The 144,179-nt window shown below is 38.8% G+C and overlaps 1 protein-coding gene across 1 annotated transcript; it reads left to right on the forward strand.

Moving 5' to 3' along the window:
- Window positions 1-809: 809 nt before the first annotated feature.
- Window positions 810-99,649, forward strand: DTWD2 (DTW domain containing 2). The gene is made up of 6 exons (XM_055699492.1): window positions 810-991; window positions 34,419-34,509; window positions 41,025-41,119; window positions 60,903-61,092; window positions 93,925-94,053; window positions 98,421-99,649. Exons 1-6 carry the CDS (start codon window positions 861-863, stop codon window positions 98,589-98,591), a joined length of 807 nt encoding a protein of 268 aa, XP_055555467.1. The 5' UTR covers window positions 810-860; the 3' UTR covers window positions 98,592-99,649.
- Window positions 99,650-144,179: the final 44,530 nt, after the last annotated feature.

The raw sequence follows: 144,179 nt of genomic DNA on the forward strand, positions 1-144,179 counted from the left end.
GCTGGAAAAGGCAGTCAGAGCTTATGTTGTTACTTTACCACCCCCCTCTAGCATGGTGCTCCAGCCTCTCCCCTGAAGGTGGGGACTCCAGAGTATAAGGGATACCTATAGGCGTGGGAACGCCCAAACGCCTACTCTGAAGCACTTAATACCGATTTAAATGGTCAGACACGTATTTAACGACTAGCAGTTAATTAAAAAAAAAATACTATCAGTCTCCCGGCAGAAGCGCCGCCGGCGCCAGCAGGCCGCTCCGCCCACGCACACACCCGGGCCGCAGGCCGGCAGCCCCACGCCCTCCGCCGGGCTCTCCCGCACCTGGCGGCCTGCCGAGCACCGCACGCCCGCAGGCCCCGGCCGGGCTCCGGGCAGACCCCCACCGAGCGGCCGGCCCCCTCCCCGCCCCCGGTACTGCTCGGAAGGGCCAGGCACGGGCTAAGCTGCAATTCGCGCGCGAGGAGCCGCCGCGGTGCGGCGGAAAAGGGCCGAGGCCTGCCTGGAGGCGATAGGCCCGGCCCCGCCGCCATGACAAGCGGGCTGTTAGCGTCTTAGCGCCCGTCTCGCCGCCCGCAAGCGCCGACGCCCCTTCCGGGAAAGGGCGGAGGCAGCTCCCGGGACCCCGCGGCTCAGCCCCGCCGGGCGGCGGCAGACGGGGCGCCCCGAAGGGAACAACGTGCGGCAACAGCGCCGCCTGCAGGCTGCGCCCCGCCGCTCCGCCACGCGCCGGCTGGAAGGCTCCTCGCGCCCCGATTGGACGAGCTCCCGCCAGAGGGCGGGGACGCCTCACGTGAACGGGTACGGCGGCCTTTCCTGCCTGCCGGCGCCCCCTGGCGGGGGCCGGCGCCTCCCGCCGCGCCGGCATGGAGCGGGGCAGCGCGGCGGCCGGCAGCGGGGCGGCCCCGGCCCCGGCCGAGGAGGGCGAGGGCTGCGCGGGCCTGTGGGAGCTGCCGGTGGAGCGCTGCGAGAGGCGGCCGGAGTGCGGGCGCTGCAGGTGACGCGCGCGGCGCGGCGGCGGAGGGGCCGCGGGGCCGGCGGGCCCTGGCCCCGCCCCCGGCCTTCGGGAGGCTGCGTTGAGGTCCCGGGGCGGGGGGCGGCGCGGAGCAGCGCCCGAGCTGCGCGTGGTCGCTCAGCAGCGGTGCCGCTGAGGGGCCCGGCTGCTTAGCGGGAAAGAAGCCGCCCTCACGCCCACGCACACGCCCGCCAGGTAGCGGCTGGAGTGTAACCGGCCTGTCGCACGTCCGTGTGGCAGCGCTCACGCGTACCTGCCGGGGGGCGTGTCCGCGCGTAGGCGGCGGCGCTGCCGGCAGATAGAGCGCCCCTTCCCCTCAGGGAGCCGCCTTCCCCGCGGCCGGGCGCGAAACCGGCTGAGCCGCCGCCCTCGGCGGTGAAGATGGCGGGCGCGGGGAGGGGGGGGCTCGGTGGCAGTTAGAGGCTGACGACGAGGTGGTGTGAGCTTTTTTTTAAGAAGTCTCTGGTTCTCGCCCGGCTGCACTGGTTAGACCCCCGGGCTCCCTTCCCGTGCCGCCCGCGGTGACACGGTGAAAAATGTTCCCTGGAGTCCGTGGGGCGCGGTGCGGGAGGGGGGCCGGTGTCTCCCGGGCGCCCTGCAGTGAAGCACGTCTCCGGCGCTTTGTCAATAAAACTACCTTTACCTAGCAACTTTACAGCAAACTTTGAAATCCGTTCAAGCACTGGGGAAGGGTTAATATAACCATGCGAACTCCGGTATCTTTCTAAAGCAGGCAGTGATTTGTAATCCTAAATATCTTGTAATCTGATTAGATGTCAGTGTATGTATGTCCTTTTAGTGGAGTGAGCTGGCAGTATGTTGTTCCTGAACTGAAAAGTTTGTGCAAGACCCCCAAAGAAAAAGAAAAATGCCAGCACCTATATTGATTTAACCTGTTTCTGTTGATTGGTAAAACAAGTAGAAAGGCATGTAATTTTACTAATAGTGTAGTAGTCTCTTTAAAGCGGCAGAGTTCAGGAATATATTTTTGGTGAGATTCCTGTAAATAAGTCATTACTAAAAATACGTGTAGTGTAAGTCATAACATTTGTAAATGTTATATATTAGGAAAAAAAGTAGTTATAGGTAATAGTTGATGCCCAAAGTTGAAACTGAGCAGATGCATGACACTTCACTTTTTCTGCTCTCTTTTTCTCCAGTGAGTTTTAGCTCAAGGAACTTCTTGAGTCAGGTGTGGCTTTGTGTTTATTTGATATGCCCCAGTAAATTTATTTTTTTTTTCCGTCTGTGAATTTCTCCCCCTTGAACCAATGCAGAGTTCTTCTGTCTGCAAAATCTGTAACATCTGGCTGGCGAGAAGACACCTCAGGCCTACAAACCCTGGATGGGAAGAGTTCAATTTTTGTTTATTTTGGTTGTGGCATCCACCTGCCTTTTTTGCACATATATTCAATGTGCTTATTCAAGCCAGAGGTTTACACCTTGAGTAATGTTACTCATGCTGTGGCTGCTTAGTTTCCTAGCAACCTTTTGTTAAATGACTTTGTCTTGCAAAGCCAAAGTTGGTTTTAGACAGCTACAGCACTCACTCCCATGTTTGTTGAATCCTTCAGAGATCTTAAATAGTTTTGAAAAGCAGGATTTCCTTTTGCAAAAGCCATGCCAATGCTTCTCATGTAAATCATGTATTTTTTGTAAGTGTTCACTAACCGTATTTTTAATTACTTCTACTTACATTAACAGTTTTATTTGTTGCAGATTTTAATTTTTTTGGAAGTTGTTTCACTTACACCATTTCTAGTCCTGAGGTGCCAAGGAACTGCTGAATGAGAGTTAACCTACTGTCATTCCTTATTCAGCCTTTTAACCTCGAGTTCTTCTAAAATGCCTACAGGGTGCTGCTGATTATTGGGTTTTTTTGTCAGTGTTTCATAACCCCTGCTCTTAATTCCTCCAATTTTAAACAGATTCTTTGATGAGTCATCCACAGAAATGGTTTCCAGAATAGGCATCTGCCTGTTTTCTTCCATGGTAGAACCAGATGGAAAGTACTTACTCAGCTTCTCATCACCATGTAGTATGAAAACACTAGCTTCGTGAAGAGCTCTAAATGCATTACACTTGCTGTGAAGAGCATGGGTGCAATGAGGACAGACAATGAAAGAAATGCAGGAGCAGAAAAACTAAGGAACTGCTTGCTTTTAAAGGAATGAGGGAAGTGGCAATTGTTTTAAAACAATGTTTTGATAGAGTTTGCAATGCAAAATTGAATTGTGCACTCAAGTCTGTTTTTGCAGTGTATCCTCTCCATCCTCTTCCTCAGGAATATAACTAAATTAATCTTCTCATTGAGCACAGCATTCTGTGGTATGACTTGGAGAAAAGTAAGTCAGTGACTTAGAATACATTGTTGGAAGGAGTATTATGAAACTTGATTTACCCCAAACATTATCATGATGGCAGTGGTTGGAGACAAGTATCTTTAACTGAATCCCCTGGTTTTCTAAACTATAGATTTTTACTGTAAAGCACCTTAATGAATGTGATTTAAGAGTATTTTGAATCAATGTTTATAGTGGTGGTGGTCTGAATTCAGTACAAAAGCACAGAAGAATGGGTTCTCTCTGTCATCATCTGGTGATTCCTCGTAGGGGCCTACTTAAGGTTTTGGCGTTTTTTTAGTATGGCAAGACAGCTGATTGACAGCTTTCTAATGATTACTTAATCAGTCAATATGTGAAGCAGGAATGTGGGAGTGAAGGTAGCTAAGTTTTTGGATAATATATATGACTTGAGCATCCTGAAGGAACAGAATGTTTCCAAGTATTATGAGTTTGAGACTTTCTGTTGCCTATGGTGGTTGTGGAGAAAAGGCTAACATTTGCAATAGCTTATGGTAGAGAATCTGAATGAAATAGTGTAATGAATTTTTATATTTTGAAGGTTTTTGTGTTTGTGTGTAAGTGCTACTTAAGAAAAAAAAGATTGTGGAAAATTATTCTACTCATAGGTGGTGTTTGAGATGGCAAACTGCTAATACAAATGAATTATGTGCAGTTGACTTTTGGCTATTTTATTCTCGAGGCTACATTTAATAAATGTTCTGTTTGTCTGCCAAAACCAAAAGGTCAGTATTGATGAGCTTTGAATCACTGATGGTTATTTGATCACTTCTTAAAGCTTTTCAGCTGATTTAAATGTTCAGCTTGCTTTCAGAAGTTAAAGCCCCACACCCAAACACTTAAATTGGAGAATAAGCTCAATATAGCTTCCAAGTTTCTGTTAGCGTGGAAAACGAAGTGAGCAGGCTCCACAACTGGAGCCATATAAGACAACAATTTGAATTTGTTGTGTGACACTCAGAGTAATATAACATTTTGAAATTGTGTCCTTGTGTGGGTCAGAGTTCACCATTTTATAGATACTTGGTGTGCTGTTAGGGAAAAAAGCCTTTTGGTAGGACAAAAGCAATAAATGCACAATGTCATGTTACTACAGATCCTGACTGTGCATGTGCAGAATTTTACTGTAGTGGCAGAACTTCTGAGAAATGTTTTCTGGAAAAACTAAAGATTTAACTATATCACTTATGATCTCTGGGAATTGCTATGTCTCTGTGGGCCATGACAGATCCCCACTGGAAACAGTCATCTATGTTTGCAGGACTAACTTATGTTGTAAAGTTAGGATAACAACCACTGGTGATTTTTTCAGATTCTGCTATGATACATGCTGTTGTACAGTATTTGTATTTCAAGAGGGGAAAAAACTGAAGGAATAACTTTAATCCTTTAATACAAATGATCCCTTTGCCTATATCTAAAATATTACAGCTACTGTAATTAATCTGGATACTGTGTGACTGCTTTTGATAGCATTGGTAGATTGATAATGCTGTGATGGCATAGTGCTGCTTCGTATTTTGAGGAAAAATAGTGTTTCTATGTAAGTGTCCCGTATTTGTTAATAATCCTGTTAAGTCTTATAAAGGCTGGGTCTGAAGAAGCAATGTCATCTTCCTTCAACACAATAAATGTATGTTGTTGCTTTACAGTACATTAATAATGGTAATTAAGTGTAAATGTGAATTTTAAACTTTGACTATTAGAGAAAGTGAAATAAGCATGCATTAATTCTCTTAGCAATGTCTGCTGCAAGAAAATAGCTTCGTAGCCTTTGATGTTCTTAAGAATGAACTCTAGGCATTTGTTTCCACTGCTCTGTTTATTGCAATTTTTCACTCCCCGAAAGTATTGATTCCTTACCACTGCTTAAATAAACTTTTGTAACTGAAACAGTATGTTTCCCAATGGTTCATGACTTGTAAGAAGTGACTTGCTGTTCTGTAGGATATTTTTAAAAAAGTTTATGCATTTCCTTTTACATTTGCATTGAAAAAAAGAAAAAAACCCCACATGATTAGGTGACAGGCCTCACCTGAGTGAATTTTATTATTCCAGGTTCTTAAATGGTGTATCAAAGGCAAATTTTTAAAATTTTAAAAAATATTATTAGCCCATTTTAAAGACCTCTAAATATTTTTGCTGAATTTACTCATTTTCAATATAGTTAAATGCATAAAGTGGGTTTACAAGTGTATCTGAGAAGATACTTGTCAAAATTTTGTGAATAAGGTGATTTTGCAAAGTTTAGAAGGAGCTAAATTTCTGCATCATCAGGAGAAAGGCAAAGGCTGAGCAGATGAAGGAAAAATGAGATCCATTCACAGGCACTTTAAATCTAGCAGCAACTAAAAGCCAGGTTGCTCCAGTGATTATTTTCTTTCATCGGGAGAGGTGGGTTCACTGTGTGAGTGGCAGGACTCTTGTAGGGTTTCAGGAAGGAGTTGCTGTATCTCATAATTTGGTATTAGTGTGTGTATATAGTGCTACTGTGAAGGAAAGTATCATCTAGTCTGTGGGGATCTCTGTTATTCGTGGTTGGTACAGCAGCAGTAACACGGTACTAGTAATAGAGCTCCTCCAAATAGTGGTGAAAAGAAGCAGTATTACCATCTCATAGTTTAGGGTAATTTTTTTCCACTTGAAATGTTTTCTCTTGTGCTGTGTGAAGAGGAATATCTGCTTCTTGTCAGGATATGTCAGTTGTCAATGACCACTTTCACGGTCTGGCAGGGTTAGGGTTCTCAGCTGCAGTGGTAGCATGATCCCTGTCATGTCACCGTTGCTTACATCACAGAATCACAGGATGGGTGAGGTTGGCAGGAACCTCTTGAGATCATCTAGTCCATACCCCCCTGCTCAAGCAGGGTCAGTGAGACCAGGTTGCCCAGAGCCACGTCCAGTTGTGTTTTGCATTTGTGCAGGGATGGAGACTCCACAACCACTCTGGGAACCTCTTCCAGGGTTTAGCCAATAAAAATGTTTTCCTGTGTTCAGATGGAGTTTTATGTGTTTTACTTGTGGTGATTGCCTCTTACCCTGATAGTGCATGATGCTGAGAAGAGACTGGCTCCTTTTATCTTCATTGCCTCCCATCAGGCATTTATACACATGGATAAGATCCTCCTGACCCTTTTCCAGGCTGAAGACGCCCAACTCTCTGCCTCTCCTCATACAAAAAATGCTCCAGTCCCTTAGTCATCTTTGGCCATGTGCTGGACATGCTCCAGTAAGTTGCTTTGACTTGTACTGGGAAGCCCAGAGCTGGACCCAACACTCCAGACTGCCTGACCAGTGCTGAGTAGACAGCAAGGATCACCTCCCTTGACCTCCAGGTAGTATTCTTAATGCTGCCCAGGATGCTGCTGGCCACCTTTGTGGCAAGGGCAAGGACACTTTGCTGGCTTATGGTTTGCTTGTGGTCTGACAGGTCCTTCTCTACAGAGCTGTTTGCCATCCATTTGGTCCCAAAGCATGTACTGGTGCCTGGAGGTGTTCTTCCCCCTGTGCAAGACTTTTCTGTCAGGCCATTTCTCCAGCCTGTCAGGGTCCCTCTTGTCAGAGTCTGGTATTCCAGGATGAAGTTCTTTTAGATATTCCACACAGGGAAAAATCGAAAGATTAATATCAGATTTACTTATTTGAATATACCTGATGTCACACGAATTTTGATTTAGCTGAGTGATACAGCAGTGTACTGAAATCAAGTAGAATCACAATATGGCAATTGCGGTCTGCAGTGTATATTGGATCACAGCAGAAATGTGATTACTGCTAGCCATCACTAGACTCTGCATCCTAAGTTGCGGGGAAGGAGTGCATGGGTTGAGCCCGGGTCAAGCCCATTGCTCTCTTCAAGGTTCAAACATGAAAGGTGGTGTTTGCTCAGCTTTCATACTATGCTGAGCCCAGCCGTATAAATACTTAATTCATGCTGGTCTGGCTGGGTCAGGAAGATAATGCTGTCTATTGATTTTCTCAGTGGAGGCCATTTACACAAACAGTTGACCCATTCAACTGATAGAGCAGCTTAACTAAAGCAAAGGCCACCCTCAGCTTCCCTTTGTGTTGAAGTGTCCAGCTTCCTTTATGATAGCTTTGGTGACTTCCTACATTGTTTTCTGAGCCTTCTTTCCTTGAAAAGGTTCATTTATCAGTCATACCTCTGGATGGCAGCACAGCCGTGTACCTGCCACTCTTCCCAGTGTATAATCTGTGACGTTTAGCAACAGAGTGCGATTGTGTGCACGCTGTACCAGCATCCAGGTCACTAATAAAGAGGTTAAATAGTATTGTCCCCAGTATGAACACCTGGAGTTCTCCAGGAGCAACCTGTGGACTTCATCCCACTGGTCACAACCCTCTGCACCTGGCTGTTTAGCTACTTCTCGCTCCTCCTCACTGTCTGCTTATCTAAGTGGTACTTTATCAGCTTATCTAGGAGGGTGTTATGGGAGTCTGAGATGCTGTCAGAAGAACAACATCCACTGCTCTTCCCTCATCCACAAGCTAGTCACCCCACTGTAGAAGGCCAACAGGTTGGTCAAGCATGATTTCCCCTTTGTATGTCCATCTGACTAGTCCCAATTCCCTTCTTGTCCTTCGTGTGTTTGGAAATAGTTTCCACGAGGATTTTCTCCACTAACGTCCCAGTGATTGATGTGAGGTTGACTGATCTGTACTTTGCTGGATCTTCTTGCCCTTCTTGCAGACAGGAGTGATGTGCTTTCTTCCAGTCTTCAGCAATCTCTCCGATTATCCAGAGGTGATCAAAATTGGTCTCACAATAGCATCAGCCAGCTCCCTTTGCATGCATGGATGCAGCCCATAAGGCCCTGTGGACATCTGAACATCCAGTTAGTTTTAAATGCTCCCTGACCTTGTCCTCCTCCACCAAGGGTAAGCCGCCTTTGTTCCATACTTTCCCCTCTGCTTTCAAGTGCCTGGGATTCCCAAAGGCTGGTTTTACTGGTAAAGACCAAGGCAAAGAAGGCCTTGAGCACCTGAGCCTTTTCCCTGTTCTGTGTCACCCGTTCCCCCGCACCATTCAGCAGTGGGCTCATGTTTTCACTAGCCACCTTTTTTTTGTGTTTATCTACCTGGCAGAAGCCTTTCCTGTTGCCCTTCACATCCCTTACCGGAATTAAATGCCAGGTCACCCTTTGCCATCCCTACATGCTCAGACAGCAGCTCTGTACTCCTCCCAGGTCACCTGTCCCTGCTTTCATCTCTTGTACATTTATTTGTTTTTTAAGTCTGAGTTTAGTCAGGAGCTCCTGGCTCATCCATGCAAGCTTCCTGCCATCTCTGCTGATTTCCTGCTTGTTGGGATGGACCTTTCCTATCTTTGGAAGAGGTGATCCTTGAATATCGGCCAACTCTTCTGAACAGCTTTTCTCTTCATGGCCACATCCCCTGGGATTCTTCCAAGCAGATCCCTGAAGAGGTTGAAGTCCACGCTCCAGAAATACAGAGCAATGGTCCTACTTTTTGCTCCGCTCTTTCTTCTTAGGATCTTGAATTCCACCATTTCATGGTCATGCCAAGGCTGCTTCTGCCTTGTTTAGAAGTATCACATTCAGCAAAGCTACTTTCCTTGTGGGTTCCTCAATCAGTTGTGCCAGGAATTTGTCATCAATGTATTAAAATCTCCTAGATTGCATGAGACTTGCTGCATTGTCCTTCCAGCATGTGGTGGTTTGGCTGAACATTAGGTGCCCACCAAATCCACTCTATCACTCTTTTCCTCAGTTGGATAGGGGAGAGAAAATATAACAAAAGGTTCATGGGTCGAGATAAGGACAGGGAGAGGTCACTCAGCAATTACTGTAATGAGCGAAACAGACTGGACAAAATTAGTTTCATCTATTGCCCTTAAAATCAGAGTAGGATAGTGAGAACCGGAAGTCAAAACTTAGGAACACCTTTCCCCCACCCTCCCTTCTTCCCAGGCTCAACTTCATTCCTGATTTCTCCACCTCCTCCTCCCGAGTGGTGCAGGGGGACAGGGAATGGGGGTTACTATCAGTTCGTCACATTGTCTCTGCCACTCCTTCCTCCTCACACTTCCCTTGCTCCATCATGTGTCCCTTCCATGGGGTGCAGTCCTTCAGGAACACGCTGCTCCAGCGTGAGTCCCCCATATATCTACAAGTTCTGCTGGCAAACCTGCTCCAGTGTGAGCTCTTCTCACCACAGGTCCACAAGTTCTGCTGGCAAACCTGGTTCAGGGTCACACCCTCCTTCAGGCATCCACCTGCTCTGGTGTGGGGTCCTCCATGGGCTGCAGGTGTCTTATTTTCTCCAACCACAGACCTCCATGGGCTGCAGAAGGACAGCCTGCCTCACCGTGATCTTCGCCGTGGCTTGCAGAGGAATCTGTGCTCTTCGTGCCCCTCCTTCTTCACAAACTTGGGTGCCTGCAGAGTTGTTGCTCTCAGATATTCTCACTCCTCTCATCTGCTGCAAATTGTTGTACAGATTTTTTTTCCCTTCTTAAATAGGTTATCACAAAGGTGCTACCACTGTCACTGATGGGCTTAGCCTCAGCCAGTGGCAGGTCCATCTTGGAGCCGCCTGGCATTGGCTCTGTTTGACACAGGGGAAGCTTCTAGCAGCTTCTCACAGGTGCCACCCCTGTAGTCCCCTTGCTACCAAAACCTTGCCAAGCAAACCCACTACACAGCAGGTATCAGGATGGTTAAAGCTGCCCATGAGGACCAAGGCCAGTGCAGGCTTAAGAACCTTCCCCGTTAGGCTGTTCTGCAGGCACCTCCTTCTTCACATGCCTGTCCACTCTTCACCTCTTTTTTTGGTTGTTGTATCCCTTCTGTTCCCATCACTGTGAGGCTTGCCTTTTTCTTCTTTACTTATTTGTTGAGGAATCACTCCCTTCCCCATGATTTCTAGTTTAATGCTCTCCCTAACAATAGTTTGGCCAGCCTGTTGGCAGAAGTAGTTTTACCCCATATAGAAAATGCATCCCATTTCTTTCAGGTAGTTGTTGACTCTCAAAAAGGATCTCATGGTTGTAGAAACCAACACTCTGCTGCTGACACCTGCTGCCCAAACAGTTGTTAACCTACAGGTTTTGTTGAGTCCTTCTGAGACTCTTCTTCCTCACCAGCAGGATTGACAAGACCATCACCTGTGCCCTAGACTGCCACCCCTAGTGCTCTCTAGTCATGCTTGATACTTTTCAGGCGACTCTAACAATGTCACTGGTGCCCAAGTGTAAGAGCAGCAGAGGGTAGTAATCAGAGAGCCAGATGAGCCTTGGTTGCTTTTCTACAGTATCCCAACTGTGAGCCCCAAGCAATCAGCAAACTTCCCTAGAAGACACATCATGGAGTGGCTCCATTCCCTGCAGCAGGGAGTCGTCTGTCACACCTTGCTTCCTTCTAGTGATCCTGAGTGGATGACACCAAGCCATCAGAGGTGCTCCATTTGACAGCACTCCCAGCTTATCAGCTATGAAGACAGTGAACCTATTGTGTAACTGCAAGTCAACAGGTGGGGCAGGAGCCTTCCTCCTGGTGTGAGAGGTCACCACGTCCTAGCCTTCATTGTGATAGGAGTTCTACCTTACCGGCTTCATGGACACAGGTTCTTTGTGCCCCTCTGCTGCAGCTGAAGGTTTGGGGTTTCAGATCCAACCAATCACTTTCTCAGGCTCTGTGATGCTGTGCACGGTGACCTCTTCCCACAGCTCTTCCACTATGTAGCACAGTTAGTGGACAGCTGCACCACTCCTGCAGGCTAGAAGACCACATGCCCCAGTGATAGGCCCCAAGCCCTCCCTGCAGCCTGAGACTTGCAGAGGTGTGTCCTTGTTCTGAAGCTCTGTATGAGTCTTAAGGGTCAAAAGGCAAAGGGATGGTTACCTCAGTGGTGCCTGGGAACCGTGCCCTGTGACCACCATTGCTGAGAGCAATGTTCTAATCCAATGTAGGTGAATTATCATAGAATATCTCAAGTTGGAAGGGACCTATAAGGATCATTGAATCCAACTCCTTGCTTCTGGCAGGACTACCTAAAACTAGACTGTATTACTAAGAGCATTCTCCAGACGCTGTTTGAACCCTGACAGGCTTGGTGCTGTGACCCCTTCCCTGGGGAGCCTGCTGCAGTGTCCAACCATGTCCTCGGTGATGAACTTTTTCCTAATGTCCCACATGAACTTCCCCTGACATGGCTTCATTCCCTTTCCTCGTGTCCTGTTGCTGGTCACCAGAGGGAGGAGATCAGCACCTCACCTCCGTTGCCTGCCTTGAGGAAGTTGTAGGCTCCAACAGGGTCACCCCTTGACCTTCTCTTCTCCAGGCTGAACAAACCAATTAGCTGTTCTGCTGAGTGAGGTTTCTGCTGGACAGGCTTTTTACCAGCTTTCTGCCTGCTGTGGGTGGGATTATCAGTCTGGATGTAGGTGGTGAAATGGTGGAAGCTTGACATGGATAGGTTTAAATGCTGTGAAAGAGCACTGAGATAACTTAAGACTACTAAATCAGAAGTGTCCACATTAAAAAATAAATACATGTATCTTTCTTGTGAGATACAGAAGATAATAATGTAACCATTCATGATGAGGTTTTATTAATCTGTCATTCCTGACCATTTGACTAAAAGCTGAGCAGAAAGTAGTACCTTCAACAGACGAGTTGATCTCGGTGAAGTTAATAGGATAGTAATGAGGCAGTGGCAGATTAAAGATCTGCCAGAAGAGCACAAGTAGCTGGTAATTAAATTTAATTCTGTGATGTGGCAAAAACCTGTAGAAATACTAATCCTTTTTAAATATGAAACTGGCTTTCCAGTTCTTGGTTGCAGTCAAAGGTTGCATTATGATGATGCTATGTACATGACAGTATGTCAAGAGTGTCTGCAAGCATCAGCATTTGCTTAGGAAGGTATTTTGGTAGTTAGTATTCAGTATCTTGCAGATATGCCCAACCAGCATGTGTGAAGACTGTTGAAGAAATTAAATCTTAGGTCTACCTTTGGATTTGCATGGAAGGACTTTGTGACAGAACTCCAGTTTGAGGCTGTGGAAGAGGGGAGTGCCTAGCAGGGAAACACTAGCAGGGGAGTAATGACGTTTTTTAAAAGAGCTGTTTTCACCTGTTGCTGTTAATAGTGAAGTGGGTAAATTGTTCTGTGAGCTGCAGTATAGCTGAAGGAATCGGAAATGATTTCTTCATGGATTTTTGGCCTATGGAACTGATTTTTTTTTTCTTGTACCTTCTTTAATTAATTACTTTACAAAAAACATGGTGCATTTGCAATTCTTTGTGTTGGCCTAGTAATTGCATGCATAGGTTTTTGAAAATGTTGTCCAAATGTGGGGACATAATTCCCTGAACTGGTGAATTGATGAGACTTTTGTAAACTAGTTTCAACACAGACAAGCCTGATAAAATAGTTACAGGTCTTGTCACCTATAAGTTATATTTCTTCAAAAAATAATGATAAGTATTGGCAAAGGCTTCTCATCTCCTTACTGTGAATGTATGGTAAGTGTTTATTCGTGACATTTAGTGATTTCTATATAATTTCAAATATATATGTAATTTAATACAGAAGGGTAGAGATGTAAGAGTACTTTCCGTAAGTGTAGGTATATAAGGAGCTGAGAAGGTAAGAGAGACCTGGGTGTAAATCAGGTCTGAACCTGCTTTGGGGCTTTGTCAATCCTGTAGCAACATGAGTGGCAGGAAAAAGAGCCCTGTTGCCTTGACTGAATTCTTTTTGGTATTTGATTTGTGAGTTCATATCCAGCTTGGATATCTGTATATTCGCACAGAGAGGTCTGAAGCAGTGGCCTTGGAAAGCTGGGAGGTAAGTTAAGTTCTTAAGCAAGGAGGTGCTATTGGCCCGCCTGCCTGCAGACTTGGAGCTGATTATACTTTACGGACTAGTAGAGAATCCAGCTGCAAGACCAAAGAAAAATTACTGTTGTAAGTTTTACATTTAAACAATTTTGCATCAAGGGGAAAACATGGAAAACATTCCTTATAGGTTTTACAGGCTAATTCAGAATTATTTAACAATAAGTGCTTATTTTTGCAACTGCAAAAAGTTATTTTACAAACTATGAAGGTTTATTTCAGCATTAAGTGGTTATGTAGTTTTTTCTGCCATTGGAGCAGCAGAGACATTTTTGCAGTAATATGTCAGCTCTTCTGAAAAGACTAAGAAATTTTGATAGGACTGGGGGTGTGGAAAGTAAGAGTACACAAGCTGAAAGTCTGCCATTCAAGAATTACCTTTTTCCTTCCATATGTCTTTTGAGTTTTAGTTTATTTTCAGTAGAAGATTCTGAGGGAGTTTTAAGGACTGTTAGGAGGGACTCTTGAGAGGATATACTTAATAGTAAAATAGATGTAGAATTTACCAACTACAGATGAAGCTGTAACTTGTTTGAAATTGATGAACTAAGATATATGCAATCTATACCACATTTTAGGAGGAGAAGCTAAAGGTAAGTAGAAAAATTACCAGGCATTAGTTTTGAATTTGAATAGTTTTCTTAATGTTGCTTTAAGTGATTGTCATTTATACACTAAATTCTGTGGCTTCTATTAGTTAGAATTATAAATACCAAGCTAAGCATTGGTCAGTTCAGTTTATTTATGTAATGCATTTAGTAGTTAACTATAGCTGTGTCACAAACAGGTGGTGTAAGTTAAGTTGCTTAAAGAATCATCATGAAAGGTATGAGTGAAACCAAAGTAGTTTCTCATGTTGTTGTTTCTTTGACCTGTATTAGCAGTAATGAGTGGTGCCAGAACTGTTGATGAATTAAAAATTCTAGTGACTTGAATGTTACTTCTTTCTGCTGGTCTAAATTTCAAAGGCATTTATTAATTTCCTATTATATTGTGATCAGGTTAATGAGTAGCGACCTTTTCAGGTCACTGGTTTTGTGCTCAGTTGATGTGGGTAGTATCCATTATGATCTGCTGGCATTAAAATTAAAATGAGAGATGAGAACTGCAGCAGAGAATAATCTTGTTAATTAAAGCAGCTCTAGTACCTTTGATGTGCTTCTTTTCTGTAATTACACCAAGTGCAACTTTGCCTTGGGGATGGTAGTGTATTGTAAGAGAAGCCATAGATGTTTCAACATTGATCAAACCTTCCCAATTTAATTACAAGGAATACTAAAAATACCAGTGGTTCCTTTACAGGAATTGCTATTGATTTTTATAAACATAACACGAGGTAAAAACCTAAAAAGAAAAATAAATGTATTTTACTTTTCATGCTGTGATCATTACAAAAGTAAGTGAGAGCTGAAGACTCTTATCCATATAACCCAAACAAGTGTTAGTTTAAGTGCATCCAAACTGTAATTTTTCTCGTAATTTCTGAGGCTTGTGTCAGAGATTGGCATAGGTGAATTTCACCTGGAATCTGGTGCTATGGAACAGAACAGTATTTCCTTTTGAGGAAGGCCATCCCTGAGACAGCCCAGAGTTGTTTATGGCATGGAAGTACTGCAGAGCTTGTCTGAACATCCTGTGACTGATGTGGCCTTAATTCACCCAGATTCTTCTTCAGTTAAACTGTCTTTTTTCTTTTTTTTTGTCTTCTTCTTCTTCCTCTCTTGTTTTGCTCTCAGCCTCATTGAGTTTCATTTTTACAAGACCAAGCTCTCCTGTCACTTCAGATACACCAGTCAAACCTCCTTCCCTTCTTGAATCTGTATGCCTAGAATTTCTTAAGGGATTTTTTTCTGACTTCTCCGAGAATGAATTACCAGGGTGGTCTGATTTATTCCATCGCTAGTTTTTTGGCTGCCTTTCATTTATTAATAATTTTTTTTTTCTTGGTCTTCCATTTCAGTTGTGGAAGGCGGTTGTTGGAGTCCTCTCCTCCTTTTAGATGGTTTAATTCCACCATCTGATCTCCCATCCCTTGCAGTGCACCTGTGTGTCACCTTCTCATCTTTTAAGTCAAATACTGTCTTCTGAGCACTGGATTCAGTTTTGTCTTGGCTCTCTTATGGCTTTACCAGGATTGTACTTATGCTCCACAAGCTCTGCTGAAAAGTTTTTTTGTGAAAGTCTGTAATGCTTTTTGCTTGGAATGAATAATCCAGCTTCAAACTCCTGGGCCTAGTAGTTGTCTGTGTTGTTACTGGAAGCATAGTTCTCTGTTGGCTTCTAAGACATAGTCCTCTGGTGGTTTTTTTTTCTTCCATCTTTCTACATACCATTTCTGAGTCATACCAACAATGCCTGTCATTTGTTGTGAGAGTTTCTTTTTAAATACTTGTCCTCAATTCCTAAAGCTATTAAAAGATCTATGTCTGTATTGAAGACCTGCAAACTGTAACAGGAGGTTTTCGTGCAATCTCAAGTTTGGCTTCACGTAAATGTTCAGCTGTATCAGCTTAGTCACTTAAAGGAGAATGTGTCCTTACTCTACTTAATTTTTGTCTTGCTGGGCACTGTGTTAAAAGAAAATGGACAAAATGAGTCCTGGAGGCCTCATCATTTGGCTTTTCTGGCACAACAGTAGTAGTAGACAATTTATTTTGTAAGGTTAACTGGAATTTTTCTTACCTAATAAGTAGCTAAGTACTTCCTGTGGCTGATGTTTATGTCTTTCTACATGTTTTTCTTAATTGCTACTATATCAATGATTGATAATAAAGTTTTCTGAGTTTTTGGGATTTTGTGATTTTTTTTTTTTGTTTTTAAAGAAATCAATCAACTGTTACTCAAAAGCTTAGAGATTTTAAATAAAATTGGGTGTGCATGCTCCTTAGGGTTTGAAAGGAGTAGCTTAAAATGCACACTTTTTTAGGTGTTGATGATATCTGTTTATGCAACCTTACAGTGTGTGTTATAAAGTATTTTCATTTTCCTACTCTGTCATGGAATAGGCATTTTTCCCTATACTTCTGTTTAGTACCAGCATTTCCACGTTTCTGTTTATTTCAGAAGTCCATTTTAATGAAATTAAGAATAGATAAACTTGCACTAGGGATAGAATAAATGGAGCAAATTGGAATCAATGTGAAATGTTCAGGAATTATTTATTTTGATGCTTACATCAGATAGTAGAAAGAAAATGCTCCTTACCTTAAACAAAGTGTCTCCAGTTTGTGGGTTTATTAAGGAAGCCAAACAGTCTGGAGAAATTCACTGCCGGAAAAGTTAAGCGGAGAGAAGGTCAGAGTGTTAAGAGAAGACAGTGACAAACCATGGCTAGTTTTGTTAACACTGGTTTATATTCTTGACTGCTAGAGAATGATAAATCAAGCTTCAGTCACAATCACACTCCATTCCAAGATCAGTGATGTTTTTAAGCTTCCGCACACGTTTAGCAAGCTTTCTTGACTACTCCACAACTTGTAAGCCATGTGGCATTCTCCTCAGAATATAGGAAGACTAGCTAATACAATATGCATGGCCACCAAAAACAAAACATAAAACCTACAGAGATCTTCATAATACATTTATTTATAACAATACATAAATTTATCTGATGATTTTGGTTATATTTTATCAATAATTTACTAAAGAAGTATTTTTCACATGCTATGAAATTTTGGGATTTTTCTGGTTTCTGAATGGGCATTATACAGACTTACAGGACTAACAAACAGTTCATTTCTCCCTACAGAAGTGGAAAATTTTCTGGCTAGTCTTATCTAATCTGAGAATTTACTATGACATGGTTCTTTTCCATCTTTCAATAAAAATGCAGTGTAACAATGCAAACACCATCACTTGCTGCTGCAGATTAATAGATTTGAATTTTATGCAATGCATAAATGCACCTGGCTCCAAAACAGCAACCACAGTCATCACGTCCAGATTTTAGAGGAGTATTTCTCATTTTGCTCTTTTTGGCAGAGCTGGTGATGTCAAGGAAGAAATTCCAGCTTAACTTTAGCCTGAACTGGTAGCCCCAAAATTCAGAAACTATTCACTTCAAAGTCAAAAAAATATTTCCATTGTTGAAGAATATGTTTTAATTTGTGGAGGATACCTGAAACTGCACTGAGAAGTCATAAGAGTCTAAATTCCAGCCTACATCCTGGAGAAGCAAAGGAATTTAATTCAATTTCCACTTAACATTCTTGAAAACTTTAGTACAGAACTTGGCCCTTTCATTTAAAGCACAGGAATAATTCACATGTATTTCTGACTGAAGTGGCAAGAAGTGACACCTCCATACGTTCCTGATTAGTCCGACTTGCTGAGCAGAGAACTTCATGGAACAGGCTGTGGAAGTCTAGTAGGACAGAACAAAAGAATGAAGAAGAGCAATCTTGATCTTTACAGGTTATTAATTTGTTTTAAAATAAAACAAAAAATAATGAGTTATGTTTTTACGAACAACAACAAAAAAAGAGACTTCTTGTCCTGGTTTCAGCTGGGATGGACTTAATTATCTTCTCAGGAGCTAGTGCAGTGCTGTGTTTTGGCTTTGATGTGAGACTTTCCAGCTCGTTGGGCCTTGCCAACAAAAAGGCTGGAGGAGCACAAGGAACTGGGAGGGGACACCGTCAGGTCAGCCAACCCGAACTAGCCAAAGAGGTATTCCATATCATGGGACGGCATGCCTGGTATGGATACCATACCTGGCGGGTTGGCTGGGATGGGACGGGCAGGGCAGTATTTTATAAAGAAGGATCTCAGAAAGGGTGATCTGGAGGTTCTTACGATTTGTTACTTGTATGGGACAACAGTAGTGGTACACCTTCAGTTCCATAACGTATGAAACTTGTTTTTTCTTATAGTTCTGAAATCAGTATTACACTTAACTGCAGTTTGGGAATAATCCCTTTAATTTTATTCTCGGTGTCTATTAGGATTTAATTTAGAAACTTGATAATTTCTCTGTTTTTGTTGGAATTTTCATCACATGGAGTTTTGAGCCTGTAAAGTCATTAGGGTTTAAATGTGTTTTGCTGTTTTTAATAGAAGGGCTTGTTAATTGTACCCTCTAATAGGAAATTTCTTCATTAAAATACCAAAGAGATGAGCAATTAAATCCAGGTATGCCATTACTCTTGGAGACCTACCTCTAATTCTCCATGAACATTTAAGTTCTTTTAAGAAACCTAATGTATGTAAAAGCAGGCATCTAATGTAGTGCATTAAGTTGGTTTTAAGTGCCTTTTAGAATACGCCATCTCCAAGTAGATTAAAAAAAATGTTGAGTACAGTAGACTCTTATATGTATAGCCCCTTCATGCTTTATGAAACTGAAGCAGAGATTCTGATGTGTATGTGTGTGTTTTAAACTCAAGTACTTTCAAAGAGATCTAGACGGCTAAGTATCGTAGACCTTCAGTCTCTAGAACTACTTTGGTAATGTCTTTGACATTTATAACAGTACAGTGGATATAATCTGTCAAACCCGATTAAGCTAGTTATCCTTTAATGTCATTCTGTTATGAGCCACTGCTTTGTTTTCATATTCTGTTAATGTTTGCAAATACAGATTATGCAGCGGCTTGGAGAGGGGTCAGGGGAGAGATTTAATAAGGGCACTATCGGAGGACTAATGAAGTAATGTACCACAAAAAAGAATGGGGGTAGGGGACAGAAGGAAGAACAGCATGTCTACCTTCTTTGCCAGACTGGTTAATGGATTTAATAGTATGTAACCAGTATGACAGGTTCTGAAATAGTGGTGGTTACATTTGAGTGGGTAAGAATACTAGTGAGACGTTCAACCATTTTCTACAGTATCCTGGTAGTCAAGCTGAGAAGATACAGGCTAGATGAATGGGACTACAAAATCAACAAAGAGCTGGCTGGGCTGTTGAGCTCTGATGATTGACAGTTCAGAGTCTGTGAGACAGGTGCTTTGGAGAGGTTTCCATGGGGGCTTATGCTGTGTGCAGAGCTGATGGACCTGCTCGTAGTGACCAGGTTGGTGGGGTGGAAGGCATGCACGACAAACTTGCAGGTGGCACCAACATGGAGGGAGCAGTTGCTGTACTGCAGGAGGGTAGAGCTGCCTTTCAGCGAGAAGTTAACAAACTGTCTTGTCATTAGGAACCTCACAAAATTTAGCAAATTCAAAGCCCTCTGCCCAGGGCTGAACAAACCCTGGCAGCATTGCGAGCCTGCATACTAGCTGTTGAGGAAACCACTCACCAGCAAAGAACTAGTGCACCAAGGTGGGTGGCAGGCTGGGAGGGGGCCAGCAGCCTGCCCTGGTGTCAGAAGAGGTCCTTTGTATCCTGGCTGTTTCAATGAGTGTAGCTGTGTTTCAACTTAAGAAAAAAACAAATTACTCTTTTTGAGGAGGCTGTGGAGTCTCCATCCTTGGAAGTGTTCAGATCAGGTTGCTCAAGGGCTTTGAAATTATTCCTGCTTTGAGTGGGAAACTGACCTCTGGAGGCCCCTTCCAATCTGCATAATATTATGAGTCTGTTCATAGCTTTGTACTGTTGTGCTCTCTCTGGGTTAATACCAGTGGCCTCTCTGAGCAGGCGATGCTAATTTTCGGTGCAGAATTCAACTGCTGTGGTCAGTCTCATTCCCATCGGTCTCCTAAATAAGGTACTTGGGTGCTGTCTAACCTTGTTTTTGTTAACCTTTATGAGCATGCTTGCCAAATATACTACATTAATTATAAAACCAATGTTTCCAAGTTACACAAGAAAGGTTTGTCTGTGTAGACAGACTTCTAGCTTTCTTATTTAAAATAAAGTATTATCGTAAGATCTTTTTGCTAAGAAATGCTGCCTGCAAAGTATATGAGTGGTCATTAGGTACATATCAGTATAATTCTGGAGTTTGATGTGGTGACTGCTATATTCGGCATTTAAAAGCACTTGTGCTTAATTGGTTGTATAGCTTAAAAGCAGCATCTTACAGTGACCCCCAAAAGCTTTTGAATAATTTAATGTACTTGATGCCTGGTTAAATCATTAAAATACTCTGTATTCAGGAAAAATCAACACATTTTAATGAAATATAATAACTGTTTACTGTTTAATAACAGATTTAAAATTTTGACATAAATTATTTCATTGCATGATACCAGAAAACCGGTTGATTGCTTTTTAATAAGATTGATGCTAGATGCAAATCAATGTTCGACAGACGTGCCTGCTATGCAGAGAAAGGACGCTAGAGGGTAGTGTAGCACTGGTAGTACTGCTGGCGGCTGCGCGGCGCCGGGAAGCGGTGTGAGCAGAAGATGGCTTGCACGCTGACTTTATTTCGTACGGTGTTACAATGGAGAGTTATCCTTCAGCTCTCTGAATATATAAACACAACTCCATTCTTCTACCATCTATGGCAGAAAAAGTGAATAGTGCACTGGAATACTTTAGTTGAAGATTCTATTTGATAGTTAACCATTTTCCTAACATTGGTTATTCATCATATGGAGCTCTGCTAACTGTACGTTTTGCTTACATTCAGTTGAAGATAAACTGAAGAGAATGGTGGATTTTCCTTTTAACAGGAGTATGTACTCTTTGAAGAAGTTTTGTCTGATAGGCATCCACTTTTATGGTAATGCTGAATAGAGATTAGAATGGGCTTTGTATCATATATTCATCTGTTTTACCAAACGGAAGTATAGCATTATGTTAATTGCATTTTTTCTTTTTTTTTTTGCCTTATTTGTTTTGATATTTGTGAAAGGAAAAAAGCTTAAATTTATAGCTTTAAGTGACAGGATACGGCACTGTGGCGTAGATTGAGAGAAAAAATCTTAGCTCTTCTTTTAACTTCTGAAAGTTCTGTGGGTTCTGAGCCTGCTTTCCTTAAAAATAAATGGTAGAATTAGCTTCTGACTTAATTTGGTTCAGAACTGAGCTTTTAATTTAGCTCCCCTTTCTCATCTCCTTGTTTTGAAGTAAGATTCAGACTTGTTTTGCTATTAGCAAATAAAGTATAGATATCAATAGGCTCTGTCTTTAAAATACTGCATTAATTAACGTAAACTTGCATAGGTAAACCTAAATTTCAAATATGTGAAGACCTGTTGCTTTTGTGGAGATAGAAAATCAGTTTTGTCTGTAGTTTTGTAACAAGAGAATGCGGTGGGTGTAACTTTAAATTCAAATCAAAACTGAAGAACTTCATGAACTGTGACATGGGAAGTTAGTGTTGGAAGTTTTCATTCTTGCATGCATTCTTGTCAGGTTACCCTTAATAACAAGTTGTAATTATCTGGTTTTAATCAAAAAAACAACAATAACAAAAGAACAATACAGGAAACTTATAGGTGATTTAACTTAAGATTTATAGACTGCATTTACACAGCTTCAGTTGCTGTTTGAACCACTGAATCCAGCTGAAATGTAGCGTCGCTAGTGCCAACTAGCAGCGTCTTAATCCCTTAGTTTCTCAAGCTGCTTTTCCCCTGGCTCACTGCAATGTTCATGATGATGCTTTATTCCACATGGGGTGCAGAAGAGCCTGTGTTCCTTCATGCCAAGGTGCCAGACTCAAGAAGGAGAGGGGGAGAAGGGCTGGTTAGCCACAATTTCTGAGAGTGCTCTGTGGGGAGGCTCTTTGGGCAGGCATGCAGGGGGGTAGCAAGCCTACCAGACCTGAGGCTGAAGAGAGGAAGCTGCCCACTAGTCCTGGCAGGTCAGAAGAGATCATCTGCTATACAGAAGTTCCATGTGTAATACATTTTTGGTTGTCTTCTGAAAGCTTGGTGCCAGCAGAGAATCAGCACTGACTTCTGTATCTGGTAGCTTTTATTGCTTTGGAAGAGCCCTTTTATTCTGCTGAAAACAGGCCGGGTAGGAGGCAGAAACAAACTTCCCTTAGGTTGTACTAATGCTTCTCTAGTTTATCAATTCTTGTATGTTCTTTTGTGTGGCGGTACAGATGTTGGCAATGCACTGGACTGGTTTGTCTTGCAAATCTATATAAAAATGTAATAAAATTTGTGAGTACTAGTGTACATGTACAATTAAAATGTACATAACTATTTGTTGCTAACCTAAACAGAAGCTGAAATACTGCTAAAAATACTAATTGCTGGTGAGTCTGTTATTGCTTGTTGAAGTGCCATTCCACAATATTGAATCTAATATTGAATAGAATTTTTTAATTTTGGATGTTGCTGAAATTGGAGTAGCTGAGGCACACATGCAGCAGTGGGGGGCCGTGGGCATCGTATAGTCCAGCAGTGGTGGTGGACATCTGGATGCCACTTGGTGAGGACACCCCCTGTGTGGCGGGAACAGCCTAGGTCTGGTTTCAGCTTAGTGGTCCTTGCTTTGGAAGCCACACGGCAAGTACTTTCTGTTACGACCATTTTGGCTTTTCTGAGCTGTTTTATAGCTTGGTGATCTCTGCCCTATTCCAGTACATGCCTTTATGGTAGTTTTCAGCTTATTTTCAGTTCTAGTGAAGAAAGTAATATAATAGAAATATTTTGGACCAGGTTAGGACAGACTTCCCTAATACATGATGTTGTTGTAGGTAAATAGGCAACAACTCTAATTATAGTCAAGTAACTGCTCATACCTTTTCTCCTTTTTTGTCTACAAGCCTTTAGAAAGGGGAACAGGTCAGATTGTATAACCAGAGTTCATAAAATCCTGCCTACGCAAAGTTCAGATTCTGTATCTGTTCAGATAAAATCAATGGAAAGACATAAATTAAGGAAGGGTTAGAAATGAAAACTTCAAGCAAGTCTTTTTGGCAGTCTTTATTTTTACAAGAATTTTTATTATGTTGGAAATGGTTTGATGCAGCGTTTTCAAATGTAGTCACTTCTTACCCATCTTTTAAACAAGCTGCATATCAACTTAAATAAACCATAGCCGGACTGCACTTTATTACATAGAGCCAACGGCAGAGTTTCTCATTTTGCAATTATTGTTTCAAAGGCTAAAATAGTAACAGGCATTTGGGGAAACACAACTTTTCAGTTTGAAGCAAACATTCGATCAAATGTACCTTTGTAGTGTTGCAAAAAAAAAATTATCTTCAGGCAATTATATCCACAGACCTCATTTAAATTAAGAAGCATTCATCTAGGAACTTCATAAGATCTTTAAAAATAAACTTCTGTTTTTACTTTGTGCTGTTGGCTGGAGTGTTCTCTGCATATATACAGATGGATAAAAGAATCAAGATGCTGTTTCTGTATTGTTGGATTATTTCTTTTCTTTTCCTTTCTTTCTTGGATTGGTGGGTTCCTCTGTTGCCTGGGAAATTCGGAGCTTTTCCACAAGAGTTTTTTGGTTACAGAATTTTTCTGATTTGTTTTTTCTTGTGACAGACTCTAAACTTCTGAGACAGATTGGGAATTACAAAGCTGGCAATGTAAAAACTTCAGTTTAACTTCTTAATGTCTCAGTGGCTCGCTTTAAATGCCATTAGTGCTTCACCTTCTTCAACAAATTTAGAGCTCTACTAACCATCTGGCATCAAGTTTGTCAGAATGCCAGCTATTCTGTCAGGCTGTAGAGCCAAGATGCATGAAAATGTGAACGACCTCAGGCTCGTTAGTTTTTGGCTTTCCTGGCCTTTTGCAGTGCTGCATAAATTAAATGCTACTTTTTTTTATTTACTGCTATTAGTTACAGTGGGAACCACAGCCAACTTCAATGTAAACAGTTGAAATAGTTGATACAGTGTTCTCCTATTGATTTGTTAATTTCAGTTATTTCCAAGGAAAGCCAAGGTCTGCTTATATATAACAAGTCAGGAAGATATACTGAGTGGATATTATGTTCTTTTCTTCTTTGTGTCTTTTCAGTTTTGTAACATTGGAAGGTTATTTGTAGTTTTTAGTATGTTCAGATTAGTCTTGTAAAGCTGCCATGAACATTCCAGGCTAAAAAATCCCCAAACAGACTTGTTAAGTCTTTTATTTATGATTTAATTGGTCAGGCAAAAAGGTTACTTGCCTTGGGAAACGGTCATGTGAGAACACTGCACAACTTAGAGCCTTTAATAAAGGTGACATGGACCTTGTTCACATTTCTCAAATACGTTGATTTTTGTCTGTATGCCTGCACAATGAAAGTTTGTAAAAATACTCCTTGAGGACCGCTTACACTTAACGTATAGCATTCATATAGGTGCTGTACTAATGCACCTACTAATTTGGTTAGGTAACCTGTTACCTTCTATTGTAATGTCAAAGTATAAAGGAAATGTCCAAATGAATGTACTACTTATGCATCGCCTGTCACTGTAGTGTTATAAACTTCTTTGTAAAAGCCACTTCACCCTTAAGTGGTAATTCTCTAGATACAACCATCTCTTCAATGCTTAATAATGATGATGATGCTTATACAACTATCTCTTCAATACATAATAATGATGATGATGGTGATGATGATATAACTATCTCTGCAATACATAATGATGATGATAATAACAGTAATAATAAATCTGTTGTGCGGTGTACTTAAGTGTTCAAAACCACTGTGAAAAATACGTTTAATGCAAAACAGAAGGGAAATGGAATGATAGATAAATTACTGAATACTTTAAAGGGAGGTTTTTGGGCGTTTTACTAATTTTAGGTTTTTTTACAAATACACTTTTTTTGGAGAGAAAGATACACATTTTAGTTATTTTGCCTAATTTTTCAAGAAATGCACTAGCTGATGTAATTTTCCAAAAGACAAGAACATTGTTTTTAATGAGAAATCTGAGCTTGTCATGAAATAAATGACTGCTTCCATCCCTTGCCTCTGGAGAGTTGCTTTTTTGTCCAGTTTTAGTCTTAAATCTAAGAAGAATGACATCTTGTAATCTTTGTAAGTAAGTCTTTTCAAATGTTTTGCTACAGGTGTTCAAGTCCAGAACAGCTCATCTTTGACTGAGAATCATTGTGAACTGATAACTCTTTGGTGCTGAAAAAGAAATGAGTTGATGATGTAAATCCCATTTCCAGTGGCTGGGTGTCAACAACAGAAAACTCCAAGGTCAAAATCAGCACTAACACAACAGCTTCTTTAAGACTTGCATTGGGGATGGTTTTGATGGTTTTGCTTTTTGAGATAGATTTTGTTATTTATATTTCAGTAAGAGCTCAGGACATACTGTTCCTGAAATGTGTTGGGTTACTCTGAGAGGAAACATTAAAATGGGACCAAATATAATCTGTGCTGTGGTTCAGAACGCTTATTTTGCTGAACTTTATTTTCTTCTTTTGTGTAGGAACTGGATATGGTCTATTGCTTCATATTTTTTTTTTGAGATCTGTGGCTGAACAACTTGGTTGTGTTGTTCAGTAACAGTAAAACGTGCACTCATGCTTAGCATGCTGATGAAGGCTGAAAGACCTGAGAGCTGCTTGAACATGGCCTTACAGCTGTGTTCTTTTAAACAGTGATTTGTGCCAGTAAACCATAATCAGAACAAATGGGTCAGACCCAGGGTTTGTGTGGTGGGGAGCTGAACAGTGGTGAGTAACGGGTGCCTGGGGATCAGCGTAACACAGGGCAACTGTGGAGCGATATTTTGTGGCTGATAGGAATAGTGGTTCTGGGATTTTCTGAATCAAAAAGCATATCTTCACGCTTTAATATCTTTTGATGAGGGATACCCTTTTTCCTGCTGTTAATTTTTTTGTTCATGTGATCATGTGGTAAGATGTACAGTGTTTTGTATTGATGAATTTGAATTCATGAACAGGTATTGAATACAAATTCACAAAACAGGTGCGGGAAGGTTTTTCCTTTTGAATTTACTCTCTGATGGTGTTGCTTGATGCCTCTGTCAATTAACTGCCTTATTTTTTGAGTTTTCTGAATTCTGTTGCTCTGGGCAAAGGCCCAGGGTTGTTTCAAAATTGTAAGAGAGCAGTAGTTTTCAAATTGATACAAAAGTCTTGATTGAATATGATGGAAAATATAATCGGGGTTTTGGTCAGGAGGCTTGTAGCCCATATTGCTGAGAGTAGAGAGGAAAATGGAAAGAGGGGCAAGGGATGTATCTCCTCACCATAACATGTAGGAACAGAACTGCTGACAGCATATTCCGAGGGAATCTGAATGCTGGGAAACAGTGTTGTGATCTCTTAGGTCGTCACTAGTGCTGCATACCTTGTTGAGAGGCAGGGAGATAGTTTTGTCTCCCTGTCCTCCTTACTGAGCCTCTCTTTGTACCTCTTCTCTGCCCCCATCACATTGCCTTCTCCCACTGCTTCATTCTCTGCCCCCGATAATTCCGGTGGTGGAATACTAAGGTTGGTTCAAAGGCAGTTTTTATCTAAAAATACTGTATTGTTTGTTGGGTGCTAGTGTTGTATGTCATGCCTCTTTATACTGTGACCAAGCTTACTGCATTGGTAGTGTCTTGTGGCAAGAACAGTTGCTTCGTTGTTGTGCTATTTCATCTGTACATCTATCAGAAAACTCATCTGGAAACTAACTTTTCAAATAGGATGGTAACCTGTATTTAATTGGTCACTTCTATGATCATGTTTGTTTGGAAGTCCGTGTTACTGCCTTGAATCTCTTCTGGCACAAAATGCTAAACTTGGTCTGGTATATTTTAATGAATTTAAGATGTGGTGCTGCACTGGCTTTTCTTGGAACTAGATGGAAAAGTTTTGAATCTTGTAACAGAATACACTGCAGGTTCGACGTGATCCAGTCTGATCAGGTGTTTCTAAACAGGTGTTTCTAGGAGGACTCTTCTCTGTTTCTACCTGGCACTCCAGAGCAATGAAAGGATGAAGCTGATATCTGTAGACGGTATACAGATTCCCTGCCATTCAAACTCAGTGCCTCTAGCTCATTAGCACAGTTCACATTCTGTATGCATCGGAAAACTGTCTTCCACAAAATGTAAAGACAACAAATAACTTCATAGCTCTCTTATGGTATAGTGGTAGAACTTTAGATTACAGGAAGTATTCCAGATTTCTGATCAGCTGAGTTAATTTATTGCTGTGTCAGACTGCTTGAAGTTGCTGTCCCCAGTTGTGTTGGAAAGGGTACAAAAGCCTTTGTTCAGGATAACTGTAAAATTTATCTAAATTGTTACCTTTTTACACCTAAAGGCAGTTTGTTTGCAAAGTTGTTGATGCATGTTGGTAGGTAACATGGAAATAATTTTTTTCCTGTTGTGTGTGATCTTTTCTTTGGATAGAATATTTTTTTCTGTGCACATTTTGACAGAGGAGGTTAGCAATATAATTAGACTTGTGCTCTTTAAATGCTTCTAGAGCTTATGAAGACGTCAGGGAGCTGGGGATGAGAAGGAGTATTTGTGTGATTTGTACAGGAATGCAGGTTGACTAATGAGTAGATACCATTATCAGTTTTGAAAGTTGTGTTTTATTAATATACTTATATAATTAATCACCCTTTAAGTTAAAAATTCAAAATTCAAAAGGCACAAACGATTTTCACTAGGATTTGTATTAGATGCTTCTCCATTTAAATATATCATTTTACTTGGGGAAGTGGGATACGTTCCATTAAATTCACTGGCTGCACCATTTAAAAAAAAAAAAAACAAACCACAAGAAAACTAAACCAAAACTATACACCTGTTTTATTTTAACTTCTAATGGGAAGCAGGATCTTGGCAATATTTTTTTTTTCCTTTTTTTCTTGCTGGTGCTGTATAAGTTACCAAGTAGAGAAGGAAGTGCTTTGTTGATTGTTCCTGATACTCTCTCCACCTGTGTTTCTGATATGGTGTTTTTAATTTATATGGCTGTTGACTTTTAATGAAGTTTGTACGAATTTAATTTTAAATTTTTATGCTTCATGACCAGTGAGTTCCAAAGTCTTTTGGAAGAGCCTGGGGGAAAGGGTGGAAGCTGGAACGCAGTGGAGGCAGATTAACCTTCTATGCCTGATTTTCTCAGGAAACACCATTAAACTAAGACTTGGAAATTTTGCTTGAGTAAAGAATGTCCAAAATAATCTTAGAAGAAACCTGAACAGTGATGGTGACTTCTTGAGTTTCTCTGTATTTCATGAGAACTCTAGCACTTCTCAGAAAGATGGCTTTCTAAAAGTTGCTTTAAAGAGAAATTGAAGAGCTGGTAGGCTCTTGAGAAAACCTTAATCAGAAATCTGAGGCTAAAAACTGATGAGCTTCTATCATTTTACTTCTGATAAGTTTTTATTTCTTGATCTTTTCAGTGGGAGTCAGTCTTCTTTAGGCTAGTTGATTTGAATGGTTGTGAGGATAGTACTAGACATCTTAAAAGTACAATAGTGTGAACAGGAGAGTTAACCCAACAAAATATAGTCACTGTAATTTTTGTAACTAAGTCTGCAGTATGGTGTACATGATATTTTATTACTTCTGTGCTCCAGGGTAACTGAGCACAAGACTGAAGGACTACTTGCATTGCAACAGTGAGAAATACATGATAATGCTACACAGCTGTCTTGTAGTGCTTTAAAATTGCCCTGCCACATTAGCTATAAACTACCTGCTACTGAGAAAATAAGGGCAGCTCATAATAATTGAAGCAGAGGTAATGGTTGAATTGGCTCATCCTGTTAAATTTTAAAATAAAAGAAGAGGGAGAACTCTAAGTAATTCCTTCATTTATTATTTCAGTGTTATAGTTCACAGTTTTCCTTTTATTCAGTAGTTTAAAAGCATGTGTGAGCTTCAGTTAACAAAGCAGATCAGCAGAGCTTGTGTATTTGGGACATCAGCTCTGGAGTTTCTAATTTAAATCTGACCCATATTTACTAGGATTAGAGGATGGGCAAGTTTTCAGAAATCTGAAGTCTACTGTGTGCATTCAGCTATAGTGAACTTTTTGCCTGTCTTTAATGTACAGTTCAGCTGATGACCATGGCAGTTTGGCTCTTCTTGCAGGATCTATGCTTGTTAGCTGCAGAGCTACAGGAAACACAAATCCTTCTTCTGGCTGTACTGGCCCTGGGTTTGCCAGATGGTCCTTGACCATGTAGAGGATGAGATAATCCATTATTTCACTTCTGTTCAGCACGAGAGATTTTTATTTAATAGGGAGAGCTTCTTATCTTCTGTGAAAGTTGTGGCAGTTGCATTAGGTCACACGCTGTGTAGCCTTAGGGTGAAGGAAAGCAGAAACTCAGTATACTCAGCAAATTCTTTTTAAGATGGCAGTAAGTGCTGTCAATTACAGAAGGCTACTGCAAAGGAGCTGTAAGATTTTACCCAGAGAAGTGCAGAAGTACATACAGACAAATTTTTAGAGCTAAAATAGAAAAAGTAAAAAATTAGAGCCAAGTAATCTCAAGCCACTGCAATTGGCATTGTATACATTCATTTTTAATTGTGCAGAATGACTGAGAATAGAAGAATGGCCATCCTAGAGCATGTCAAAGGTCCATTTGCACAGCATGTTGTCACCAACCATGAACAGATGTTATGAGTGGGTACATATATCTAAAGAAGAAAGTGTAAGCATATGCTGATACTTCATCCTTTCTCCAACTGCCTTTAGCTCAGGGGACAGAGTTGGCTGTGGCTTTGTACCTTCACTGGTGGTGCTTCAATATCTGATAGATTTTTATTTTGCAATTTTTTCCAGTTTCCCTTGAACCCATGTAAAATTCTTGTAGCCACAGCACTGGTCAGCAAGGAGGTCTGTGGCATGAGGAATTATTCGTTGTGTTTGTTTTTGACCTTGCTTCTCCTGCCTTTTTTTGCACTGGGAGTGTAAACAAGAGGTTTATTTAGTAGCATAATAATGTTGCCTGTTCAATTCTTTCATTCTTTCCCAGTAACTCCTAACATCTGATTTGCATTTTTAAGAAGTTCCAGGCATTAAAGTGCCATTTTCACAGAACTGTTTAAGGTCTTACACCTAAATGTCATGCCGTATTAACCTCAGACCCTGGGGTTTTTCTATATATTGGGTTAGAATTGTTTCTTCCTAAGTGCATCATTTTATGTATATCTATGTTTAAACTTAATCCACTCTTTCTTTTAAGGTCCTTCTATAGCAGTAGTGGTTGATGTGGAGGATGCAAAATGTAATCTTAAAACTGTTTTTAATTTGTGTTTGTCCCCTAACATAAAACTAGCAAAAATAACATTTATTCTCAAATTTTGTAAAATGGATGAGCTTGTGCCTTGAAACTTCCAACACAGCTTTGTGAAACTCCTGAATATTCTTTTAATGCATGTGTGTAATGGACTTGTGTTAGTCTAAAACATGCATTAAAACATTAGTATAAAGCCAACATATGGTAACTTATGTGGCTTTTCTTCAGACTTCTCAGGTGGGTTTTTGACCTTGAAACCCTTGGTGTTTTGACCTAAACAGTAGAGAAGTCTGATTTACTTAAAGCAGCCATTTCTGTTTGGGCAGGCAAGGGTCTGGGGCCTGACCTTGGCAGTATGTGTTGGAACATGAAAGTGTTGCCACAAGTGATCGTAGTTTAAAAACATCAGCTTCCTCATCATTTTAATATTGCAAGCATTTTTTGTAGAACATGGGTTGGGCACGTTTAACCTCTTTATATCTTTCCCTGGAAATGTCTACAAATGCTGAGCATAAAATTGTAACTTGTTATTCTTTGCTTAGTCTGGGTTTTCAATTACCTACCTTTAGTTTTCTGAATATGGGCGTGAAAGTTCACACTCATTTGCATTCCCAGAACTATGCCTGTTTTCAGAAGGTGTTTGGACATAGAAGAAGAGGAAAGTTAGTCCTGAAGCAAGTGAGGACACCTATATTTGTAGAAAAATCATACAGAGGCTTGGGAGGAGTTTCAGACTCACTGTTTTCCAGGCTGCTGCATATGCACTTCTAGGGTATCTCTGCCCAGAAACTAGTAATCACTCTAGACCTGATACAACAGTACAGCATAGTCCACAGTTCCCTGTCCAGATTCAGTTCTGCTGGGAATATAGACTATATTTTTTGTTTGGTTTGGGGATTTTTTTTTTTTTTGGAGTGGTGTTTTTTTTAGTCCCACCAATGTGACATGTCACTTTGCCATAAGTGCTTGAACTAGAAATGCCATATTGAAAAACAGGTAAGAAACCACTGGATAGCTTTGAGCTGTAGTGAAATTGCATGCTGGTGAATACTACTGTAAAAATTATCCTAATTCACATTGTAATCCCCACCCACAAACCTTTTCCTTAATATTCTGAACAGTACTGTTACTGCCTGGAGCAGATTGGTACTTCAATTTGCAGAAATGGGAGAAAACTGATTTTCATCATCAAATAAGTTCCCTGGTGCTGCCCCTACTCTTCTGTAACATCAGCTGCTTATGCAGGGCAAAACTGTAGCAGAGTCTAAACAAAAGAAAAATACAAAACCTCTTTTCTGTCTAGGTGGCCTTTCTGAGAGCAAAGGCAGCTTTTGTAGTGGTGAAACAGAACTTCTCTTGTTCCGCATTGCTTTCTATCCAACTGATACAAGCTGGTAATGTCAGTTTCACATAGCAGTATTTTTTTTTTTTTCTCTTTGCACAATAACTGTTAGGTATCAAAGTGAAAGTACAGAAATAAGTCTTGTGCCCCCAGGACGGGGTTGTAAAATTACATATTCAACAAAATTAGGTACCTAATTGGGTGCTTAAAGTTAAGTAATATATATACATATGTAAGTTATTAAATTATATTTGAAAGGATTTTATTTGTCATGGTTTGTGCTCTACTCTCTACAAATTAAATTATAGGTAGAGTTTGTTCTGTAACTATTTGAAAATACTTGCTTTCTGGGTAATTTCCTTTTTCGGTTTGGTTGTTTTGTGGATTTCTTTTTTTGCTTTCTTTTTTTTTTTTTTTTTAATGAGGTTAACAAAGCTTAAAAAAACTACTAGTGAAAAATCCAAGCCAGTGTGGAAAATACAAAAAGCATGTGCAAATGGGGGACTTGAAAATAAGAAAATAAGCAACTTCTATCTAACTAACTTCAGTGTAGTTAAACACACTGAGGTCAGAAATCACTAGAAGCTGTTTCTGTCTGCTTATGAAAGCTAGTAAACAGTGTAGGTCTTTGTATTGAAGTCACCACCTAACTGTTTCAGAACAGCTTTGTGTAGTAGATTTTCATGCCTGAATCTCTCCTCAGTAGAAAACATAATAATGGGGAGAACTGTAACAACTTCTCATGTTAGTGAAACCAGCCATTTAATAATAGAAACTAAGGAATTGCACTTAGTACAAAACAGAGTTTCTGCTAAATCTGCTGATCAAAAAGAGGATGAACTTATACTTAATAATGGGAGCACAGGCAATAAACAGCCTCCAGGGATATGTTCCTCTTCCAGGTTGTTAACACAACTGTTTTCAGAAATTCCTGTTTCAGTTGGTTACACATGAGAAAATTTTGGAAAAAAAGGCAGTGGTACAGAGCTACTGAAATTAGACCCACCAGACCTGGAAGCAACGTTGGTTTCAGTTCATTCAGAGTGAAGGTCCCTGGAATAGCTCACTGAATAATAAAATTGAGGAGTACGTAATTTTAGGCCCAAAGCCTGTCCATTAATACAACAGAGAGTGTCAAATTTATGCAGGATTAGCAACAGGAAAATGCCATACTAGAAATGTGAAAGAAAGATGGGCAGCAGCCCACTGGAATAGTGTACCGAAGAGTGTATGAGAATATTGAATGTTTTGTCGTTAGGCTGATTTCTTGAGTGTAGGCCTTTTAATTTAAAAATACTTTTCCCAGTGCTAATTTTGATCCACACCAAGTCCTTCCCTTGCATCAACACTCCCTCTACTGCTTTGGATTTAGGCTGTTGTTGCATAACCTTTAACTGTATACCCTGTGGAAAAGGGAGTAAGTAGTCTCTGTGTCTCTGTAGCTGAAGGCTGGAAGTAGGGGATTTAAACTAAAACACCTGTCAACTGTGAAAGAGAAGCTTATCTGTTGTTACTGCTTTTTCATAATGCTGCCATTTACTGATAAGTGCTGATGTTTGACTAGGGAAGATAGGCTTGGATTACTGTAGGATTACTCAGCACAGTTTGGCTGGGTGTGTGCGCTCCTGGACACAGTGTCAGTCTGGCTCACCATGAACTTGGTCTGGACCTGTATTCAGAATTCACCTCTGTAAACCACATCTGGTGCAGTGATTGCTTACAGTCTTTGATGTGTGACCAACATATAAACAACAGTTTATATGACAACCAATAAAGCTTATAAGGAGGATGTAAGTGAAGTTGTGCATTCTGCTGAAAATCCTGACTTTATATATTTTAAGCTCAGAGAGCTTTGCTTGCAGGCATGGTGTCATTTTAAGTGAATTCTAGTAATAGCGTCACTGTTAAGGAAATAGTTTGTTTTTCTGAGTTATTGAAGAATGTATGTAAGTAGCTATAGTGATTTTTGTGTGTGCACATCTCTGTGTGTGTGTATGTGTTTTTGGTGTAACAACTAAAACTACTCTAACTTTGAGCTTCATTCTTTGCTTCTGTTTATTCTTGATCATTCAGCATATTAGTTTCATACCAAGCAATATATAAGTTCATTTCTTTGGTAAGAGTTCTTTTGTTAGTCATTTAACAGCTACATGAAGTACACCAAAGGATTTGAAATAATTTTTATTTTGTTTTCTCAGACTTAAATTAGAAGTTCCTGATACGGATTTATTGTTTAAATATTACATGTCTACTACATATTTCTGCATAGATGGAATTCTAAAAAATGAACCCAATCATAAATATGGCATCTCTGTGGTTTTATGTGTATATACTTGTAAAATTTTCTGTTGTGATTAATCTATTATAAATGTATCAATTATAAATGTTATATATTCTATTAACAATATTTTGTGAAATTGTTGTAATACTAACTTGGTATGAAGAGCAGTAACAGACTTGACTGGGGTATGATGCTAGGAAGTTTCTTCTCTTGAAGATGTGAAAGGATTTTTAGAGTGCTTTAATCCCAGACAGACCACAGGAGGCGTCTCAACACCGTTCACTGTTCTCAAAACTCTATTTCAGTGAAAACCTTGCTTCTTTATTTTTAGAAACAGAAGAAGTTTCAAACAGAAAATTGCATCATGCTTAATACATTGTCATAAGGGGAAGTTCTTAGTGTGCCTCTTGGGATGCAGTATGTAATTACAACATATTTATACCATCTTTCATAAATTGCTGATTACTTGTATTGTTCTCTCACTCCCTCCTGTCTTGTAGCCGTCCTCAGAAGGTGTGTTTATGTCCGTTCCTGCCAATACATCCTCTGAAGGTCTCCATCTGCTTGTATATAATTCAGCATCCAGCAGAGGTGAGTAATGCTGCAGTAATTGTTGGAGTTCAGCTAGAATCTTAATGCAGCAAATGGTAGGCAAGAGGAAACAGCTATGCTGTTAACATCATGGAATGATTTTTCCTTTCAAACTTGATGATTGAAGTGCTCGTTCACCTGAGTTATTGTATCTTTTATTCAGTTCTTCTGAATTATTATATCTTCTGAAATGACATCTTATTTCTGCAACTTCCATTCACACAAGACGTCTTTCCTTATCTAAATAGTCCTGCTAGAATCAGAAGTTTACTTGCCTTGGTACAAAATGCAAGAATTAACCTTGACATGGTGTCTCACGGAAGTGCTCAGAGTTAATCCAAGGACGAATGTGTTTTGATTACAGCAGTGGTTTTTTATTGATGTTAGTGTTCTTTTAAAAAAATGAATTAAGCAATTCTTAGTGATGACTTTAGCTGTTTAGCCAATGAAAAACTATAGTTTCAGAACAGTATGTTTTGGTTTACCTAATAGAAGAATTTATGTTAGTGTTTTCTTGTCTGTTAATGATGGAGTTTGGTGGTTGATCGTAAGGGTTTTAGAAGTTGGACTGCAATTGAACAGATCTGGATAGATGGTGGGTCTACAAATTAAACCGTGAAGTTCAGAAACCTGTGCTCTTCTGGTCCAGCTGTTTACTTAGATTATACAGTAGCTTAATGAGCACACAGAGTCTTTGCATGAAGGAACTTAAGCAGAATTTAAAAGAGCATGTTAGCAGAAAAGTAGTCTTATTGCAGTGAACCAAAAAAGAAGCCATGACATATTTGGTCCCTAACTGGGAATGCTGTGATTTCTAATTGGCTATTTATAATAAGAATATGCTTAAGTACTTTTGAAATAAGAAGTATATGCTTAAGTCACTTGATGGAAAAAAGAGGTTTAAAAATGTGCAGAGAACTTTGAATTGGCATTTGAATTGCATTGAATTTCTTATTCGTGGTGGAAGGTATTAGAAGTTCTCAGATTCTGTTTAGATTTCATACACCATTCCCATACCCTTCTGAAAATCTGTCTGCACTTTTTATTAATCAGCAATCACAACAGCTGTCTGTTATAATTGGATGCAACTTTTCCATTTGTGTATGTTACCTAGTGGTAATTCACATGATGAACTAACATTGGAAGACCTCTGCATTTGAAGATAATCCATCTGAGAGGAACAGTTGAACTACCTGACTATATGAGGGCACTGGGCTTATCAGAGAGAAATCCAAACAAATGGTGGGAAGCTAAGAATGTCTTACAGTGGTCTTTGAAAGTGTTTCTTAGATGATCACAGGTGATGTTGTTGACTCCAAAACAGCAGAGGCATATACCTGACAAAATATAGGTTCCCTTTGTTACGACTGCTCATACTCAAAATACCATCAGTCTTGATGTACAGTCCTTCTGGACTGTATCTGATACTTTAGTCTGCCATTTCATTACAGATACACTCTTAGGAGTCCGTTTCAGAAGTATCTTGTTAAACTAACCAGATAGTGAATGTCTTTCTGCTACTGCATGTCAGTGCTGACGGTCATCCTTCATGCGCTTCATTATCTATTGGCTTTGGAAGTCCATAGTGCAGTAAAGTTAGCCACCAACTATGGTTAAATGATGCTATTGAGACTTGTATTTAGGCAAGACAGTAATACAGGAAGTCAGGAGCAACATTTCCTGTCCTCCGATTAATGTGACTATGTGTCCACATTCTTACTATCCAGAGGCCATGCTGCCAGATAGACCTGTGCAGGTGTCAGGTACTGTGAAAGAGAGAGGAATCACTGCAGAGCAGTGGATCCCAGGTGAGGAATCCTGCCATCCAGCTTCCATTTTGCATAATAGGTCAATTTGCATTCCATTTTTATTTGCTGAGGAATCTGAAAAGAAGTCAGCATTCCATGTCAAGGGGTTAATACTTATTTTCTGAACAGTGTTAGTGTACCATTGTTCATAATAAGAGTAATTTAAAAACTATATAGAAACCCGGTATCCCAAACCCAGCATGAGGACTAGTGGAACAGTGAAGGAGTTATTTGCCTAGCTGAATTTCTTTTTCTTCTTTGCATATAGACATATATATAAAAATAAATAAAATAATTTTGTTATTTTTCACTTCTCATGCCTGTTCTGAACCTTATATCAGGTCAATGGCATAGTTAGGTGTGCAGGCCACTGTAGACATTTGTCTTATCTTTGCCTTTTATCATCCTTGGGGTGATCTCCAGTGGCATAGGCCATTATGTACTTTTCAAAACCTGAGTGATAGGTGTAATTCAGAACAGAATCCTTAAGCATAGCAGAGAGTATCTGTTTAGGTTGTTCTGCTTCCCTGCCTTCGTTCTTTCTAGAACTATAAGAATTTTCAGTGTTAATTGTCGTGGTTTAACCGCAGCCAGCAACTAAGCACTACGCAGCTGCTTACTCGCTCCCACCACAGTGGGATGGGGGAGAGGACTGGAGTAGTAAAAGTCAGAAAACTCATGGACTGAGATAAAGGCAGTTTAATAGGTAAAACAAAAGGCACCCATGCAAGCAAAACAAAACGAGGAATTCACTCACTACTTCCATGGGCAGGCAGGTGTTTAGCCATCTCCAGGAAAGCAGGGCTCCATCACGCATAACGTTTACTTGGGAAGAAAAATGCCATAATGCCGAATGTCCCCTCCTTCCTCTTCCCCCAGCTTATATATACTCAGCACAATGTCATATGGTATGGAATACCTCTTTGCCTAGTTCAGGTCAGCTTTCCTGGCTGTCTTCTCCCAGTTTCTTGTGCCTTTCCAGCCCTGTCGCAGGCAAGGCCTTGGTGCAAACACTACCCAGCAGCAACCAAAACCATCAACATTATTCTCTCATTGTGCTGTCAACATTGTTCTTACACCAAATCCAAAACAGAGCTCTGCACCAGTTAATAAAAAGAAAATTAACTCTATCCCAGCTGAAACTAGGACAGTGAAACATCTGAGGAGAAAACTTTGTGTGTATGTAATGAATTTATGTATTGATCTAATGCCAGTAATGAGCTTAGAAATGCTCATTATAATACTTCTGTGTAGTATTCTTTATTGAACTGTAAGAACCAAATGTGAGGGGAAATTTTTTGCTAATTGTCCTAGCAATTCAGAAAGAAAAATGAAAGAAATATGTATCTCCTGGCTTTAATAAATATTTTTATTAAAACTCTCCTGTTCATTGTAGATGGATAATGCTCTGGTAACCAAAAGTACCACTAATTCCCAGAAAAGAAAAAAAACCACAACAAACAAATGTGAAAGCAAGTGGCATTTTGTCTGGCTGGGATGCAGTTAGCTTTCCCCATAGCAGCCCTCATAGTGCTGTGCTTTGTATTTGTGGCTAGAACATGTTGGTAACACACCAGTACTTGGGCTACTGCTGAGTGGTGGTCCACAGCATCAGGGCTGTCCCTCCAAACCCTGCCTCAAAAGGCCAGTAGCATGGAGGCGGGCAAGAGATTTGGAAGGGACATAGCCAGAACAGCTGACCGAAGCTAATCAAAGGGATATTCTGTACCATAGGATACAATAAAAGTTGGGGACAGTGAGGGTGGCATTTGCTGTTAAGGCGTTTGACTTCCAGAGCAACTGCTACATGTGCTGAGGCACTACATCCCAGGAAATAGGTAGACATTGCCTGCTGATGGGAAGTGGAGAATAAAATTCCTTTCCTTTGCTTCCATGCATGGCCTTTTCTTTTCTTTGTTAAACAACTTTTACCTTGATCCACGAGTTCTTTTTCATCTTATTTTCTCCTCCCTGTCTTGCTGAGGAAGGGAGTGATAGAGCATCTTGGTGAGCACATGGAGGCCCACCAAGGTCAACCCACTGCGTAAGTCCTCCAGTCTTCTTTCTATTTATGTACTTCAGTGGTCTAATAATGAATAAACAAACTGTTGCAAATTATTATTAGAACACTGAAAACAAAGGAGAGAGTAACTGCTTACTTTCAAACCAGTAAATGGAAAACAGCTGATACGATAACAAATAGGTTATATATAGTCTAATTAAATACAAATGTTTTTTAATGAAGAAAATTATAAACAAATGAAACCCTTTTTAATGTTAGTTTGATTTAGCTGTTCTTAAGCTTCTGTTCTCAAACAATTCCTTTCAGCTTTGAGTTTTGTGTTTTATCTTCCTGTAAACATGGATTGGTTTTTAGATTGTGTCGTGGTTTAACCCTGGCTGGTAATTAATCCCAGCCATGCAGTCACTCACTCACTCCCCCGGCCTGTGGGGGTGGGAAGGAGAATCAGAAAGGAATGTATAACTCAAGGGTTGAGATAAGAACAATGTAATAATTGAAATAAAATTAAAGAGCAATATAAATAGTAACAATAACAATTACTATGAAGAGGAGGGAGAAGGGAAGAGGAATGAAATCCAAAGGGAAGGGAGAAAAGAAAACCAGTGACACACGATATGATTGCTCATCACGCTCTGACCGGTGCCCAGCCAGTCCCTAAGCAACGATTGACCAGTCCTGGCCAACCCCACCCAGTTTATATATCAAGCATGATATCCCGTGGTGTGGAATATCTCTTTGGCTAGTCTGGGTCAGCTGTCCTGGCTGTGTCCCCTCATAATGCAAATACTACCCAGCAACAACCGAAAACACCAGCATGTTATCAACACAGTTCCTACACCAAATCCAACACAGAGCACTGCACTAGCCACCAAGAAGAAAATTAAATCTATCCCAGCCAAAACCAGGACACACTGGAAATTCCGTTTTCCCTGTTGGTTAGAGAATGTATTTATTTGATATGAAAGGTAATTCTGAAGTAATGATACGACAGTGTTGAATGTATCTGTTGATATGAATGATATGAGCGAATGACAGTGTTGAATGAATGAATTAATGAAAAGTCAACAGTTGAATGACTTCCCTTTGGCTGGTGATAACTCTTGGTTTTGCTTATCAGAGACAAATAATTGATTTTTTTTCCAGTTCCTTTATTGCCATTTCTGTTCTTATGAAGAAGGGTGTCTTCTGACTAGTGAATTGGAGTGTTACTTAATTACAATGAAATAAAGACAAGTAATACTGTACCACTGTTGATGGCTTATTGTGCTTTGCTGAGATCAAAGAAATCAATGGTAGTTTGAAGGATATTTCTCCCTTGCCTTGCTAGCACTTCACTCCCCAGGAACTTTGATCTTCGTCTGTCCCTCAGAGCCATCATGCTACTGCTGCTGTGCAAAGTGGTGGTGGGTATAGCAGGACAACTTACTCCTTCAACACCATGGTGTTTTATTTATAGAAGACCAGTAGATATGGATCAGACAGAGCAAAATTAATAAAGGTTTTAGGTAACAGTGATAAAAGTAGTAAAGTTTGGTAACAAGATAATGTGAGCGCTTCAGGCAGCTGCACGTTGATGCTTGTGGAAGGTAGCAGCCACTCAGAGAGAACTGAGAGTGCTAATCAAGGCCTCGCATGTTCACAAATACTGAATTGTTGATACACAGCTTGTAAGTCAAAAGATGACACGGAGCTAATTTCTTGCTGGGTGTAGGGCTTTTGTAATCCTCACCTGACTTCTAGTGTCTTGCCTTTTGCTAGGTTTAGCTAATAACCTTCCTTTGTTCCTCTTGTGCTTGAGAAACAAACTGAAACTTTCAGGTTTTGGTGTTGACTTGCTGTCTTCATTAAACTTATGCTTCCTCTTCCTTGATGGGAAAACAAAAATTTACATCCTAAATGTTCAAGCTCACTTCACAATACTTCTTGTCTAGACAAAACCGAGTGTGTTCCCAGCTGTATTAAATAAAGGACAGAAGCAATTTACTGTTTGCTAAGTAGATAGTTTGCTTTAGCTGGCAGTATTTCCCATTTCCTCTGTGTTCTGAAGCCCTGCTTCAACACAGCTCTCTTTAATGCTCTTCAAAATCTGAAAAGTCCCTGCTTCCCACCCATTGGTGGGACATTCCTCATCTGTGCCGCAAAGATGGGGGCGGATGCCTGATCAACACAGCCTGAATGGCACAAGAAGGCGTGCTCGTGAAGGTGTTGGTGCCATTGTCCTAGTTACTGTGAAGTGACAGAAGAGTGGAGATGTTTGTATTTCACACTGTCCTGATACACCTAGTGCTTTTATTTTTAACATCTGTTTGTGGACATCAGGCCCTCCTCTCTTTTTCCGATATAGAGACATGAGCTCCCCGACATATTACATGAATATTAATGCTGTTTTTTGCCTACTGTTTGTTATTCTGCAAAGTTTCATTGTTGTTTTTGATACTGATAGCCTAGTTCAAATTTATACTGATGATCGTAGATTAATTAAGACTAAGTTCAATATGTCAATCAAAACAAAACTATTTGAATGCATCAAAACAGGGTATTTTTTCTTGTAGATCTTTTTCTTCTCTTACCTGGTAGGATTTTTTCTGTCTCTGTAGCCAAAAGAACTTGGAAGTAAATGGAAATGTTAACAATCCATAGAAACCCTCCCTGATTTTATTCAAAAGTAACTTTTTTTTTTACAGGAAAGTCGGGTGTTAAGGACGGTACCTTTGCTAGCAGCTTGTCTCCCTCCAGACAAATGTAAAATTTTGGTTGGTCGACGTTTTAGTGAAGACAGGTGAGTGGGATTGCCTATGTATTTTCTGGTCCTCTGTAAGTTACGGAGTTTTTTTTTTCAGTGTCTTTATTAATAGCCAACAGTGTTATTAATTTTTATTTCAAGTGTGCACATTTGCTTTTGATATAAGCTTCTGATTTCCAGCGAAGATAAACTATGTATAATTGTCAGAAACACTTGATATGTCTTCCTCTAGGTTGTAGCTTTTACTGTTTCAGTTTTGTGTTCTTGGAAAGCTCAGGTGGTTATTCTGCAACTCCTAGCTTTTCGCATTTCTGTTCTTGCCTGGTATTGGGTTTGTCTTGCTATTCTCTATGGTTCTTTTCATATTTGCTTTGTCTGACAAACCATTTCGTGTTACTGAAATATAAATAGCAGTTTTTACTTGGGTGTGGAAGATTGTGTTTGAAAAGGGAGTTTGGTAGTGAAAAATTCTTAGGGAATGTATTTTTTCAAATACTTTCCTCTTTCTCTTAAAAATAGTTATGAGAAAGTATAGCTTTCAGAACTTTTAAAATTATTTTTTTATTATTCTGAGACCTTGGACAATATTGGTCTCCCATGGAATGTATTTAATCTCAATTAGGTGAAGCGAAGTCCTAGAAACCAGTTCTTGGTACAAATGCCAATGAAATTTTGCTACATAAATTTTCAGTAAAAGCAAATAAAAATAATGAATACTGCTGAAAGAAATTAATTCTAAAATTGAGTTTAGTCTTTGGAGAAAACTTTTTGTAGAGTTCAATGAACAAAAATGTCAGAAGGTGATTCATAATGGTGCTCCCACACCTTTGTGCTGCCTGTATAGTAACTACAGCATATTAGAAATACATTGCTTTTCTGTTAGGTAATTATTCTAGTTATTATCATAGAAGACTAAGAAGTTCCAGGCTATAGGGAAATTGTCTTCCCATTAAACCTGAGAATGAAGCAACTTTTCATACTAATGTTCACAGGGTGGAACACTATCAATACAGTCTGCTTCTAGTAAAACTCTGTATAATTTTTTTAAAGTTATTATTACAGTGTTAAAGTTTCTTCAAGTTTGAACCAAGAGATAATTCTCTAACCTAAAGGGTCCTCCTTAGGTCAAAACCAGTTGTGGAACATTTCAACCTCAGAATAGTTTAAACAGATTCATAATTATGTGTTTCCTATGAAGATCTTTTACCATAAAACATACTGGAGGTGGTGAAAGAAATGAAAATTTTCCTTAGGTTAATATGAATTTTGGTGATCTGACCTACCTGGATGCAGGGCTAAAAGTAATTAGGTAACAATCATAGCTCCACTTTGAAGTACCTGCAGTATGCCTGCTTTGTATTGTGGGTGTAAGTGAGGCTGCAGAAATTGGGATTGCTTAGTCATAGAGTCCTTTCCTACCTTCCTTGGGGGAGGAAGGATGAAAAGGGGAGAAAAGTTATTTTCCAGCTTTGTAACCTGTTATTTCTACATTCTTTTTTTCTTAGCTATAGATGCATTCTGCCAGTGTTTTAATCCATATTCCTTATTTGTACCTAGTACTCGGCTAGTACTCTGACTAGCTGGTTATCTATCAGTGTTGTTTTGGACTTCTAGCATCCTTTCAGGCCATAAGCTGGGTAGATGTGTTCAGAGAACTCACATTAATTCCTGGAATGACTTAAGTTCCTTCCCTGTTGTGATGTATTCTAGGAACAGGCAGCTGCAGAGGGGGGAGAAACATCTCATTGTTTACTGTGAATGGGGAGAGCTGCACTGGTCCCAGCCGGTCTCTTAGAGTGAAAATCTCTGTTAATGGGAATTCTAAATCCTCATAAATTGCAGTGGTTCAGCTCATGTTTTATGGCATATTAAACTAAACAGGGCTTGGTTTATTCTGGTTTTCTTAAAAGCTACACTGTCCGTAAGCGATATGTTGGCTGCTGTACAAGCAACTTAATCAACCTTGCCCCTGTACAAGCAACTTAATCAACCTTGCCCCAAGCTTGGGGGAGACTTCTAACTTTGTTACTTTAAAGAATAAAAAGTCATTAAAGAGTACTTGCTGATACATTTTATAAGCAGCATTGTTTTGAAGCACATTAAGGCCATACCTTTGCCTTTTCTGAAGCTGTGTGATATTTTTCTTTGCAGCTTCCACCAGAAGGGCATGGATTGAAAGGGAATAGGAACAGTGTAACTATAATCTGTGCTTGCATTCATCGTCCATGTGAATAGTGCCTGTAGATGGAAGGGTAGCGTGGTGCACACGTTCTTCTTCTGCATACATATAGGAGCCCTACCGTGCAGCAAACCTGGGAAAGTGATGCCCTTGATGGTTACCCATACGTTTGTAAATTATCAGAATAGAATGGTAGTGGGCATATTTGTATTGTCTGAGAATCCAGGAGCTCTTCGCAACAACTCTGAAAAGGTAGCCTTTGGGACCATAAATAATTGTCATAATTGTCATTGTGGATCTGAGTGAAAATTAAGCCATTACACAGGAGCTAATTTTTTTTTTAAAGTCTCCATCACAACAGCTCTAGCAGTGAGCAGTGGCCTACCAACCAGAAAACTGACAGTTGTTAATCTGTGGCTGTCAGAAGAGGTTTGCTTTCAGGTGAGAGCCAACATACCATCTCAGCTGGGTACCTCTTCAGTAGCCCTGTCTTGAAGGGGAAGGGAAGATTGTTACCCAAGTGTATGTAGGTTATTCTTCCTCATTCATCCTAGCATTACAGAATTGCATTTTCCTATGCTTTTTAATCAGCATTGAAGATTAATGAGGAGCACAGAGGGATTTCATAAGGAACTCCAGATAGAATTGTATACTAAAGAGTAATTGGGATGATTTGAAAGCTTAACATTTAGGTCTCTGATGTTTATGACAGTAAGACTGAAACTCAGGACTTTTTTTAGCTTGTGTTTATGTGGAAAAGTAAACATAAAACACTTCTCCCCTTCCCCCCTTCCCCCCTTCCACCTTCTTGAGTCACCTTTTCTTGTGGCTGAAAACTAATACACAAATTATGTAGATGATGTATACGTTATTCTTGATTGACCTATATTGCAGAAAAGCTAAAGAACCAACTTTTCAAAGTCTTTCCAGAAGAAAATAGCTAATAAAGCTTTTTGAAGCTTATGTCTACAATATATAATTGAAACAGTGATGGTAACCTGATTAAGTGCTCATCCAGTCTTGTCCATTCTTGGTGCAGTCTGGCACATATTCTACTGGAAGTGTATACTATTTGCACAGTGAATTGAGTCATCAGATGGCATTCCTGAATTAAAAGACCAGTTCTGTGGTTATCTGTATGTTTCCCCCCCAGGTACTCAAAGACATTAACTTCTGACCTTTTTTGTATTGATTATGTTATTGTCAGATATTAGGGTTAATCTTTGATGTGCTAAAATGATTAAGCTAAAAGTGAACAGTTTGTCATGAGTACTTGCTGAATGGTGCTATTATAAAAACAGCACTTCTGTAAGTTGTTATTATTTTCTGTTGAATTCTTTCAATAGTTTTACAGTGAATCCAGTATTGTAGTATAGCAGGCAGGAGTGTGGGAGGGTAGGGTTAGCATCATTGCCAAAGTGGAGATTATATTTTATGTAAAAGTGTCAAATATTTCTTTGTATTTTACATACTTTATTAGTAGAGATGCTGAGCCTGTTAAATATAGGCACCTTTTAGACACTGGCCAGAAGGGCAGCATAAACAAGCAAAGAGCCCAAATCTCTTGTACTGAAATTTTCAAAACTTCTGTGCAAAGCAAACTTCTTTACTTGCATGAGGTCAGGCTGATGCCATGGTAACAGGAGTTTTCATTTTTTACTTTGTGAAGTGACCGTGTATAGTGTAGTGGACGCTGACAAATTGATAGTAAGGATTAGCCAGTCCTACCTCAACAGTGTGGTAGGACTCTAGTTAATTTCTAAATTGGCAGTAGTTTCAGTTATTTCTATTAATTTTTGTTACAAGGCTGTTGTTTTTGTGGTGTTGATATGGCAAAACACAGGAGTATATCAAATGATTATAACTTTGACAAAATATATTTCACCAATAAATTTCACTTAAAGACTTTTCTAACAGCCTTTACCTTAGAATTTTGAACTTTCTAGGAAGGAAAATGCAAAAGGTTTTTTATATTGATGCCTCAGAATATTTTTATTCTGTATTCATGTAACAAATGGATTTTTTAACTGTATGTAGTAATTGTAATGTCTGTAACTTAATTGCCTTCATTAGAAATGGTAGGAAATGTTTACGTGCATATTTTTTGCCATTGTATCTGTTTTATTTTGTTCCTCTCTCACTCAGAAACACTGCTTTTCTCATGATTGTAGTTGCTCTTTGCTTCATGTCTTTTTTTTAGTATTTTTTGTACTGACAGCTTGTGCCGTTCATATTGCTCCTTTTCTGCCTCTCAGCATTCAAATGTGCATAATTTCCTTTCTCTTTTCCCCTGCCTTCTTTAGTACATTAACATGTTAGAAATTACAGATGTCCTTTGTCTGTTTTCCATTCTTTGCCTAAGTCTTATGGCAGCTCAAATCCAGATAGCATTTCCTAATTTTTCCCCTCTTATTATTTCATCTGATTATTTTACAAATCCCTTACTGTTTCCATTAGCTACCATCTATCCAAGCCCTTTATGTTTGACTTAAAGACTTCTAGGTCTTCCTTAGTTGATAGTATCTCAAATTCTTTATCATTAGTTAGGATAACTTCTGCTTCATAGTTCGTGAACAAAACCTATCGATATTAAATCTGTATGTCTGGTTCAGAGCTTCCGCTTATTATATATAATTCTTCAAATGTAATATTCTCTTAGATTTATACATACTCCCACATCCCTCTGAGTATTTTCGAGCAGCTTCACCCTTTCTGCTCTTACTCAGTCGTCAGATGGTTTCCAGTTTTTGATTGCTGAGATTACCAGCCCCAGGGCTGCTTCCTGTTCTGCGCTGGTACGACTGGCCTTCATGCCCATGACAGACCTTACTTTCTCTGCTCACCTTATTCTTTCCTTCTTCAGTTCTGCTGTCTCTGTAGCTAAGAAATTATAAATTTTCATTGAAGTTAACCCAGCACATTTTGCAACCTCCACTGCCACCATCAAGACTTAAATTGTGGATACATGCAGTTCTTCCTCCAGCTCTTCTGCTGTCTTTCCTCAATACTTATGGTTTTTCTAGGATAATGTTGATAGGACATAGTAGTGTGGTTTTTGTCCTTGCCTTGTTGGTTTTCCTTCATTCTGCTCTGCACTGGCAAAAGAAGATACTTTTCTCATCTCTTGCTTTCTTCTAGCTTAAATATTTCATCTAGTGACACTTTATCTTCTTGGCTTCTCTTGGCCTAGTCTCATCCTCTCTATTACCTACCTTCCAAAACTTCTTTTTAATCTCAGGTTATTTTCGACACTTTCGATATTCTTGTACTGTTTAGTTTCTGTTCCTCTGTCATAATTTTGGCTTCAGAATGCTGTTCTTCTCTGTTTAATTTTGTGTATTGGTTTCATAGAGACCTAGTTCTTTTCTCTGCATTTGGTTTTTACTGATATCTACAGGCATGTGGTCATAGCTTGTCCAGATGGTAAAAACTTGCAGATCTGTGCTCTTTTGGAATAGAAGGAGAGGTTCTAATTCTCTGATACATTCTGGTGACTGTTAAGATTAACTTAAAATTCTTGGCTTGACTTTCATCTGTTTCAAATATTATAGCATGCTTTTCTTTGGCCTTGATAGACAGAACAGTCTTTTCCCATGAAGGTCCATCCAAAATTGTGCTGAATAACTGTTTTCTCACCTTATTGGACTGCTTTGTCCTGATTGTTTCACAAGTCGGGATACTGTCTTTTGTTGCCAGACTAAAAATAAGTGTGTCATTTTCACAGGTTTCTTTTGCCTGGGGTCCTGTCATCCCTCTCAGTCTTGAAATGTGTGCTTTTTCCTCCTGTTAGTCAAAGATGCCTGTTTCTCTTTGATTGTTGCTTGAATTTGTTCCATGAGTCTGGTTGGATTGATTGATTGTCCTGGAAACACTTGTAGAGTTAACTGAGCTTTTTCGACAGAAAAAACAGAGACTAATTTGCCATAGATGCAGAATCCTAAGTCAGGCTCCTGATATACTGAAAATACTTGAAGTCAGTGCTTTCCATTATTCTTATAGGTTTCTTATTCCTTTACTTAATCTCTTATCAGGTTTGTTAATTACTTGATAGGGACTGGATACTTTGTTTTTTTTTTTTTTACAATTCCTTAAATGTGAACTATCTCTGGTCTAAGAAAGTGAGGGTCTTCAGTGCTTGAATAATGCAAATTTATGCATTAGAATTTGTACCTGCAGCTTGCATAAGCAGTTGTAGCACTAGGTATGTATTTTTTATGCTAATGTATTAGGTAGTATTTTTAGTATATCACACGTTTGACGCTTTCTAAGCACATTAGTGTGTGCTTACAGATGCAGGAACAGACATAGCCTGAATCAAATTTGGTCATGTTCATGTTGGCATGGGAACACTGAGTGTCTATCCTTTTCTTCCTCCTTCTACTCCACCAGCTAAATTTGTGCTTTTACATAGAACTTTTTAATAATGAATTGTATTCAAACGATGATGATTGAACAATACTTCACTGAACTTTTTGTTAAAAACACTATAAGAGAGGGCTGACTCATGCATGAAATGTTTCATCTAGATTCCGAAGTTCTGACTTCTGCATTGCCAGCAGTAAGTTTAAACGTATGCAACCCCTTTTAGCAGAGCCTGTGTCTAGTGTGTTATGTTTGCACTGAGAATACTCCAGGAAAGAAAGCTTACTGAACTCCTAGTGGATTACAAAGTTTGCATGGTAACAATGATTAAGGTGATAAAGCGTAACCAAGATGCCCATTTGGTCACACTTGAAAGGAAGATCAAACCCAAAAGTCTGTCAAGTGAAATATATTCAACAATAAATGTGCTTTACATGATCTAAATTTCAAGCCCTGTAATGAAAATGGAATTTTGTTATTAGTACATATGATAGAGTAAGCAAGGGCAATTAAAAAATGAAAAGGTGTGTGGGAGGACAGAGGGGTAGTAGGGCATCTGTTGTCTCAGTTTGTCTAGGTAATTATTCTTTGCTGAATACAGAGTTAAGGTGTAGTTTATATAGTTGGGCATATAGTGGGCAGTATGGTTTTCTGAAACTGCAGTAACGTTTACATTTGAAGGATGTCTATTAAGATTCTCTTTATAAAGACATGATAGTTCAAAAAAGGGGAATGGAGGGCATGGGGAAGGGTGTGCTAATGTCTTTTCCTAGCATCATTCGTAGGACTATCTAACAGTTGCAGTACAATTTTTGAGCAGTAGGTTTGCTGTTCACTATGGAAATATTAGGAAAACACCTATAGTCTTGTATTCATGAATAAAATATAACTGACTGGATTCATGTTCTTTTTAGGCTACTAATAAACTTCCTGCAGGCAACATTTTTTGAATAATACTGTCACTGAAATTTGAAATAAGAAAACTCCTTAACACCCATGTAGCATTAAGAAGCGGGCATTCCTTCATTGCAGAGCTGCGTGCACAGGGGATCGCTCCACCTAATGTGCATGCTGTATGTTTCATTCAAACAGAATTATGTAGTCCACACACATTTATGCATTATGTTTCTTGGAAAAGTCATTCTTATTCATTCAGTAGGTGGTACTATGTTAATTAAGTGTTGTACCTGCTCCTTACAGGTATCTCAGTGTCTTCTAAGGGGTCTCAAACAATAGTCGACCCTAGAGTTACAGCTGACTGATCACTGAACCTTTATTTACTGCCGTTATATGGAGTCCAGGTTTGTTTCGTTAGCGACCTATACAACAGTGTCCTCAGCCACCATAAGTTTTAAATGACTCTTTCCCTCTTGACATAAAGTTATATAACCAGGGCTGGCAAAGCAAAACCAGGCTATATTACATGGTAGCTATAATAATGTTTGTCCACTAAACAGGAATTTCTGGCATATACTGAACAGAGATAGCAACTGTATCTGAAGTCTAACATGTCAAAAATTTGTTAATTAGATATCATAGTTACATAAACAGACTTGTCACTGTTTCTTTTTAAGTTTCATTTTATACTTCGTGATAGCTTGGGAGGGGTGGTTTTGCTTTTCCCCCCTCCCCCTGTAAAGGTAATCTTATTCTCAAACCTTTCCTCTTTGCAAATATTTACACTTCTGTAGTTTGCTCATTCTGGGCATTGTGGTAAAATTATATAGTCTAATGAATGATCACTAACAGGAAACCAGATGCAAATACCTCTATATCCACCACCTTGTTATTAGAACACTGAGGATGCAGTTACAAGTTCATTTGTATTGCTCTTTGAAATCAAGCTACACAAATCTCCACTACATTCTGTACGGTATGTTTGCCAGCTTTGCTACAGTTCAGTAGTTTAGATCAGAAATTAATTGGGGCCCTTGGGAAAATTTGTAACTTCAACCAGTTTTGAAGGAATAAAATCCAACTTTTGTTAATTGTATAAAGCTGTGTTAACTACATACTGTAGGTATGGCACTTTTTTAGTGCTTGTACACAAATAAAAATATTCTTACTGTATCAAATACCAACTAATTGAGCATTACCACTTACCAAATAATATAAAACTATTTACAAGATATGGTTCTTTATTTAGGTAACTTTCTTGTAAGTTTTTTTGTGTTGTGTACTTGACTGTCGGTATGTTCATTAAACTACATTTGTGCATTTTTACTCCTTATCTCAATCAACGAGTAGATGCAACCAGAGATCAACCTTTCACACATTTTGTTGGTTCTGTCTATAAAAGCAATTAATGCTGACTAACTGAACGTGTGCTTATTTACATCTGAAACTGTACTTTACCATATCAAATTTCAGAATCCTTAATATTATTTGGATAATATTTTCTCTGGGTAGGGTTTGGTATTTGGTTTGTTGGGCTTTTTTTAATATTGCAGCCTTCAGCTTTGCAGTCATTCTGTAGCAGCTTCTGCCACTCGTTTCCCCTCACTTTTGTCCCCTGCTCCAGTGTGGGTCCTCTCCATGGGCAGCAGCTCCCTTCAGGGTGTTTCCACAGGGAACACATCTGTAGCTCCCTCTTCTACTGAAACCTTGCCACACGAACCCAACACAGCATGTTATATATAAAGCAAGACCTTATCACTCTCTACAACTACCTGAAAGAAAGTTGCAGCGAGGTGGATGTCAGTCTCTTCTCCCAAGTAACAAGCAACAGGACAAGAGGAAATGGCCTCAAGTTGTACCAGGGGAGGTTTAGATTGGATGTTGGGAAAAATTTCATCACTGAAAGGGTGGTCAAGCATCAGAACAGGCTGCCCAAGGAGCTGGTAGAGTCACCATCCCTGGAGGTATTTAAAAGATGTGTAGATATGGTACTTAGGGATGTGGTTTAGTGATGAACTGTTAGGTTGATGGTTGAACTTGGTGATCTTAAAGGTCTTTTCCAACCTAAATGATTCTATTATCCTTCTGCTAATGTTTCTGTTCTTAAAGATTATGCTTCACAGTAGTAGAAGAGAAAGATTTGATATTACGGGCTTTTTGTTTTCAGATGTGTACTGTTGCTTCATGCGGGGAAAGAAATGCGCAAGTCAATGTAGGGACCAGTGTCCATGATTCACCAGCTGTGTAAGAACAATGCAGTGGTCTGGATTTGCCTTGGCAGGATAATGCCTCTGGGCCTATCTCAGCAACAGCTTTTTGAATTAGTGTCAAAATTTGCACTGGAGGTTTTTTTCTTTTTTCACATCGAGTGAGAAAAAAAATTATCTTGTATTACTAATTTATTCTCTTTGTTTCATTTGGAAATCATTTGTTTTGACTACTTACAGAAGTTACAGTGAGAAACACAGTTGCCGATGAAAAAAGGTTTCATTACTTTCTGGAAGTGAAATGTGCAACTTTTTTAGAGAAAAGTAATGGATGTCATTTATGTTAAAGGGATGTGGCATTTCTAGATACAGTAATTGCTGGTGCCATTTCAAATATGTGCTTTATTTCCTGGGCTTCAGATTCTAATTTTCTTAGGTAGTTTTGCTGTATTTAGAAGGTTTTTTTTGGAGTCTTTTCTCTGTACATTTCTCTGCATTGTTTTCTTGTTAATACCTTGAGCTAGAATTAAGGTATGACTTTTTGTACTATTCTAGGATTGTAGCTTTAGAAATTACTTCCCCTCCCTCGCTCCTGCTTGGGCTTAGGGTATGTTTGGATAATTTTTTCTCTACTAGGAGGAGTGGAAAATTTTTTCATCTCTGGTGGTGACACTTCAAGAATTCTTCATTGTAAAAGGCATCTTAAGGTGCAGTAAAAGGTGTATAGAAGTCTGTTGGAATTACTATAGTTTCTCTGGCTGTCTTTCTGTATGAGTCCTACATGCTGCTTGGGAGAGGAGACTTCTTGGTCTCAGTGTACTTGTTCTGTAGAGGAGAAGTGGTGTAGTCTATGATTATGTCTTCCAGGTATTGCTAGATACTACTGTCTAGGTTTCTCTGCAGTTAATTGCTTAAAGAAGCTGGGTATAACTTAACCAAATGATGGCTGCTGCTCTTCTGTTGAAAGAATATTAATTTTCTTCATAAGAAAACTGTGTATTGGTGGTCTTACTGTTTTCGGTGGTGCTAGATAAGCCATAAAATGTTTTGTTAAGTTCTACGTTGTATGAGCATTAAATAGGAAGGGTTACTGAATGCAGTATAAAGGAAGTGTCCTTCAGTTGAATGTGGAGACCTGTGTTTTAGTGCATAAGAATCTGTTTGGGTTGTTTTTTTGTGGTTTAAAGAATTTTTTTTTGGTGGGGGGTGGTTGCAAGGTGTCTTCGTCAAGGAAGTCATTAAATATTTGAGGAAACTGATATTGAGGTCCACTAAAAAAGCAAAACTTGCCAAGATAATGGCTCTGCTTTTCATTTCTTGACAAGACTGTGCCTTTGGCTGCCATTGCATTAATTTTCAAAACTAATCTGCCTGTGTTACCCAATATGACTGTTGGCATATTAGTTAGAAGAGTCACATTTTTAAATGTTGAGATTGGCTGAAAAACATTTTTCTAGAAAAAACTGTTAGTCCTCTAATAGAACAGACAGCAAATGTTTTTCCTTTTATTACTAGCATATGTTCTATTTTTGTTTTAATTTAAGCACAGTACATAAGAAAGAAGTAGTAAATTGAAATTGGAATAACAGAAGACATAGTAAAACCAACTCATTATTAGCCATTATTCCTTTTTATTCTAGTTTATTAGATGTTGCAGGCTAACTCTGTTTGTGACAGTAATAAGAAACTTGGTATCACATACTAGGGTCCCAGTACAGACAAATTCACCTCTGTTTTATTTACATGTTTATGCCATAAAAGCTGATGTTATTTGGAGGCACTGGTAATGATGGTTTTTAATTGGGGAACTTACCAGAGTTTTTGCTAACAATGTATTTTATATATAGGTTTTCATAGAGTAAAAAGGGTTATTTAAAAGATGTATTTATGACCATCTCCCCTAGTAAATTGTAAAACATTTAGTTGTAAAATTACAGGTTTCCAAACCTTAAAAATATTTCTCACTATTTGATCTTTTGACCATAGGTATTTTGTTTACACATTGATTTGTTTAAAAGGGAAGACACCACCCCCTCCACACCCCACCCCCCCCCCACCCCACCCCGCTTGTATTAGAGGCTAAATGTCATTTATCTACAAAAAAGTAAGGGCATCTAATATGAAAACATTGTTTTCTGTCTTTCTGGGTAACTCTTAAGCCTCAGTCCTGATCCTGAGGGACTATTTCTGAATGCAGACATGATAGGGTGTTGTTGTCTTTATTTTTATTCATCTTGTTACCTTATGGGAATTATGGGGATCAGTATTCCTACAGTCTTCCAAGTGTGGGAGTCCTGAGTGAGGCAAAGGCACCTACCTAGGACCAAGGTGAAATAGTAAAAATGGTGAGAAAACCTGAGAAGTTCCCATTAGCCTCATGGTTTTCCACTGATAATAACATCTGTTCTGTAATACTAATACTGTTTGCTATTAAATGGTAATGTTAGATTTAAAGAATTTGAACACTTGTCTTTTGCACTGGCAAACTTTAATAGATCCCTGTTGAATTAAAACCATGTAGTTTGAGAGAAACTGAGTATAGATACGAAATAAAAATGTTTATGATACAAAGACTGGATTATAATGAGATAAGATAGTGTTTAAATTGCACATCTCAAGAGCATGCATCCCAGAAATAATGAAATACTACTTGTCTCAAGTACAATCATGAGGATGTATAAATCTGCTATGACAAAGTGGTTGGATACAATTCAGGCACAAATGAAAGATGTGAATAGCTCTGCTTAGCGGAGATTGTGTTGGACTAAATGGATTACACAGTCTTGCAGTGCCTGATGCATACCAAAACTAAGTCTGAACAGTGGTTTGTATGAGAAGCAAATATTGCACGTGTTTCTCTTACAGAGTTCAAGACCATAGTTGCACCTTAAAACATGGCTTTTAAATCGCATCATGGGTAACAGATAAGAAAAATTATACTGATTTATTTATGGAAAGAAAAAGTGCTTATCTTCAGATTTGATCTTATTTTGAATTCTTGCAGTAAAATTTTACTTGGATTGAATTGGAATACTGTGACTGTAAATTATGCAAATTGAGTTTTGTTGGGAATTTCAGCATTTTCTAAAGTCCACAAACTGCTAATGAAAACTCAAAGCTAGTAATATATGCAGCAGGTACAGCACTAGGAATTAATGTCCATAAGAAAATCATGTGTTACTAAGTTCATGTGAACTGGAAACATCATGATGTCTGTATATAGGATATTCCTTCAGCATATTTTTATTACCTGAAATCATTACGTTTAAGAACAACTAAAGACAAATACATGGCATTTGATACACATTACATGTGTATATATAGCAGCATAGTTGGAGAAGTAGGGATAGAAAGATTCTCAAGACGCCACTGTTACTCCCTTAAGAAAGTGAGATCAGTCACACGTAGCCATGGTATTAATACCATGTACAGGAGAGTGCGGAATTCTCAGTGGGTCTGCTTTAACATGTGAACTTTACTTACTACCATTAGAAAGCTTGTGAGGTTTGGTCTGTGTTTAGTTTGAATCTTTATTGCTACAGTTATTTCTTTTCTTGTCTTCTGTCTTCCTGTTGTGGTCTTGGAGACTATTAACTAGTGGGTTTTTTTGCCTTCTTTTCTCTGAAAGTTACAACCTTAGTTTATTCAGTTTCTCTGTCAAGACTTTTATCCTTCTTTCTGTTCTTGTCAGTAGACCTTCTCCAGCTGGTTCACACCTATACATTTGAGCTTTTGCTTTCCCCACCCCCGGCCCTCGTAAGAAAAGGCACTGTTTTTGAGGTGGCCTATTTTCTAATGTAAGGGCTGACTTATTTTTGACACTTGTTGTGTTGCCCATGTTATTCTGTTGAAAAGGTCAACTGTGAAATTCAATTTTTGCATTTTTGAATTTTGAATACTTATTCCTATTTTTGTTTATTACCAGTTTTCCCTCTGGATTGAAGACCAGTGTTGTGGTTCATGGTTTTTTTCCCCCTCTCTGGTTTTAGTTAATGTCCTTATTTTTAATCTACTTTTCATGGTACTCACTTAAATTTGTGCTGTACTTTTATAACCATCCTTAATATCTTTATGAGTTTCTGTTGTATCTATATTCATGTTGGTTTATATCTCTTATATTTCAGATGGTTTATAACGTCAGTGAAGTGTTCAGGATTTGGCAAAAGTTCTTATTGTATTTCTTTTTCATCCTTTATGTTTTGTCCCCTTGATTTGTACTTCTTTTGTCTGTAGAAAATTATTTTTTCTTTCATTTATTTTCCTTTCATTTCAATTCCTTTCATACTTAGTGTTAGTATTGTCCACCAATTCTGTGCACAACTATTGTTTTTAAAATTCTGTTGTCTTTGTTTGGAAAGCTTGTTGGAGAGTCTCTGCTAGTTTTTAGCAACATAGAAACTGTTAGAAAATTCAGAGCCATCTGATCCTTCATATGCCTCTACTTTATTCTTTTCCGCCTTAGTTATTACTTAGAGACCCACAGAGAAAATGATAGATCTTGCTCTGCCTTGCTGGCTTCAGAGAAAGTAACAGCTCTTTTTACCGAAGTGTATTTTTCAAGCAAGCTCTTTTCCTATTAATGTCCAACACATAGGAATTTAAAGTCCTTTTAGTTCCCACCAAGTGTCACTTCTATCACCTGATTCACATTTTTATAATTATATTGCTTAATACTTACTTTACTTACACACTTATGCACAAACCTAAATCTTGCCTTACAGGCAGCCAAGCCATGTTCATTGTCAGGCATTTTCAGGTAACATCAACTAAAAACTGTTACAAACTGCCACAGGTGTAATATTTACGAAACACAAAGTTAAGCTGTATTCTTCCTTCCCTTCCCCCTGCCCCTGCCGATGACAATTAAGGGCAGATCTATGGCTTTGAAGTACTAATCATAACAAATCTTCAGGAAACTTTTGATAACTGCTATTAAGAGTGCATGAATACATGTGACATAAAATAAATGAAATATTTGTTTAATTGATTGTCTTCATGGCTATGAAATTAACAGAGAACAATTTTGTATTTGAAATTCTTTACCTGGTCCACTTCTTTAACGAGAAAAGTTGTCTGTGAAGTAGTATGCAGAACAAAGTAATTCTAAAGCTGACTAAGTGTGGGAATACACTAAAGTAGAGTACCTAAATTAAGGGGTAAATTCTCATTGTCACTCAGGTAGGAGTTTATACCATTTTTTTTGCAGCTTCTTTGAGAAAGGCTGAGGAGGGACAGACTGTGCTAAGACAATTTTTTTCATATGTACCAATGTTATCTTCCTTTTTTGCCCTGATACAGAGTTGTGAATTCTTTAAAAGGCAGCCTCTGATCTGCAGGAAGAAAAGCGCTTGTTTAGAAATTCAGCTTCTCAGCCTTCTCTTGAAATTTGGTGGCTTCAAAGAGTCTGCCATCAGTGTATCTTTTCTGGTTGAAATAGAAGGTAAAATTAAAGGCCCCATTAATTCTCTGAAGTTAGTCATGCTTCACACTAAGGAAGGCTTCTAAAAAAGCAGTGTGTAAATATCTAGGATGGTGATGTGGCGTAAGATATAATTTAAAGTAATCTCCAACGCTAACTAGCAACCACAGTGCTGTTCACCCTCTCGTTGCCCTCCCAGTTCAGCCTCTTGGGCTTACTGCTGTGTGCCTTTGCCATGCTTAGCCTTGACATTGTCTTTGACATGTCTGCTGCGTTTGGGCCACAGTCACATTCAGGCGTTTGCAGATGAGGATGAGGTTTCAAAGATGTTCTGAACCCTGGTGAGAGGAAATACATTTGGAGGAGGAACTTCTTTCACTGAATTGTTCCTGAATCCAGGTTGACATAAACTAGCAGGCAAACTCATTTGCAGAAACACTTCATAAACACAGCTGTGTTCTGGGGCGTGCAGTCCAGCTATCTTGTCTACAGAAACTGCTGCCCCCAGCAAAAGCATCCCCCCTCATTCTGCGTCGCCAAAGCTACATGTCTTGCTGACAGGTTGTTGTATTTTACCATATTTGAAGTCACAAATGCTGTGAAACTGTGTAGTACCGTATGTCACAAGATGCCAGGAAAATCAAGAAGCCCACATTTGTGACTGTGGGCAGCTGCTGTGTGGAATTCTATCATCGTTAATCATCTCTTCCTTTGGTAGCTTGGGCTAGCTTATTCTGGTGTGACTGCTCATGCTTTTGCTTCTAGCTTGTTCTTGTGCTTATCGTAACTCAGCCTTCTGCTCCTAACTTACCTCTGTGTTTCTGTTGGGTCAAATTTCCCCGTGTGTACCAGTCCAGCTGGACTACAGAATTGTATTCCTAAATTTAAATAAAAGCAGCTTGAATTTAAAAGAAACAAGCAAACAAAAGCCACCCCAAAGGATACACTGGTCACAGAAGTGTGGCTGCAAGCCTGGTGAGACTTGGTGAATTCCCCTCTCCGCTTTTAGCAATTTGGAGGACTTGCAATCAGTGGTATGTCTTGGTACAAAGTTGCTTATTTACCTCCCAGTGCGGTGATCTAATGTGTGGACTGGAATTTCTGTCTAGTCATTCTAAACAAGGCAGTCTGGACTGCTAACTGACCTGGTACTGAGTTTGACTCCACCCTTGTTTCACAGGTGAAATTTAGGCAGGGATAAAAAGCAAAAATATGTTTTCCTGGGTAGCACAGGACTGAGGCTCTGGGGAGAGCAGCTTGTGCTGTGGCTCTGAGGAGTTTCAGCTTTAATATTTCATGAGTCTTCATGAATACAAACATCAGCCTTAATGAAATTTCTCCTCTATTTTTAATAAGCCATACAATTTGTCTCAAATCACTCTTGTACTTAAACAATGGAATAAATTATTTGTATTAAAACATTGTTTTAATGTGTTTTTATAGTGGGATTATATGCAGTAACTTTTAGAAGTACAGCTGTGTGAAGATGAGATCTAATTCCTAGTCCTTTTACTTCTATGCTGTAGTAAGCTTAAGCATGTAAGTGAAAGCTTATATGGAAAAAAAAAAAAGATGTACCACAGCACGTGGATCTGATTTTCAAAAGAGCTCAGCAAGCAACAGCTCTATTGCAGCATTATAATGAAATAGGTAAATTTTCACGATTTTTTCTTACAAGTTTCCTTTTAAAACATCTGACTCTTGTAGAGAAAATCCTGCCTTTTAGCAGTATTTCAGAAGTAGTGTGTGGTTAAATACTCTGTATTACAGTGTTTACCCAAAGCAAACAAATCAGAAGCGTATTCTTGCTAAGAGGCTGTGAAAGGTGATGCTGTTGATAGGTACTTGCCTTGTGAATGCCTTATCACATTTTTCAGTTAACAGATTTATTTTTATTAAGCAGATACAAATTCAGTCTTTTACTAAGACTTCATTTCTTTCACAGATCTAATTAAGTGCAGCTGAAGGATGTACATAAAAACTGTTTTGAGGGACGAATTCTTAATGGTAGTGGTATGTGAGTAAAGAAGTCTAAATGCCTTATGTATGAGCAACACACTTAACAGGAAACAAAGCCTTAAACCTCAGCAGATACAAAACCTGCGGTGGAATTAACAGGATGTATCTGTATAGAAATACATACAAAAATTCTTTTTGACTTGTTTTATACAAACTGTATCCTTTCCTAAACCCTTCATTGGTGTTTATGTTTAGCTCATTCTTCCTGTGCTGTTCTAAGGAAGGAAGAACAAGCACGTTTTATGAATGCCAGACACATGTTTTAATAAAAGTTACTAACATGGACTGTGACTGTTGGTGCGTACCATAGCGTACAAGGGGTTGCACAGCATATATTCCTGAGAACCTGTTCCTATGAAAGGAAAGAATACTAAATAGCTCTCTGCATGGGCTCAGTGGCACTCTAGGATTAAGTGTGTGGGTAGTAAACTGAAGATAGTGGCAACAGCTACTGGTTTGTAAAGTGTTATGAGTTCTTATGGCAGTGTATGCGTAACCCTATGTTAAATTTGTTGGACAAGTTTACAAAAATTGTTTGAACCACCACCCTGCCTTTGCTTTTGCATATAAACTGTTGTAAACGGAAATGACTGGAAATCTTGGTTGAGTATATATTAAAAACAGTGGTTTTCAATGGATTAGTATTTCAAAGACTAAGGCTTCAGCTGTAGTGTTCATAATATGAACTTGTAGTTCTTCATAATCATTATGATTTTGGATTAGTTTTAAGAATTTGTTATTTATTTTTAATCATCAAAGAGATGTTAACAATTTGGAAGCTCTGCTATCCCAGAATTAGGATGCTTTGTTCTTCAAGGAACTGGGTTCTCAACATGAGCATCTGAAAATTACGACAGATTTTCTGGATTTTAATCTTGAATGCTAGGCAGCCTGTAATGAGATACCCCCTTGCTTCTGATTTTGTGTAGCATGATTCTTGGTTAAATTAAAGTGATACCAAATTACCGTAATGTAAATAGGTTTGAAAAAATAGTGGGCAGAGAAGTTGCCATGCTTCTGTTTGCAACAGAAATCTTAGAAATTTCCTGTCTCTGTTTACTCTTTTTACTGTTCATTTTGGAAAGAAAGATTTATTTATTTATTTTGTTATTAAATAATGTTGACAGTAATGAACAACATAGTGTTGAATCAGTCTGAACTGTTTGCCTGGGGATGGGAGGTGAGGATGGTAAAAAATTGGAATACTACCTTTGGGCTTATTGGTTTTGATACACTGAATTCAATTTCTCTTTCATTTCATATAATTCCCATATGGTTTTGTAAGAGTCTTAAACTCAGGATCTCAATGTCTTAGGCACTGCAATTCTGCCTGAACCTAAACACTGGTAAAATTGTGTTTTCACATAAGTCCCCAGAGAGTGATAATGGGGTGCACAGATTTGAAGTACAACTAGCCTATATCAACTCAAATGCTGTTCTTAACCATTGCTTTCTTCCCTAGCCTTCCTCCCACCCACCCCTTTATGAGAAAGACATTCTTGCTTGATTTTTGGAGGACTGGTGCAGGAGCCCAGCTCCTGGGGCATAAAAGCTGTGGGGTCACAATGGCGTTAGGAATTCCTCTGTGTGAACTTCCGTATCTACATCCTGCCTGTGTCTGTGTCCATGCTCCTGCACCTAGGGGTTCTTGATAGTAGTATGGAGAGCCCACTTTGTGTGCTGGCTATTTTTAACCTTGTTCTGATACATCTTATTTTCTTTGGTAAGCTGTACTGGCTTCCCTTTCCACTTCAGAGCATAGTCACGTGCTATTTCAACTACATACTGCTCTTCTCCTCCTCCTACATCAGTTACTCTTTATAACCTGTGAGGTAATAAGCAAAATTCATTTCTTACTCTTTGTGACATACTTCATCAGCCAGCCCTTGTTTTGCATTTCTTCCTGCTTTCTGATTGAGGCAGTTCTGAAGACTACATGATGATACTGCTGAAATTGATTAAAGTAATGCAGTCTTCGTTACAAGGCCAGTGTTTCTCAGATTTTCCCTTAGCAGCGTACTTGACTAGGTGTTTTTTGAGGCTTTCAATGGCAATGCCTTTCATACATTTTTATAAACTTACACTGGTGTCCTAAAAAATCTTCAGAATTTCCATGTATATGGAGTGAACACTTAATAGACAGTAGTTACTCCTCTGGTACCATTGCCAAATGTAGAAGCCAACAGGAAGGAAGAAGGGAATGTACAGTTTGGGAGTTTGAGGACTGTAACTCTAAAGTAGTAATTAAGAAAAAAAAATTAAATAGGTAAATTTTCAAGAATGTCCTGTAGATGTGGACTGTGAATTGCTGATGCTCTTTATATATAAGGTTCAAAATGGGATGATTGTAGTATTTTTTTGTGCCATGTGCTTGAATAAATTTTGCTAGAATACATACATTAAATTTCGGTAAACAATTCAAAACACCTTAGATTTTAATAGACATTAAAGACTTAATGATTAAAGCATCAGAAAATATTCCTGATATATTGCTTTATTGAGCTTTCATTGATTGATTTTTGGGTGATTTTATCTTCTCTGCTTTTGACCTGAGGGAGAACCAACAATTTCTGAGATGTTTAAAGGAGAAAGTGGTAGCTGAGTGATTGACTTTTCTTGAAACTTGAGTAAAATTTGGAGATGAGTGGGAGTTAGTAACTGGGAATATCTGGAAGTATGTATCTGTCATGAAAATTTTAAATAATTACTGTTATTTTGTGTGTCTGTGCATTGAAGGTATCCTGAATTAGCAACTGTGTGCAGAAATCCCAATACTCTAATTCTGTATCCTGGAGCTGAAGCAACCAATTTGGAAGAAGTTGCAGTGATGTCTTCTAGTCCATCTGTTATGATCATCATTGATGGAACATGGAGTCAGGCTAAAGATATATTTTATAAAAATTCTCTATTCCGGCTTCCCAAGCAGGTAAGTTAGAGTACGTAAAATAGAATTTTGTCTAATAGGTGCTTGCTGTCTGACTGGCCAGATTGGAGTGGTTTTGTAAGGATGAAAATTGTGGAAAACTTCCTCCTTAGCTGTAACCAGCTGAACATATTAGGAAAACTGGAACAATTTAATAAAACAACCTGTAAGATTGTTACAAACTGACCGTAAATACTTGGGGTTTTCACTGTGTCACCTGAAACGTGTTTTTATTTGTTTGGAGTTAAGGCATCTAAATTCTTAGTGAATCATTTTTCAAAACTGAAAACTGGTTTGTGTAGAAGATTTTTGCTTGTTACCTAAGGTGTTACAACATGTACAATGGAGTAAGCATTCCCCTCCCCCCGGCCCCGGCCCCGGCCCCGGCCCCTGCCTAACTATTTTGTGTTATGGTAGTAGAAAAGCTGAAAGTGGAATTTTGCAACCTTTTATGAATATGTCACACTCTTTCCTGCATATTGATTTGTTTTCCACCGTACTAAAAACTGTCTGACTTCTGACAATTGTTCCTTAGAATTTAAGCAGAACAAATACTGGCTACATGTGGTTTGGGGGTTTTGTTGGATTTTCTGGTTGCTTTATTTTGTTTTGTTTTCCTTAGCAACATCAACACCCACCCACCTGAACTGCTAATAAAGCTTAAGTGAGCGGTAGTTATACAATTACTACAGCTGTCACTGCCCTAGTGAAAATACCCTAGATTGTAGTACAATGATAATGACATTAGGGGACGTAGGTTCCCGTTGCTGCATTGTGAGTGGTATGATGCTACTTTTCAAGGAATTTTTTAGTGGATAATTGAGTGTGGCTTTGACATAAGAGTTTTGAAGGTAAAACTTGATCTTATGTGACTTAGCTGCTGTTGTTACTGAGTGTTTTTCTGCTGTTACTAGATTGAACTCATTTATATTTATGTTATATAAACACACCAGGTGGCATTTCTTTTTGTACTACAATGGTGTGTCAGAGTTAAATGCCCAAAGTACAGATTTGCTAGAAAAGCCTCTAATTTCACACACTGAAGTTTTGTATCTGCACTGTGCGTCATTCATAATCAACTTGTAAATCCAGAAGCTGGAAAATGTTATTGGTTGGATTCTTTATAAATCTTTGAAAGGAAATGTAACCTTTTGTTTTTGTATTTTTGTCATATGGTTGTCAGTGGAGCATGGAAAAACATGAAAAAGTTAATGTCATAAATTTAAATTTGTTTGGAAGTCAATTTGCTGTCTAAAGTTTAGTGCTGCCATTGCTTTTGGTTTCCTTTTGTGTTGGTTCTTACAACGAGATTCTTGATTTTGCTCCTGACTAGTTCTCCTGTGGTCATATTGGTAGGGAGCTGGAGTGTGGCAGAGCACACAGCTCCTGGAGGGGTGAAGGGCCTCTGGCTGTTTTGAAGGAAAAGATGTACACCTCCTTGAACCTATCAAATGCAATGAACACAGCTCTTGTGTAAATAACTGTCTTAACTCCAGTCTTTGTTCTGGTTTGTAACTAGTTTGCAGTTCCTCATGTATTATGCTTCTTTGAAACTTCTGGGAACTGCAAGCTTTTGGTGTGAATTCCAAAATACCCAAGTACTCTGAAGTATTTGTTTCCATTGGCTAGCTTGATTTGACTGTCCAAAATAACATGTAGGAGCGGTTTTGCTACAGATCAAAATGGGGCAGAATTTTGTCCTGATCGCTTGGGTTCTTGTAGATGGCATGATGCCCGTTAGATATTTTTACCCCTATATTGGTATAGTAATGTGTCTTGGAAGATTTTCAATATGTATAAAAAGTAGTGTCCACTGGGCAGTATAAACAAGGCTTTTGTTTCTACTTCTTAGGTATTTCCATAAGACTAGGATTTGTCCAGATGTGATTTGTTGACAAAGCTTCCATTTTCCTTCAGGGGCATTATGGAAAGTATTTTGTAGAAAGAAGTATTAATACCAACAGCTTTACTACCAACTTTATTTACTACTAATAAAGAGAAAAATTCTCTTTATTGTCGGTTCACCTTTCGATTAGTGAAAAGTTGACTGTCTCTTCAGGAGGGGAGAGGAGGTGGCAATTTGTAAACTTAAAAATGAAAGCCTTATGACTGTTATGTTAGAATAGCCTAAATGGAGTGCTGTTAGTCAACATGCTGCTAATGCAGAAAAAAAGCTACAGTATGGCTTATAAGTAATTTGCCTTAGGGATTGAAATATGTTTTATATCAAATCTGGGAGTTGCTTTTAGTCTTTTACTATAGTATAGCAATTAGGTTATATTGGTGTAAATGAAAAGGAAGAGTAGATTCTAGGTTTTAGTCAGATTATTTTGGCCTTCAGAGGAAGATGGTGAAACAGATGGAATTTACATCTATGCACTTATGGGATGTATTTCAATTTAACTGCAACTTTATGAATAGATTTTATGGAATTTATTTCACTGCAGTCCATTGCAAATTCTGCAGAACATTTGTCATATGCTGAGACACCTGATGGTGGATACATGACATGCCTTTAAGTGAGAAAGTGTTGCCATTCATAATCTCTTTAGTTGTGCTCTACCAAATCTGCAGCAAAAGTGAAAAATCATGAATTCTGTAAACTGGCAATTCTCAATTGCAGAGTGTATTCCTGAGGTAGGAAAAGCAGGAGAAAATGCTTTTTTAAATCTAGTCACTTGGAGGGAGGGGTAGATAGATGAGGAAAATTGGTTGTCATTCTTGTCTGTTCCTTTTAAAACTTGCAAAAATAGTTTTACCTTTATTATCCAAAACCACTAATTATGTAATTGTTCCTGTCTTTTTGTGGCTTGGGGTTTTTGGTGGTAGTTTTTTTTCTCTCTCTTTTTTTTTTTTTTTTGTTTGGTTTGGTTTGGTTTAGGGTTTTTTTTGTGTTTTGTTTTTTTTTTCCAGCCGAGATCTACAAAGATAAGATCCAATGGCTGCAGATAAACTCCACCCCACTGTTCCACAACAGCCCTTTTCTATTGACTTGTACTGTGATTAGTGTACCTTTCTTGGAAGCTAACTTGAGGAGTAGTTTAGCTAATCTAGATGGCCTTCTGTTTTGCTTCCCTTCTCTTACATACTTGCTGCTGACAAAACTTCCTCTCAGTGGGTCATGTAAGACAGGTAGTTTCTGCAAAAGCTGGAACAAACAGAAGTGTATTGCACATTTTCTATTGCACTGGTCTTTTTGTCCAGTCATTTTAAAACTGCCTTAAGTTACTTATTTCTGTTGTGTGTAATTCAACTTTGTTGGAAGTTCATGTCACCTTCCTCTATATCATTTTGCTATGGTGCCTGGATTTTTTGGTAGTAATACTTGGCTCATTTCACTTTATTTCTTATTACTTAGATCTCTCTGCTTCACTCTTGCATATTATTGCTGAGAGAAATAAATCAGGAGCTAATGAGCTAGTGAAACAGTGGTTGATTACAACTGGTACCTGTTGAGAATAATCAAGAGAATTAAGTAACATGGGGTGAAGTCCTATTTCCATCTGGGAAAGATACTGGAAATAAAGTATTTTCCAGATACCTGCTTTAAACAACTTCATGCTGGAATTTTGTTTGTGTTATAGTTTCATTTTTCCTGTGAACCATGCTTTTCTTTAAATGGGTGTAAAGATGATAGTCAGTCATGCATAAACCAGCAGAATTCATCAAGTAATAAAAGATTAAAAGAGAGACAGTTGATCCAGTTTTGTCCAATAGTTCAACAGTTCTTTTAAGCTCAAAACTGCACTGTTCCAAAGAATGAAATTTTATATATTTGTAATGTAAATGTAGGGGCATAAAAAGAATCTGTATTATGTGTAGAACTAAAAGATTTGTTTTAACCTGCCAAGCATAGTGTTGGGTAAACAAGGTGCAGAAAATGAATAATACTTCAGAATAAGTTTTCTTCTTACTAAATCTTCTGTATTACAAATAAATTAATTTGGTCGCACTGATGTAACTAGAATGTCACCTGAGGTGCCTGTCAGAAACACCTGACAAGAAACATAACATATGAAAAACATTCATCCTGCTGACTTACTAGTCATCCAAATTCTGCCTCACCTATTTCTGATTGCAGCAAGGGTCTGAGAGGACAGAATTGAAGTTACTTATCTAGTCTGTACATAGTCATTCTGGAAGAACTCAATGTTAAAAATAAAATCCTTAAAATTCTTCTATTTTCAAAATCTAAGTGGCTTCAACCTTCTAGTCAGAAGTACATAATGTTCTATTAGGCCTTTTGGATTATATGACTGATTTGATCATACAGCAAGAATGAAAGGATACAAGAGGTCCATAGAAATTCTGAAAGCTATCAGGTCTCCGATACTCAGGCCTTGCCATGTTGTTTGAGAATTTACTGTGTTCCTTTCAGACTTTCTGATACATTTTATAATTAACTTCTTCAGTTCTCCATGCAGGACCACTTCTGCAATGCTTTTTTTTTTTTTTTGTTTTTCACAGGGGACCAGAAGTCTGCTTTATTAGAATCATAGAATCACCCAGGTTGGCAGGGACCTCAAAAAATGCATCTGGTCTGCCCTTTTGTGGGAAGGGAAGCCTGGATGAGATTACCTAGCAACTTGTCTGGTCACATCTTGCAAACCTCCAGTGATGGGGACTCCACCATGTCCCTGGGGAGGTTATTCCAATGACTGATTTTTCTCACTGTAAAAAATGTTCTTATATTGACATGAAACCCCTCCCATTGCAACTTTTTTTTTTGTTGCCTGTTGTTGTCTCCATGTGGCTCCCTGTGAAGAGAGAACCTCTGTCCTCTCTGTAGCTGTCCTTTAAATACTGGAATACTGTGATGAGGTCCCCCTGAGCCTTCTCCAGGGAGAAGAGACAAGAAGTATTGCAGTGCTAGATGAGATAATAGTCAAATATTGAATATGATGCACCCTCCAAGACTGAAGAGACTCCAACGTTTAATTCCATTTTCAAGTGTTGACACTTTGAGTCTTAGAATTATGTCTGCAGTACACTTGAGAGGGTTGTTTTCCTGATTGTGCATATGTTCTTAAGACAGTTTTGAAGAAATTGCTTTAAACTAGTCAGTCTTATATAAATCTCAGTAGCAATCTTACCACAGCAGTGGGTGGTCACAGCATGTGCTGTTTAAGTGTGGTTATGATCCTGGTAAATGGTGGCTTAAACCAGTGCTATCAAGTACTAACTGAATTGAACCTAGCTGTGTAAATTCTTGTATGGCCTGAGCATTTACTGAAAGTCAAAGGAATGTGGACTAAGCACATCTGTATTTTGGCATTTTACCTGCTTAAATTTTTTTAGGCCTTGTAGTGGAGTGTAAAGTGTTAATTAGTATCCCTGAGGCTTTTAAAATGTTTGCTCTATTAAAATATGGACAGAAAAATTATGGATCGTTTAACATATAAATGATTCTTCTAGAAGCCTAATGAAAAATGGAATTGAAAAAGACTTTGTAGTAGTAGGATGAGTAAAAATAGTGTAATGAAAGTAAAGTAAGATACTATGCCAAGAAACTTTTGGAAAAGTGAGCAGTAGTACTGACTATGCTGCATGAAAAGTTTTTCACTTTTTGAGATAGTACCACTAAGTGGTGATAGAGATGAGCTTCAATATTCAAAACTGAAATATTAAACAATTGCTGGATATTCTTATAATTCCTGATAATGGCTGATACTTATGCTTGTCCCTACATATCTGTCTGATTACATATTTTTTTCTAAAGCAATTATAGAACGTAACAATATTTATTTGTTAAAGACTATGAATTGCTTTTTAAGGGTGGAATGATATTAATGATAAAATGGCAAGCAGGGAGAGGCTGTTAGTGTTTTATGTGCTTAGAATTCATATTCTGAGAAAGTCCAATTAGAATTGATACTCTTCTTAAGCCTTCTTATTTGGTTCTGTGATTTTGAGTGAAATGTGTTTTTCCAATATTTTAACAATTTAGTAAGAACTACTGATATTTAATAAGTATTTAAAAAAATCTAGTAAAACCCAGTTTATTACTTTAGGTTTCACTAAGATATTAAAATGTATCTGTGTACTACAGGAAATTAAAAAACTGTGCTGTTGCAAAAAAATATGCTCATACTGTAGGAAGTTATTGCACCAGAAAGACTAGGTATAAATTAAATTTATATGTGAAATTGTAGAAACTTAACTTCCTCGTAAGTTTTCTGGTTTTTAAAAAGTTTTGTTTCTAGAACATTTTACAGATGTAGGAGCAAAGGTAATTGTGATGATATTAATCTGGAGCCCATGAACACGAACATGGGTAAAACATGATAGCCTTGGAAGTTTAAGAGTCAGTCTTCCAGATACTAGCTGCTAACAGGTATTATGTACCCACACTCCTTGCAGTGTGCACCTATGGAGAGGGTTTAAGATATGAAAAAGTGAGCTATTGGGTATGATTTACCACTGGGGTGAGTCACAGACTTTCTGAGAAAGTTCTGAGGCATTGAGTTAGGAAGCAATGATGCAAAAGATCATACTCTGTTCTCTTGGGGAAAAATATGAGTAGACTGCAGGAATACCAAAACCATTCCTAGCAGATTTGCTTCTTTGTGCATACTTTAATACTGCATTGCATGGATCACAGCCTTTAACACTTGGAGTTACAGCCTGTCTGAATTAACACTCTGTACTTTTTATCTGATTTTTTTTTAAAAGAAAAAATATTCTACTGTCTTTTCTTTTGATTGGAATTGCATTGCAACTCTTGTTTTAAAGGGTTTAAATTCTTAGTGCAAATGAAAAAACAGTGACTCTTGAAGTATTAAGTTAAAAGCGTATTAAAGTATTTTTTTAAACTGTGATGGATAGTTTGGTTATTACTAAATGTACCAGAGCCAAATTCAATGTTTGATTTGATTTTAGTTGATTTTTCTTTGATAATTGCTATTAATCAATTCATGTGGAGCTGTTTTAATGACATTGTTGGAGTTCTCAAATGCAGAAATAGGTTCCTGCAGGGGGAAAAAAAATCAAAATTCCCATGTTGAAGTGTGACCTAACTGGCTTTAGTCTCTTAGATCAAGTTTAAAGGTTATGTTTGGTGGTTTGAGTGTTATTTGTGTTATTTCAGTTTTGCTTGTGCTGTCCTAGTAGTAGAGTGCTAAGTCAGGAAGTAGTCATCTATGAGACAGGTAGTGCTCAATGAAGACACAAGTTGAGCATGGAGCTGTGCAAAGGTTACATTTAAAGTGCTATGTACACAACTGTGTATTAAACTAAGTTTGGTCATTTTGTGCTGAGATGAACTAGAGACACTTGTGCAATCCGTTATAAATTCTAAGTAGTTAAAATCAGCAGTCAGATGGTAAAAGTTTACAATAAAACTGTCTGTAAGCAAACACCAGCACTCTACAGATTAAATTTTGTTCACCCTCTGACTGTGTTCTTTTCATCTTTCTCATTGAGCTAGACAGCATGGGCAGCACCGTAGGGGTTTTTTGTCTTTTTCCTATTCCTATGTTATTTCCTGTTTTCTTACATTATAGTTCATATTTAAATACTTTCTAAATGTCCTCTGTCTGAATAGAGTTTTTATTTCATTTTTGAGACTTTGGGTTGATAATGCAGTTTTGAAAGATTAAAATGAGTAGACTGTCATTACGTTTGGAATTTAAGAAGGCGGGGGTTTGTCCCACAAAGAGAATGAGGTAGATAATGACAAGATCCAAAGAAAGAGGCTTTTAAAAGAAAAGAGTGTATGATTCCTGCAGATATTGTCAGTAAATGAAAAAGAAACCATTATAACTAAAATTTTTCAACAAATGGTGATTTGAGCTTTTACTCAATGTTCTGTAGGTAGAAAAGAGCTGTTTTGGTAATGAAGCGATTAGCAATTCTTAATTGCAAGGTATACTACAAAGACAAAATAAATTGGAGGCATTAGAAGATCACATTTAAATGTGCTACTTTGCAACTTCACTGATTTTGGGTAACACAAACTTCTATATTGAATGGATTTAAAGATACTATAGGATATTTTAATAAATTGTATTGTTTTAAATTAGTATTAAAATCTTAAGCTTTTTAATAAGAAGCTCTTTTAAGCAACAGCTCAGTCAACAGAGCTTTTTTCTTTGAAGAGAACCATTGAAGAAATTTCAAATAAGCTCTTCTGGAAGGTTTCAGAGGAAATCTATTTACAGTTCTAACATATTCAACTTTATCAGAAAGATTTAAATGTATGTCTTGATCCAGAATCTTTCTTACTATCTGGAATTTTTACAAATGACAAAGCATGAGCTTGAACAAACTTCATAGCAGAAACTTATGAGATGTATGACTTAAGGTGACTTTTATAGTTTTTAATATGATTACATTGATTATGTCTTGTACTCCATGAGTTGGCACCCTCTAGAGAAGCACATTATCCCAGGATGTTTTGCGTAGCCACAACTGAGGAAGAGGCCTCAAGCATTAAAGTATGCACTGCAGGCTTTCTTGCAACAGCTGTTGTGGTTTGCAAAGGTGATACAGAAGAAAGTATTCCGTTAACTTGGAGCAGTGGATGCAATTAGTTCAGAGGGAAGACGGAGCTGGTTTGCACAGCAGGCATGCTTGGCACTGTTAGGCTGGTGGTATATTGTACAAAGCAATCACAGAGCACTGTGGGTGAAGCTGCTTCTGTTTATGAGGGGATAAGCATAGCATAGTGGGAACAGATGGCCAAAAAAAAAAATTGCCCTTCTACTCCTTCAACAACAAAAATAGGTTGAAAAAACTAACCTAGTGACAAGCACACATACAAACATGTAGGCAAGCTATCCCAAGTACTTTGTCTCATCAGAAGTGGGTAATACTTGAATCAGTTTTATTTATGTATAAGGGTTTTTGGGCCACTGTTGTGAATGCAAGCATCTGCTATCCAGAACCTGAATGGATTATTTCTATCACTTGATATTTTTATTTGATTTTTTAAAGAGCCAGTTAAAATTTCCTTGGAATTATTATGTTTGTGCAGTACAGTTGTAGAAAAAAAGCATTATACATTCCCTAAAATCTTGCAAAGTGCTACAGTCTTGATTTGGAGCATTGTGAGAGAGGGGAGAGGAGAGGGTAGGAATTCATATACTAGTGATCAGGTATCAAAAAGTTATTTAAACTGAATGTAAAATCATGTATGAAAACTGGCACTGTTTCCTTGTAATTTTAAGCTGACATCCATCTAGCCAACAGTCAAGAGAAATATGATCACAGACAGTCAAGAAACGGGCATAAATTGTAGTCCACTTTTAATTATTTTACTTCCTGCATTGTTATGTGTAACATTTATACCTAGTAATCTGATTTCTTGGCATTATGTAGTCACAAAATACTTTCTGAACATCTCATAAGAGCATAGTACATTTTCATTAAGTTAGAGTATTCCAGTCATAATGTAGGCATTTGCACAGGTTGTATAACTTTTTACTTTAGCTTAATTCACTGTAAGTCTGAACGGTGTGCCTGGCTTGTGCATGACTGGGCACAGTTTGAGGCTGGCGGTAGCTTCGTACACACTTTGAGTGTATAATTCTTTGTTGATGCACTCCTGCTACTTAATGGGCATAATAATGTCAGCAGCATAATGCCAACAAATCATCCTGTCTATTTATACATTCATCACAGCATTGCTGTTATTCAAATATTCAACACCTCATTTTCTTTTCCCATCATGCCTTCACAATTTCTGACACATCTATTTTGTTTTCCTTATACTTCCTTTGTTATATGAAAATTGGTATCATCAGCTAAAATCTGGTTTCTTACAGCAAATTTTTAACCCTTGAGGTTTACCGTTCAGTTTGCACTCTGTACTTCAATCTGTTTGACTAGGGGTGAGCATTTGCGAGGATATGCTGGTACCAATCCAAAGACTAGTCCTCAAATGAGTTGATATTTTGATATCTGAATTAAGATTATGCTTGTGATCTCTCTTGCTGTTCCCCTCTCACCCTCCTCACCCTTTTATCCCTGAGATGGGATTTATTTTCTTAACAAGCTTCCTTGGAGACCAGGATTTGACTTTAAGACTTTCAACAGATCTGCGTTCAGTCTTGCTTGAGCTTTTAAAAAATAAGAGGTAGCTTAGAAGTCAGGAAATCATCAGTAAACTTAACTAGTAAGTAATTTAACAGTTACAAATTTGTGTATTTCTTCTCCTGCACGAGGAGTGAGAGTACCAAACTCCCGCTTGAGAATATATGGCGGAAGCATCCAGAAATGACAAGAATGTATGTGTACAGACTTTTTTTATTCAGAGGTTTTGGCAAATGCTGTCCACAGTAATTTTAGTATTTTGAGGTTTTGAAGGCTAGAGTTTTTGATCAGTCTTGAGAGCATCTATTTGCAATAATCTGTGGAGAAGAGCGACCTTTACTAGTCAGAAGTTATTTTGACTCATACAAATGAAACTCTCTAAATGAACATTTTTAATGAGAACCATGTTATTTAAAATCATAGTTATCATTTTGTTGTTCTAGACACCTGTCAATACTTAGCACAGAAATGTCTGTGTGTTAGACATCATGATGTGTATATAATGACATGCAGCCCCTTCTAAGGAGGCAGTCATTCCTACAAATGCTTCAAATTTTCAGAACACTTGATTCGAACGAAGTTCTTGAAAGGAGGATGAAGTATCACAGAATGACCTTTTGGCCACAAAATTTATGTTCAGCTCTAGAATCATCAGTTCTCTGGGGACAATCATGCCTCATTGCCATCTCACCTAGTCAGCAGTGAAAACTTGGAGAGTGCGGGCATCAGGAAATCTGAACATCTCCAACGGTCTAAAATTGTCAACAGATCTTGATAATTCCTTTAGTACTGTAGAGGAATGAAGCTGCGTTAATTATCATTGATAATATACAGCTGTGGGCTGGCTTCAGGGGTGGTGGGTTGGCTGATGTAGACAAGATGCAGCTGTGGCTGGTTCTGTTAAGGGGTTGGGCAGCCAGTGAAGAGAGAGCAGCCAAGGAGGAGAGTGGGGGAAGCAGAGAGAGGGAGAGTGTGCCTGGGATGAGGGAGACTAGGAGAAGGCAGCAGAGGGACTGGCATGAGGGGTGTGTTGGTATGAGATGGTAAAAGACCTTGTTGCAGCTGTCCAGTTTGGAGAGTGCTGTGATATAGTACTGCATGTTATTGACTGTGTTTCTGCTTATCCTTCCACATATCAAAGGAGGCTGCAGTAATACCTGTACCAAATAAATTAATGGAAAAGATGATAAAGAGTAGAACTAGAAGGTTCATGGATAAATATGCAGTATTAGGCTAGCCCAATGCAGCTGTTGAAAACAGATGACATATCTCACAAGTTTTCTGCAGCTCTTTACCCACCTTCTTCATGGCTCCTTCAGAAGCAGGCTGACTGAAGCAGTGTGTGGAGGCTACTTTTCGCAGGTGCCCTCATTAAATACCTTGAATAAAAGGACTCATGAGAAGAAAAACTGTGTCATGTAACAAGTAGTGAACAGGTCTGTTTAAGCAGTAACTGGTAGTGATTGTAATTTTATTTTATGGTTTGTAGAGCTGTCCTCAGTGGAGCCCCCAGTGAATCCTGCTGTTCAGCATATTCTGAAGTAATGCAAAGGAGGATTTACTAGTTAAGTGATAAAATTTCGTCATGACATTAAGTTGTTTAGAGTGGTAATGAGAAGGGACAGCTGTGAAAAGTTGAAAGACTATGAAGCTCAGTAACTGGACGTTAACATAGCATAGGAAATTCAGTGTAGATAAATGGTAATAAAAGCATACACCAAATGTTATTCTAATTTTACTTTTTTTTTTTTTTTAAAAAGCTTTTAATTGGACACTCATCAACAGTGAGATTTTGGGATTATAATGACAAGTTCCATGAAAACCTCAGTTCAGTGCCCAAGAGCATTGAAAAATTACGCTTAATGTTAGATGCACATCTGCTTGCTTGCATGCATGCTGTCTCTTTCAGGCCCACAACCCTCCTGTGGGCCTGAAAAACCCCTACAAAAATTCACAAACAGAAGAGGTTCGAACAAAGTGAACAAATGATCAAAGTATGGGATGAGTTGTATATAAGAAACAACAAAAGTGGGCTGCTCTTTAGCTGGAAAGACAACTGGTCCAGCATGATAAAGATTTGTAAATGTGTAAGTGACACACAGAGCGAATATGGACCAATTGTTGGCTATTCTTGCCAACACATGAAATAAAAGGCATCAGAAGAAATGAGTAGTGGGAAATTCAGATGAAAAAATGGTAGTTCTTCACACGTGTATCAAAGCAGTGGAGTTCTTTATAGTTGGGTTTTGTGTATTTTTGAAGATCAGAAAGTAATTGGACAAAATCATGGAAGAAAAATCTGTCAAGGATTAAATTGTTATTAAATGCCAAGGGGTCACTTCCAGCATGTGATGTCCCTGAGTTGCTGGAGGCTAGCAAAACATCCAGAGGAAGTACTTCTATGTGTACTTTATTGTAGGCTTCCGCTGTTTATGTTGTTTTTGTCCCATTGGGGAGAGATGTAAACCCATACTTGGCAATATTCTGTTGCCCCATACCTCCCCCAAAGGAGGAAGCAAAAAGAATAAATTAGGTATAAAGATTAAATAATGTGGGGGACACTGAGCCAGGAACAGATTGACACTGAGGCCCTGAAACTTGACAGGGCCATAAGTGGGTGGTGGCAATGTAAATAAGAAATAGCAACTGATGTTGAGAACAGTATAGCCCAAACCTCAAGAGAGAGGAAAGACAAGAAGTCATTTTTCCAAGGGTCTCCAATCACATAATTTCGCCATGCTAATAGAACTACTGTTGGATCTTCCAATATTAAAACTTGTTAAAACTGAGAATCTATTGTCCTTTTTTGTTTGTTTTCTTGAGGTATTTTCTGCACAGTAATGCTCGTGTCTCTTCTGCAAATTCACTAATTTACATGCACCTTCTGTCTTTTGTTTTATTGTTGTCTTTATACATGTTTGATATAAAGTACTTCTAAGAAGACAGAAAAAAGTTCTTTTTTGTTTCCTATCTGTACAACTACTTCTGACTTTTCTTAATCAGGCTTTCTTTTTATTTAACCTTCTCAATGGTCTTTTGTATTACTGGTCTGCTGTGGTTTTGTTTTGTGTTGGTTTGTTGGGGTTTTTTGGGGGGTGATGGGGTGGGGTGGTTTGTTGTGTTTAATTTGTTTGTTTGTGTTTGACTACTGGACTATTTGATCTAAAAAGTCACTTCTGTGATTTCCCAGATTCTGTACTTGATCACATTCCTCTTTTTATTTTAGATTTCCACTCCAGTGCAAGCTATGTTTTCCCATCTCTCCCCATATCACTTTATTTTTAAAGTAACTATTTCTTTGATTAAAGTCTTTTATCTTCTTCTGTGAGAAAGCTGAGGCAAACTTTTTTTGACCTCACCACCATTCATAAGGCCAAAATCTTTTATAGAAACTATTTTGTTGCAGATTTTTTTAATGAAAGTTCCTGCTATTGATAAAGGCGCTTTGCAGCCATTCTGGAAGAGTGGTGGTTCAGCAGGGTTAATTATAAATCAAGGGGACAACTAGCACTCAGCATTTAATAAGAAAAATTAGGACCAAAGTTTGTTTCTGTTATTCATATGACAAATCAGTTACGTTTATTTAAGTTGCGTTTACTTAGTGTTTTACTGAGCAAATAAAGGATGGCAGAATTTGGTCCTTGCTTTAAAATTTCATTCCACAGTCTTTCTCATACCGCTGAGCAATTACTAAATATTTGTGTAAGAAACTGCTCAATAGTGTAACTAGTTGCTTTCTTGCAGTCCTTGAGCTTGCAGACTTGGGCATTTGATAGTAGTTCTTGCATTCAGTTAAAAAAATATTCTCATTTAAAGGCAGAACCCAAGTATCTAACCACATTGTCTGAGTACATTTTGGAATTCACATACACGCAAGGCAGTATTTCAGATACAGAATCAGATTTGGAATTGTTAAATTGACATGTCCTTAGGCAATACCTTTGTGGATGAGATACTTTCTGCTTTGAAGTCCCTTCACCAAAGAGACATGGAACACTTCTTTACTATGAATTTAAGAAAAGGAAAAAAAAATATTTGTAGTTCCAGTGCAGAAATCCTAGATTTTATGCCTTTTGAAGTTAACTAGAAGTGGAACTTCAATTAGTTGACATTCTGTTAAATAGTAGTAAATAAATGTGGTGGTAGGTTTTATGCAAGACTCTCAACATGCAGTCTTTCTAGACTTACTTCCATGACATGTAATGTTACCCTGTCCAAAATTTATTTGTGCTTGAGTCCATTCCAGCTGAGTGATCTCTTTATCCCACTCAGCTATAAATCTTACCTGTTTGTATTTTACAGCATTGGCAACTAGTTTGAGGTCTTATACAACATATACAAAAATTTCTCTTGCTAATCCTGAAATAGATTTTTTTTTTTCTGATGAGGCAGGCATGCAGATACAGCAACAGCTCCTAGTTTGTTTTGCCAAAGGCGGGTGGGGGTGGGGGCGGTGGGGTGGGGTGTGCGGGGGAAGATGTGATTAACTCCTGAACCACAAGACAAAATTCTTGTTACCTAAAAACAGGGGATCAGTTTTTACATTGCCTATAAGCTTCCAGAGATTGCTTTCTGTCCAAAAGAGCTCATTGTTTCGAAGTGAGAGGGAGACAGTGTCACTTCATAGACTGGGAAAAGGAATGATACAGAGCATAAGGGATTTCTGCAAGGTCAAAAGTGAGCAGGGGAGTTGATAAAATGGATCGAAGAACTTTGTAAATCTTCTGTGTTATCCATCTGTCAATTCATACAACTGTCAGTTTCATTGTTTGCAATTAGTTAAGCATTTGTATTTTTACAGTAGCAGTTATTACAGATATACATATAACTGTGAGTGAAATATATAAATTCAGAGTTGAAATGCTGAAGTTCCTTGGGCAGGAAGTGCTTACAGTTTGAAAAAGTAGGTGACTAGCACCGGTAGCTTCTTTCTTTAGTTAATATGAAAAATTATATATGGGGAATTTTGTTTTTATAACAGCAGATTTTTGTAAGTCATAACAGACAGGTGCGTATGGGAGCAAAAACAAAAAACTGTTTATTCCATGATCTGTCATTGTCTAGAAGGCTTTGTTATCTTGGAAAAATAATTTCAACTTTTCTTAATACAGATTTCTTCATTAAAATACAGACTGCCTCACTAGTAAAAGAAATTTCTGATAATTTAATCTCAGAAAAAAATACAATGGATTTTAAAATAGTTTCCAATGGATTTTAAAATAGTTTCCAACTTCATTTCAATAACTGTGGTGTGAACTGTAGGTGGAGTGCCATGGATTTATTTTACATAACTGTTCTACATCTATACAGAATTTTTTTTTAATAATTACTTTTAAATTTTTACCATGTAAATAACCGGGAAAATGCAATTAATTGGATCTTCCTACAAGGCTGAAGAAGAATAAAATCCTCCCCATATCGCAGGTTCTAGTATATGAAGCACGAGTCACACGTGCTTCAGCTTTTGCAAAACTGTTAAACTGAAGATTAGGTGGGAGACATGTTTCTTCCAAGTATTGTGGGGAGTACTGTGTAGTCATGCTTTCTAATGCAGGGTTGGACCTTTTGCACAACGCTTGATGATCTACAGACAGGAGAATTGTTCTCATTCTTTTGGTGCTGCACTCTGTGGCTAAATTAAGGAGAGGAGACAAATTGCCTTTAAAATAGCCATTAAGAGTGAGCTGGAGCCACACTGTTAGCTAATGCCATTAAACAAGTTTTGAGAAAAACACAGCTGCAGGAAGCAGAACCCTGCTGTGCTGTTTCATTACTGCTGGGGTTGTATGGGTGGGCTTACTTTATTTGTAGCATTACTTTTGTAAGTTTTTCAGGTTTGAATACTATCCTGCTACACCAGAGGTAGGCCTATTTTCTACAGGTCTGATTTCCCTCTTCCTTTGCAGTCCCAGCATTTCAACCTATTTGTATTATCACCTTTTCTGCTGTCACCTCTCATTTGTATAATTTTATTGCCAGCTTTGTTGTGGCCAAAGCTGCTTTACTGATTTTGGTGTAATTTCAAGAAATCTAACTTATTGTCAATAAACACACTTCCAATTACTGATTCTGGTAGTAGGCAAAAATGCATTTAAGAAGGCTGTCCTTGTCCCTGTGAAACATCTCCTCCCCATTTGTTCTCTAGTCCCCTCACTGCACACTGCACTTGACCCCTCCAGAGCACGGAGAGAGAGCACAGGGGGCTGGGGTAGCGCATGGTGGTTCCTCCGCAGGTGGCAGTCCCTTCAGCGTCCCACCGCTCAACTGCTGCTCCTCTAGCCGCTGCTTTGGCTGTGGCATCTACTTGTATGCTGGTAGTTTGGCTCCTGTCTCTCCTCTCCTCCTTCTTGTCTGGTGTGGTCTTTCTCTTTTCATCTGCCTCCTCTCTTCGCCTGCTCTGGCCTTGTTCCTTTTTTCTTTCTTTTTTTTTTTTATTTATTTTACCACTCATTCTTAAATATGTTTTTGTGCTACAGACTTCTCTGGCTGGGTCATAGTCCCCACACTTGACTGATGGGCTCAGCTGTGTCCTGTGGTGGATCCATTGAGGAGTTTGCAGCCTTGGCCTCTTCTTGCAGTTCTCTTTCCTGCTGCTCTACTGCTACCAAACCCGTGACAGTTATGCCCAATACATTCCACCTTTCTCAACAAAATGCATGTTAAGTTCATTATGAGCTCTGCTTTTAGGGTCACCATAATCTTAATAGACATGTCTTACAGACAGGCAAAAGAAATGGGTTGTGGTAGCGGTGTCCACATGTACTCAGTGAAACTCCACGTTTTGCTGCTGCAAAACACCAAAATAAAGAGCATCACAATGGTTTTGACATCTATATGCACTGCAGTCTCCACCCTTTGTCACTGTGGATCAGGGTATGGGTCCTGGTCCAGTTTCAACATTTCAACAACCTCCGTCCATTGTCTCTACAAACCACTCATCCCTACCATCACAGTTATTTGTGTATTCATCTATCATGACTTCCAAAGTTTGTCTGTCTGGGGGCATGTCTCGTTTGTGGAGGAGGTCAACAGGATTGATCCATTGCTCCACATGTCCCTTCATCAGCTCATCCCAAAGACTTTTTCTCCTACAGAGGACAGCATTTACAAGTGACGTAGGCCTGGATTCCCCAGGAATTTGCTCTTTGGAGCCACCAGTTGTATGTCCTTGACTCACTTTTCCTACATCACTGTAACCATTTGTGGTGGGTTGACTTTGACTGGCTGCCCAGTACCCACCAAGCCACTCTGTCGCTCCCCCTCCTCAACAGGACTGGGGAAGAAAATACAATGAAAAGCTTGTGGGTCAAAATAAGGACATGGAAGTCACTTAAGAGTTACCATCACAGGCAAAACAGACTTGACTCAGGGATATTAATTTAATTTATTGCCAGTCAAACAGAGCAGGATAATGAGAAATAAGGAAATCCAAAAAACACCTTCCCCCACCCCTCCTTTCTTCCCAGGCTCAAGTTCAAATCCAATTTTTCTACCCCTCGCCATGTCCCCAGGCAGTGCAGGGGGATGGTGGTTGGAGTTTGTGGTCAGTTCATAACACTCTGTCTCTGCCACCCCTTTCTTTTCACACTCTTCCCCTGCTCCGTTGTGGGGTCCTACCCCACATAGTCCTTCACGAACTTCTCCAGTGTGGGTCCTTCCCACAGGCTACATTTCTTCACAATTGCTGCAGCACGGGTCCCTTCCTTGGGTTGCAGTCCTTCAGGAACAGATTGCTCCATCATGGGTCCCCCATGGGGCCACAGCTCCTGCCAGCAAATCTGATCCTGTTCCTGTGCAGGCTTTCTCCACAGGGTCACAGCTTCTTTCAGGGAACACCCACCTGCTGCAGTGGATGTCCTCCATGGGCTGCAAGTGGATATCTGCTCCACTGTGGTCTTCCGTGGCCTGCATGGTGACAACCTTCATCACCATGGTCTTCACCATGAGCTGCAAGAGAATCTCTGCTGTGTTGCCTGGAGCACCTCCTGCCCCTCCTTCTTCACTGACCTTTATCTGCAGGGCTTTTCCCTCACATATTCTCACTCCTCTCTCTCAGCAGCTGTTGTACAGCATTTTTAATCATTTTAAAAATACATTATCCCAGAGGTGCTACCAGCATCACTGACAGGCTCAGCTTTGGCCAGTGGCAGATCCATCTTGGAGCAGGCTAAATCTGACTTTGTCTAACATGGGGGCAGCTCCCAGTGTCTTTTCACAGAAGTCACCCCAGCAGCCACGCCACCCCCCCACCCCCCCCACCCCCGGCATTGCCACAATAAGCACAATACACTATTGCAGAGGTGTCTTCCTGGGGCAATGGCCTCCCTCATTTAGATAACTTCACTCTTCTAAGTGAAGGACTGGAGTGGTGTGAATGGTCTGTGGTGTTAATTCACCATCAGACTTCTCTGTGTTCCTGTCCCAGATGTTGCGGTGCACATCTGAGACAGCACCCTCCCTCACTCTGCAGCCTGGGCAGTAGCTTCCCACACAGGCACCTTAGCACTGCTGGCTGCTGGTTCCATTCCAAGCTGATCACTCACTGATGCCCTGCTATTCCAACACAGACTGTTTTGTTGGACTCCCAAGCTCTGCTAAGTGGTCCTGGTCTTCCTGTAGTGATGGTCCAGCCTCCAGGACACTGCCAGGGCATGGGCTTGAAGCAGGACCTGTCCATTGTGGAGCTTTCTGGAGTTGTCTGTATCTGGCACAGGGCACCTCCTCCCACCAAGGTCTGCCCTGCTGCCCCCTGCTACCAAAACTGTGCCATTTAATGCGTGATGCACAAGTTCTAGGTCTTCATCACTGTGCTGAGACCTCACTTTGTAAGGGCTCCCAGACAAACTCAGAAAGGCTTGAGGAGCAGCACAAGGATGCCCTCTATCCCGTGGGCAAAGTAGGAAGGTGCCTTCTGGATTTTGCCTTCCTGACTTCATCAGACTGCTCCAGACAACCAGGGTTGGAATTTCTGAGGAGATACATGTAATGAGTGGCAAGCTGTAGCCTATAAAGTTTTCCTTTTGAGGTAGGTTGTTCCAAATGGCTGGTGCTGACTGCACAGAACAGTCAGCAGGTTGCTCTCAGATGATACCAGGCGTTTAGTTCCATGCACTTCTCGCTTTTGTACCAGGGAAGATGAGTTTAGGGAGCCCCTGGTGCTGGAAATGCTGTTTTACTGATGTGCTTTCAACTCATTTAAACAAAACAAAACAACAACAACAAAAAAAACAACCCCCAAGATTTTTGTGATGTATTCCCAAGAACGATGAGCTGTTAGCTAAGGCATCCTAGCCAAATTCTTCCCGGAATAATTAAACATTCTCTTAAATTCAATTTCCCCCATTTTTCCTGTTGAATTAAGTGTTCTTCGTTATACAGTTTTATGGGCTTGAAATGAACTGGTAAATGAACTAGAAAAAAAAGTGACCTACTAGCAGGTGAGGTAAATGCTATCATATGCTTTCTTTTTGAAACCTTTTGTTTTGCAGCCAGTTACTCGTATTTATACGAGATCTTAGGAATCCTGTGGTAAAATACATCATCATAAAGCTATTAAAATAGACTGCACATTTGTAGGTAAACATAATGGGTTTGAGCCAAGACCTTCAGGGCAATTTGTTCATGAACTGGTTTGTGGCAATAAGCTGTAAACCTTCAAGGTACCACACAAATAATTCTTACTCAGCACCGCATTTATAAAAGGATCATTCCTGCTGAGTTTATTTACTCCCTTCTGTCTGACCTTTGTGTAACATTCTCACTCCATGTGTAAGATGGGCACAGTCCACTAAATAAGCTTCATTTTGCAAACAATATAATCAGGTTGTTAAGAACACTTAGTGGTAATTCAAAAAACCATAGTACTCCAAAAAATCCCTCAAAATACTTCACTGTCCATAGAAAGGAAAGTTTTACATAGATGTTACTGATGACAGGATACTATGGTCTTTGATGTTACAAACTGATTAATTAGAAGTTTTACTACCAATTTATAGTTGATGTGCTGTCTTCTAAAAAGGCACCAGAAATTTTCAGTGTCAAGGTTATATGCTATCCTGAACTCCAGTCAATGAAAGAGAATTTTGGCAATGTTTTTGGGCAGGGGAAAATTTTCCTTATTTTCAACTTCTGAGAAATGTGGCCCAAATCCATATGTTACCATTTGGAAGACAGTGTGATGAAATATTTATGAAACACTTGTGCATTTCTGTTTGTTTCCCATTGTTCACTGACCATCTTGTAATATGCCTGGGCAGTTGTCAACACAAACTGCTCTCTGAGTTTCTAGAGTTTTGATCTTTCACAAAGTCACTAACATAAACATCTGCTCTAAGAGTTCTTTGCCAATTTACCTTGTTGCTCACATCAAAACTTCATGCTGTGCAAAGTGAGTAGCACTTCATGGATTTACTTAATGGTTTCTGTGCTGCCTCTGCTGGGTGAGCATGGGTTCACAGATACTTAGGGATGCCTAAAAGTCAGTCTTACCAAGCAACTTGCTTGAGATAGTGTCATCCTAGGGAATTTTTGGAAGAGCATTCTCATCCTTCTTCTGAAGAAGTCAGTGAAGGGATGCTCAAATTATTGGCAGGACCTCGCTGCGCACTGTATCTGCAGTAAGAAATGAAGGCACTGCAATTGGGGTATGGAAAGCAAGGTAAGGGATCTTTGATCAAACAACCTGGCTCAAAACACTCTTGCCGTTATTTTTGTTTAAAAGAAAAGAAAAACAAAGTTTAAAAAGCTGTTCCTTTAGGGGTCCATCTGCTTTTCAATTCTAGTGGTGCCACTAGAGTTACTAGGTAGGAGAAGCCCATTGAGAGAAATGAGGAATTAAGACCTAGGCAGGAAGTGATCAAATGCCATCTGGTTTAAGGTAAAGTGTATGGCAGATAGGATAATAAGCGAAAGTGTCAACAGGTGTAGGACATCAAATTGTAGTTGGCAGTAGGGTCTTCTGCCAGCAATTCAACCTGCACCAATGATGGAATTATCAATACAAAATTGGCAGCACGCGTAGTTGAGCAGAAGCTGAAATTAATTGTTATCTTTCCAGTAATGATGGGTAAAGTCATGAATGAGTCGATAAATAAACTGTAGTGGTTAAAGGTGTGTGAATAGTTATGTTGATGTGCTTTTTAACAAAAAATGGTTTTTGTGGTCTAGTCCTTTCATATTTTTAGGTAATAAAACTTTCTTTGGGGACTTGCCATTTTCAAGCGTAGAGGATTAAAGAAGGAGTAGCAGTCTGAAAGCATGTCCAAATATCAGAAGAATTTCTTTGCTGAGGCAAGCAGCTGTTCTAAAATGTAACTTGCCATTTAGATGAATTCCTTCTAGAGGAGGGTAAAAACTTCCTTCTAATACAGTTAATGCTCACTGATGTGAGTGTAATACAGTTTAAGATCTATAGGTAACTGTCTGAACACCTTGAGAGTGGATTGCATTTAATGTAAAAATAGAAATATAAAAACATCCATTCATTTACATACAGAAAACACCCAGAACAAAAAAGCAAGCAAAATAGCAACAATCACTGTTGTCATCTGACTGTATCTTAGTTTATTCCTTTTCTGATGTTTGCTCTCTGAATATTTTTTTTTTTAAATCTCCTATTTAATGAGCTGAGATGCAGAGAAAAATAGGCTCTTTCATCCTCCACAGTTATGGGACTTAGGCAAATTCATATACAAGGACCAAATAATAAATAGTGCCAGCTAGTAAATACATTCTATCACTGTCCTTTTTTTGTCCTCCTTTTTATCTTTCTGTTTTCCTATCTCTTTTTTTCATTTGTCACAATTTCCAATTTGCATGAGAGAGAGATTAAATACCAAATTTTGCCATAAACCCTAAAGTAAATGGACAATACCCAGTTTAGTTCTGCAAGGGAAGAGCTATGGTGATGAGTAAGGGGTGCAAGCGGGCAGAAGGCAAATCAGACCCCAAGGCAAGAAAGGCCAGATGACAGTCGTTGCAGTTGGGAAAACTAGTAGTGTATATCCCAGAAGGTAGTATGCATTCAGCCGTGCATCACCATACTAATGGAATAAAAATACCTTGTATTCAGTGACTTCTTCTATAAATATTTTTCATCTATATGTGTGTGACATTTGTGATTTTACTAGCAATTCCACAGGAGACCCCAGTTGTCTTTAGGCTGTAGAAGTCTGTGAGCTTTCATAGTATTTTTTTGTTTGTGACTCATCTTGGTGTTTTCAAATTGTGTAATTTTTGTTTTAGCAAGAAAACTTGTTTTCATTTAAGTAGCTCATACTTTCTGCTGTGTGATGACTTGAAAGATAAAAATCATTAGAATCTATTACATTTTCTGAAATGTTTGGTGTGCTCAGGTTTTAGCTGCTGTCTCATTACAACTGAAACATTAAAAAAAAAAATTTGAACCCTAAAGAACAAAGTGTTTTATGCAAGGTTGCCAGAAATTGCTGTTTGAGAAGACTGAGATCAGAGAGAGAGAACTGGGAATTACTTTGGGTCAAGACTTCATGCATGGTTGAGATATGATGCTGAACAATCAACAGAAGTCTGTCCTTCTGACATTTAGGTTAATTTGAATGACATCGGTCCACTTTGACATTTTTCAGGTCATAAGTATATGTCTATTACCTCTCAATACAGTGACATTTTCTTTGTGACTGAAAGGTCTCAGGTAACTTGCCAGATGTCGGAAGTACATGCTGTTTTCACTCTCGGGCAGAAACTTTGCTTTTAAGTTTTTTTCTTTGTCATTTATTTCATAGTTATTGTCAAAGTGTTTGCCAGATACCTGAATATCCTGCTGCTAGAACACTTCAGGAACAATTGCAGGTTTTGTACCATCATACCTGTGCTGAATTTCTTACAGGATATGAACACTTTGTAAAAAGGCAACTAGCCATGTTTTTAGTTTTGATTGAGCTTGCTTTCAAATATCTAGATCAACTGAAGGATTTTCCTTCTCTTAGTCTGTCTTTACATGTTCCCTTGTGCCACTACCAAAGTTCTTCTCAGGAGCTTCTTCCACTGCTTTTTCCCTGTCCAAGGAAGTGCTTACTACTATCCGTATATAATAAGAAATAAAAAAAAATATCAGAGAAAGCAAAAGTAATGTGGTGGTTTTAAAGAACAATGTCATTGCATTGATGCTAATACTGAGGTATTTAATTTTCCTTTTCAATTTTCTGTTATTTGCAGGTAATTAAACTTAAATGGCTGTGACAATACACGTAATTAAATTTTCTTCCTTCATTTCATGACCCCATTCTCTAGATCTGTACTCTACTCACTGACTGAATTTACTTGCAGCACTTTCCTGTTGTATTAATTATTCAAAGAATAGTGCTGCATAAAATATTGATCTGTTGCCTGACATTCATTTTTTAAATGTGAGCAGAGCAAGACAGACACTACCAGAAATAATTTCTGGATTTTTCTTTCTCTAAATACAAAAATTACAATGCATGGAAATTAACTAAAAATGCATAGTCATTTTATGAAGTGCCAGGCATGCCCTGTACAGCTTGCACTTAAATATAATTGTTTTTACATAGCAAAATGCAGTTGCAGAACCCAAAACCATAACCAGATGGTATTGCAATTACTGTGCAAAATATGTAGTCCAGATATTACTAGGTCAGTCCTATCTTCTGTTACGCCTTAGCTGTGAGGACTTTCCTTTCCTTACAATTTCGCTGTCTGTTAGCTCCTAATTGTATGTAAGCCATTTGGGTCAGCCCCAGGCTGCTTTCTTCTACAGATACCTGAACCACTCCTTTTAGATTAGAACTACAGCTTGTCTGGACTTGGACTTTATTTCAGTTATCTATTTTAACTGAAGACCATACTGGTCTGCTTTCTTTAAGGGTAGTAAGGCCTGGGGGTTTTTGTAGTGCTTCTTGTGCTTGTGAATGTTCATACAAGAAACACAGGGCAAACAGTGAAAGGAACCTTGATTTTATTTTATCCATTTATGTAAGAAAGATTGGCATACTTCTTGTGTGCTTTTTTTCTTCTTGCCATATCCATAGTTTTTTTAGAAATATATCACACAAAAGTGTCACAAGGAAGAAGCTCTTCTTCTTATCTGCAGTAATAACACTGTTCCTGATTTGTCTCCAGTTTCTCCATCATCCCTTCCCTAAGCCTTCAAAGTGCTTTACAGCATTGGGTAAATGTCATCGTACAGACAGAGACGGTGGAGCTCAGAGAAGGAAGGTGGCTTGCGTGAAGTTGTGCTGTGATTTAGCGAGCCTGGGTTATTTCCTGACACCAAGTCCAATGTCTTGTCTTCCAGGGAAGCAGGAGGTGTGCCTACAAACTCTCTTCAATCCCCTTCCAGCACTGGAGGCTGATACTTACCTGTCACTGCCAGCAGCCTGGTCTTGACCCCATAGAAAATGCTGTTTTAGATAACTTCTACTGATGAAGATTTTCATTAATGTGAAAGTTCATGTTACTTACCAAGTTATGTACTTGCTTTCTGCAGAGTAGCAATACTGAAGAGATTACTTCTTTTTTTAATATATATTTAGTTACTGTTTCCATCTTATTTATTAGGTGTAGGCCAGAATATCCTGTTTTCTTCTCTGCAAAAAGGTTCTCAGTCAGACATATGTTTATTTTCCAAACTTATTTGGGCACTTACTTCATACTACGCTTTTTTCATGCATGGTGTAAGTGATGACAAGCATCATTGGAAACTGTTTGAAACACTGTGATTCTGTAATTTTATCCCTTCCCTACTGTATGTAGCATTAGGGGTTCAAAGTATGCAGAAGTGCATAAGCATCTGACATAACTTTCAAAAACATTATTTACCTTGGTGATACTTACAGACTACCAAGGTTTGCAGGTGCTCTGCTATCCTATTTGACAATCTAAAGGGGAGATAATTTTGTTTGACTTTGCAAGATGTGACAAGTGCTAAATGGTTGAATTCTCTTAGCATCTTTGAGAAGATGCTAAAAAATCGAGTTCTTACAAAAACTGTAGTGACAGATTCTTGGTAAAACCACTTCAGAAATGATTGCACAGGCAGAAGAAGGGCCTGCTGTAAACAGTTTTGTAAAACAAATGAAGTGCTAAGGAAGCCACCGCAAACTGTTCCATGTTTTTGTGTAGGTGTCTGATTTCATCGTGCATTAAAGAGAGAGATAGTAGCCTAAGGAGTTGTTGGACTTTCTCAAATCTGCATACATGGTACTAAGTATTTTGAATTACCAGCTTCTCCTGCAAAGAAAAATTATGCTTTGTCACCTGAATCTTACCTCAGCTTCATGCAGCATCATGTGTAAAGATGATCAATACAGACATACAGATTAGATTGCAGATATATTTAGAAAAGTGAGGTATTTATTTTAGTGACTATTTTTAAACTTTAGTAGATATTTAGCTTGCAATTCTTTCAAGCATTTAATGAATGGAAGTTTCATGTTTATGTATCAAATTCTCCAGTCTTTGCACAAGCTAAATTACAAAGTGGGAAGCTTGCTATGTGAGAAGCTTGTCTTCCACAGATAAATGATACTGTCGGTAATTTTTTTGTTTACGGTGGTTTTTTCTGCCATAGTTCATTTACCACAATTTTTTACACGTTATAAATGTAATGTTATTTTGTATGATGATAAAAAGCTTTGCCTTTATTCTGATTTACTTTTTAAAGGCAGAATTTCATTTTTTTGATCATTGCTTCCTTGCTGAGCTCTTGGGAAAGAATCTCTATTGTACAAATTCAGCTAAAACAGTGTAGGAACACCCTAAAACCTTAAAGTCTGGCAGAAGTGGGGTGGCGAGAGTGCATATACTTGTGGGCACTTTTTTGCCAAATTTCTTCTTCATTTCACTTTTCTTCTTTTTCCTCAAAAATTTTCTGTAGGAATGTGCTGTAAGAATCTCTGTCTGTGAAGGAGACATTCCTTTTGCAATTTTATTTTTCTTCCTATCAATCAACTCTGTCTAAAACTGAAAGCGAGGAACACAGTAGAGAAATACTCTGTACAATCTGAGTTATCCTCATTAAAAAGATACTTTAATAGGAAGGACAGAATATTGTGAAACACTAAAAAATATTTTTTCCCAGAATGTACTTGTGGCATTCTCAACTATTTTTCTATATATCAAATTACAGGATACTTTTCTTTTGAACTTGTTTATACACTAACAAGAAAGAGCCATAATGAACTACAGAGGTGATTTTTTTAGAAGAGGTGTCTTGGAAGACATAGTCCTGGAACAAAGGGACATCATGTGGGATTATGTTCAGATGATGAATATTAAGTCATTCAGTCAGTAGCTTTACTGACTTCTTCTGGACTATTTTATCTTCAGCATGTAATACCCCACAGCAATAAAATCTGGTTCTTAAATTGTTTTGGTTCCAGAAGCAAAGAAAGGGCATTCTTGAAAGTGTATAAACATTTAATATCTTTTCATACACTAATGACATATTTGAAGAAAGAAATCTGGGGCACTGCATCTACACAAGTGTGTTTTTTAAGGGTGTGAGAAGGCTTCCATTTTTGACCTGTGAAAGAACTAATCTGAATTCCAACTCTGAATTCAGATTCTTCTGCACAGGCAGAAAGGAACATAAGTAGGTAGGACCTACAGAGAGGCACTATTCAGCAGAAACCATTATGCTTCTTTTGCAAAGCCAGAATATTACATATTTGCCACAGTTCCCATCGCAGCAGCAGTGAGGTATCCTGAGGCTTGTTGTAGTGATAACTCTGGACTCTAACCTGTTGCCATAAATAGCCTGAGAGGAAGGGTTTCTGGGATACCCAAAGAGAAGGATTTTGGGGTTTATCGGAAGTTTTTGAAGACAATGTGCAAAGTATCTCGTCACTTCATAGAAATTGAACAAATTTAAGTTTACCTGAAAGTCACAGTATAACCTACGACTTCTTTCACCATTTTACATGGAACATACACCAGAATGTCATGGATATGCCTAAATATTCAATCAAAAGACATGCAAAGGGGCAGAGGTTTTTGTGGCATCTATGTACTTTTTCAGGCTGCCCATATGTGACAGTTGCGTGGCAGTTACTCCCTCCAGTATTTAGAAACAGAGTGCTCTTAAGATGTCACTTTAAATTAAAGGCAAGATTTTGAACAAAATAACTTATTTATATTCTTAATCTAAATTTCAGTAGCATGCTGAGACTAAATTTATTCAGACTATCTTCTCTGTCACAAAGGTAATTTTATATTACTGCATGACATTTCTGTAAGAGATAAACGTAGTTTGTTTTGACATAAGGTAAAAGGTGTGTGTGCCAACTGGATACTGAGTGAAGGATCTTTCCCATGCCTGACTCCCTTTTCTGTCTGGATTATTTGTGCAGTAGCACAGACAGTGCTCTTCTTTGGCACCTTAAAAGCAATTTTTTCTTAGCTTCTAGAATAATGGGTGAGATGGCAGGATATGGTTGTAGTCTTTCTGGGGTTTTTCTGTGCCTTTTGAGTTCCTTTAAAAGAAAAGGGCTTATGATATTTTTTCTGGAAGATATTTATTAAAGTAACAGTACATACAAACAACAGCTACTACTTGTGTTAAGCAGCACGATGGATGGTGCTTGTTTACTTCTTTCTCTGAGATTTGAGCAAATTAATTCCCAAACAGGAATTCACATTTTATAAGGGCATTGTCAACATAAGTGAAAGAGGACAGGATCTTAAAATAAGTATAGGTTTTTCATAGAAGCCACAGAAGGATTTGTTCCTCTGGCTGTTTTGAGGTGCCTGTAGTCTAGTTGCGGAAAACAGGACAGACAAAACCAAGGATTGTTGAGCGTGTCCTGTGAGATAGATATACTAACTGTATAGCCTTTCTGTGTTCTTGGGGATGCACTATTTTCCAAAAGTAATTTTGCATAATGCTGGCTTCTCTTTGGAGAGTAAAGCTAGTAAGAGTAATGATGAAGAAATTGGCATAGAGAAGGTGAAAAGATAAGGATATTGTCATTAAGGAGAGGACTGAAGATAGAGCTTTCTGCAAGAGCGCCAGTCCTAATATTTAAATTAAAGCAGAAATCAGTTGCCTGTCTTTAATGGTTTAAAATTGTAAAAATTTCAAATAGGAGATCTTTGACCCCATCAAGATAACTTCTGCTTCCATCAGTTCTGAACAGCTGAACAGAATCAGCTGGATCGTCATATGCCTAGGGCATCTCCAAAGAGGGCCCTGGAAGAAGAAAGCAGCCCTGAGAAGTACTGAAGGGTCACTATTTTTGCTGTGATTCATATCCTTTGTAAATGCTAAGAGAGTGGTATGTTGGCAGAGAAGCCAGTGTCTATGAAGTTAATGTAAGAGTTTGTGAGAACTGATGAGGTTTGGGCTTTTGGAAATGTTGGGTCTTGAGTTACAGGTAGACATGAAACTTGATTGTGTGTGTTCCTTCATGCCTCTGTTGGCTTGGTTAAGTAAGCACCCAAACTTCTTGGCACTCAGAGAATACATACGCTGATTTCGGTGTCTTGGCTAAATTCCAGTGAGTAATTGCATTCAGCTTATCTACATTCCTCTCTTTAGTTGAATTGGTTGAGATAGTTTCCATCTTCTGTCTAATGCTATTGTTTATTTTGGTGAGTGGTGTTAAATAGGCAGCTGTTTTTTCAACTATTTTGTCACAAAGTGAAATTGTTTCAAAGTGTGCATATGATTTGTAAATTACTTTGACAGAAAAAAAGGAGAATTTTTGTATTGTAGTGTCTTTGTCAATTTATGGAGAGTTGGTTATAAAATATCATGGTTGTTATTTTGAAGCGTGCTTAGATAGGACATTTATGTATACTCATTCTGAGTTTTTGAAGTGTAAAGTGAGGGGTAGACGATCAGATTTTGTTTTCATTACCTGTGGAGGAACTTCTCCATAACTTTAAATTAAGCTTAATCAGCTGGATTTAAGATATGCAGGTGACAGATATTAGAATTAATACAACTAAGTAGTGCAGAAGCTCTGATGAGGCTGTTGCAATGCCCCACCTGAAACTATTAACTCTACAAAAAGCAAGACAAGTTTTAGACCTGTTGGCATGAGATAAGTTGTCCTACCCAGTCATGCTTGACAATAGGAAATATTTCGTATATCTATCTAGGCATTTTTTTCAAGAAGATATTAATCCCATTTCTGAAGTATGTATTAATTACATTCATTTGTTTTGGTTTCTATTGTGTTTTGGCTTTGTCTTACCATTCAGTTTATGCTCTGACTTGGTAGAGCACCTCCTTGTGTGTTTTATTCATTCAGTGACTGTACCTACTTTCTGATAGACAGTCAGTCACCTGGTGAGTCTGTCTGATTTGTGACAGACAGAGGCTACATTGACTGTATTTCAGGTGTCTAAGGATCATTTATTTAGATACTGTGCTGCCCTGGAGTACAGAGTAGGGTAAAATGCATGTTTGTTGAAAAAAAGCCTAAGAGACAAACTGTAGCAGGGAGGTGTCCTGCTCAGGTGTTCATCCCCACATCTCCATCACTGTGCTGCCTGGCTGTGGTATTTTCATATCATCCCAGTGAATATGTAGTTTTTCAGAAAAATGGATGGGGACCACTTGTTTCCATCCTCTCTTACTCTTCCCAAGAGAGAAGAAATGTGGTTGCTGCTGTGGTTTTTAGAAGTGGGAAGTTATCCTGTTGTACATTGACAGCTGTTTGAGAGCTGCACTTACAGACTTTCTGGCTCCACAGTGTAACGCAGAGTGCAGGCGGCTTTTCTTCTGTAGAAGCTGTCTTGCAGTCACGAGTAGTTTTCCTTTCTGTGGAATGCTGATGATCTTAAAAGTTTTCCAGCATGACACCCAAGAAATGAAGTATTGAAACCAACAGAGAACTATTCCCAGTTCCTACACAACAACAACGACAACAAAAAAACCAACCAAAAAACATCAAAAAAAGTGAAGGCCTGTTGTCCATGTCCGAGTGGGAAGTCAGGGTGCCTGCAGGTAGTCTGTGAGATGGTTTCAACCTCTGTAGAGAGACTCTATGAAGAACGTGGCTGTCAGCTGTTGAGGAAAAGTGTGGATATATGCTTGCTCTGCTGCTCAGGATACATGCTGGAGAAGCAATGGACTGAGTTTATCAGGGTTTTAAACACCTATCTAGGAGTTTCTAAGTAGGGACTAAAAACTCCCTCTAGCATAGATCTCTGTATACTTGAAATAACAGGCCTACATCTCTGTCATGATGGAGATTCATATGTGGTCCCAGTAAGGGAGCATCAAAACAAAGCAAACCTTGAAGAACAACAAATGAAAATTTTAGATTTTGGTTTAATTTTCCTTTGCATTTCATTACATACACTGATGTCCAAATTTTACATTTTCTTTCCTAAATGATTTTATTCTCTTTTGATTCTTCAATACCAAATTGAAGAAGGTAGTTGATAAAGGCTAGGATGTATCCAATAGCTTAATTCATTAGTCTGCTCTGGATCTGTTCCCCAGCATGTGGACTGAATTTGCTGTTGAATATCCAAGTAACTGTTAACATATTTCATACAGTACATGAAAATTCTGTGGTATGACTGGAATTAAAGATTGTATGATAGGCTTCCAGTATGGTGTAATAGCAAGCATAATCTGGTGATAGGGTGCTAGATATAAATTCTTTTCTTTTGACACTCAGTACAGAGCTGGAGGCTAAAGACCCTGTGTTTGCAGACATGAAATAATCAACTGTTTAACTATCTTGGTTTTAAATGTAAAATAGCAGGTTAAATTTTATAGTAAGTAATAGGCATTCATTGAGTAGTTTGTCATGCATTGTGCCAATTCATTTGCAGAATTATGCTGAATAGCTGCAGAAAATGAAAATTAGTTTTAAGTGGACATGGCCATTGACTTTGCAGGAAATAACTGTATATCATCACCTGTAACCATGACTTTTAAAAATCTAAGAATAGTATGTTCAGGAAAGATACTTTTGTATGTGCTTTGAGACCAGTGGTGCATTTTTAGTTTAATTAACAGCTGGTAATAGTATAACCTGATTAAAAATACAGTGCATTCCAGGTGATTATTATGATAAGCAACCTTAAAATAGCAAAAACGTCACTCTTCAGTCAGAGGGGCAAAATGGAAGATGTGATATTAAAATTATTTAATTAAAATGACACCTCCATTATTACAGTTATGAAAATAATACAAATGTGTTTTTATATAATGCAAAGATCATAATGTTAGTATGCTGTATTCTTTACATAACTAACATGCATCCATCTTCTCAATTTCTCAACCCAAATATGTATACTTTGGCTGTAGAAAGTGGTCTCTCCAAACTATCTAAAACAATCATTGCTAGAAACTTTTAAAACATTCTGAAATGTGATGTTTTGGTTCTTCAAGCCCACCCAATAACAAGACTAGCATTAAGAAAAATATAATAATTTTCCTTTGATAAACAGGTTGGGACCTTCTGTCACAAAGGTACATTTTTCTGTCTTCTCCTATGTTTTGAGTGTATTGAGCTTTTATAGCTAACTTACTTGTCCTTTCCAGAATGGCTTTCCTCTTCTCTGGTTGCCTTCTTTTTTATTTATTTATTTTAAATTCCCGTTACGTTAGGGTCAGATAAAGCATTGGAATTCAATCTTATTCATTCATGTTTCTTCAGCAGATTGGATTTTCCCTTTTATAAAGGAGATACTTAGAACTTTTTTAAGAGTGCGTGATTGCATGTAAAACAGATGAAGGAAAATGAAGCATTACAAATAAAAGTAAACATGAGTGAAGTGAAGAGGGAAGATAAAACCTCTGGCAAACAAAATGGGAGGAATATTATGATGGCCATGGGGAGCAGTCATTCATTTTTTTTTTTTGAGAATAAGGAAAAATAAGACAGTTGTTGGGATGAAATTAAAAAAAAAGAAGATTGACTTGCTTTTTTGTAAAGAGTCCTTAGGGTTTTTTTTACTGTACTACAGGTTTGGTTGTTTGGTTGGTTTTTTTTTTTTTTTTTGAAAGGAACTGATAATTTTTGATTAAGAATAGTGGCAATTTTGCTAAATTATTAACTTGTTTAGCAAATTATGCTTTAAACGTATGTGGAGATGGAAATTTTAGGAATAAGGAATAATACCTGAATTTTCACACAAAGTCCAATAATGTAAATTCTATAATGTTTCAACTGCTGTTTATAAACTCAGTAAAAGCTTTTAGATCTGAAAATAAACAGTGTAGTGTTGAATTACATCATTTTTTCTTAAAAACCTTTAACTTGTGAGATAGTGCAAAGTGATTGTCACTTGAGGCAGAGCCAATAAATCACTTTCAGACATGGTTCAGGTAAACAAATTGTTCTAATCAGTTACCTAGTACATTATTTGAATAAATGAAGTTTCTAAAAGTCTTTCATTCAGAACTTGACAAATAATATTTAACCAAGGTAAACAGTGTCAGTGGCTATACAGTAATTGGACACTGTACAGGATCATTGTGTGTTTAGTGTGTGCAATAAAACAAGCATAAGTGAAAAATTGCATTTCTGTTGCAAGATTTCCATGGTAATTGAAATCAGTTTCTAATATTTCACTCAGTCTTTCTTTAACAAACAATTCTATTTTCATTACGTGTACAGTAACAAATGAGAAGTTTTTGTCTCTGGTGCTGACTTATGGGTATTACGATATTATACTTAACAGCATGAGGTCATTGGCTGCTGGGAGACACAACAGCAAAAAGGAAAGAAAAGCAACTGTTCACAGAGGGGAAGGGGCTGTGTTTTGCTTAGTGTAGGGAAGAAGTATCTTGTTTGCTATACTGATCTGTTTATTTTAGTAGTTCCTGCTGTTTTTCAGGTGCAGTTAAAAACCAACATTTCAAGTCAATATGTAATTCGTACACAGCCAACAAACACCTGTCTGTCTACACTTGAATGTGCAGCTGTTGCTCTTACTATCATGGAAAAAAATACGATTATACAAGAGGTACGTAATTTTTCTTTTATAAATAATAGAGGGGCAGTGAAGGTAGTTAGCTATCAATGTCACATTTGACAGTCAAAATCTTAACATTTTGATGGTTTTGTTGCCCAGTGAACTAAACCAAGAACATACCAACAGAAACTAGTTTTCTTCAGATGTTTATTAACTCAAGTATGTTCAGACTGGTGTGACACTTTCTTGTGTTCCAAAAGTCTCTATAGTTTTCCTGTTCTTTATTCAACATTGGTGCCAGATTGCTGAGGGAACTTGTTAGATACAAAGGTCTTGAATGGTTGTTTGGCTATTCCTCTTTTCAATATGTTAAATTCTAGTATGGTATTTTCTGTTCTATCCCCTAATGGAATTAGATTGGCTCTTTTGCCTCAGAGGGTTGTCTGAAGATAAACCTGGACAACATTCAGGGCTAAAAATATTGCTTTGATGATTTTTAAAGTACCAGTTAGGTCAGGTCATGTTCTGTAGCAGATTGTATTTGCTGCTGCGATGTCCATCAAGGCTGAGTGCAGACTACTTATCTTACAGACCAATTTTACTGTGGTAGCCCATTTCTGTATGGAGTAACAGATTGGTTATGGAAGACAACTGCTACCTTCCCAGCCATCTAAATTCCTCTCTTTTCCTTTTCTTTCTGTTTTCCCCTTCTTCTTTATTTGTCTAGTGCTTTGCACAGGCACTCCCACTTTTACAAGTTTTCACTGTGCAATATTCGGGTTCATTTGTCTCGATGTGACATTTTTTTCTGTTTTATTACTAAATCTCCCTTTTCTTCTTCCCTATTTTTTCTATTTGTCTTTTCTTTTCATTGTTTCTTTCTTGTACCATTTACTCATTTTTAACTCAGCAGTCCTAATGTCCTCCAGTTCCTTCTTTCTTTCTACCTCATTCTTCTTTTCCATCATGTTCTGTCATCTGTACTACTTTCTTGCACACTGCTTCTGTAATTCTAAATATGATGAGCGACTCACATTCTCTTCACCTGTACATTACTTTTTTAAAAAAAGTTGGTTTATAAGGCACTAAATACATGTGCCTTATAAAAACAAATGCCACAATACAAAGTAAAAACCTATAGAGATGACAGTTGGGGTTTTAGCCCATAACAAACAGAAGTACTACTGCGTATATTGCAGGGCAAATAGTGCAGAGGTGTATTGTTACAGTTACCTCTTCCTGTGATGTTTTTCTGAGTTCACTTGACATTTCTTGTTGAAAAACTTCAAAACATAGACTGTGTACCAGGCTTGTTTAATAAACTAAATTGTACGAAGGTAACATGCTAGATTGACTTTTTTAAACAGTTGTTTTTGAGTATTTCTTAACTATAATATGTTGAAAACTACTTTGTTTTATGTACTATGTTAAACAACGGTAATTAACTGTTAACTGTTATTAACTGTTCAGTTGCTGTAATGTATGGAATTTACATGTTGCACTCTTATGTTACCAAAGTTGTACTCACTTGAAAGTACAATTAGTATTTTGTAGCAAAGGAAGATATTAGTAAACTTGGCAGAGATTGTAGCCTATAATGACACTGATATCTAATTTTAATGAAGGCAGAAAACATGATGATTGATTGGTTGAGTAGTCATTCATTGGGACTGAATAATGTGCCAGGCAGTGTTTGGAAGGGAGTTTTTGTGCTAGGTCTCAAAGGCTTTGTGCCATTGACTTTCTTGTGTTTTTTCCTAACGGAAAATAAATAAAACCTGAAGCAACTTAAAATCAGGAGTGTTTATTAATTTTAAATCATACATGCTATAATAGATGTTAGAAGGTGGTGTATGTGTATATACACCTTAAAATGTTTATTTACCTCAGTTGAGAATTAAATTGTCATAGAAACGTTTAGACATTTTCACCAGTCTCTTCATATTCTAATACTGGGGAACAGTATTACTTCAGGTACTATCATCTGAGGCTCTTTGGAATTTGTAAAATACCTTTGGATACAAATTGTTAAAAAGAAAAAGTATTTCCAAAATGTGAGAAACTTAAGATAATTTGGAGATCAGTATCAGTAAAGTTTATATCTCTCTTAAATAGGATATTAAAGTATTTAAATACTCTTTAATTTGTGGTTAACTTCTTCAGTTAAGACCTGAATTTAAAATCACTGGGCTGGCAAATGACATTGAGAATAACTGGTGCTAAACTCTAAAGAGTTTCATTTAGTTAGCAGTCAGGAAGGATTAATTTTCTTTTTAGCCTGTGTTGGTCTCGGATTATTTACTGGAGTCAAATAACCATTATCTTTTTTAATAGATCAGTATTTTTAAATGATCCTCTGAAGTCAAAGCATAGCAAGGTGATCTTTGACTCTCAAAAACCCAAATGCTAATCCAGTTTGAGACAGGCAGTGAAGTGTATTACTGCATGGAAAGTAGTAAGTTGTTTTCTGCAAAAACTAGATGGCAGAGATGATCTGAATACGCCCTTACAGCTTGCTTGAAGATAGAATTCTTTTGTAAGCCTGTCCCACTGATCTCGCACAGTCCTGGAGCTGTGGAATGCAACCCAGTGTGTTTATGTCTTCCTGCCAGCCAGCTCACAACTCTTAGGTGTCATCAGAGGAATTTGGGACTTAACAGTTCTTGAGTTTAAGTTTATCCCAGGTCAAAGAATACTAATTGGACATTAGCCTTTTCCTTGCAATTGTGATCCCACTAGTCTGTGATGGAACAGGCTATTAAGTTAATGTCCTTCTTAATCTTTTGTTGCTGACATTAGTAATATCAATTTAATAAGCCTTTTGAAAAAGACCTATGAGTAGTTTTGCACTGTAGACCCAGGTCTGCAATCTGATTGTGTACCCGCAAGGTAGTACAGAAGAGTCTGTGAAGAGATGTAAAGCTCATCCATGTATTCACTACATTCTAGTGTCCATCCTGGGTTGCTCATATCCTTCTCCATCAGATAATGAAATTTTGATACTTGACCTCCACCTACTAAAAAAGTTTCCCAGGTCAAAAGTTGCCTCTGTAGTTGGCATAGTGTAGAATATGCCACCCTCATGTCTGCCTCTGTGACACTGGAGTGTCGCCTCAACATTAAATCAATTGCATTTAGAATGAGACTGGGACAAAGTGTGTGGCCACACAAGAAAACATGGCTTAGAAATCGGAAGTCTGTGTAACATCTTTTCTAGAAACCTGTGTATCTTTTTATGACAGTGCAGCTATCGTATGCTTGTATGTTAAAAGAAGGTAATGATTTACTGTAGAAGTTAAACCTATGAAAAATTAGAAATACTGAAACTAAAGTGGTTTTTGTGTATTTACTTTTTCCTTTGGTGTGCTAGGACAATGCTGGCATATTTTTCCTTCATTAGGACTTCTGTCTTACTCAAGTCCAGGGTGAATGTTTTGTTAGTGTCTACAATTCCCAGTCCTGTATTCTGTTTCATCTCTTCCACTCAGAATTGGCCCACCCTACTTTTCAAAGACAAAATTACCAGTTTCTCAAAGATGCTTCTGTGAAAGCTGCAATAGCCAAGAGCTTCATAAGCATTCATGCACTTTTTTTATATGCTCTCTGAATTAAGTGAGCACTATTCCCAGCATAGAAGATGGTGAATTGAAGTTGAGAGCAATGGAAGTTAAAAATGGGCACTTAGTTTGATGCCCAGTATAAGTCACTTATTTTCCTGTGCTTGGAAGAGTCACATTCTCAGTAGAAACTCAGCTCCTGCTCACTGCAGTTGCATTTGTGATTGCGTTACACTTCTGTGCGTGTGGCCCCACAATAATGAGTCAGGCAACCAGAAAATGAAGAACCTACAATTAGGAACCACTTGTGATAAATTTAGTTTGTGTGGCTTCATTAGTCCTACATAATATCGCTGGGCAGAAGCAGGGATATAGTCCAGCCTCCAGGGTAGCAGCCCACCTGCACTGATCACGAGTGCCTCCTCTTTCCAAAACTCAGCCTCAAGGTATCTTGGTGCAAGCACAAACAGCTTAGTTATTGTTACTTATTTTATTACAGCTTGTTGGCTGAGCCACAGTAGTTGATTGTAGTCCATTGCTAAGGTCAAGTTAAAGCCATAACTTACAGTAATATAGCCGGGGCTGAAGTTGGGATCAAGTGGGTCCAAGGAAGGAGTAAGGAATGACAGGGGGTGGGTGGATGTATGTTTGCTATGTGGCTTCTTTTTAGTACATCTCTTACTCAGCTGCGTTCTCTGTGTATCCAAAAGTTATATTTTATTAGCATTTATCATCCAAATTATATTTTATCAGAATTTTTAAGTAGCTGTGAATACAGAACCTGGAATGATTTTTGTGTCTAAAACAGCTTACTAAAAGGTTGGTGATTTTGTCTCCCCCCCCCTCTTCATCTCTCTGCAGACTATACTCCGTCCACTTCAAGCCTTATGCTCTTTCCAGCTTCAGCATGGTGCCCAGATCCATCACAGCAAGGAGCATCTTCTCAAGAACGGCTTATATGACAAGCCAATGCCAAAGAATAAGCGTAAACTCAGAAGAATGGAGCTTTTGGTGAATAATGTTAAAATATAGAAAAGCTGTACTGACAGTACAGTACGATTTATTTGCAGCTAGCAAATGAATATGAATCTGGATTTGATCCAAATGGTTGACTGTACTGTAATAAAACAATTTTTAGGTCCTTCATAGCCAGGAGTTTATCTACCAACGTGGCAAACAGTAATGGACAAGCTTTTTCACTTTTACAGTAGGCCAGGTGCCTTTGTTCAGATGATAAAAGATCATTCTCTTTTCCTATAGAAAAGAAGAAGAAAACAGCATAATTTAGAGTTACATTATCTCTTGGGTGACAAGTATGATCCTCAATCTGACTGGATAAATTTACTTTGGAAAAGCTTTTATCAGTACGAAAAGACAAGGAATATGAATGTGATAGAATGGTAAGGCTTCAGCATTTAGAAGCATATTGAATTTCTGCTGAGCATTTTAACTTCAGTATCTAATTATAGTAGATTTTCAAACTGTAGTTCCTTGTATTTCTTAGTTCAGATGAACATAAGGCAAGTTATTTGGATAGTCCTTTGTAATTTTGATATTTTTATTTCTTACATTATTAGAATTCCTTTTCATAAATTTATATGCATTTTACAATGCAGTTGGGTTTAATTTGTCTCTTAGACTTAATTTTTAAATTAAACCCACATATGTTTTTACCAGAACCTGAACACTTCTGACTTAAAAAAACAAAAGTGAATGTAGATAAATGATTTTTGGAATTGTAACTCAGATGTCATCTTCCGCAGAAGGTGACATTTTATGGGTATGGATATGTCATACCCACACCCTGACATGCAGTGGTTATGATTCTAAAGGAATTAAGCAATCCCAGTGTAAACAGCTCTGTAAGAACTATTATGCAATGACAAATTATTATGTCTGGATACAACCTACTAACATGATTGCACATCCATTATATTTCATGTGTTTTTTAATTAGTTCTCTTCTAACTGATATAACTGTACCTCTTTCTAATGGGAATTGCTAGAAGCAGAAGAGTTGGATATTTTTAGAACCTTTGTGATTTTATGATCTGGAGGGAAAAAATAAAATAAAGGTTTTGATGTTCCTTTTTTCACGTTCATAAATGCCTCCTTCATGAAACAGATCGAAATACTTAATGTTTGTCTTTACTATCGGTTCCACTCTAGGTAACAACATGGAGCTAATTGGGTACTAATTAGTCCTAGGAAAAGAGATATTTTGTCTTTAATTTATGAGCTGCAAGGCAAGAAACTACAGAAGTAGGGGGTGTGAAGACAGCTAACCAATATATTAACTGAAAGCATTTCTGCAATTAACAAGAGAGGTCAAAATTAGGTCAGAGATCAGTTAAGAAGTTTTAGTTAACCCTGAGCTCAATAGTGACCTTTTGTTTAGGCATGGATTAGCAATTTAATTGGTCTGGCTGTGTTAGCAAAGTTTATATAACCTTTTTCTCTCAGTCTTGATAAATCCTGTTATGTGTTGTTAAATTCAGCAAACCTGAATTAGTTTTGACAAATCTGAAGCAAAACAGTCTCATATGATTAATGATGGTGTAGATGCACTTTTGTTCCCATTGGAACAGAGAAAGGGCATATTTATTCCTGTAGCAAAGCACATCGCAGTGATCTCCAGGCTAGCTTGGAGTGTGAAGTTGCTGTCTTGTGCAACTTGTGTGTGCAGCCTTGTGTGTGATGCTGCCTCCAGCTCTGGGGTTGGCATGGCTCATGCTGGGCTGGGAATCTGTTTCTCCTGTGCTCTAGGATAGGCTTGAAGCATTCCTTAAGGAACCAAGATGTTGTGGTTTAACCCTGGCTGGCAACTAAGCCCCACACAGCCTATTGCTTGCTCCCCCGTGATGGGATGGGGAGAGAATCAGAAAAGTGAGAAAACTTGTAGATTGAGATAAAGGCAGTTTAATAGGTAAAGCAAAAGGTGCCCACACAAGCAAAGCAAAACAAGGAATTCATCCATGGCTTCCCATGGGCAGGCAGGTGCTCAGCCATCCCCAGGAAAGCCGGGCTCCATCACAGGTAACAGTTACTTGGGAAGACAAACACCATCACTCCAAATGTCCCCCACTTCCTTCTTCTCCTGCTTTATATGCTGAGCATGATGCCCTATGGTATGGAATACCCCTTTGGTCGGTTGGGGTCAGCTGTCCCGGCTCTGTCCCCCCCCAGCCCACTCTCTGGTGGGGTGGGACGAGGAGCAGAAAGGGCCTTGGCTCTGTGTGCAAGCACTTCTCAGCAGTAATGAAAACTTCTCTGTATCATTAACACTTTTTCCAGCAGAAATCCAAAACGTAGACCCATACTAGCTACTGTGAAGAAAATTAACTCTGTCACAGCCAAAAGCAGCACACAAGGGTATCAGTTAATTGTTAATGCCATATTTACATATGTGGATGATGTTCACATTTAATGTTGTATATCTAGAACAGTAGTGTATCTTTCAACTGCATTGTGAAGGTTATTTTCCTAGACAAAAGACTAAATGTGTCTTTTCATAAAATGGGAGTTTATATTATGGAGAACAAAAATAAATCTGTATTGCAGCCTGGGATTCACAGACATCCGCAAAATGCCTTAGAATTACAGGATCAGAGAATTAGTTGTCTTAATTGAGTTATAATCCTACATTAAATACTATTGTGGGTGCAATCTGTGCAGAGTTTTCATGTTTTTCAGCAAAGGACAAATTCCACACAGCTTACAATAAACACTTTTTCAGTTTTGTTGATTCCTCTTGTTCTAATTTGCTCCTGTGGTTAACAGGATTTGTAGGATCTAATGCTGGATGCATGGAAGCCTTTAATTGCTAATTTCCTGTGTTATACAATACTAGATCAATCACTATGCAGCAGTTGCAGAAGAAACGAAAAACAGTTCATTGCAAACCTCCAGGCATTTTATTTTTTGTGATTTTTGTGTGTCCCATCTCAGCTATAATATAGTAATCATTTAGATGCAACACAACAATCACATGTTCAGATTTGTTGAAAGCTATTAAACACAAAATAGAACACTTTTGTTTACTTTTTTTTTGCTGGAACCTCCATAGCTTTAAAAATATACACAACATAAGAGGAAGAGTTTAGAAAATTTGTTTTCACGTCTTTTAGTTTCAGAATTCACTTCTAAACACGCTACCTCAAAGAAACAGGTACTCCAAAGTCCAAAGTCTCTGATGGAAGTTGTGCGTGATGAACTAGCACTCTTTGCAAGCAATTTCATTAAGAGTGAGTTTAATTTGCAATTGTATTTTTTGCTGCAGTGGTCAATCTGTTTCATTTTTCACTTACCAAAAGATTAATGAGTGAAACCCACCAGTCTAACAAGATATTGATTAAAAGGAGGGAATGTGTTTGCTTCTAAAGTTTGGTTCTTTGTCCTTGTCCACTTCGTACTTGCAAGTCTGCTACCAAAATGGAATCTGCTTTCCATGTGCCACTATGTCATGCTTTGGGGAACTGGTGACCTGAATAGCAGGCTTTTGAACACATGAACATGTTAAAATTTTTACAAAGGTGGGTGTTGTTAAGTCTCCATATTTTCATAATCTGTAAAACAAAGTTCAAGAAAGAGAAAGCTAGAAATCTTTCAGAATAAGAACACAAGCTCCCACACTTTCTGTTTTGAAAGCTGTGAAATTCAAAGTGAAGAGATGCTCAGAACAAACATACATTTATTTTTCTTCAAGATTTTAATTTTGTTGCCTCATAACCCTGGGGGAATTCCAGCTGGAAGATGATGTTACCGTACTGCCAATAAATTACTCTTTTACTAGTTTTTCCTGAAATAAAAGGAAAACTTTTCAACTGACTTCAAAGGGGGCAAAAATTATTTTAAGACCAAGACTTTTCTTCTCAACTGATATATTAGATAAAAATTGGCTTATGCAGCATTCTTTTCTACAACTTCCCTACTTGTTTTGAAGTGTAATTAAAAACTGAACTCTTTAAAAGTGATAATGGTTCATGCTTTTCTCCTGAGGCTTGTGTTTATTATGCCTACATACATGAATGCACATAAATTATATTTGTTTCTGCTTCGAAGCAATAGAAGATCTAATTTACTGTGATCATATGCCACTGAATCTCTACAGAACTGAACGTCTTTGCATGTGCTGGTATCACAGAGAGGTAAGCCTAGTCCTTTTTTGTGCCTTTTTAACATCTTTCAGTTGGTGAAGAGATGTGGCTTTTCCTATGCCATATGAAGAAAAAGATTTCTTTGTTATCCATTGAAACCTGCATGAAGATGAAACTGTGTGGCAATTTTCCAAGCATTTCAGTTGGAGAGCTCTCCCCTCTTTCTGCCGTAGCGGCTGGCTCCTCTTTAGCTACCCCACGACTGTTCACAACTTCCCACACTCTAGCATCCCCGAAACGCTGCATCTCCAGCTCAGTGCTGTACTTGGGAGTAATGATCTCAACATCCTCTATCTCCGCCACACTTTTTTCTGTCCCCTAACTGTTGTACTCAACTTAAAAAAGAAATGGTCCTGTTCTCATGCAGCCATTCCTCATGTACCTCCTGGTACAAAACCTGCACTCTAGGGACTTCCATACACTGTTACTTAGCAGGCTTGTTCCTTGTGTCTCTTTTCACAGTCCCTCCAAAGCCCCAGTACTTCATGTCCTGATAGCTGCTGCTTTTGTGGTGGGGGACGGATGATGGGGGAAGTAAAGAGGTGAGAAGGAGAGAAAGGTCAGTGTTTTAAGAAGTTGAGTAAAAGACTTAGGTAAAATTGCTTCTTTTGCTAGGGTGTGGCTGCTATAAAGCTTGATGCTTGTCACTGTAGCTTGGTGTTTGCTTAATACCAGGACTGTCCTAACAGTTTGACTTGTTTGAGGAGCAAATCCTAGGGCAGCTGTTTTGTTGTACTAGTTTAAGATTTACTAAATATTTCTTCAGATCACTTTGTATTTCCTAAAAGATGCTAACTAGTTTTCTGTGTGAGATGGTACTTTTATCACTAATCAACAGAAAAATTGCTGTACTTACAGGGCAGCAATGCTTGCAGCACAGTTATGGCTGAAGTTGATGTATATACGCCACTTATCAAGTTGAACCATGCATACTGCACATCTTCTCTCATGGATGTAAGAGGCAGCAGATGCTCAGTTGGAAGTAGCTTTGAACTGTTCTCTCTGCCCATGTAAGTAATAATTAAAAACCTCAGTAGCTGTAACAGACCATATGCTATGTTGTGGCCTACTGTGTCTAAGGACAGGTTAACATATTTTAGCTTTTACAGCTGAACTGAAACTGGGACTTTACCTGGTATATGAAAGATTCTTTTGGGCTTGAATACTAGGGTTTACTCTCAATAAAGACATGTATCAAAGACTATACACAAATGACTTAAAGCACATTAAGTCATATCTACTGCTCTGTATGTTAGTGGAACAGAGCAATATAGAATATTTGGCAAATTAATAATATAGAGACAGATCATGTGCATATATACTTGCATGTAAATATAGATGGTGTGCTTATAAAGTGCAGAAGTATTTCTTATAAATTATGAGCATCTTTTAAATAGGTTTTAAAAGTAAAATAAAATTTGTATGAAAAAAGACAGTGATTTAAGTTCCTTGTTTACCTTTTGTTGCCAAAAGGGTCATACATACGTACATACATACATACATACATATATTTATCAGGTGTGCAGATAAAAGCAATAGTAAATTTCAGGGGGGTGGTGTGCTGTGGTGGTATTATATGCTTTTAAAAGTATTTTTTAGTGGATGTGTTGAGATATAAGTCATATACTGGTTGTGATTAAACATTTGCAGAATTGAGATAATTTGAATCTTTTCCATAATTACTGTCAGAAGGTAATGAAAAAAAGTGATACTTTTTAAAGTACTATCAACTTAAAGTACTTCATTATACCTGAAGTAGTCCTCTAAGGGATTTTAACTTTACACAAAATCATGTTTCCTGTTCTTTTCAGGGATTAAATAGGATGTTTTGAGTCAGTGCTAGATGTGCTGGTTTATGCCAAATGTGGCATCAATATTATGGGGAGTACTAAGTTTAGATGAAAAGATATATAATTTTCCCTAGAAATGTTATGTGGATTTTCTTTTTCATAGAGATAGTCTATGGAGTAGCGTCTGGGTTTTTTTTTTTTCTGTTTGGGTGTAATGGAGTTATGCAGAACTTAAATCTTACTGGTCATTCTGTTTCATTTGGGATGGTTTCAATAACGGATTTGTTAATGGGTAGTGCTGGTAATTAGGTATGAGCCAAGAAGACTGAACACTTAGGATTTGTAGCACTTGCCTTATTCAAAGACATTTTCTTTCTCTTTTTCTGTGAGCAGGCGTTTGTAGTAGACAAAACAGGTGCTTCAGCTGAACTTGAAACAGTTGCGAGATTCTTGTTCTGCTTGGCTTTGTTTACCTGTCTCCACCCAGGCGTACAGCAGCAGTTCATCCCTCCGGGGTTCGCGCCACTGGTCTGTCTCCCTGTGATCAGTGAGTTTCACATTCTTTAGCTGTGTAGGCTGAACTTACACCTCTGCCTGCAAAACTAAATCATCCCTGTCTCTCTGTTCAGACAGCAGTCATGTTTGCTTTTTGACCCTGTTGTCACTGTGGAGTTGTGGATGATATTTTGCAGAGCTGTTCTGGCACTGTTGGGGCATTACGTGTTTTTGGTATGAGGAAGGAGAACACAGTGTGAGCGTCAATTTCTGTTGCAGTTACTGTTTACTAAGGGTTTATCTGAAATGAAAAAATAAAAAAGTCAGTATTTGTCCAATGATAAAGGACAAAATATGAAAGCGAACTTTTTAGGACCAGATTTTACACCTTGCCTAGGAGCAGGTTATGGGAAGTCGTCGCTTATGTGCCTTTCACAAGATGCAAAAAGAGTCACAGCCCTTCTGTTCTTTCTATCTCTAGAGGCATGTATCACATCAAAGGTGGAGGGAAAGGACCATCACTATTGCATAGCTCAGAATTCTTGTAACACTGTATATTACTGCTATAAAAGTGAATCTATGGATGGATTCAGCTTCTTCTTTAGGATATGTCCTCTTCTTAAGTTTTTAAGGACTTTACATCAAAAGGAAGGTAGGCATGTTTAAAAATCGAGAAACATTCACTTACCTGGCAGCATTGTTTACCTCAGACATAAACTGATCTGAATTACTGTTTTTCTCACAGTGTGTATATAAGAAAATGACACCTAACTCAAAGTGATAACAAAGTTTGGGAACAAGGAATTGAATGTTTCTGGTTTTGTTTGGTTTTTTAAAGTAGCACTAAAATTCAGGAACGTGTGAGAAACTGTTGGAGGGATTGGACTGGTTGTGGAGAGAGGTTTGAGTTACAGAATTGTAGAGTTTAGACCCTGTAATTTGCATCTGACTTCCAAGTCAGAAAAACTATAATGTGAATGCTGCAATCGTTCAGAGAACTAACTCAGTCTTCATCTTTATATTTAATAAAAAAGGCCCTGTGCTACCTTTGCAGAGGTGTAAACTTAACCTTTGTGAAGCTTTGGATTAAATTTTGGTGATTTGAATTGAATTTTCTGCAAGTTTTACAGTTAGCTTTGATTTTTTGCCTGTAAAATAGTATGTTCTGCCTCCAAAATTGCTGAAGCAACCATAGAAGATGGAAATATAGTTGCATCTTGTATATGGCTTCAGCTGTCATGACAAAAACCTCATCCTGAATTAATTCTATGAATGTGTCTATTTGATGGCAATAGCTGATTTTAATCCCCTTTATAAGTTAATCTAAAGTTACAATTATGCTAGTTCCTTTATTTTGAGAGAATTGCTAGTTCCTAGAAGTAGATGTTTGGCAAGTAGTTACTTATATCAAATTCTATGTATATCAAAATGTTGTTCATACCTACCTATATGTATTTATTTAGTCATTTTTACAAACTGTGTCATCTGCACAATGGATTTCCAACTGTTTAGTCTAAGTTGAGGTTTCTGATGTGTGACAGGTAATAGGCATTCATGAATTAATCCTTCATACACTATTTCTTGGGGAGAAAAAATGCAGTGCTTTTGATTAACATTGGAACTTAATAAAGGGGAAAAAATAAAATATGACAGGAGTGTTCTGCTGAGTGATTCTTCCAGTTAAGTTGATAATTTCTACAGGGGAATGCCTCATGAATAATTCAGGTAAGATGGAAGCAAGTGCCTTGCTGGCCAATGACTCAATGAAGAAATCATGTTGGAACGAAAGTATCCTATGTAAAATGCATGATAGTCTTAATGCTGATGTTTAAGTATTAATAAGTTTTGTCCTGTAGGATAGCTAGAGGTGCAGTAGGGTTGAACCCCAGACAAGATTTTTGTATATCACTTCTGAAGTTGTCACAGATGTTCTGTTTTAAAATGGAACCAGGTGGATGGTCACCGTTGCCTAAATTAGCACCAGACTCCAGTTCTCAGGCAAGCTGAACTGGTTTTAAAAGAGAGCATGGTGACAAAATGTTACAGATAGGTATTGAATAACTATAGGGAAGAAGCAGGTACTCCACTCTATGTTGCTCTGCTCTCTGGAGAGTTAAACATTTTTATGTAAATAATCTAAGAAGAACACAACCAAGCTTTAATAGAAATATTTTTTTTTAAATGAACTGTGGTAGCTCATGTAAGAAATGCATAGTAAATACCAGTTGTGTTTTAATTTCCATATTTATTAAACAAATATATTTGTTGTGCAAACATGCCTGGTTGTGAATGCAGCCTGTAGATGGCTTGAGTTATACGGATGATAACGGCTGTTATCTGCGGTTCTTTGAGCAGTTTAAAAAGGTTGGTTAATTTCTGCATTTTCATTGTGGTGCCAAAACCTGCTAGCATGAGTGCTTTATGTTTGAGAGGGGTTTTTCAAAGGGGTTTTTGAAAAGTTAATATGTCAGTTGTGCCATCCCTATTTATCTGTTTCATTAGTGCTGTTTGGTGAGGCTAGAATTTGTCCTGCAGCAATTGTGGCTATTGCCGGCCTCTTGAGGTACAGCTGGAGACTGCTCCTTTTGCTTCAGCTTTACCATCATCATGGTTTTGTACACTGACATAAGGACTTCACTGCAGCGTGTAAAATTTTTTTCAACATCCCAGAGCTGAAAATGTGTTTTCGTGTGCAGTGGCATTCAAAGCTCAGTGCAATACCTGAATAGTTATTGTAGAAGGTTTTTTCGCCTTCTTAAGTATGTTATCACATAGGCACTACCAGCGTTGCTGATGGGCTCAGCCTTGCCCAGTGGTGGGGTATGTCTTGGAGACATCTGGAACTGGCTTTATAGGAAATGGGGGAAGCTTCTGTTGTCTTCTCACAGAAGCCACCCCTGCAGCCTCCCCCTCTCCACAGATATTGCCATGTAAACCCAATACAGCGTACACACCATTGCTGACAGCACAGCTGCAGGACATGGCTCCCGGGCCAAGACCAGGACACGCGTGACACAAACATAGATCAAATACAAAGCAGCAGTTTAACTGGATGCCAGGAGAGCTGAAGAGTGGCAGATCCTGAGGGATTCAGTGCTGTAGAGGAAGGTAAAAAACCCCTAGGGACCAGGGCCTGTGTGTCCCAGAGGGAAAAATTCCTTCCTGATGGCCATCAGCTGTTCCCAGAGCATGTGAGCAAGACCTGCCTCCTGGCCCCATGGGGTGGTCACACCTACCAGGGATGCCACCACTGTGCAGCCCCTTCCCTCCTACAACCCAGGTCCATCTTAGGCACTTCCAAGAGTGGCAGAAAGTCCCAGACGGATCGACCTTGGGGGTGAGAATCCTTCCCGTGCCTGGCAGGACACCAGTGGGTGCTCCAAAGCACTAGGGGAAGGTGCTGGCTCTCATACCCCTTGCAACGGCTTTGCAACTGCCGCTGGCTCTGCAGGAATGAGGACGATGAGCCCTGCAGTGCTCCCTGAAGCACTGAGAACGCATTCCCATGTTCTTGGCATGACACCAAGCCAACCTTCGCCACTGCTATCCAGCTGAAAAGGCCTGGCGGCTGTGGGCACCTCCAGGTGTTTGTGGTGCTTCTCATCTCCCCAGGAGCTTGTCTCTGTTCCCCAAAGGAGGGACGAAGCAGGATTTCCATCCAGCAGATGCAGCTTTGAACGTGGCCCTGCTGGGAGCTGGGACTGCAGCAGAAAAGCTCCAGCAGCCTCATCCAGCCTTGAGTCTTCCCCGCTCAGCCCCTCTGATTAACCCAACTGGCCACTCCAAGAGGTCCTCTCCTGTGCTGGGGGGGCAGCCCCTGGCCGCTTTGTCCCGACAGCACAGGCTGGCAGGCTGTTGGTGGGGCGTGAGAGGGTGCCCTTTATGTCCTGGTCGGGCTTGGTGATGCTGCGTTGCTGAGTGGTGACACTGGCAGCAGGGTGGCAGGGCTTTGTGTCACAGTGGAGGGCCACACAGCAGGAAGGCCTTTGGAGTGCTGGCCTCCAGGCTGTCCCTGTGCCCAGGGACTGGAGGCCATCCCTGCCCTTGGTGGCCATGCACCTGGCACAGCTGGGACAGCCTGCTGGGCTCCCCCCCTGCGGCCCTGTGCAGCAGGCTCCGGGTGTCACCGTGGCAGGGCCAAGAGGCAGGTCACAGCGTAGCCTTGGCCAGGGGCTTCCCCTGCTGTGCCACAAGCAGCCATTAGCTGAGGGCAATGTTGCCTGTGCTCTCAGCCTGGAGGAGTCCAGCAGAGCCCTTCACCATTAGGACACTGGGAGATCCCCTTCAACACAGGGCTCAGCACTCCTTCTGCAAGCTCTCCTCTCTCTCTCTAGGGCTTGTGTGAGTAGAGGACATAATCCAAAGTCTTGCTGTGACATGACAGTCATCTGTTCTGCTCGTTCTGTTCATAAAGCTCAATGGCTTCTCAGGGAGCATGGGAAACACCCTGCACACCTCTGCAGTCACGTTCCTAAGTGATGGCCATGTCCTGGGCTTCTGCAGGAGAGAGCAGCCAGCACCTTTGGCATGTGGAGGGCTGCTGAACTTCAGTGCGACACTTCAAACAACAGATGCAGCACATGTCACTGCATGGAAGTGTCATGCTGTGGACACAGCAGAGACCTTGGTCCTTGAGAAAAGCTGGCCTGAGAAGACAGGCCAGCTCCTTTGCCAGCTGCCACCTTGCACCAAGTGGCAAAGAAAGCGTCAGGCTCATTTTTGTTGGGGGCCCCCCTTTTCCCCATTGCAGAAACACTATCCTCAGTGCTATGAGATGGAGAAGTTGTGGGGATGCCTCTTTCTTTCCCTCTCTACTCCCCTGCAAGCTGCAAGTGGCACAGGAGGGGAGCATCTCAGGGCGGAGCTGGGAGTGTGGAGGAGAAAGCGGGGCGAGTACGTGATGTGGAGCAGGACTTTGCCCCCACTGCTGGTGCACCGTGCAAGCGCCTGAGCTGACCTGGATGGGAAGAAACGTGGGCATGTGGAGCACCAGGTGGTGAAGGCAGCTCTCAGTGCAACCCTGACCCCAGACCCAGGGCGCAAGTGGCATCTTGCTGCTGCGAAGGCAGCAGGTAGTAACATGGAAAAGCCAGGCTGAGAAGGCAGGCCAGACGCTTTGCCAAATTCTACCTTGCACCAGACTTCAAAGATGGTATGATAGGCCAAGTTACTCCTTCTGGATTCAGAGCCTGTCATCCACTGAAGTGAGAAAAGAATGTTTTATGACTGCAGTGGTTTTCCTAAGTTTTTTGATTTCACAGCTGTCCTCCATCTCTGTGGTGCCCCTTGGAAAAGTCTGTCTGGGGCTGGAGCATCTCTTCTGTGAGGAAAGCCAGAGAGAGCTGGGAATGTTTCACTATTAGTCCACAACATTATCTGAAACCTTTTTGCTCATATCATTACTTAAAAATCATGTCCAACCACGTACAGTTTGAGATATAAGGACTAAAATATATTGACATATTTCATTTTAGCCCATATTGCCTATGTTTTACTTGCTGAAGTTGAGAGAAGAGCAGAGAAGGCTCAGGGGGATCTCATCAATGTGTATGGCTACGGCAAGTTGACTATGAGTCAACAGTGCGCCCTGGCCGCCGAAAGGGCCAATGGTGTCCGGGGGTGCATCAAGCCCAGCACAGCTAGCTGGTTGAGGGACGTGACTGTCCCACTCTACAGTGCGCTGGTGTGCCCCACCTCGAGTGCTGTGTGCAGTGTTGAGCAATTCCATATAAGAGGGACATCAAACTATTAGAGTACGTCCAGAGGAGGGTGACCAAGATGGTGAAAGGCCTTGAGGGCAAGACTTGGGAGGAGTGGCTGAAGTCACTTGCTTCATTCAGTGTGCAGAGGAGAAGGCTAAGGGGTGACCTTCTCGCAGCCTACAGCTTCCTTAAGGGTGGTAGTGGAGGGGAGGTGCTTATCTCTTCTCTCTGGTGACCAGCGATGGAACACAAGGAAAGGGCATGAAGCCACGTCAGGGGAGGTTCAGATTGGACATTAGGAAAGAGTTTTTCACTGACAGGGTGACTGGTCACTGGAACAGGGTCCCCAGGGAAGTGTACAGCACCAAGCCTGTCAGTGTTCAAGGAGCTGCTGGATGACTTCTCTTAGTTGTATGGTTCAGTTTTAGGTAGTCCTGTGGGGAGGAAGGAGTTGGACTCAATGATCCTTATGGCTCCCTTCCAACTTGAGGTATTCTATGATTCTACTACACATCTAAGGTAACTGGTTGGAATACCACTCTACACTATTTCCCCATGACTTGGAGTCTTAGCTGCTTGCTGTTTTTAAAGATGCCGATAATTTCTGCCTGGGAACTCTTGTTCAGAATAGAAATAATTGTGTACAGCTCTTGCGAACTACCCTTGTCTTTTGCAGTGTGCCTTCTGAATATGACAAAAAAATTTTTAATGATGCTCTGTGATGCCAGAGATTTTGCATTTAATGGCACTTAGAGCACATTGACACATGGAACTGTTGTGACATGTTTATATTTCAGTGTTCCTTGAATCAAAAGTCTGTTTTAATAAAAAATGACACAGTATTTATGATGCTGTGATATATAGGTCATGGATTCTTAAGGCTGCAGGGAACGTATGGCATGATTTCAGGAAAGTAGATGTGATCCCACTGAAATTTAATGACAGTTTTAGCAAGAGTATCCATAACTCAGACTCCCTACAGCTTTTGATTTCCTTTCAGGAAATTTAACTTTAAAAATATTAATTCCAGATAACAGGTCAGATTCAACTTCAGCAAGTAAAACATAGGCAATATAGGCTAAAATGAAATATGTCAATATATTTTAGTCCTTATATCTCAAACTGTACGTGGTTGGGCATGATTTTTAGGTAATGATATGAGCAAAAAGGTTTCAGGTAATGTTGTGGACTAATAGTATATCTGGATGGGTGAGATGTGGTAACTAGTCCCGTGTCTTTCAGACAAGCTGCAACATAAGAGTAGCTAACGTTAAACACAGTTACAATGTTAATGTCTTGTGGTCATGTTTTTCAAGTCTGTGAGCTATCCAGTTAACTGCAGTGTAGGTCATACTAGTCTTTAAGCTTGTTTCTGTGGAAGTACTCAGGGAAGAAAAAAATCACCAACAAACTACTTTCAGCATTTAAAAATTAACTTGTACTGGTGCCTTTTCCTGTTCTCTTAATAGACTTTTGTCTCTCTGTGAAACAGAAATCAGGTCTGTAGTCTTTCTAGAAGTTTCTCACTCAGGTCATAACTTATCCCTAGCAAAACTGTAACTCTCCTAAATTGCAGACATAAACTGTGCTTTACAAAAACATAAAATAGTGCAGATACCCCTTCAGGACTTCTTGGGTTTCCTAAGCCTTTCAAATTCTTCTGTTGTCTTTTCCTTGATCTTCAACATCTCCTTTATGTTAGGAATTATACTCTAACCTGCTGTGTGTCTCTTTTGACATGCCCTCTTCCCAAGTTAGGGCATATGCTGACCCACCTCTCTGAAAGGCTGCCTTAAATATCTTTCCTTTGGCTTCTGTCTAACAAGTTGCTAAAAAAAAAAAAAAAAAGAAAAAAAAAAAAGGAGTACCAGTTTTCCCAACTAATACATTATCAGAACCTTTCTTTTATTTTTGTATGCCTAGTTTTTGATTGAACAGCCTTGAGAATTAGTTATATGAGTCTCTGGAGTTTTATTGCATGGAAATTAGTTCTTTCATTGGCCTTACTGTGCTAACCACTCTCTTATTAACATTGCTTTCAAAGATCCATTTTCTTTGCTCTAAAAACTCATATCTGAAGATGAGATTACAACATTTTATGGTTCATAAAGCTGTGTCTTAAACTAAAGCTGCAACATACAATTTTGTGCTGCCGTGGCATCTGTTTTCTATAAGCTGTTATGTTTTAAATTTGCTCTTCAGGAAGATCTCACTAATTTTCCCATTTGGGACCTCTTTGGCCTTCATGTATGTTAACTGACATTTTACCGGATCATAAGTTTCTATAGAGCACTTACTGGGCTATAAAATACAAAAGCCAGCTCAAGATTTGTTAACTGTATTATAGGAGATATATGAGGGTGAGTCTGTAAAGGTCGTGTTGGTGCTCTTTTGTCTTCTCACTTAAACCCTTTCCCTTGATCATCTGTATATTGGTACACATCAGGCCCCAGCTTTCACTTGTGTCAGCTTTTCTTTCTGAGGAAGGTCTATTGCTGGATGCAAGCTCTAGACAAACTGGAAACAAGCCTTCCCTTTTGCGGTATGGACACAACTGGTGCACTCTAAAGGGGCTCAGAGTGGTAGAGACGTCACTGGTGTGCACACTGCTTAGTGAATTTAGGCACAGAGCTGTAGATATTTACCAAAGTCTTTCACAGGTGGTTTTTGTGTCTGTTCAGTGTGGCCAGTGAAAGCCTAAGCCCTCCCGGTGTCACCTCTCTGGACTTGGCGAGCTCTACATGCAGCGCATACCCAGTGCAGTAGGAAATAACGGATCCTGCCAACATGCACAACAGGACCCAGGTACCTTAGGGCACAGATGATGTGTGAGGACACTTGTTTCTCCTTTTCTTTTTAATTTTCCCCCTGAATCTTTGTCATGCCTCTTTGAGACAAAGACTGTGATGGCCAAAGGAAAGATATGTTAACACATTCTCTTGAACATTATTTTATTTAACGTAAAATTTTACTGCATCAGCAGTGACTGTAGTATACAAAACCAATGCTGTTCCTTCCTTGAGAAGGATTTTAAACACAGTTAATGTTGGGTTATGAATGAAGCTGAATATTTTTTTTTAAACCTTTCTGAATTTTGCCTTCATATTTGTACAAAAGTACCATCTTTCATTAAAAGGAAACTTTGGGCTCTGATTCCCTAAAGATCCCAAGGGAATCTCATACTTTTGACCACTAATCCTGCTATAAGTCCTTTATACTAGTCATTTGTTTTGATTTGTGGCTGTGGGCAGTAGGTGCATAGGCTTCTGATGTTTACTTGGGTTTTGTTGGTGTTATCGTATAAGCAAATTTTTCAGTAGAATGGAAGTATTTATGTGAAAGTTGACTATGCATGACAAGGCTAGAGTTGTCAGACCAGTACCTGGTGTGAACTCCCTTAAACTACAGAAGAGTTAGTCCAAGAGGAGCTTTAAAGTTTCTTAAAGGTTTCTGAGACCTGTCAGTGGAACTGGCTGGAATTGAATGACCTGTACAATATACTAAATCTGATAAACGGAGATGTAAAGTCTACTTATTTTTCCTTTTTCTCTCTCTTCTAAAATGTTTCTATCTGTGACAGTTTATGAATGTAACAGGCTCTTGTCAGTGACTGAAGGGTTTCCATTTTCCCTGGCCTTTTATTGTACATCTAGATAGCCTTATGTGGCAGCATGAAGTATTGTTTTAATACTTTTTGGAAGCATTGGATGCTTGCTTCTCAACATATGTGAGTACTGAAGCTGTTGTTTAAAAAACTTGAGTTTCATGGTGTGCATTTTAAGTATGCTGTTTTTAAGAATGTTGAAAACAGATTTTGGTTTTTTTAACTAAGAAGCCCCCTGGTGAAAGAAATGACAAATAGGAAATAAATTTATTTGCCTCATTGGGGATGAGATGACTCTTGTGTGGTGATAGAAAGCACCATTTAGCCCAGAAGTAGCAGCTTGACACTGGGGAACATAGAGACGGTTGAGAAGCAATATCAGTTCAAGGGAAATGTGTTAGTGAGGCATCGGTAACTGTGCAGCTGAGAGAGAAGGAGAATAACTAGGACATTTCCCAGCCAAAAGAGAGGGACTGTTGAAAAATGTGGGTAGAGTTTTAGTGGAGCAGAGAAAGTACTAATATAGCAATAACAATGGGAAATTGAATGGGTTTGGAAGTTGATTTTCCAAGTTGTATTTTTTATTTATGTATGTCAAAATGTATAAACATACATATACAATATCGTGTGTGATTTTAGAGAGAGAGAGAGAGAGAGAGTATGTGTACTTTGTCACCAAATCATGCGTAAATGAAGGCTGTATTTTTGCTTTGAGTTTTCTAGAATGTGCTTTTCAATCTCTTGGTCTATAGTTTCTGGTGTCAGAAGAATTCCTTCGCAGGGGCTGTGTGCTGTGATGCGCTGTTGGAGGAACTTTAATTGTAATGTATTTTCAAGCAGAGTTTATGAGTGGTAACCTTAGGCAATTGCTTTGTCCAAAGCAGAAACTACATGATATTGTTGTGAATGCATGGGGGATTGTACACAGTAAGTAAATTTTTGGAGTTTGTCTCTTTTGTCTCTCTTTTTTTAATTATTATTTTTAATGATATCTGTCTTCTCATACTGCAAATGATATAGCAGTGGAGTTTTACAGCTACTTTCCAATTTCCAACTTCAATGAGTATAGTTTGAGGGGAAGAGGGGCACAGAGCCTTGAGTAAAAATGAATCTAGTGAGCCTTCCATGTCCAGCTACTTTTTACTCACAGACATGGCCAATAAACAGCAAGGTATCTTCCGGTTTGCATTGAGATTTTGTTAGGCACCAACTCTTCCAATAAGATTTGAGTGTCCCTGAATTCCTTTGAAAATCTGAATTTCAAATAGTACTCGAGACCAGTGTCCAACTTTATTTCAGTTAAAGCTCAGCAGTGGTGTCTAAGCTCAAGTGCACACACAAATACTTTGCTAAAGGAGGAGCCATGAAGCAGCAGCAGCGGCTGTGGCCGCTTAGCAAGCTTCGAGACATTCCATTGGAAGAGCAATTTAAGTTAAGCTCAAAATATATAGGGAATGTGTAGAAAAAAGCCCCCTTGAAAATCTTGAAATTCTATATAGATTTTTAAAGGGCTCAAAAAATTATGTAGATGACCCCCAACACTAAGGAGAAAAAAAAGATCTGTAAGGCTGTTTAGGGTTTTGAATGACTTATTCTAAGGAATGAATCAGGAAAATTATTATGCCTTGCTATTTCAAGAAAATTAACTTCACGATGTTCTTCATCTCTCAGCCAGAAAGAACACAATCTCATCTGAGGAAAGTGGTTTGTGGTTTGTTTTTTTTGTTTGTTTGGTTGGTTTTTTTCCTTTTGTTTATAATTCAGTACTTGTTTGTCACACAAGAACTGTTTTGCTATAGCAACTTTTCTAGCACCCAGTAGAGTTCATAGCTTGTAAACAATTTTTTTTTGTCTTTGTAAACACCTTCAAAGCAAAGATTTTGTCATGGTTGGATGGAACTGCACATCGCAGAAGCAGCCATTAGACCTGAAGACAGACTAATTAGATGTCTGCCTTTTGCTACATGATATTAAGACTTACATTCTAGCACACCTAAAGTTCATGCAATTCCAGGCATCAGTCAATTAGACAAAGGAAAAACAGGTCAATTTTATTAGACTACATGACTCAGGCAGTTGATTATACTGAGAAAACACAGGACTTGGTGCTTTAGCAAAGGGTTTGCTTTTGTAATTGACTAACTGCAGCCTCCTGCTCTATTGACCTTCACTAATTTGTAGTATTGTCTGTCATTCTTTATCTGCAGCCGAGTGGGGATGTTCATATGTAAACATCAGCATCGTTAAGGTCAGGGAGGACTGCATCTGTCTCTGTAGCCTGTTCATTTTAATCCTGTGTACAGCAAGGCTGCAGGCTTTCTGCCATTTTGTTCTGCAGATCTATCTGAAAATCTGCAGTCTTTGTCACACTTTCCCGGTTTTAATAATAATGAAATGAATAATGAAAATAGCTGTGAATAATTTAAAAACCTCGAGAGTTTCTCCTGGCATGATCCCTGTGCTGCCACAGCGCTGCAGGGGAGCAGCATCCCCTGTGAAGCGTCTCTGTTTTATTGTATAGGATACACTGGTTTGCCCTGTGTGATGTGGTGGTGTATCACAGAGAATATGCATTCTGTTGTTGTGGTTGCTGTGGCACTCTCTCTGCTGAGAGAAAACTGCCCAAAACTTTTATTCTGAAAGGTTGCATAAATACCCTCCAGCTGTATTTCTCAATGTTTTGGACATGTCTACTTGAAGTGGAAAAGTATGTCAATGATTTCAAGGGCCTGCCAAGATTCCAGCTTTTTAAGAAAACAGTTATTTAGTGTTATTACCAATGCAGCATTTAAACGTTTTCAGTTTTTGGACACACTGGCAGTCCAATTAATTAGAAGCATTGTGACTAACTAATGTGACTGAAGTGCTGTAGGATCACTGTTGTTTGGTAGTTTCTATATAATCTCATTTCTGCTGCAGAATGATTATATATAAAAATACTGCTTTTTTCTTCCTCTCTATACATGTCAAGTTTCAATTCTGTTTGTGGTATTTCCCATAGCCTGATGTATTTTAGCATTAACTATTTTTGGTAATAATCATATTAAAAGTTCTGATTTTAGTTTTGTCTCTTTGTTCAACATAGCAACCTTTCTATTTCAGCAAATGATTCTTCTTCCTTTGATATTTCTTCCCTTCAGATATTTACATTCACTTTCTTTTTTTTCCCTTTACTTTACCTTGGCTAAGCTAGCATACATGATAGTCTTCTAAGAGTTTTTCCAAAATTTATCCTCTAGCCTCTTATGCTGATATTGCTTAGTCTGAACCTTTTTAGTAAGTTGTCTAGATAAAGTACCCAGAAGTCTTGGCACTATCACTTTGCTAGCAAACAGCTGCTCCTTCTCTGTCCTGTAATGAGATAGAGGACCCAAACATAATTTTTACTTCCCTGATCCATATCCTAAGGAGCTGCCCCAGTTAATAATGAGCTTCCTTTAGGTATCAGTATTCTAAATTATTTTGAATGCAGAGGTTCTGGTTTGACTATTGTTAGGTTATTTGCAAAGTATTTTGTTTGTGTGGAAAAGCTTCCTTGTTTGTGAAACAATATGTGTAGGCATTCATAATACCTATCTTCCTACTAAAGGTTGTGAATGAGAATACTACGTAAATGTATTCAGCAAGAAGCACAAACCCAAGGGAAATAGATGCTTCAAGGTCTGGTTGTGAAGTAGGCTTGAATGAATGGAAGGGTGGTGAGTGCATTAATGGACAATCAGCAGTTTCACTTTGGCAAAAGTCAATTAAAGTGGTTTTAATGACAGTGACCTACCTGATGCTCCCTCCAGCCTTGCTACTTCAAGAGAAACCAGTGCTAACCTGTACAGAATGTTGAGAAGTGCTAAAACTTGTTCTGCCTGTTGTGATGACTAATTGAAAGAAACAGCTTGATGAATTTGCTAGTTCAGTAGTCTGGCTTCTGCAGAGAAACCACATTTCTGAAACATGGCAAGCTGAGACCAAAACGTTATTGCCTCTAGCAGTGGATCTTTGATCTGGCTCTGACTGATGTTGGGTAGCTGTGAATTCCTCAAGGTGATGCAACATCAGTTCTGAGCTGCATTACTTGCAGATCTGGATGATGAAGCAGAAGAGTAACCTGTGTACATATTTAACCCTGCAGCTGTGTTACACTGCATTTCCTTGAGCTCAAGCTCATGTTTATTCCTTGCATGGTTTTCTTGAGAAGAACAGTGCAGTTTGTGTATTTCAGAACCCTAATGCTGATATCTCTTCTTCAGTGTGACCAAGCGTCACTCCTGCCTACCAAAGTGCAGATGAAAGAAACTAATTGATGCCCTTGGGAAACTGCAGTAAAATACCATCCGCCTGTGTCAGATTTGCACATTGTAAGAGTGCTACAAGAAAGCAAGTGTCCCACGGCTTTCTGTGAGCTGAAGAGATGGGGGTAAGAACAGCCATGAAGGATGCTGTAAATTCCTCGAACAGCTAGTGGGAAGAAGGAAAACCCTCAAAAAGTTTGTCTCCTAGCAGTTACATGTAAATTACGTGTACTTTCTTGGATGTTATTTTCTTACAACAGTCTGCTGTCTGTCTCCCTGCTTTAGTAACATTGCTGTGGTGATGTGCAAATGAAGAGTGAAAGGAAATGAAGGCAAGGTCAGCCCCAAAACGAAAAAGCATTGTTTCAACAAGCCGTTTATTCCCAGACAGAATGAAAAGCTTTTTTACCTTAAACCATGCTTTGTCTTAGGGACGAGTGGCTGAAACACAGAGTGAAGCAGAGAGAGAGGGGTAATTGGGTTAATTAAATTTGGCCTATATTTCTAAGGTTTGATCGAAGAGTGACTAAATAATATGAGGGGAGTTGGTTTGTTGTTTTGGGTTTTTTTGTTTGTCTTTTTTTTTTTTTTTAAAGAAGCTTGTAAGAAAAATTGTCCCAACCCCTTAAACTTATGAAGTATTTTGTGAGATGCAGGTATAACATCGATGCAGATTATAAATAAATAATGCATTATTTATGCAGTGCATATCCTTAAGAATAATTTGGAAGTGCTTTGCAAATGACTTTGGCTTATTTACAAACCTATACAGCGGATGGCAGAGGCCGAAAGAGTATAATGCCCATCTTAAAAAATTAGAAATTTTTTGCTAATAAGTAGAATTGCCTTTATTAGATCATGGGGCAAAGCTGGCAGTGGCTGGGAAAAGAGCTCAGATGGAAGTAGGGTGTCAGAAGGTTCTTGAGAGACTGGCATCAGGACTGGGAAGAAGGAGGCTGTGAATATGGACTAGTGGGGAAGAAATACTAGACAGGAATGAATGGCTAATAATTAGTGTTAGAAACCTCAGAGGATGTGACGTTAGTGTAAGTGACTGTGCTCTTCTCATGTGAACAGGGCTGTTTAATTCTAGGAGTAAATTCACTGTCCTGCATTATGGGATGAAGAAGAATTGAGAAATTGTGTTAGCAGGGTCATGGAGAACCACTCTGAGATTTAGAGATACATAGGCAAAACCTGACTTTTTCAAAGAACCTGGTAATTAGGCTGCTAGATCCCATTAGAGAGAAGGCACAAAACAGATAAACCTCCTAAGCTTGCTCTTCAGATTCTCATTATGTTGATCTGTTGAGTATGCTGATTTTCCCATCTTGTCTCATTGTCTAAGATATTAGGAATTTCAGGAAAGAATGTTAGAATTTTAATGATCTTTATGCTTCTAGGCCAGAGATCCCCAGCCTGTTTTATATGGGAGACAAACACTGATGCAGAGCACTGGGTAAGTCACTACCATACATAGAAAAAGAAAAAATCCAGCAACTGAAAATGTGCAGAGAGATTATGAGAGTAAAAGGCAAACTTCAAATGTACAAGCAATTTTTGTTGTAGTGTGCTTTTTTTATGTAAGTGTTGTCTTGCTTGGCTGGAAGTAAATGTGATATGTTATGGTACAATGAAATAGTGCTGCTTCTTTATAAGCCCAGGGATTAAGTCTACCGCTCCGCTTCCCTGGCCTTCTCATCCATGAACAGAGGTTTTGAATACAGCATCCAGCCATGGCCTTGCTTGAAGAACTCACACTTCCTGAGAGTGTGATATACTCGTTTCACAGCGTCAGAATATATCCTGAGCTGCTGAAGACTTGTACTGAGGAGATAAAACTAACAGGGACTGTGGAACACCACTGAAAGCAAGTTAGTTTGTGATGAGATAAACTGGGTGCTACTGATGGCTGTAGTTACAGGGGCAGTTGTACCTGTGATTTCCACTCTCTGTGGGCCTGTTTTTAACTAAGCATGATGCTTTGTTTAGGTCAAATGTTCAACTATGACCCATGTCTTGTCCAGCAGAGTCAAATGGGGTTGATGAGTAGGGAGATATAGTCATGTTCTCACAGTTTCTGTTGACAAGGGTGCCCTGAGACATGAGGTCTAAAAAAGTCCAGGATTATTTTTTTTTTTTCTTTATTTCAGTTTTCTGAGTAGAATCCTACAATTTTTAAGGTTAGCCTGAGACACCAGGGTGAAATATCTATATTTATCATAAGCATTATCTCTTGTAGTTTAATTTGGGCATTGCAGCAGATAGGTAGATGCAGTGACCGTAAAATTTGCTGTTCAAAGAGGCCCAAAATGCTCTTCTTTTATATCTACTTTAGGGCCATAGCCCCATTTGAACAAGGTGCAGAATTTCAAAGGCTGTAGCTCCTGTGCTGTAATGTACTGGCCACCCAGAGACATACATGTCATTCTTGTTACTGCTCAGGTATCACCCATGACCAAGGTACGTTGGTTTACATAGTAGCTGATGTCATGATAGCAATCAAATGAAGAAATACATGTGTAAATACCTTTCTTTCCTCACTACAGACAAGTATTTGGACTGTTTTATTTAGTGACCGGGTTTACCCCATCATGTAGCTAAACTGAATGCATTGCTACCGATCATCAAGGTTCTCTCCTTTTAGCTTCTTCATCTTCCCTGTGAAGGCTAGACTTCACAGGACTTAGCAGATGAGCAGAAGAGATCCCCCTAGTTCAGTACTGCCACCTTGTTGGGTAAGTGGGTCTGTAGTACCTATCCCATCCTCTGCTGGACCGGTCACTTTCCTTCAGTGTTGCATCCAAATTTTTAGTCTTTTCTGGTTTCCTGCATGCAGACTTGGGATCAAGGCTGAAAATACAGTGTTGTTTGTCAGTGTTTACCACTGGTGAAAAACATAGTTAGTAAAGCACCTGTTTGGACTAGGATAAGAGTACAGTTAAGGGAGAACCTGTTTCGTCTGGATTTAGAGGATTTGATAAGGCATATGGGGAGTAAGTCTAGCACAGCGCAGTAGGGTTGATTATCCAGGAGGTGGCACCTGAAGTATTCTGTTGCAGTAAGAGCAAAAACCAGCCTGTAACTATTGCAGCTTCTGCCTCTCTGCCTCTTCTGCCTCTTACTTCGTTAACACTGTGCTAAAAAGAAAAGTCAGAATGGATGTGTGCTTTTATCGTACCACCTCAAACCTGCATCCCAGCCTTTGAATTAATTCTGGGTATTGTTGTGCAGTGGTACTCAGAATTAATTCAAAGCTTGCAAAAAAGTGCTTGTTTGCTATTTCATTGTGTGCCTTTTATTTTTTTGACTGGCTTGAAAATCTCTAGATAAATTCTGGGCTTGGGGGAGGAGGGGGGCATGGTTTTTGTTTCCTTGGTACATTTTGTTTTGTACTCTTTCCAGAGGTTAATGTCCAGACTTGCTGCTCTTGGAGTGCCATAGGCAGTCAGAATATAATTTTCATCATGGCAATGATTTTAATCTTGCCTGTTGGGTTTAAGTGGTGTCAACACAGCTTCCACCTGACTAACAATCTAGTCTATATATAAATAAATAGACCAAAAATGCCTATTAAGTCTACAACATAACAATAGTAAGGAGAAATCAAAGCACAGCACCACGGGTAGCCCCTGTCTGTGTTATTCCTTACTGAGCAAAAGATTTATAGTAGAGGGCATTGGGGCATTGTTGACTGGCCTGTTAACGTTATGGAGAAGATGGCTTTTTCAGCCACTTGCCTTAAGTTGTTAGAAAACAACAAGCTGTGGCTGGCCTGACTTCTTTTTATGAAAAGAAATTACACAGACAGCTGGAATCATAGGTGTTTAAAACATTTTCACCCTTAATAAGCTGGAACAACTAGCTGGGGATTCCTAGCTTTTGATTATATATTTGAAGCAGCCAGCCCTTCAACTGTACAACTTCCAAAATGGCAGGTGGTTATTTTTCTCCCTCTGGCAGCAATTGAAAATACACTTGTATTCCCCATTAAATTCAAACTGACAAAAAAATGCAAACCCCAAACCAAAAAAACCCAAATCCTGCTGCCTGAAGTAGAATCTGTACTTCACTGGGCTGAAAGATATCACACAGTTTCTGGGGAAGAGGCCTTCTGTCCTGTAACGTCCTGAGCACTTGAAGCTTCATGGCCTGCCCTTGAGCACAGGCTTAAGAATGTGTTTAAATATTTTATAGCATCTCTTCCTGGTATACTTGCGTGGCAGGGGCATATCTGTGCTGCCTCATTGTACAGGATGATCACTGCAATGGATGCAACAACAGTGCACACCTGGAGATCTGTAGTAGTCAATCAGGCATCTTTTAATAGCAAAGTCTTGGTGGTGACAAGACTTCGTTCCTGAAAGGAAGAGGTGGATGACTAGCAAATATGTTATTCACTCCATGCCGAGTTTCTCAGTCAGTCATGAGCAGGGTATGTTCGTCTTGACCCCAGTTATTTGTAAGTGTTCCTAGAGAAACTTGTACAAATTAACTAGTGGTGATTCTTTGTTCAGAATAGATGGTTTGACAGCTGAACTTCTATTGACATTTTGGAGTTATTTATAGCTAATTTTTAAAGAACAGTGTCTATACCTTTGGGAGTATAGTAGTTATTATATCCCTCTTGGTTTCCATTGTCTTACAGTAAAAGATATGTGCTGGTTACACCTGGGCCCTCAGCAATGTAAATGGGCTTTAAGTGAGACTCCTGAGGCCAATTCAGGAGAGGCGGCATGGACAAAGCATGCATGCTGACCTCCCTAGGCTTTAGGTATGTAGTTAGGACAGATTTGACAGATTGATAGCAGAAATAGGTGGACTCTACTCCTAGATGCTATGTGAAGTCAAAGCCTACACTTCAGGGGTAGATTTATGGGTAAGATGAGGGATTATGTCTTCTGCACTGTGTCATTGTTAGCACTGCCCAAGAATAGGCATGTTTGGCTGGAAGTGATGGAGCCAGAAACATCACGTATACCTCCAGTCCTGGACTGAACCTTTCTTTGGGCCAAAAGAGAGGTCTGTTTCTTTCTCCAGGAAATGCAAGAGATCAGAATAAAGGCCAAATAATACCGTTCAATCACTGAACATTTCTTCAGCCTAATGGCCTGGTTTATCTTGCTCACTTACAAATTCTCATTTGCTTTCTAGCAAACTTTTTTTTAAAGTATTTTTCTACTTGGCAAATATCGGTAGCAAAATAAATGCTTTTAAGTGAAACATCTGTTGAGGATGTACAGAAGAGCATCTGTGTAATACTCTAGCAAATTCATGAAACCTACTTTCAGTATATCTTCCTTTGAAGTGTCTTCCTCTCCACTAAAGTCATCCCTCGTTTCCTCCTGTCTTCTAGTTAATGGTAAAACAAACTAAAATAGCCTCCTCCAAACCCACCCTCCTTGCCCCTTAGCTTAGCTGCTGAGACTGTCCTGATGACCTAGCAGAATGAGGCTTCAGTGCAGCATCCATCAGCTGTACTTTGTGTGGAAGCTGATTTCTTTCCCGTTCAAGGCCATTGGACTGGGCAAGAGACAAATCTGGGCTGATATGTACATCTCGACAGTCTGCTCTTTCCTAGAGCTGAAGTGGAATTTGTATGCATATCACAGGCTTTTCAGGGGATGAGCTGTCGCTCCAGAGCACTGGGAACACAGGTCCTAAACGGCTTGATACGAGTCCCTTTCAGTGTTGTTACAGCATTAGCGCACAGGAAAAACTGATGGAAACAAACACATTGGCTGGGGGCACTCTTCTAGCCAGATGCTCAGATTTCACTTCCCTTGCATTTGAAAGTTTATAGCAGCAGAGTATATTTCTGGTAAAGTTTTCTGCCCTCCTAAAGCTGCTCTTTATCAGGAGATTACTTTTAGCTCAGCTACTGGTTATCATTTTAAATGATCTCTGTCACTGAGTGGAAAAACAACAGCAAAAAAGACTAATAAAGAAACTTAGGTTCCTGGCTTGCTTGCTGTTGAAGTTTAGTTTACTTTTTTGATGAGCCAAACCTTACCTTATCTTTAAAAATTTCCTACAAAACAGTAACCATTTCCCTGTGAGTTCTGCCAAAACAAATATTTCCATCATTTTATCTTGTGAGGTAAGCTGATGTTCCATATACTTTGTTTCTAAATACACTTTTGATGGTAAAAAGACAGTCTGTATCCAAGATGAGTTTCCAATATCCATGCCTTGCTGCAACAGACAACAAATGGTTTGAAAGTGTTTATTGCGCTCATTTCTGGAGTTAACCCTTACATCACACAGGTATATCTCTGTTTGGTTTTATGTTGTAGGAGGTAAGGGGAAATACAAAGAAGAAAAATTTTCAGTTATGTTTGTGATGTTACATGTGCTATGACAGGGTTGTAATGAAAAGTAAATGGATTAATTAAAACTGTTGACAAAACAAAAGCCATGTTATTTGTAGTATCCCAAATGTTGAGAAGAATGTCAGAGTCACTGGAAATTGTGTCACTGATACCTTATGCACATCTCATGTTTGGAAAAGCCAGGTAATTATTACGGTGAAATGGACCTGTATAACACATTGTGCAAATTCTCATCCTCTTTTCTTCTGTAGTTGTAAAAGCCCCAACTTAACAATGAAAATGTAACAAATAGTATGTCTCAGTAGAAGACTTTAAAAAGGAGGGTACTGTAAGTGTTAGCTAGACAGGGGCATCCTCTGTTCCAGAAAGCAGTTTTGCCTTTCTGTAAAGAAGGACTGTAAGAGTGTTAAGATTAGTGAGTAAATTTTTCCTGCATGACTTATTACTTGTGTCCTTTTGTAGTATCCCTTCAGCAACTGCTACATGACATGACCTTTTCAGCGTCTTTATCAGTCTCAACGTTATGGACGATGCAGAGTTATAAATGTGATTGCTGGGGGGAATGACCAATTCTAGGAGAGTGTTCCAAAAGCAGGTTTTGATGGGTGTGCTTCGAAACGCTTGTGTCCTGGTGCATGTGCCTGACTTCTGCTCTGAAGCTCTGACATCCAAGTGTAGGCGCAACTCTAATTCCACAGCAAGAACTGTGAAAAAGAGCTTAAAATGCTAATAAATAGCAAATAGGCTGCATCTGGTGAAGCATGAATGTTAGGGTCAATAAAAGATCCAAGTGTTTTAGTAATATACATCAATATATAAACACACACGTTGATGAGTCTTATTCCCAGTGCAAACCAAGTGAAAACTAGTGAAAAAATGACCTAGTTTCTGAGTAGCAGCACAAATTTACTGTTTGTAAGTTCTTACTTTTTGCCTTTTTTTCTCCACAGGTGTGATTGTTCTGTGGTTCCTGTGGTAGGGAGTCTTATCTTTGAAAGGCAGAAGATTTGATATTTGAGCACTATATTATACTTGAGGGATATGCTGACTTATTAAATTGGTTTCCTGGTACTCCACTGTGGCATTTCTTGCACTCACCTGTGAAGCTTCAGCTATTACCATAGTATATCTTTGTACCATTGAAGTCAGTGACAAAACTTCTGTAACTTCAAAGGTGCAGGGTCAAGACCTGGGTGAACTGCTGTACTGATTCAGCAGTTCTGCTCTTTACTCTGGAAAGATTATGCACTGTGTCCCATTTACAAAATATATTTCTATCTTCCTTCATTAATCCATTTACAGAAAAACTAATAATGTATCTGTAGGGCTTCGTCTGTTACTTTCCTGGCATTGTTGGGCAGATTTTACACTCCCCAGACTTTCAGATCTTTCACTGGCAGATATGAATAAACAAAAAAGTTTGTAACCTACAGGCAGATGGGGATGAGACAGGAGAATGCTACGATCTGCTGTTTGTGATACTGGAAGAAGGAAGAATATGATGGCTTAGTTAATCACCCCATTTTAACTTGCAATTTCTAACAGAGCAAGATTTGTGTATGGTGTCAGTGACTTAAGTGTTGCTATTTGAACCTATTTTAAACAGCTATTAATGATAAAGTTGATAAATTTCTGATAAATTATATAGTTACTTAGTCTATTTCGTATTTGTTTCTCATCTTCAGTTTTATGGCTACCCTGCAGGACTTGAGATTTCCACTGTGACTCTGTTACTGGCATTAGCACCTGTTTTAGAACCTGGAGCCTTTCCAGGGCTGGAACTTACTTCATAGCAGGTGCTGTGTCACATGGCTGCAAAATCTGGGATACAAAGAGTGGAGAAATTCTCATTGTGTGCCTTCAAAAGCTTGAATTTTGCCATTTGTGTACATGAATAATACTCCTCGTTGCCCATTGGCTTCATATCACTGAACTTGTCTCAGAGGTCTGTTAAGGCTCCTGCTACCTCTAATAAATGGGGTGCATTTGAGATGCACAGGTTAGGGAATCCAGTGGCTTTAAATTCTCCCATAATTCTAGCATCTGCTCAGTCTGATGTCATCTGTGACTGACTGTAGTTACAGAAAGGAATTCCAGGTTCTTCTACATCATACTATGTAAATGAATTAAAAAATGAGCAACCCTACCTTTTTCTTTTTTTTTTTAAATTAATGTACTCTGCCAGCTATGTGAAAAGGAGCAGACCTCCAAAGAGTTTGTGTACTGCTGTCCAAAATACCCGAGACTCCCCGGTCCCAGTTTACAAGTGGAGATGAAGTGCAAAAAATGTGTGTAGACCTGACAAATTTCTGGCTTCATGAGTTGAGACCATAGAGAGTTAGCTGTGCATTAGAGAAAATGTACAAAATGATCAAGTACAGCATAGGATATTTTTAAAGAATGACGTCTTGTAAACTTTTATAGACAATTCCGCTCTTTGTCCAGAACTGCTCTCTGAGGTATCATTCAAAAGTCTGGCCAGAAGTAACAGATTTGAAGAGCAGACATCTCATTCAAAACACTTTACAGCTCATAAACAGAGCTACCTCCCTAAGAAGCAAATAATTTCCATAGAGATCTGCCATAGTGTGTGATGTTATTTGAATCATGGCAATGCTGAGGTGCTAGATAGCCTGTGGTTGCCTTCTGTTTAAGCCATGCATATTAGAGCAATTAATTCTACAGCAATCATCAACACTTTCAACATCATATGAAGAGGCAGTGATAGACACATACCAGAACTCTAGGAGGCTATATCTGTTTGCAATGCCCACATTACAACCGTTTTGAGAACCTGCACTCTGGTTTGGTTTCTGGTATGATTGTTGCCTGCCCCTTTTCCCCACCTTCTGTTATGTTGAAATGAGTTTCCACAGTGCTAGCAGATACTGTTCTGCATTGGAGACAGAGACACTGCTGGACTCCAGCAGAAAGAGGTGGGGATGCTGGGGAAGGAGTAGAGGAAAAGTGAGAGGAGGTTGTATGGTACTGTGTTACGGTAGAGAGATTAATTTAAGGAGGGTGATTGCATACTGAGGATCAAGACAAAAAAAAAAAAAGGTTGCTCTTTGAATGTCCAACATGGTGGCAAGACTAGATCCAAACAAGCCTACTTTCAAAAAATTAGCAAATTATCTGCTATTTTCAATTTATTTTTTCCTTAGTGACATACTTTTTGTTTGTTCTTTTTTTGTTCAGTTCTGTTCAGAACCATGTGAATGTATCCTCAATATTTGGATTTTAGTATTCTAATCCTGCAAATCTATGTATCAGCAAAGCTTTAAGTATACTTGTTGGGCCCAGTAACTTACCTTTAAGGAAGTCCACAAATGTATGGAGGACTCTGAAAAAAAATCTCCAGAAAGAAAAGATTGCAATGAGATAAAATGTTCTACTCTTTGGAAAGAAAATTAACTACTTACATAAACTTCAGAATTTATATTGAATGTATGAATTTTCAAACAGTGTTAGTAGTTTTTTATGCGTTTATGTTTTTATTTTTTTTTATATGTCATGCAGTTTCAATTCCTTACTTTAAGGAATGTGAAAAGTAACATTATACTTGTTCACTAACCACAAAAAATTGTAGTACATGTTAGATGGGAAAACCTTTCTGAGAGCAGCTGTTAGAGTGGTCAGATGTAGATTTTCAACTTTGTTTTCCCCTCCCATGAAACTGAGAAAGGGGAAGGAAAATGTATATCAATTTTAACATATTCAGTTGAAAACAAATGGCCTAGTTGTGGAGAGGGTTCCAGTCAAAAAACTAATGCTTTCTCTGTACCCTGCAGCTTCAGAGAAAAATGTAAACCTGAGACCTCTGTGGATGTGGATGAAGCTGAAAATGTGACAAGTGGAAGTAATCAAATGAGTCTATCATAGCCTAATATTTCTAGTATCTCTATAGTTGTTGGAAGTAATACTTTTTGTTAAAATGTTTTTGTCTTTTTCTGGTTTTAGTCCACTTAATGTTAACAAATATATTCTATGATCTATGCTTTTAAAGACAGTACAAAGGACAGAAAAGAGGAGGAATGTAAACTGAGCTTGAGGTAGTTGTTGATATGTCGGCTGGATGCTTCTGATGGGCAGAGAAGATTACATACCCTTATTTTCTTTAAAAACACGGAAAAGCCACAGCATAAAGACTTCAGTGATTTTATGCAGGTATTTTAAGGAGCATAAGAAAATTAATAGCTTTCAGTGCTGACTTTGCAGCCTGTTATAGTGGAGCTGCAGTCCCACTTCAGGAATGAGTAATAGAGCTCAATTTAATTCAGCAGTTCAGTGATTTTCTACATGAAAAAGGTGTCTTCCAACATCAGTCCCTATAATATATTCCGATCTAAACATAGCATCCAGTCTTAACAGTTTCCAAATACCCAAGAATTCCCTTTTATGTAATAGGAGTATTGATAGGTGTACTACTAGGTACCTCTGGCTGCTTGCTACTATTTTTTTTGCTTAAAATACAGGAACTCTGGGCAGCTCAGTGTACTTCACAAATGCTAAATGAACGAGATCTGCATTTCCCCAGCTGTAGATACTGTGGAATATAGATACAGGGAGTGAGTTCCCTGGACACTGGTAGAAAGCAGCCATTCTTTTCCCACAGGGGAAATGGAATCAGACAGATATGAAGGATCCTGGCCAGAGTCTGCGGTGCTGAATTAGTGGCACAAAATTCTGTGTTTTGTGTCTCCCTGTTGTTTTTCATTATTTGCACTGTTGTAGTGCTGAGGATGTCACCTTGTGAGCTCTGGAAGGCTGATGTTCAGTGTTACACCTGCAGTCAGTGCGTGCTGCAGGATGACTGCAGGCTTCTACATGTAAGTAAGCAACTGAGCACAGACCACAGAGCTTAGCACGAGCCAGTGAATACTTCTTTCTCGTGCAGGGACTCGGGAGAGTCTGGACATAGAAGAACGAATTGACAGAATGATTTGCTGATCTTGATACAAGCTCCTGTGGGTAGCTTTGCTTTTTCACTTTGCTAGCAGTACCTGAAATTAGCCTGAAAATTTTCACAGGGGCTTGCTTTAAAATTAGTAATATTTAAAATTGTGTATCGGAAGAGTGTACCAGAGTAAAGTTTTGTGTGCTGCATTCCTGACATCTAGCTGGGGGAATTACTATAAATGCAGCTTGTTATACTAAACTAATTTTTCCTGCCAGTCTGCTCAAGTTCTTCAGTGGGATGTGTGGAATTTGCATTGTGAATACTGTTTCTATCTACATCTCTTTTCAGGTTTCCCCTTTACACCACATTTTTTCTTTATTGTCTTGTTAGGCTTGCTAACATTTTTGATTCTTACAGCAACCTGGACAGAAAAAATGATTTCTGGCTCTGAGTTCTCTAGAAAACAATTTCTGATCTTTTCAGCTTGAATGTGAGGAAATGGAACAGCAGCATATGAACCCTTTATGGGATAGATTTTGACAGATAGTATTATCTTTCAGAAAGAAATGAGTATGCTTGCTGCCAGAATGTGCTGCTGTCTCTGCCCCAAATTCTATTTTTATTTCTGTTCTCCTTAGCAAAACAGAACAATAATAAAACATTCATTTTACTCTTTTTTTTTTTTATTTTTTTTATTTTTTGAATCTTTTCCTAGCCTAACTCTGCAGAGCAGCCTGCAAGTAGAGATGAAGTCTTTGTAGAATGGCACCTGCTGATCCTCCAAGATCTGCCCTGAGCCTTAGATCCCTTGGCAGTGCTGCATTATTCCTGTCAGGTGAGAAGTGGGCTTCTTGCACTCACACTTCACTTGTTGGCTGGCCTAGCTTTTTATTTTGTAAAGTCTTCAGTTTTCTTCATTAAACTTGAGTTAGAGATTAATTTTACTGAAATTGAAAGAGAGTTGATTTTTACTACCCAAAGCTTTGAAGAGGTTGCACCTGGCTGGGCTGTGACCACAGAGAGGAGGAGCAGAGATGGGAGCAGAGCACCTTGGGGACACTCTCATTGCTTCCAGACTTGGGGAGAAACAGGGAGAGCAGTAGGTGCCACTCAGCACACACTGAGTACTCATTGTGTTGGTGCCCTGCAGCCAGTCTCCTGGCAGCTGTCCACTTCTCTTATGCAAGATAGCTGGCTCTATCCTGAATATGCCAACTGGCAATTGTTGTTAACTCTTTTTTCGTTTCACAGGAATGGAAATGTTTTGAGTGATAAAAGGTGTCTTTCCATAGAAGTGAGCATGCACACATCTACACCCACACCTCTGAACTGTTTGATAAGTTTCTGAGCATGATGTGCCAAATTTCACAAAGCTCCTGCTCAGTTAAGTCCACATCCTAACAAAAATGGTTTAGGCTGCTTGACCTACCTATGTTACAGAAATCATAATAATGTGGAAAAATATTATGCAAGAAGGAAAACTTGAGGACAGTAGATGGGAAAAGGAGAATCGATTTCTATACAAAAGCAGACATAGAGGCAATTTTAAGTTGGAAGCTGTTCCACTTTGTATCCACAAGGGAATGATAGGATAAATTACATCTAAAATTTTTCTCGTAAGTATAGTCATTGAATTTTAACATCAGGTAACACCATATTATATGCACTAAATAAAACTTTTCTTCCAGTTCCAAAGTGATAATTTCATTAGAATTGCATTAAAATGAAGAATGAATTAGTCCATTTTCAGATACTTTCATTCCTGGTTTGTGCATCCTGAATGCACTGTGGCTCTAGAGAGTTTCTTTCCAAATTCAGGCAAGCTATTCAGAAAGTTTTGTGCTAAAGAGACCCTCTTGTACTACTTTCATCTGTCCCTGGTTGTGTCATCTAGCTAGCAGGAGGTCACAATCTGCAATGCATCTCTTGTATTTGTCTGGAGTCCAGTATTGCTAAATGTAGAAAAGGAAAGTAAAGTAATTTTTCTGCAGCTGGCAAATGATAAGTAATTTAGAGGTAGTAATGCAAGGCAGAACAGAATACAGATTTTTTTTAGTAATGGTAAAAGACCCAGGAGGCTTAGGAATGGTTCTATGAGCATTACATTAAGGAAGGACTTCATAGGAAGACCATGACATGGAGATAACAGGGATGTTTATGTGAGAACAAGCAGAGCTAAAGAGACTTGTAATACAGAGAGACTTATGTTTAACTGAAAATGGGATCTGGTTCTTTCTTAACCAAGGTGTTTATGATATTTGTTAGCTCTGCATCTTTAATAAGTCTTTATAAATTTCTGTTGTTCTTCTTCACTTCCTACAATTTGGCCTCAGATTCACAGTCTGAATTCATTGATTTGTCTATACATTCATCCACTGCTTGCTTTTTATCGCTGAAATTTTGCATGTCAATGTAGCAGCCGCAGGATTTCTGCAAGTGAACAGAAAAATAATACAATGCACCAGCTATTAAGGATCTTGAAGACCTAGTTAGATCATGTGTGTGATCATGTAAAGTAACTGACTTAGTTTTACAGTTAAAGGTAGTGAAGCAGGGAGAACATAAGTATTTTGCCTGACTTATGTAACAGTCTTTGCAAAGTTATACCCAGCCCAGGATATTGATCTGAGTAATGAAGCCACTATCTTTTAGTCATTCTTCCAAGAAGACACTGGTTGCAGTTGAGCAGGGACAATTCTCATCCAAAATCATGTTAGAAAATATTCTAGCATGCAATATGTTACCTTTATGTGTGTCTAATCTCTCTCACTGAGTTTAAGAATCGTTTAATTTCTTAGATGATGTATTCTTATCGTAGTCGTGGTTCCTTCTTATTTAGGCAGCTTTTGTCCAGGTCATTTGCCTACAAGTTTGCTCAAAAAAACTTATTTCCCCTTACTCTGTGAAGATTTTAAAAATATAGTAGGGAGGAAGAAAGAAGAATCTGTCACGGGCATAGACTTTCTAGCTTTACAGGAAGCAGTAGGTATCAGTGATACCAATGGAAAAAGAGCACTCATCTATGAATCCTGTGAGTTTCAAGCAAGAACCTGTGATGGGGTGAATGTGGATCCTTTTTGGAGACAAACACACCCCTTGAACACTGCCTCTGCTGTCCTGCTTAAGACTGGGTCAGCACACACAGTTTGAGTGGAAAATCACCTGTTAATGTGTTTGATGTTATGGATGCGTGTTCTGCATTTAAAATGAAATAAAATGGTTTGAAAAGAAAATAAAGTGACAACTATGTTGTACTGTGTTTAAATGAGCCCTAGGGCACTGTGTCTCCTGTTTACAAAGAAAGAGATGGTAGTGTTGCCTGGAGAGCTGTGTTGTTCACCTTGGAAGGGTCTGATCTCCTGATCTGAAGGATGAAAAGTCCTGTGGTTTGCTTGGCCCTTAAGACTCTTGCTTCCTGCCTCAGATTTTCTGGCTGCTGGAGGTAAAGGGGAGTAAAGATTTCTGAAGAAAGCTGTTCTCCTCTTCAAAAGAGAATTTTCTAATTATGTCTAATGAAAGGATCTTAAAAGTTTATTTCATTATAGGACTGCAGAGAGGTTCAGAATTTTAAGACAGATGTTATTCTCTGGTGTTTTCCTTATCTTTTCCCAGATTTTTCTGATGTCAAGATATTGAAAGGCTGTTCCCTTACAATCTTTTGATTCTTTGTTTTCTATTTGGCTTATCTAGAAAACTTCAAATAGTGTGGCCTCTCTAAGGGGGTAAGGGGAAAGGGGAGTCTTTATTCTCTTTGATCACAGGCCAGTGCTTTCTTTTGAAATAGTATTGTTGTGTATAAATACAGAAGGACTTCAAGAACTTCTGCCCACAGAGGTGGGTGAGGACAGAGGAGTGATCTTTCCTGAGTCAAAGATTGCTGAGGAGTAGTTATTGGCAACATGCCCATGAAGCTGAAAATAATACTAATCTTTCATGCCTAGTATAAAACTTCTATTGCTGTCTGGTTAGTGTAGACCAGGTACATCTAATAAAATAGTCCTGTTGTTGAATTCCCATCAAAGAAAAATTTCCAGCCAGACATGTTCTTTTTGAGCAGAGGGCAAGTTACAATTTATGGAGCAGATAAAAACTTTCATTTCTCCCAAGACAAGTTATTTGCATCTATAGCGAGAATAGAAGATGCCTTTTCTTTTCCTGTTGTGAAGTGCCTGTAGAGCAAGCAGAAAAGATCAGCTTGCACAAAGGAGGAAATGGGCCATAGGGACCTAAAAAAACCTACATGCTTTTGGAAAAGCTGTTGCACAGTGCAAAGGTTCATCACCAGCCACAACTGATTTGCCCATAGCCGTCTTCTGAATCAGTCACAAAAATATTTTTGTCGCTTTTCCACTTTACGGTTTTGTAATATAACGTTATTCCTTGGGAGTACCTGCCTGTTTGCACAGCTATACTCACAATACCATCCACTATTTGGATTTTGGCTGAGGTAATACAGTACCTTGACCTGAACAGTTTTAGAAGCATGTGACAGTAAAGATGTGATAATTTTGGATCACTGCAGAAGAAAATGAATTACAGAGCAGGTATTAGAAAGGAAATCAAATGACATCTTCTTCAGCACCCCATTTTTAAAAATACTCCACCTCGTTTTTAGTTACTCTAATTAAAAAAATAGTTATATTAAACATGTCAGTGCAAATCCTTATCTTGGATAGTACTAGCTTAACCCCCTCAAAGAGAGAGGAGTTCTGTTGGATTTACATCAATGTCACTGAAAATAGAACTTGGCTTTGAGTCTTCTCATTTGACAAGATTTGTGACTTCCTGGTGGAGAGATGAATGAAGATTGATATTTCATTCTGATGACAGCCAGAAGAGTACTTTCACCCTGGTCACAAATTTCCCCCTGGACTTCATGATGCTTTGTGAGTGGGAATGGAGCTTCAAATTCCTGATAATCGGCAACTGTGTATTTGGGAGTCAGGGCCCTCAGGATTCCCAGATCTGTTGTCTCTAGCAGTGAATTCTGTTGTCTGAATAGGAGATACAATTTTCATGCTTACAGAGTAAGGCATCTAAGAAAGAAAATAAGTTATCATAAATAATAAAGAAAAACAAATAAGAATTTCTGCTTTACCTTGGTACACTCTTGCATCTAATGATGAAAGCAAGAATAATAATTAAAAGAAACAATCTGCTTTACAATGGTTTACAGAAATAAGCTAGGCTTTTTGATTTGATAGTTTTAAAAAAATAAGGATTTTTTCCCCCCAAACTCAAAAACTTCAGCCCAGAGTAACCATCTTGTACAACACTTAATAGTCAGTGTAGCATTTGGCTTGAGAGAATCTAATTTTCTTCTTGAGACAATATTAACAGGTTATTTCCTTAGTTGTTCTCTGAAATATCCTTTATATCCATGAAGCTTACTATGAGCCAGAAGACTGAGATTTCTATTTTTTTCCATTACTGCACCCATGGGACAAAATGTCATACTAGCAAGGGGAACGGCAGTAAGGTCTGTTGCATTAAAAGGATGGAGTAATTTGGCAGAAAGTAAACCCCCTTGCTTTCTAACTCTCCTAACTGGAATTGGGAGGTTAGGTGCGGCTAGGTTTAAATTCTGAGTGATAACCAATTTGCCACTACCAGTCCAGTCGTTTTTCATATGTAAATTAAACTACCATGATTCTGAATACACTAATAGTGGTCTGCACCTTCAGTCCAGTCACGCTGATGAACTAGTATGGCCACGCTCTAATGTTCAGTTGCGTTCAGTGAGAAACTTTGACAACTGGCTACTGAGTGCAGTTTATTTGTGCAACAAAGATACAGGTTTTTTTGGGTTGCCGGTGATAGTGAATGTCTGCAAGAGAGCATGTGCAAATATGATGTTATTAAGTACAAAACCCATGAAAAGGTTATAAATAATACAGCCTGGCTATAAATGTTAGGGAGTAACTATCTAGAGAGATTTTTAAGATTCCCAAGAAAAGCGCTTAGTTTAAATCTCACCCAAGGCGTCCCAAGGAGGGCGAGAAGCAAGGCTCAGCCTGTCAGCCGATCCCGGTAGTCAGAGGCAATCTGAGATGGAGTTTCCCCTGACTTGCTCACGGTGAAATCTTCTCCTCAAAAATTCACCATTTCCCTGGCTATTTTTATATCCTTTCTACCTTCAAGGTGGAGTTTGAGTGACCATAGTCATACATACCTTTTATCATGATTGGTGTGAATTTCTCTCGCTTCACGTTTAAAGGTATAGTTTACAAAAAATTGAGGACGCAGACTCAAAGAGGAGTGGTTGCACCTTGGAGGCGGGTAGCCTTTGGGATGGAGGTATGTTTTGGTATTAAAATTACACTAAAATGAGAAAAGTTCACAAAAACATAACTCTTTGGCAAGGCCTCGAAAAACTGTTGGCTCAGATGACCACATGGGCTGCTCATCCGTCCTTATAGGACCATTTCTTCCCATTTATCATCATGGAGCATGCCTACGGAGTCTCCACTCCACCCTCTATGGTATGTTGCAGGGTGTTGCTGTGTCAGTGGATTCCTTGTCTGCTGCAGCCGTGTCCCATCCTCAGAGCTTTTTGATTTTATACTTTTCCTTTATAGGTGAACAAAGCTACGTTTTTTGTATAAACCTTAGTTTTCAGATGCAAACCTTAATTTTTCTAATAATTCCACAAGGTCATACGCTCATGCCATGCTGCAGTGATGCTTGGCTGTGGGCCGCTGTAGTATACTAACATTTGTGGCTAAAGCTTAGTCTCATTTACCTCCGGCCCGTGTAGTTCCTTCAGGCCTTGAAACTGGAAAAACTTGTTTTTGGCAAGTGGTAGCCTAGTCACTTCACACCTAAGATATGGTGTTAATAAAGAACTAACAATTGTTTTAAAAACTTTATGCAAATCATTCATATTAGATTTATTAAAAATTATGAAGGGGAGAGAAAAGTTTTAATGAATAGCTATGCTGTGCATTATCTGTGCACAAAGCAGATGTAATGATGCATTATAAATGCTGAGAAAATTTAATCAGTGTAGAAAAGATATAATGAAATGGTTGTTTAAACACTGCAAAGCTAATGTTATAGTAATTACTTCCCATTGAGCAAGACATGGTGCACATTATCTGGGCTGTTTGATTAGTGATCCTGCCTATGACAACTTGCCTTTTCTTAATTTTACTTCAATATAATTTAAAAAATCTTCAATTCAAACCCCTGTTAAAAAACCAAAAGTGAGCATGACATCAAATTCAGTTCTCCTTCCTTTTCCTTTCTCACCCACTCTGCACAGAAGTATTTGATTTACTATGACTATATGCAAAGATGCTGAACACTTGCACTTACTGAAAACATGGTTCTGTAGAGTTTGTGGTTTTCTCCCCTGCAAAGTGATACTGCAGTACTACCTGTAATGATAGTTATATTTTTCAAAATGTCCTTGTATAAGGTGGATTTGAATATACTGAAGTTTTGCTATGTAGTTTTTCTAAGGTTTGTTTTAAGTGAATAAAACATGGATTTCACCACCAATCTTTCACAGTTCTTCAGAGCCTGTAGTAATACTTTCTTACTAATAGCTGTATGCCAGTCCTTAAAATGAAGTGTATGGAAAATTCTTCTCATAGGTCCTCTTACAACTATATAGCTTAGACATGAATAAACAAGGAATTTTTATTCATCTTCTCTATTGATAATTATACGTAGGAGCTATGATTAGGACTTTGTCATTAGGAACTGTCTTAAAGTCAGAGATTCTGAATTGTGGCTGATGGTCCTTAGACATGAATAAACAAGGAATTTTTATTCATCTTCTCTATTGATAATTATACGTAGGAGCTATGATTAGGACTTTGTCATTAGGAACTGTCTTAAAGTCAGAGATTCTGAATTGTGGCTGATGGTCTTTTAGTCATGTTGGATCATAAATGATAGATGGAAACAGAATTCTTTCTGTAACCTCCAGTCAATGAGTCTTGCCCTAGGTTTTAAGACATGTTCTGGTCTCACTGAACACAGTAGAAGTGAGGGCTTTCTACTGCTTTTATGAGAGCTGAATTAGAAAACTAAACCACCATCTTGCATTACTGAAGATCAGATCAGGAGGGAATTATCTTGCAAATGTGGAGTAACAACCTTTTACAGAAAAAACAGATCTCAAGAAGGAAGGATAGGTGTTTAAAGAAAAGAAAAGAAATGAAACTTTCCCAGATAATGTAATTGAATATATAAAAACGTAGCAAGATGTTGTGGTTTAACCCCGGCAGGCAACCATGCATCATGCAGCCGCTTGCTCATTTCCCGCCCCCCAGAGAGATGGGAAGGAGGATTGGAAAGGAATGTAAAACTCAAGGGTTGAGATAAGAACAATTTAACAGGTAAAGCAAAAGCTGCGCACACAAGCAAAGCAGAGCAAGGAATCCATTCACCACTTCCCATGGGCAGGCAGGTGTTCGGCCATCCCCAGGGAAGCAGGGCTCTATCACACATAATGGTTACTCGGCAAGACAAATGCCATAACACCAAATGTCCCCACCTTCCTTCTTCCCCCAGTTTATATACTCAGCATGGTGTCATATGGTATGGAATATCCCTTTGGCTAGTTTGGGTCACCTGTCCTGGCTGCATTCCCTCCCAGTGTCCTATGCCCCTCCAGCCCTCTTGCGGGCAGGGCCCAAGGAACTGAAAAGTCCTTGATTTAGTATAAACATCACCCAGCAACAACTCAAACCATCAGTGTGCTGTCAGCATTGTTCTCACATCAGAACCAAAACACAGCACTGCACCAGCTACTAAGAAGAAAATTAACACTATCCCAGCTGAAACCAGGACACTAGGCTAAGTACAGCTATGCTACAAATTCTGCATTCTCTTCACAAATATTAGAAGAGTAAACGTATGAAAGATTGGTTTTCTTGCTTTCAGTTTGAAGCATGTAAACCGTGCATGTTTCTGCGTTATTTCTCTTATTGAACAAAATAATTTAATTCTTATAAACATGAAATTTAACTGTTATTTTAAATAATGATTTGTGTATAAGCCCTGAGCTGATATTGTCAAGATAAAGTTTTTGATGGTTTCAGGGTCAGTAAGAGCTTAACATGTTAAAAAATATTAGAAAGAAACACCCTTCAGTGGAATATTCCAATTTTGATTTGTACGTAGACTTGAAAACTGGAAAAAAAATGTAGGAGTCTGACTGGGGATTTTGCAGTCAGACCATTTCTAATTAATGTAATCACAAGCTACTTCCCAAAACCAGTTTTTTTTGTGGTTTTGGTTAATTGCTCAGTTTCTTGGAGCTGACATGATATACTTTTTTGTTCCTGTGATACATGATAGTGTTTGCACACTGCGTGTACATTGCTCAGGAATAATTTCCATTTTTTTAATCCATGAGCTAATTTTGTAAACCTTTGATTCTATTCAAAGAAATTAAGAACACTGTTTCAGAAGTGAATGGCCCACTGATCTCAGACCTAGGTACCAGTTGATACAGTTAAGGCAGTTGGCATAAACCTAGAAATGAGAAACAATTTTCGGTTAATTTGAGAAAGGAACAGGTGAAGCTCAAATAATTTAGGAACAAGGAGAGAAAGAACAAGTAGCAGCTGCTCCAAGAAACATTGGCTTGTATCAGTGCAGCATATGGAAGGGCAAATCATAAGCACATGATTTCATCATTCCTGTGATGAAGACTTTGCCTTCAGATCAACAGAACACAAATTTTGTTGTTTTTGTGGTTAATAAAGAAGATTGGGTTATGGCTCCTCCAGCAGAATCCTGCGGAGTCACAAAAGAAGCCAAGACATGGCTTCCCTCCAGAAATGCTCTTTGTGTATGAAGAGAGTCTTAAATCAATAGCCTTAATGCTAAACTGAGCTAATAATCCATTGAACTGGTATTCATTTAAAAAAAAAAACAACCAACAAAACAAAAAACCCCAAACCAAAACACAACAAACAAAAAAAAAAGAAAAAAGAAAAGGAAGAAAAGAAAAAAATTGTATACTTACCTAGTTAGTGTGTTTAGTTTTCCTTAACTAGGTCTCATGCTCTGTTTAAAGCTGTTTCTAAAATCTTCAAGTTTTATGATGCCTGCAATCTTTACAAAAGTAAATAGTGTGTCATTGTGATGCATCCTACTTTGTTCAGAGACTGCACTTTGGGCTCATAGCTGTAATTGCAGTCATGACATGAAGATACAGGGGAAACCTTACAGCCTGATTTATCTTTGTCAGAGGGGTAGCAATGCTCAACACTGAAATCCAGGGTATACGTGACTAAATAGAGCAATTTGTCAAGTATTTCATTGACACAAATTGAAATGAAACTAGTTCTTAGACTCTAGAGGTCACTTTACAACAGGAAGAATTCATTATCTAAGTATACACAGAGGAAAACTATTTCACAATTGAAGTTGATTTGTGAAAGATGGATGCATGCACATAAAACTAAAAACTCATAGGTCACGCTTGGAAAGTAAACTATAAGAACCTACAGGCTCTGGTATTCCCTGGCTAATAGCCCATCAGTTCCTCTGAAAAAAACCAGAGCAGCAGTTGTCATATTGAGGTCTATCAAGTATTTCAGACTCCTTTTGCATAAAGAAACACACAAATTACCTGCTTCGAACATTATTGAGGCAAATGTCTTTTTCATCATGTATGTATAGTAGAGTACTGGAGACAGACATACATGGCATCCCATCCTATGAAGAAAGGTCTTTTTTAAAGGTCATGTATTTCATTTCACCTATGGCCTACTTTCAAAATTCATTAGAAGACTGCTCCTCTCTTGAAAGTGTGTTTACTTTCAACCATATCTCTTCATAAACCCAATTAAAATCCTTCCTGGGTTAAATCTTGATTCGGTCATGGAAGAAGAGGGAGTCTGCTATGCAGAAGCAGAAACAAACTCCATTTCTCTCATTTGCGCAGAGACTGCTGGGATGTGAGAAAGAAGTGAGAAAAGACAAGAAGAAAGAAGTAATGAAAAAGGTATGAGAGGTGAAATACAAGTTTACAGCTGCAGTGAACTTTATTTTATGTGTTGCAGTGTTTTATGGCAGGGGACCATAACCACTGCTGGCAGGCTAAAGTCATCAGGAGGAGTGTTGCTGATCAGCAGTGACACCAGCACGGTCCCAGTGGTGTAGGTCTTCCAGAGGGGAGGAATATTGCTCTCTGTTGCAGAGCTCCAGCGGTACCTAGGCTCTCTTTTTTCAAAGGCTGTAAACTTGGGTCGTCTTTCACTTGTGTGGCCACTCTGTTTGGTTGTGAATGACAGCACTTCACATCCACTTTGCACACGTGTGAATGATGCCAGGCTGTGGAAAAGGAGGCCAAGTATGCAGGATTTTATTTCATGTGGTGACATCTCTTGAGGGCTCATTTTTCCACCGAAATTAAGGTCAAGGTTTGACTCTTTCTTATGGGGTGGAAAAGAAACAGATTGACAAAGGAGTAATTTGAAAACAAAGAAAATGAAAAAAAGTCTAAAATCCATCCTGAAAAGTGGGAGTATGTTTACTGTGTTCTCTGTGTAGAAAATGTCCTGTTCAGGCATCTAGTGGAAAGAGAGGTATAGATGTGTGGTCCTCAGATTTTTTAGACCAATTTAAAACCTGTAAAATGTTGGGACTACCATGTATCCTTTTCTGTACTTTTATTTATACACATCAGAGATGTTAGTATTTTTGGGTTTTATTTTCAGATCATACTTTGAGAAATATTAGTCTAATGTATTTGGGAAACAGAATCAGTTCAAGATAGCAATTCACTGCTCTGGATAGGAGCATTTTCCAGAAAAAGAGCCAAATTTCCTGATCTAGTATATTTTTAACCAGCAGAACTCTGTTTGGCATCGGAGACAGTACTCCTGCAGCTCTACTATCTGTCCAGGTGAAAGGTGTCACGCTCTTGACCTGGAAAACAAAGGCGGACAATTGATAGCTTGTCTTCCTTGCAGGTATTCATGTTAGTTTTAGTGAGCTACTAAATAGCAGCTTTTGGCTGGGGCCATATGTGTGGTATCTGTTTGGTATATAACCTGATACGTCATGATTTGTGTCACAATGCTTTTCCTACCATTGCTTGGTTGCAGAGAACCTGTTTAACTGAAGCCTCTTCTAGCAGAAACATACTTTCTGATTGACATTTGTCACTGGGAAGAAAACCTCCTTTCGAATCCTTTTGTCCTATTCTAATTCTGCAGGTGTCTGTTAATATGCTCCTGATGGCTCTACTAAAGTTCATGGGGTATTCTTTGTTCCGAAACACAGGTAGACCAGAGCTCTGGTTTGTAAAGAGCAGGCTGTGGCACAAACTGCAGGAGAAAATGTATTATTTGGAAATGCAAATTCCAGTGCTATGCAATGTTGAAGAAAACAAAGGTTAAAAAAACATTGCTATGAGTGGCTTGCGGAAAAAAATACTTGTATTAAGGTGACTGTAAATAGTTAAGATTAATTTAATAGGCTAGAGATTTCTAACTAGTGAAAAATGACAACCAGGAGTTACTCAGCTTGCCTAGAAATATTTATTCTGATAAATGCACCAGTTTTCAACCTCTGAGGAAAGTAAATACCTGGTGACAACATGTTGCTCAGTGCAGTCGGTAGAAAGCTTTGAAATTAGGAAGGGTAGCAGAGAAGGAAGTGGTCAACTCTCTTTCAAGAAAGAGAAAAGTCAGGAAATACTGAGAATTCAAATATTCAATCTGACAAGTATGTCTGAAGATCTGGGATTTTGGTCTGCGTCTGGTAGATAGAAAATGGGTTTGTATCTGGAGACTTCTTGGAGCAGTCTCAATGGTCTAGTGTGAAGGAAGAGTGCTAGGGAGGCAAGTATGACACAAACTAGAAGACAAACCAATGCATTAAATGAAAAAAAATTCAGTTAGCTGAAAAAATATTGTCACTTTTTAATAAATTTTGACTAATTGCAATTAATGGAAAAATGTAAGTAGCAAAGATAGAAATAGAAATACAACACCTATTAACAATAAGCAAGAGGAAGTTGTAAATCCAACTAGTTAGAAATTTTATTTTGGTAACAGGTATTTCTAATGCCCAATTGGAACTGTTTGTCAGTACTGAAATATTGCAAGCCAGTCAAGTTCATTGGTTAAATTCTACCTAGGACATTTGGTGTACAGCTAAGTGAAGGTGGCTTTACAATAAAATGTCATTGCGTGATTTTAAATAATCAATAACTAATAAAAATATAATCTGGAACTGTAACAATTGTGGTTGAATAGTATAGTCTGAATTCTGGAATACTGGAGATATATAACAGTTGTTGAATCAGAATGCAGAACAAGGGAAGTTACTCTTTGAGCACTGTTCTGAATACGTAAATATGAGGTCTTACATTACTGTGGAAATTCAATGTAGAAGAAATGTGCAAGTCATAGTGTAAAGTCACTGAAGTCTCTGACAATTACTGATGATTTTTGTTTTCTCCAATGATATTACATGAGTGTTTGTCACATTTACAGCCTTAAATTGATTGTTGATAGTTGTAATGTGTTTACTTCTAATATAAGGAAAAGGGAAGACACCAAGCAGTCAAATGTTTATTTTAAGTTAAAAAAGCCTTATTTATCAAAGGTAAAGACAACTATTAATAAAATTCTGATGGAAAAAAATGAATAAAAATTTGAATCTTACGGTATGTGGGGAAGTGAAAAAGCTGCAGTAATGTGGCTGGTAAAGAGGATAATTTTAATAAAGGTCTTCTGTTTCAGTGGAGAAATAAAGTTTTCAATTAAAACAATAAAAGCAATTTCAAATAAAACAATCTAAATAAAGGGGGAAGTATGATTTACTATAAAACTTAAAAGTTAGGGAGGTATGAAACACTTAAGGAAATCTAGAATCATTGTGCTAAGGACAAGAGAGGCAAAATGTTTAAAATTTTGTGTATATAGGAAAGAAAGAATGGCAAAGTCCATTTATAGACAGAGATAGTAAAATGATGATTTGGGGAAGAGACAAGTATTCATAACCATTTCTCTTCTGTATCCAAAAATAAATTGGATGATGTGCCAGTATCACCTAAGGATGACACACTGCCTTCTCATTCACTAAAGAGAATAGTAATTAATGATGTTTAAAGATAAACACTTAAGACAGAAGGCCCGGAGAATTTGTACACAGTCTAATACCACTGGGTAAGATGTCTTTCTTGCTAGCATTAATATTTAATGAACGTGGAAGATTATAACACTTCAGAGACCTATTTGAAGTAGACAAGCATACCATGGGTAACTTGTTAAACTGAGTTGAGCCTTAGGCACTGTAATAGAAAGGCCTGATATTGGATTTGATTAAACAAAACAGTAATGCGGCAAGTTCCACATTTTTTATATGGAAAGCAGGTTTT

Source organism: Falco cherrug, chromosome Z (assembly GCF_023634085.1).
Source record: "Falco cherrug isolate bFalChe1 chromosome Z, bFalChe1.pri, whole genome shotgun sequence".
Classification (NCBI taxonomy): domain Eukaryota; kingdom Metazoa; phylum Chordata; class Aves; order Falconiformes; family Falconidae; genus Falco; species Falco cherrug.

Bases quoted from the DNA above. Each gene is read 5' to 3' on its own strand.
- DTWD2 (XM_055699492.1), top strand. From the start codon at position 861: ATGGAGCGGGGCAGCGCGGCGGCCGGCAGCGGGGCGGCCCCGGCCCCG. The intron at 61,093-93,924 runs GTAAGTTAGAGT...GCTGTTTTTCAG, and splicing joins TATTCCGGCTTCCCAAGCAG to GTGCAGTTAAAAACCAACAT. The intron at 94,054-98,420 runs GTACGTAATTTT...ATCTCTCTGCAG, and splicing joins AAAATACGATTATACAAGAG to ACTATACTCCGTCCACTTCA.